This window comes from Raphanus sativus, chromosome 6 (assembly GCF_000801105.2).
Source record: "Raphanus sativus cultivar WK10039 chromosome 6, ASM80110v3, whole genome shotgun sequence".
In the NCBI taxonomy this organism is placed as follows: Eukaryota; Viridiplantae; Streptophyta; class Magnoliopsida; order Brassicales; family Brassicaceae; genus Raphanus; species Raphanus sativus.
This window is the reverse complement of record NC_079516.1, coordinates 8,128,154-8,250,049: the sequence shown is the minus strand read 5'-3', so window position 1 is coordinate 8,250,049 and position 121,896 is coordinate 8,128,154. Positions and strand designations below refer to the sequence as shown.

Here is a 121,896-nt window from a genome sequence, read left to right as displayed (position 1 = left end):
ACAGGAAGAACGAGCACAACCGGATAACAGTTGGCATAAATGATAGTTATTACATTTAATCAAAATCAATGTCATTCACTTAATTTTAATGCCAAAGTAGGTTATTCAGCAAATTCACCCATTTTTAAATACCGATATCTGTTTTATCTTTGTCGTGTCGCATCTGGTGTTTACAAAAATCAGATACTCAACTTGATTCCCAAATCTGTTCGTGGTGGTAAAGCTTTTTACGGCTTTGGTTTGGTGCAGGGCTAATGGACATTTTACAGGTACGGGTCACATGCCCCCAACTATTTTTATAAATATTTTGCGTCATGCCTTACGAGTAGATTATGAGTTAAGTAGCTTAGTGGTTTACAGTGCTCTCCTTTAGTACCCTTTTACTTTATATTCTGTGTAAATCATATTTAATAGGAAAAATGACTGGTGACCATGAAAACTAAATTAATATATACCTAACTACACGAATTATATATAATTAACATCACGAATTTATGGATATTAGAGACCATTCAAATCTCTCGTTTATCAATTAAAATATGATGTAACTAATGATAATTTAACTAAAAGTAGATTTTGACCGGTTTTTTAAAGTGTAAGAATATTGTAACAAATTTTAATTTACAAAATCAATATGTTTTATAAATATTAATAAGTAGTGTTTTAACATTTTAGTTTTAGTGTATTTGAAAACTATACAATTATATTATATTATTTTATTTATATTATTTAGTTTTTAATTATTTTAATCTCTTTGGTTATTAAATTTTAATAAAATTGTTATTAAATTTTAATAAAATTCTGTAATTCGTCTGAATAATTGTGTGATATATACTTATTTGATTAATTTTTTTATAAAATTTATTTGATGTCAATTTACTGATTTCAGCATATTATTTGTTTAATATAAAATTAATGAATTATTTTATTTATATTTTTATAAACAAAAATTGCATTCATTTAAGCTTAGTAAAATTTTCGTATTAGATTATTATTCTTAGATTACTTTTATTCTTAAAATATATAATTACATACGTGAGATTATATCTCACGTTTGGTTTAAGTTGAAATCAAATAAGTTTTATGCTAAAATAAAATGTTAAGAGTCAATAAATTGACGTCAAATTAGTTTTATAATTAAAATTTATCAAATAAATATATATCACACAATTAATCAAATGAATTACAAAGTTTTTATTAAAATTTCATAAGAAAACAGATTAAAATAACTAAAAATAAAAATTACGTAATATATTATATAACTTTATATTTAATACAAAAAAAAATTAAATAATTACATAGTTTTAAATACACTAAAATAAAAGTGTTAAAACACTACTATCAAAAATGTTAAAACATATTGATTTTGTTAAAAATATTCTTACGCTTTACAACATGGATTAAAATCTAATTTTATTTGAATTACGGTCAGGTCTGTCATATTTTATTTGATGAAACGAGAAATTTAGTGGTCTCTGGCATCTATTTGCATGAACTAAATTAAACTCGTGATATCAGCTATATAACATCATTATTTTTGCATGCATAACATACTTCATGTAGGTAGGAACTAAATTAAACTCGTGATGTTAGTTATATACTTTTCGATAAACTATTTAGATAATAAGACACCTAAATTAATTTTGAAAAAAAGAAATATTATAATCAAAATGTTAAAACCCAAAATAGCTTAAGATTAGTTTTGTTTATAATGTCATGGTACCAAATTTAAATGTAGTATAATACCTTAAACTTAATTTTATTAGTTATTGTTATTGTATATTATAAATAATTTTGATTAAAGTTAATTAATTTATAAAAATATATTATGCCCCGTTTTGTATCTCAACAAAACTGTATCCTACCACTCTTTTTAACCACTCTATTGTCAGTGTTAGTATCAATCAAATGTTCAAATAAGAAAAGAGAGAACATATACATTTACCAAACATACTAAAAATTATATGGAAGTAGATCATTTTTGTTAAGTAGTACTAATATACACTATGCATGACTTCCCCGCTGCAATATTCAGAAACTTGTTCTTTTACTAAAACTTCTTGTATTCATAACTTTTAAGAAAATGGGTTTTGGAGATTTCAGGAAAAGTGTTTATTTATTTAAAATATTCTCTCAGTTTTTTTTTCTTACTTTAAACAATATTCTCTCAGTTATTGTCGTGAGTTTATGATTGAAATATCGAGTCAATTATTCAAAATACTGAAAGAACAAAGAAATTAAGAAAACATTATGATGTGACAAATCTACGCCAATGGAAAAAAGTATCATGGTGTGAGATTTAAGTTATTAACTTAATTAGGACAAAAATTATTTGTATGGAGGGTTTAAGGGTTTAGGGTTTAAGGTTTAGGGTTTAGGGAGAAATATAATGTTCAAAAATAAAACTGAATGGACCTAAGGTAGTAGTTGTCTTATTCTCCCGTGCTCGGCTTGGCTTCTTTGGTCGCCATCTTGGTTCGGGTTGGTGGTGGAGACGTGGTGTATAGTCCGGGTTTACGGAGCGTTTTCTTCAGTTAGTGTCTTTGGTCTCTCTCTTTTACCATATTTAGTGCTGCGTCATAAAAATGACGGTTATAAATTTTAAGAATTTCTGACATCTGAGCTAACGAGAAAAACTCCAATTTTTGTGGTCATCGTTAGTGGCTAAGAACATGAATTAATTTCTGAAGTTTATTAATAACTCAGTAGAGAAATGTGTTGGATTTAGTGGGCGAACGAAACTAATTATTGTAATACATAGACTTGGAAATTTTGTTCGAATCTAACTTGTAACCAGAACTAATTCTCATTTATACGAATCAAGTTTAATATAAAAATTCATACTTACAAATACTTTTTTCAAAAAAGGATGGCTTATTATTGGGAAGAAAAATAGGGATACGATATTATGACCATTAAGCTTTCTAAGAGACGTGATCAATTAGCCGCCATGAAATCATATGTCGAATTACGTGAGACGTACAATAACTTACAATTAAAAAATACCTTTGTCACATTTTTCAAGTTTTTAAGTTTCGATTATGTTCTATGTGGTTGTGAGGTGTTCCATCTGCGATCAGATAGGTGGAGAAGACGAAACATACATAACGCTCGACGGCTGGAATGAATTTGGTACATTTGACATAGCAACGAAATTATATATATTAATTTATTTTATTTTATTTTTAATTCGTAGGACAAGTTAGGCAAGATTGTTTTGCGTGTTTCCACTCGAAGACAAAGACTAATTGTACTTGTTTCCAGTTAATTGGGAAATAATCAGTAATTCGTATTTAACATTTTTAAAGAGGAAGTACATATTTATGACAATTTTTTTTTCTTTATTGCTATCTTAGCTTAACTAGTCATGCATGTTTCGTATGGTTTGATGCTAAAGGCATCTCCAACTCAACTCCATTTTTTTTTTAAAATGGAGTAAAAGTGAAAATGGAGTAAGAAATGCTCCAACCCAACTCTATTTTCCACTCCATAATGAAATTTACTCCATAAATGAAGTAATCTATTTTTTGTTTGTTCATTGCTCCATTATGGAGTGGAAAATGGAATAGGATTGAAGCATTTTTACTCCATATTCACTTTTACTTTATTTTGGAATAAAATATAGAGTTTTACATTGGAGATGCTCTAATAGATACAAGTCTAGTTTTTATAATGTAAATCTGTAATCAAATTTTCAACTGTGGGGATATAGTTCAACAACCAAATAAAGTAATAAGTAATGAACATATACTAATGGGAACATTTTAGCCCGCATCATTAAGAAATTAGTGAACGGTATATCTATGGGAAGATTAGAGCACGAATAATTAAGAATGAAAATTTACACTTGTTGAACGAGCTGAAACATTTTTTGAACGAATTTCCTGCGTTTTAAAACATCCGATCCTGAGGCACCTTTTTCTTTATTTTTACAAATAAAAAAAGTACCATAATAATATTCATAAAAGAAATTGCCAAGATCCATCATCGAGTGGAAGACCACATGATTTTGACCCAAAAATGAAAACGACACAATGAAATAAATAAAATATTCGAAAATAACAAGGAATCACCAATTATAGATCTTAATGATAAAATATAATTATTTTACAATAATAGTCTAGGTCTAGCTCGTCGGTATGTTTGCCATGTGTTTCGAAATATATATATATATATAAATTGGAGAATTGTTTTGAACAAAAAAAAAAGAATTGGAGACAGAATGGATCAATAACCAAACCTGAGAATATGAAATCAGGGACAGAATGGGAAATGTGGCGAATCTGCAGTATGTGAAACGATGGAAAATACCAAATAGAGGATGGATTGTTTGTGAATTCAAGTATTCCAGGACATCAAAGCTTATAATTTTTTAAAAATATATATTTCTATTTTTATTTTTTGAAAAATGCTTATACAAATTATTTGTTTATTTTGTCTGAAGAAAGGAGTATATACGAATTAAATATTCCCATGTAATGGATACTATATTAGAAGGCTTAACGGTAAGTAAATTACGTAGTAAACTACGTGAGGCCAAAACATATAGAGTATCTACATAATTCATTAGCAGTAATATTCAGAACTTTTAATAATAGCCAGTTCACTAGATATGAAATATATATACATATATATGTAAATACATATCTGACGAAAAATGTATATACATATATAGTATAATGGAATCATAAATTAATTAACGCTAAAGCTTGTTGATAATCTTAGATATCCTTTGCTTTCTTCGTATTGATTGAATTTTTTCCTTTTTAAGGTAATGTTTAAATATCAAAAAAATGTTATGCAAAATACCAAAAATAAAGTAGAATTAAACCAAGAAAAAAGCAAAGCTCAAAAAATAAAAAGAGAACATATTTTATCATTCTTTACACTTACGACTAAACCAGGAAGGATTCGCAAACTCTCTAGGCACAGAGAAGCCATGGCTTTGAACTAAAATAAATTTGTTAGTCGCAGTTGAGGTATTTAGATTTTAAATTGGTACTAAAAACGAATAGGTAGTTCATGTAAAATATATATATTGTAAACATATGTACATAATTTATTATACCTCCACTGATTTTCTGGTTTCATATACAAGCATACAATATAAAAAAAAATCTTGTTATTTTTTATACGAGTCACCAACATCATTGTTTCTCTGGCAAAAAAAAAAACATATTTGAAATCAATGTATCAACTTCTGAAAGCTACATTGTCATGGAGACGTTGCGTTTCATGATGCTGTGGGACATGGATGCTCCACCACCAATAAGCCAAATTTCGTTTAATATTATCTCTTATTTCGATATAAAAGTATTCTTTAAAGAAAGATTTCTTTAAAAAATAGTTCAATTACATTTAATTTTATCAATTATATAACGAGTATAGAAAGCGAGTAACGTCAAAGTAGAAGGGTATAGAGTATGCATAATATCATTATCATGGCAGTTTGGTGTTTGCTTTCTAGTTTCTACACGAAGCAATAATAATATAAGTAAAAAAAAATTAATAATATAAGTGCAGTTCCTAACATTCTAATTAATAATACGCTGACTATTGTATCATACTATCATCGCACGCATTTGCAGCCAAGTATTCATGATCCTCTCATTATTACTTTAATACATAATATTAGATATTTTTTCATAGTTTTAAATTTGTTATACGTTATTTCATGAGAGTTATAAAACACACCGTGTTGATAAAGTTTATCATATATACAATCATAATCGGTCCATATTTTCAAATACTACAACCGAGATGAAGGAAATTAGCTGTTTGTACGTATATGTGCATGATAAAACTTCTTTATAAACAAACAACAAAACTAATGTACAAAACCTAAGTTAAGTGACACAAAACAGAGTTTGGCCCTTAAACGCCGAGTCTGCTTACAATCGTGTCTAGCATTTGAAAGTTAAAAAGAATGAAAATGTTTATATAATACTTTTTTATTATGTAATACATTTAGTCAAAAAATTAGTTGTAAGAATGTGGCAGAGGGTATGCATGATTTTTTAGTATCGCATAGTAGCATTACAAATATCAAAGACAGTGAGACTATTAAATTAATCTTAAAATAAAATTATTTTTTGTTATTTTCAAAAAATCGTTTATGAATCATAGCATAATTTATTTTTCTAAGCGATGATGATCCGTTTCAAATAATTTTAAGTCATTTATCTATAAATCAGAATAATAGACTTGTATAAAACAATTTACAAATTAAAATACATACCCATAAAATAAATTTGGTTATTATACATTTAATTATATTTCAAATCTAACAAGTATTCCATCATCATAAAAGATTAGATTTAAATTTACATCTTTAACGTGTTTTAGAATAAATCTACAAGACAAAAGAAAAAAAAATCATAAATAAATATTTGGACTCAGCAAATGAACAAGATAGACTCAAGAAAAATCACAGTATTATTTGAAAGTAATATAATTTCATTATTTTCACTATTGATAATTTCATTATTTGAAAGTAATATAATTTCATTACTATTCTGGACTTCAAAATTTAGATAATATCAAAAAGCACAAAACATATGTATTATTTGAAAGTAATATAATTTCATTATTTTCACTATTGATAATTTTTTATTTGTATTTTAGATTTAGGTTTTATAATTAAAAAAAAAATATTTATTGAAAAGTTCTTATTTTATATTGGTCTAAAATTATAGAAAACTATAGGATTCATGCATTTGTCATTGACCAATTACCTTCTAAATATTTCTGAATTTAGAAAAAATAATAATAATCAGTGTCTTTAAAATGGTAGAGCCTTTACCACTACAATAAAGATTATTTTCAAGTTTAAATTTGGACTATACTCCCTACATATAAACTGGTCTTGGATTGACACGAGTCATCCTATAGGAACCTGTAATTTATGGAATTCTTCTTGGACCAATGAAGAGCAAACAAAAGCTGCACAGAATTAATTGGTTTTATTCTATTTTGATTGAAAACGAAGAAAAACGACATTTGTTTTGAGATTGACATTTACTTAAACCGAAAAACTACACCGGCTAGTCTCTTTTAGTTTTAGATAGTGTAGATTCTGTAGACTTTAGATGGTAAGTGTTTACCCAATAGCCAATTATAAAACATTAATCAAAATAGGACATGTGTAGATTATCACTCTTCATTATACGACTTGTTGAATGAGACTGGCTTCAGAATTCTGTTTGGTTATATAACCGAACAAATCAAAATCTTGAGGTCCACCTTGTGGTCGGACACATGCGAGCCAAAGGAAGAGAGAGCATCAATTGGACCACACAATGGCCTAAGCTACGATGTCTTTACACCCACATATTAAACATTGTATAGTATTAGTAGATATTAGTTGTTCACTTATTTATAGTGGAAACTTGCAATTATTTTATTGACACGGTATAAGGCTCCACACTTGAACGAACAAGAAGCGCATTTGCCATTTGGGTTAGCAAAAGTGGGGCAAAGGTGGGACCCTCTTCAAGTCCCATTATAATTTGAGAATTGAGAATTAGATTTTGTTTATTCCCCAACCACCCAATTTTGTTCTTTTTAAGAGAAGAAAAAAGTCATCCCTCTCAAGGAGAACTTCGACCTTACTCATTCTATAATAGATCCATATCAATCTTATTAAAACAGAAACATTATAACTTCTTCTAGGTGGATTTTAAAGGTGGACCTCTTATATTTAAATTAAACACCATCCCTTATTTATAATACATACCATATACGGTTTCCACATATTATTACATGTGCATTTAATACGTACCATTATTACATGTCGATTTATATACTAAGAATATAATATGTACCATTGCTGTGAAACTAATCTTACAATTATACATATTCATTTGTTTGTCCATATTGAAATTATATATAATATATAGATATAATATATAGAACCATTTCTATGAAATACGTACCATTCATCTGTTTGTCCATATTGAAATTATATAATATATATAGTAAGAATACTAAGATACATATGAATCGTCGCACAATAAAAAAAGATACTAATATATCTGATCAACTCAAATTTGCAACCATAATCCCTGCCATGATCATATACAAATTAGACATAGTATTTGTAATAAAACCATCATGCTCACACTCATCCAGCTTCTTAAGATTGGTCCACATTGCAATTATATATAGTTCATCTGTTTGTCCATATTGCAATTATATATAACTCATCTTAAGATTGGTCCATATTGTTCCTTTAAAAAATTGAATCTCTCAATTCTAAAATATACACTAAATAATATTTTATAGCAAAACCACTTCTCCAAGTTGATTTAACATGCCTACAATATCAGATTTAATAATATCGCAAGTTTTAAAAATAGGTTATAGAAAATATTCTTCTCCAAGTTTATTTTATCAAACCTAAAATCTAGGAAACAATAAAATCGATGTTCTTAGTATTTACTATGGTTAATGTAATTGATTATCGAATATTCCTTTCCTTTAAAAATACAGTCAATATTCTTTTATAGAAAAATCCTTCTCCAAGTTGTTTAAATAATCAGTTATGGAAAATCCTCTTCTCCAAGTATATTTTATCCAAACAAAAATCTAGGAGTCGATCAAATTGTGATATTTTTATTTATTATGGTTGATTTAATTTAATGTGAAATATTCTTTTTCACCTCACAAAAATTTGTCCATAAATACTCGACTTTTTATTCACCATACGACATTCACAAAAACTCCCAAATAAACACAATGTTGAAACCTAACACTTTAGTTATGATAGATGGTGTGAAACCTTTAAGAAACAATTAGAAAATTCGAGTTAAAGTTCTTCATTGTTGGAAACAAAACACCGGTTTTGGAGGCGACACATTTGAGTGCATCCTCGAAGATGAATCTGTACTTGCATTTGTTTCAGCTTTTATAAGTTTTTTTCTATTCTATTGGTTTATAAATCTGTTTCTTTTTCTGTTTTATATGGTGTAAAGATTGTAGTAGTGTGCCAAAGGAATCACATTAATTAGTACACATTGTTTATTTAAACACATTTAAACACATTTTTATTTTTCAAAATTTAAAATTAATACACATAACAATCATGTATAACATTTATTACGAACAAAGATAAAAAAAATTAACATCCGCTCGGTCGAGCGGGTCATGATCTAGTTAGTTTTATACCACAAGCAAAAATTTATTCTTTGCTGAAAAGTTTAAATAATGCGCTCGACTCTAAAGATGAAGTAATGCAATAACATAAAGAATTGGCATTAAGAGCTAATATATTCTTCTTTTTCAATGATATTTCTTTCACCAAAAAAACTTTTATAGTAAAAACGTGTATAGTGAGAACCTAAGTTACAAGTTTTTGAATAACATTAGTTCTAGAGACCAGAGTTCATGGTTGATTCTTGCTTGGAACTTTGAAATGGGTCGTCTCTAAATATATGTGTTTTGAAAAGCAACGGTTAATTTTTTTTTTTCCCTCTGAAGATTTAAATTAAAAGGGACAAAACCCACATAACATCTTGATACAAACAGGTCCAAACCGGCCAGCCCAAACTAAAAACCAAAAAGACAAACCAGGACTTCAGCCCAAATCAACTGGGCCCTAAGCCCACACCCACATCCCTATGACAGGGAACCCTAATTCTGTGGCACATCGAACATCAACGGCGCCGCCCAAACTCAGCTCGCCTCCGCGCTACCTTCGCCGCATGGGATCTTTCACCGGAGAGCATCAGTCGATTCCATCGCGATCTCATCCGGATCCCATGCCGACAGGTTCAACACACATCAAACACGAACTGCGAAGTCACTTGAATAATCGTCTGTCATTAACCCAACACCACCGACGTTCACTAGTCGATTCAGGTGAGAGATTAAGAAGCGGAAGAGCTTTGAAGCTTTGAAAAACCGACAACACAGAGAAGGAAGGAAGAAAGGACAAACTACAGAACTGCAGAAGTTAAAGAAAAGAAAACCAAACCGAAGAGAACGATACTAACGGAGCTACCGCCTCCCGAGAGCAGGAGCCGGCGATGACGGTGCTAACGGAGCCACCGTCTCCCGAAAACAAAAGCAACGGTTAATTTTACTAGAACACTTTCTTCTAAAAGGTTGCCTCGTTTTTAACTAAATTAGTTTATTACTAATTACTCAGCTGACTAACCAAACCAGAGTGTAGGCAGGAACCTACCTCAACCGTACATCTCTCTTCCCATCTGACGACCAAGACTAAATCTGATACATTGGACGAAGCATATATCTGTCTTCATTCTTGGTCGGTAGATTTATTGCTGTACTTTTACCATGAATGGTTCATATTCATTCTATCATCTAGTCCCACTTCGTCATCTTCAACTTGCTCGGTTTACCTTTGTTTTTTTTGGTTTAAAATTTATCTATTTTTGTCCTGAAAATTCCAAAAACCTTAAACTTCGACCATAAACTCTTTGGATTATTGCTTATATAATTCGAGATCGAAACGAATCTGCGACTACAGGTACGGCGAGTTGTGGCGAGTTGCAGTCTCTGCTCACTCTTCTTCATTTGCAGTCGCAGTAACACTTCTTCTGTTACCACTGTCGTGTCTCTTTTTTCTGCAAGCGTGATGATCCGAGATGCCAAGAGATGGAAGAAGATGAAGAAGAAGAAGAAGAAATGATCAATAGGGGATAGATTCTCTTTCTCTTTGGAGGAGAGATTATGAGATGGGTGATTCAAATTCTCGCTGGCGTTGATGGCAAAGTACTTAAGCTTGCAGATTTTGGTGTCTGGTGATTGTAAAGTTTCGGTCTTGGAATCAAATTAGGTCCTCTTTTATATGATCAATGATATTATTGATGTTTGTCGCATATTTTGAGTTTATACTTCTCATAAAGTTTCGATATTGAATCAAATTTTTAATAAAGTGTGTTTGGCTTCTTGGTTTACTAACATACCTTTTCCAGAAACAAACAAAAGCATATTGCGATTGTGGAAACATTACTCGTTTACACTACTTTGTATCAAGCACTCCTGCAACGAAGTTAGTAAAAAATTAAATGTGTGTAAGTCTGAGAATGTGTAATGGTTTAGGTCGGTATTGCTCTATCTCGAAAGTTTTATATGCACATATACATGTGGATATCCTTACAACGGTGTACATGTGGGCATGTGTTAAACGGGTGTACATGTAAACCACCAAAAATATGTGTAAATTTAATACAATGTGCTTGATGAAAACATGGTTTGATGTCCATGTGGAAATTTAGTAACCATTGTATATGTCCCAAATATTATTGTATACATTCAACCAAGACTTCTATACAATGTGCTTGATGAAATAAAGTGTTAATCATACATGATGTTGTTGTAATGTGGACTCTTATACAAAGTATTAGTCAAATGAAATTTTGATTTGACGCTAGCTATACAAGATTCGAGTAATCTACCAAAGGATTAAAAGGTGTTTTTGTTTTGAAAGGTTTTAAAATAAGATTTTGAAGCGAGATCATAACAAGAATGAATCTAATCAGATTATAATATTTGTAAGTGTAAGAAAGTGAATGGTGTACATTGATATTGCTCTAATTTGGAAGGTCTGCATGTTTAACGTGTAGGTATATGTGGATATCGTTACAGGTTTTCCACGACTATATTATGCGACAGTTGTACATGTGGATATTGTTATGTGCGTGTACACGTGGATACTATTATATTGTTTCATATCTATTTGCGCATATACTTCTTCTTACAATGAATTTCACTTCTTGATCTCATATGACACAAGCTTTTCACACAACCATGATGTTACTTGCTGAAAATCATGGTACATATCAACACTCAAACATGCCTCCACACCACGTTTTCTACATGTGTACACATGCACATACAAGCTCTAATATAATATCTACATATCAACACTCAAACATGTCTACATACCAAGTTTTTTTACATGTGTACAGGCGGACACTACTGAATATGTACAGCACCACTCAGACACTATCATTTGAACACTAAGAACAATAATACAGTGACCACCTTTGATTGCAACGACATCAACGGCAACTGACCTCTGTTGGTACAAGTTGTGAGCCAACAAAAAAACCACTAACTCTAAACTTTTTCTACCTTAGTTATAGTTACATTGGGTTTGGGTTTAGTGATTGGAGTTTAGGGTTTAGTATTTATGATTTGAGGTAATAGTTAATATTTAAGAGTTGTGTATGGAGTTGAAATCTTATACTACTTCGGTCATGTGGAATAAAACATTCAGTATATATGTATGTGGTCAATAAACGTGTGACGTGGATAACTCATTCTTTCTTATGAAATAGTTTTTAGACACACTTGACCATGTTTTATATGGATTATGTGGATACATAGAGTACATTTTTAAAAACTGAAAATTCAACTCGAACCCGAACCAATATCCAGATTGAACTGATATAATGTTCTCTTGTCCGAGAAATAATGAAACTAATAATCTAATTCTGCACAAAGTGCAAATTACTATCTAGTGAGTATGTATTTGTGATGTTTTTATTTATTTTTAGATGTTTATAGTTAAGAAAAAACGTAAGATTTTATTCCCTCACTTCAAAATTAGAAATATTCCAAGGGTACATAATACAATGACGGATAAACTTGTATAAAATGAAAATAATTCTAATTTAATTATGTTATATGTCGATTCAATATTTTTTGTTTGGCTTTCTGAATCGGCTGTCTAGTTACTTAGTTTAGCATTTGTTGTAAAAAAATGATTTAATTGCAAGAATTTTATAAATTATATTTTTTGTAAACCATAAATGATATTCATATAGATAATATAGCTACAATTTTTGTAATTTAATAAAATAAAAACCATCTTCACTACTTCACATTATTTCCTATTCTCACGATAGACTCCTGCAACCCTATTTACTTTGACATTTCTCGTCTCCCTTTCAGTATACGAAGGCCTAATAGCTTTCGCTACACCTTTCCGATCTGTCTTAAAATCCTGGTGGAACCTTCTTACCGTTGCATAACCATTCTAAGAGTCCACTCAATCCTACCCGCGGCATCTCACGATGTCTCTTGTTTCTCAAGTCATCCTTCGATACCTTCCCAAACTCAATAAACGAATCTAGGTCATGCAATAACATGTCCTCGAACCTGTTCATTTTCTCGTCGCGACAAGCCTCACTCCTCTTCTCCATTGAGTCCTCAGGACGATACGAACCTCCAGAGTTGTATTTCCATTTTAAAACCGGACCAGAGGAAGATCCCTTTTCAACTTCAGGTCTAAACCAATACGACGGCCTGTCGTTCACGCAGTCGCGTTTGCGGTTGAGTAAACGGTTATCGATCAAGAACGTTTCAAGCTCCTCTTTAAGAGACTCGTGACCGCGTAAAATCTCGCGTAGCTGTTCAATCATTACCTCCTTGTCACCACTAAACCCTAACGCATCCATAAAAGCCTTGTACACACTCTCTCCCAACGCTTCGACTTTGCGCAAGAACGCAACCGAGCGTTCCAATTCATATTTCGGGTCCTCTTTCTTGTAGTGGTTTCTTACAGGAGAAGCAAAATACGACAAAAGCTGACGAAGCTCTTTGGCCAGACCTCTGTCTCTACAGAGAAGGACAAACAGTCCGCGTCTGAGTTGGACGTAGGTTATAGAGCCAGATAGATAACGCTGCATCATACGTTCGTATCCAGGGTAGAGTGTTTTATCATCTGCCTCTTGCAGTTTCTTCAAGAACTCGATGTTTCGTTGTATCTCTTCTTCCGAAAAATTAGTCGGACTCGGAGTTTGATAAAACAAGTCTCTCCCTTGACTTTTTCGTGGTCTATTGAAACCTCTCATGCTTGTTGTTGATTTCTTGCCTCCTACTCTGGGATAAGCTGCTTTTTCTTTTGTTTTGTGATGAATGAAGAGCAGATAACAATGCTGTATTTATACTACTAGTAGCTAGGGCACTTTCCTAGTATAACCTAGTCCTATGTGTGTAATGACTATGAATATTTTTCCCTTTTACGTTGGGGTTTCAATAAAATTTCGGATTATCTATTGATTTGTGGGAGTATTTTATTTTTTTTTTAAGAATGAGATTATAAGAAATGAAAAAAGGAAATATGCAGTTTTCGAGTTATTTTTTTTCCCCCTTAAAATTAATCTATCAATAAATTATGACCAATTTGGTTAAAATAATACAACAGTGGCATATAAGAGGGTACAAGGAAGTATGTTTTTGGTTTCAGTCTTCCTTGATCATCATCTTTTAAAGCTTAGAGAGTTTGACTTCTTGAGTGGAAGGTCGATAAGCTACGAAGGTGCTATCAATTGAAAAGGAGCCTGGATTGAAACACGTTGTTCCCCCAACTTCGACAACCTTTTGCTTGCTCAAGTCACCTAATACTATCGTATCCGGAGATGGGTATAGTCGAAGAGAGTGATCATAGTTCCAAATGATAGGTTGCACCATGAGAGGTAGAGGACATAAGTGGCTCTGGTGAGTTATTGTGTGGGCAAGGTGCAGAAATGGGTCATCAGCAGAAGAAGGGGTTATTAAGCATGAACGGCGCATCTGGTACAGAAGGTCTTTCCGGAAGAAGACAATCTCCTGGTTGCACAACTTTACTCTGCACGGATTGCTTGGAAATATCGCATTGGGAATAACATGTCGAAGCTCTTGGGTTAAATAGTTTGGTAAACCGCATCTTGGCAAGGCTGTAGAGGGACCTGCATCATGAGGACCTGGAATGAATAAAAAACGACTACTTTCTTTTAGCCGTGGATGGTTCCCAATCAGTCTCCCGAATTTACCAAACTGCTTCCTAAGGCTTGAAGAAGAAGCGAAGGATAAGTTGGATGAGGTAGAAAAAAAGTTTCCCATGAAAACAAACAAGGAAGGCACAATCTCCTCCACACTTTCAAAATCATCAAGAACCTTGTCCAGCTTCCTGAGAACATCTTCGTCATCCAGCCATATGTCAGACAATATGACAAATGTTTCATTCACTGGTTGTTGTATTTTTTTGGTGTCTCCAAGTCTAACCGTAGTTAGCATGTCATTACCAAACCCAGTATGTGTCTTTATTCGTGTTTTATCCCTGCTGCCCTCTAAAGGAGGAAATCCGCACGCAATAACCTGAAAGATACCATCATGCATCATTTCACCTTCTGCCAAAATTATAGTATTCTCAGTGAAAAACCCAGGGGTTATCTTTGCTTTGGTCAAATCAATCTCAACAGAAGCAGAAAGGTCTTCCAAGTAGAAATGTCCATCTTCCAACTGTGATATCACACCCATCACCCATCTCTTTCCCATTTGAAAAACTAGAGACTGGATTGGAGATATCTGTTCAAAAAAAAAATGAAATTTAAACACAAGAACACCAAACACATTATTTTTATTATTATTTTCGTTTTTAAAAACAGGAAAAGACCAACCTCGCAGTTGTCAAACTGAGACTTGTCGGGATCAAAAACTGGCCTAGAAAAAAACTCTGAACGAGAAACTCTCTGCAACAGCAACATGAATCGTTCCCTGTATAGTTCTGTTTTCGAGAAAGCCTCACCGTGAACAGGAAGACAAGTGGTATGCTCGATGAACTGCCTCGTAACAGAATCGTATCGATACTTTGGGACGAGAAAGGCGTCGATGACAGACAAGGAAGAAGCAGCATTGGAGGTAGTAGGTTCCTCATAAGCTCCTAACAAGAGATTAATCACTCCCTCAACTGATTTCGCATCGACTGCGCGAGAATTAACTGCCAAAAAAAATAAAAAAAAAAGTTAAAATCCAAATTAGTATATGAGAATCGAATCAGTAGAAAATAGGTAGGGATCTGAGGGGGCATACGATTTTCCAACTGGAGGTGGTCGAGAAGAAGATCGATGGCTTCTCCTTCTTCGTCGCCTGGGAATTGGTCGGCGAAGCTGAGAATGCTGTTGAGAGCGTCCATCTTGAGGTAGTAACCTCTGATTCTGAATTTCTTCTGTATCTTCTTCCTCATACTCATCTTTCTCGAATCAATCACTCACTCTTCTCTTTCTCTCGATCTTCTCAAGTCGGGCGGGAGCTGAAACCCTTTTTTTTTTTGTCTAACTCTCTCTTTTTATAAGAGAAGCCCAAATGGGCATTACACAGAAGGAGTACATACGGCCCATTTACACTGAAAGAGACTCGACTAAAGGAAAACAACACATCAGGTCCAATTACTTAAACCCCTAATCGGTGAAAGCCAACAAAATCTGTCTCTTTTCTTTTTCTTTTCTTTTGCAGTTTTCAAGTTTTTTTTTTTGTCAACTCAGTTTTCAAGTTATATCCGATGTTCATCTTAATAATGAACAAATAAATGGAATATTATACCCTCTCCATTTCATACCAAGTGTCATTATAGAAAAAATATTTTGTTACAAAATAAGTGTCGTTTTATTATTTCAATGCAGAACTTATTAATTTTATTCTTCAGTTTATTGGTTGATATATGAGTAGGTGTATGGATAATAATATTTTTATGTAACAAATATGCAAAATCAAATGATTTCTTAATTTGTATGCATAAGTGTAAAATAACCCTTAAAATGAAATAGGAGTAATAGATTACTGATATTATTAAAACCAGAAAAACAAAAATAAAAAGATAAACATAGTACACAATACACAAAGCTGTCAAACGATAAATCAAACCAAACCATGACAAAAGTAGGAAACTATAAAGTCGTTGGGGAATGTCTGCCTGCGTGTGTTAAGAAAGAGAGTGAAATCTAGGGAACGTTCATGACCTGGATGGATTGCAGCATGTCAGAGACAGCGATCACGAGGTCACCAGACTTGATCATACCTCTCGATTTCAGTAAAGAGAATGTTTTGTTCAAGTTGCTTTCCATGTCCTCTGAGAAGCTTAGACGGAACGGGATCAGTCCCCACTGCAGGTTTAACCGTCTCCTCACCGACGTTGTGTTCGTGAAAGCAAAGATCGGGCAGTCAGGGCGACACCGTGAGACTAGAGACGCCATGTGCCCGTTCTTTGTGTAGACGAACACCGCGTCCACTCCAAGATTGTTAGCTGCCAAGTTTTGGATTGTAAAGTGAGATAATCTCTTTGGTTTTTGAAAAGGTGGTAGAAAGAAGATGAAACTTGTTTACCAAAAAAAAAAAAACTTGTTTACCCATTTTAGAAGCGGAGTTGCAGATCTCTTCAGAGATTCTGTCTGAAGAAGCAGAGCCTATGGCTTGAAGTGGTGTACCCTCGTAGCGTTTCTCTTCCCTCCACCATCTTTCGATCCTTAGACTGACACTCCTAAGAACCGTGAGAGCCTTGTCCGGGAACTGACCCATAGCTGATTCTCCGGAGAGCATCAACGCGTCTGATCTCTGTCTTACTGCTTCGGAAACGTCGGCTACCTCTGCTCTGGTTGGAGTTGGGTACTCGATCATTGACTCGAGTAGCTGCGAGGCGACGATGACGGGTTTGTTAAGCTCTCTGCAGACTTTGACGATTCTCTGTTGAGCTGCTGGGACTTGCTCGAGAGGTATCTGAGCTCCCAGGTCACCTCTTGCGACCATGGCTCCATCTGATGCCAGAATAATCTCTTCCAAGTTTGTCAGGGAATCGATGCTCTCGATCTTTGCAATCACTCCTATGTCCCTATATATATCAAAATAGTGCCCAACTATTAAATGTAGTAAGATGATGCGTTGGTAATAATGAATGAGCATATGTACTTACTCTCCACCGGAATGAGCAGCAAGATAACTTTTAAGATGATTAATTACTTCAGCAGACTTGACAAAGGATACAGCAATGAAGTCTACACCTTCAGCAATCCCAAAATCAATATCTAACCAGTCCTGAAAAATATTTAATACAAGAATCATAAACATCAATAAACTATTGTACAAAATGACATCACATATAGGTAAATCAATATTAGAATGATAATAATAAAGACGACAAAACTATTCCTTCTGTTTTGCTAACATGCATGTATAGCAGAGAATAGCTTGTGCATATATTTTCTTTCTTAAAGTAATAAAGAGGACAAAACAAAAACATCTAGGTCCTAAAAGTGTACATCTTTCACATAAGGTGAATAAAAAAAACTCAAAAGGGGGAAAAAGATAAAAAAGAGACCTTGGAAGAAATGGTAGGGAGCATAGCGTTACGCTCACGTACAAGACTCCCATCTCTCCAGAAAGTCAAGTTAGCTCGAGGAAGCAACAACCCAGGGTCAGTACACAGACACTTGACATCAGGACCAATCTTCTCAATCACATCAAATCTAACCATCCCACCATCAACAAGAAGCTCATCACCAACTCTCACATCTACAAATCACAAAAACAAAAAAAAAACAATAATTCACATCCACTTGATACTTCATTACACAACAGAAAAAAAAAGAAAAAACAACATACCTTCAGCGAAACCATCGTAACTGACACTAATGGTACGTTGAGGACGAGAAGCATCAAAAGCTCTAACGGTAAACGTCCAAACCTCACCATCCTCCGCCTTAGCCGAGGCATCATCGCCGCCGAGATTTCCCATGTGAATCTCGCTGCCTTCGGTGTCCATCATGATCGCGACGGCGAACCCTTTCTCCTCGTTGAGCCTCCTGACGCTGCGGATGACGTCGCGGTGCCAGTCGCGGGTGCCGTGGCACATGTTGAGCCTGGCGACGTTCATGCCTCCCTCGGCGAGAGCCGAGAGCTGGTCGAACCCGCACGTGGCGGGTCCGATGGTGCAGATCAGCTTGGTTCTCCTCGTGCTTCTGAACCCGTTCTCCTTGAGCTCGGATTCGGTGACTGTGTCGACGTCGATGGGGGAGGAGGAGGAGGGTTTCTCCTCTGCGGGAGAGCCGTTGGGAGAGTGGAGAAGGGAGGAGGTGGAGATGGAGGAGGAGGAGTCGGGAGAGGGAGAGGAGGAAGCTCGGAGTGAGGTGTACTTGAGGGTGGAGGGAAGAGGGAATTGGCGGAAGGAGAAGGAAGAGAGGGGGCGGTGGAGAGGGGAGTGAGGGAGGTTGAGAGTGCGTGAAGGAGTTGAGAGTTGGATGGAGTGAGACATTGCAGAGAGAGCTCCGTGAGATTGGAGAAATCGAGGGAGACTGTTGTTGGAGAAGAAGGAGGCAGGCGGATATATCGAAGTGAAGAGTGTTGAGTTTGATATAAGCGGAGTTAGTCAGGGTTAAAATCGGAATATACTAATGTTGAGTGTTTTTTCTTGTGTTCTTCTTCGCTTTTTGTTTCTTTTCGAAGAGATCCATATAATTACAGATGAAAAGTTCAGAATCAAAGGTGTAAGGAAACAAAAACAAAAACAAAACAAAATTTCTTACTTGATGTTATAAACATCAAAAATTTATAATTTTGGGTTTCAAGAAAAGAATGTTTTACCATTTTTGTGTCTTATAAACGAGTTTTAAATCCAGACCTAAAGCTGAACCAGATATTTATTTGAATTGTGGTTCGATATGGTTCGTTTAGATCAAACATAATTCAATAATCTGATTCAATACTTTTTAGATATAGAAATTTAAAAGCAAAGTTAGTAAATATAAAATATATAACTAAAATATAAATATCAAATATAAGATATTATAAAGATAAATTAACTTTTGTTTATATGGTTGGTTTTAGATTTTGATCATTTTAATAGTTTTATTAAGTTCAATAATTTTGATATCCGACTATTTGATTGGTTTATGATCAAACCAGTTATTAAACCCAATTCGGCTACATGACCAATTTATGGTTGAACCTGGTCCAATACCTGTGTCGTTCGGTTTTAAAAACACTAGGTCGAGCAAGAAGATGGAGATTAGGAGATACAAGGCAAAGCCTGAAAAAAACTCTGAGATGATAGTGAAAAGTTTTGATTCTTTTTAACTAGAGAAGGCAAAATGTTAAGGCCTATGATTTTGTAGTTCTGGCAAAAGCTAATATGCTGAAATCGTTTTTCTCCGTTTTTCACGAAAGATTGTAATCTTGAATACTACAATGTAGTGTTTCAAAAAAAAAAAAGAATACTACAATGTTGTTTTCGTTACCTTTTTGCATCAAGAACCATAATTGGCATATATTCAAACAAGTTGTTGAATTATCTTTTTGCATCAAGAACCATAATTGGCATATTCAAACAAGTTGTTGGGTTGAATAGCTCAGAAAGTTACAGGTAAAGCAACAAGTTAAACAAGGGAACACTTAGAACCGTATCAGAGAGAGTACTCTTAGAAATGATAACAATCTTGCTTTGTTTCGGACTTTGTCACTGTGGTTCGTTTTTTTTTTGTAAATTCAAGACACGCATTGATCGATATCAATAGATTTTATCTGCACAAGTGAATATTTCTCATTTTGCCAATTACATCAATTTAACTGCCGGGGAATGTAAAAACAAAAAACGCAAACTCTTGTAGAAAAAAAAAATAGAACGTAGGAAGGAGTAGGAGGAAATGAAGATTAAAGAATGAAGCAGCCACATCTTTTTACTTCTTTAGGGCGTTCGAACCATTGATCCCATGTTGTATTCACTGGCCCTGTTGTTCTGCAAGTAGAACAAGAAAGACCCTTTCAAATCAGAACAAATCATCTCGTAGTCTACAGAAATGAGACAAAATGAAGGAGAGAGGCAAAAATTACTGGGGAAGAAGAGGATCAGGTTTGCTGTCAACACTGTCCAAGAACCTGCACATCCATTCGACAAAAATGAGTCAAAAGTTATGGAACCAGATTGTTCTTTAACCGGATATTGGACAATGCAGAAGTTCGTTCTTACTCTTTGCAAGAAGCTGAGGCATTATCCATCTTTTCAAGGAGATCTAGCTCTTCCTGAATATAATAAATATGGAACAAGTATTATACACCTTGTAAACATTTTAAGAGAGAGAGTCACAGACAAGTATACGAATTCACAATGAATCCAAACAGCTACAAGGACACGAGATGATCAAGATATTACCAAGCCTACAAGCTGATGCTCTCTCGGACTCGGAGACTGCTCTGAACTACATTTACTACAGTGAGATCGCTCATTTCTAAAGCACAAAGAGTGAAGGAGGCACTACTAGAATCCCAACAGAGAGACCCTTGATCAGATCAACACTATTCATATTGCTTTCCAGAAGAAAAAAACTAAAAAAGTTTCGAACTTTCAATTAAACGACCACTGGAAAGAGCACAAAAAGATTGATCCAATACGATAAATATCAGATAATCAGGCAAAAAGGCTATTTTTTTTTTTAATTTAAGAGAGGAGATGTGAGTATACATGATATACCTCTAAGAAGCGAGCTTCTTGTTGGAGCATATTGAGTTGGGCATGGATCCTGTGTTTGCCTCTTGTATCAACGACCCGCCCGGAAAGCTGACCCGACGAATTCGAGCTACCCACTTCCATCATCAGATTGGAGCCACCAACTGTCTCGAATTCAACCCCCAAAAACCAAAAGGACAGAGAAGAAAGACAACTCTTTTTTTCCAAAATTGGCTGCGTCAATATTTTACCATGAACCCACCATTGTTACTACTTCTGGTTGGACCCAAATTACAAAAAGCTTGAGAAACAATCAGATCTCGAGAATTCCACAAAGAGATACTACTACACAGATTAGATGGAATTCAAGAGACAAAAAAAGGTTATAAAAAAATTAAAAAATTTGCAACTACTAGTAGTTGGGCGACTTCGAAAAGAGCTTTTCCGATGATCGAAAGGGTCCAAACTCCAAACGCTAACAATATAAAGTTATCAGATTTTTGAAAAAGAGGAAAGGCGACGGAAAGAAAAAAAAAATTAATAGTATTTTTTTTTGTAAAATACTGTTACTACTATTTTATATGATTACTAGATTTTGACCCGCCCTTATAAGGGCGGGTATTTTTTTTGTTCTAAATTTAGTTTTTGATTTTTTTTTCCTTCCTGATTATTTTGTATTTTTTTTGTAATCATATTTATGTAAAATTTTAATCAAAATATATTTTATTAAATAATAGCAATTTAAAAATTAATGCAGTATACCTACGGTTAAGGCTGGGTTGCGGGTCAAATTCGCCCCGTTGATCCGCCAACCCGCGGATTTTCAACTTTGTTTTAGTTAAAAATTATGACCCGTACAATCCGCAAACAAATAATTTTGTACCCGCACCCACTCCGCTTAATTTTGTGGTTATCCATTATATATATATTTTTAAAATCATTATTTAATTTAATTATAAAAATATATTTATATTAAAATTTTTATAAATTATTTAAATTTTAAATTATTATTTTCAAACTTCTGTATTTAAAAAATATTTACTTTTTTAAATATTTTAAGGATCGACGGGTAGCCGCGATCCAAAATCCACCAATCCACACTCATCCCGCATAAAATACTCATAACCTGCACCTGCAAATCGATTTTGTAAATATAATCTCAATAAGAAATACTATCAGAATTTAGTTTGATAGATTTGGTTTTGTGAAAATAGGATTTGTTATGTACGTATGGCTTAAAAATAGGATATTAGTGGTTATGAAAATATTTTTGTTATTTATATGCGTGTGTATATAAAATAGTTGTATATTTTTTTTAGATTTTACCAAAAAGTAGGAATAATAGGACGTAGAATCAGTTATAAAAATTGTTAGTTATTGTATCTTTCAGTTTGTAACCGTGAACAATTTTTTTTCTTTCAAATAACGTTATATATACACACATAAGCAGTTATATACAGCAATGAAATTTTTTTAAATTAGACATAACTAATATCAGTTAATATCAGTTGGTCATACTTCAACTTTAATAGTATTTATTTTTATATTTGTGTTATTTTTTGTAATCATATTGTGTTTAATATTAATTTAGTAATTTTTTGTTAATTATATTAAATCTGTCAAATTGCATAATTATACACTTGTGTCATATTCATTTTAAAAATAATTTTTAAACTTTATTCCTAAATTTTGCAACATATTATATTTTCTTAGAAATTATTTAACATAATTAGTCAAGAATATTTGTACCCTAAAAACCCGACTCAGAAGCGATCTGAAAATCAAGGCTCATGCTCTGTTAGACATGACTTATATACTTGAACGGTTCTTAAAATGATATCCAAAAACCAATATCAAATACAACCTGCATCGAAAATTGAACAACTTTTTACTTTTTAATATATTCTGTTAAATATATGTATACATGTAAATGGGTTAACTTGGTTTTCAATGATTCTAAGGAAAATCAAATTTATAAAATATTTTTAATTAAATAATCTATTTAAAACCATTACACAAATAAGTTCATATATATATTTATTTATATTAAAATCCACTTAAAAACTGTTACCAGAAACACAATGGTGAACATACGTTTTATATAGATGGTTGAAATAAGAGCACCAATGATTAAAAATCATGTGGAAAGTTTGTAAAAAAAATGATTCGTAGATAACGGTTATTAAAGGGGAGTCGGGCTTTTATTTTCCATAGTCCACTAAGGCACAATATATCAAACGGTTATTAAAGTAGTTATAGATATAGTTTAGGACTCAAAATAATTACATATAAAATAAAAAGATGGACACAACTTTTATCAATATGGCAAACTGCAGAATTAATAGAATAGATCTTCTTCTCTCCTCAGAAAAAGTTAGATTTCATATCATATATTCACGCGCTGATTCGGTGCTTTATGGACCCTGTTTGTGGCCCATTGATAACTTTTCCACTCTTTATGGTAATTTTTCACCAATTCAAACTTCTATTTGTTTGGACTTTTTCGTGACAAACAAAAAAAATTGTTTCGACTTTTTGCGTATTGAGTAAAATCTTTAACATTCGATTGATTTTATTATTGCCTAAATTATTTTTCTTCAACTCTGTTTTTCTTCTTGTTACTTGTTTTAGATTTATACAATTTCCTTACATTTAGCAATGGGCTGCTTTGGTTTGACCGCGCGTGTACCAAAAGCGCGTAGGTGAAGAAGTGAACTGTAGGGTATGTGTGACTAGTTCTGGTCAAAGTTTGACCATGTACGCTGTTTCTTTAGTTTTTATGCAATACATATGACAAACCTTGAATCAGTCTTTTACCCAAATAGATGGACCCAACCCAAACTCTGACTGCCACGTGATTACCCCCACGTCTTCTTTCTCTTTCAATTTAGCGTTGCCTCTGGAGTGACCCAATAAGGGCTGCAACCTTCAACATTTAGCCCACCCTTTAAAGATTTTACTCTAAAGATTTAAAATCCTCGGAGACAGTTTTCGATGAGAGTTTTATAAACAAACTAGATCTTGACCCGTGCGACCGCACGGGTATTAATTTTCAGTTTTAGTTTTTTTTTATACTAAATAATATATTTATAATATTTAATTGTTTTATATTGACTAAGTTAGGGGTGGATATTTGGATATCCACTCGAATTCGGTTAAAATCTATTTGGATTTGAGTTTTTTGAGTTTAAAGATTCTATCTCTATTCGGGTATTTATAAACTTTGGTTCCGGTTTGATTCAGATCTTTGCGGGTTTGATAACCCGTTTAAACTATTTTTGAATTTTCAAAATTTATATATCTTTAAATTTCTCTAAATCTAAAAATAAAAATAATATAATATGTAAATTTGAGTAATGTAAGCCAAAGTACCTAAATTAAAAATTAAAATAGGTTTAACTTGAATATTTGGATGAAGAATAAATATATATTTTAAATATTTTTGGAGTTTTGATTATTGTTTATCTACTTTAAAATATTTACTTTTGATTATTTTTTATATTTCAAATATTTTAACCAACTTAAAATAGCTTATATCTTGGATATTAATTCGAAAAATAGCTAACATATTGAAGTATATAAATATGATTTAAATACATTTGAATATCCAAAATATTTCGTTCGGATGAAGTTTGGTTATGGTTCTCTAGATACCAAAATGGTAAATCTGTTTGGATATTATCTAGTTTCGGTTCAAATATGCTAATACTTTTTCGTTCAAATTTTTTAAATGAAGAGTTGATATTATAATTTCCAGAATCGTTTGTCTAATAAAAATGTATTTTTTTAATTTGACATTGATTTAATGGAGAAGTTAATGAAGTGTATTTAATTTAAATTTAATTTGGAAAACATATTAATTGAAGTGGAAAAGACAGTATTAAAATAGGAAATATTATTTAATATCAGTGGCACGCCATTGTAAATAAAAGTGAAAACTAAGGGGTATTTTATATGAGTACTTCTCTTTTAATAATATAGATGTCAAGCAAAAGGAATGGAGATTATAAGAGCATCTCCATTGAAGGATTGTGTTTCCCAAAAAGGGGGGGGAGAGGCTCACACGTTTCCCAAAAAAAAAAAAAATACAATATGTATTTTCTAGTGAATCTGAGCCTTGGGAGTTAAGTGGGATGAACTCGATCCTTAACTGTTCCGCGGGCCCTACGACAGATGTCAGCCCGCGATAGGTTCAGGTATTATTTTATTTTTATTTTTTTTAGAAAAAAGAAAAGTCAAACGAAAAAAAAAAATTAAAATAATATAAAACTACCTAGGGAATCGAGATTGGAGAGATTTACCGATGGAGTTGCTCTAAGGAACTTCTGAGACTGAGTCTGATCCGTAAAGAGATCAGAAAAGAAGATAAAACAAAAAAAATTGGTTTCATCTTTTAATGTAAGAAGACGATTTCGGCTAAATAATTGAGAAAATGAAAACAAAAACGTGCATAAGAGATCGTATTTTTCATCCCAAAAGAAATATAACACATTTTATCAAATAGGATTCAACCTTGTCTAAACCTTTTACTTTTTTTTAATCCAACTCTAAACTGTCTCAAAATACTTCAGAAGCAAATACCTCAGGGTTAAAATTTTCAATTTTTTTAGTCAATTTTTTTTTTTCAATTTTTAGATAGGCTGCACCAACCCTAAATATCTTAGCTCTATATAACATCTCTATATATGATTATTTTTTATGCGTTATAAACATTTACTAGACTATGATCCGCGCAACCACACGGATATTTTTATTTCGTTTATATATATAATTATAGATATTGTTTTATATAATTAGTGGTATATATCGATGTTAATTATCTATTTAAATGTTTATATAATTTTTTTAAAATACAATAGTTTTTTAGTTTTATAATTTACATGTCGTAATTATATTGTTTCAAACTTTCACATATATTTAGAAATTAATTTGTAGGTCTAAATTTAAAGGATTCAAAATATACATGGATTACCTTTAGCAATTTTTAGGTTTAATCATTTTAAATAATATATTTTCATGTATGTAGGTTTAAGATATGTTAATTTGTAGACATATATTATATAATTTATTATGTGAAAACCCGTTTTACTAACATCTATTCTATTAAAATATGATCATGACCTATTGATATAGGTATTGTCTAACGATTTTAATACGATTATTAAAATATCTTATTATTTATTTAAGACAAATATTATACAAAGAAAAATACAAATATGACTAAAAACACAAATATAAAAAATAATTTTCTAAGAAAAATGTAAAACAAAAAATATATCCGTCCTATTAAAGACGGATTACAATCTAGTACTATATTATTTTAACATGAGTTTATTTATTTATGAAAATAAAATATATTAATATATAAATTTAATATAATTTTATCATATTAAGTTCAGTGTAAAATTATTTTAGTTTGAAAGATTATGATTATAAAACAAATAAAAATTGATAGATTATTATTTTTCGTTTTATAAATGATAGATGAGTATATATTAATGTATAAAATATTTTAGTATTAGTTACGAAATTAGTGAAAAAATTTATGTCAAATTTTAACCACTGAGATATTGTTAAAAAAATTCAAAAATTTGTTGGAAATTTTTTAATATATATATCTAAAATGAAAATATATTAAAAATATTATGATTAAATTATTTACATATATAATATAAAATTAAATGATAGATATATTTTGACTAATGACTTTCTAGAAAATAGTCTATTTTAAATATCACAAATGAAATAAATTATGACTTCTTATTTAATAAAATAGATTTTTTTATGGGTCCAAGCTAGATGTGTCTTTACATGGTATGTCTAACGCACTTATGATATGTCTAACGCACTTGAGTGCTTATGGTTATGGTTACGTGCGACATGCGACCGGTCACAGGGTGTTCGTCTTGTTGTCGTATAACATGCGACCTGCGATTGGTCGTAAATTGCAGGTCGTTGTTCGTTTTGGTATCGTGCGATCAGTCACAAATTTCAATTGAAGTCGTTCGAAAAACAGTGACTAAAATTAAGAAATTTTGGTCGTGCGATAAGTCGCAGATCGCAAGTCGCGCGACACGTAAATGAACATAATTTTAATCGCATGTCTCATGTTTAATCGCAGGTTGCAAGTCACGGGTCGCACGACATGTAAACAAACATGATTTTAGTCGTAGATCACATGTTGCGAGACACGTAAATGAACAGGCCATATACAAGATGTTAGATTTGTTTAAAACTTGTAACACTTTGATACTATTGGCATGGAAATATCCAGATGTTCCTAGCAAAAGAAAAAAAAACTAGATGCATCTAAATTATTTAAAATTGATATTATTTTGTTTGGGTGGTTTGATCGCATTTGTGATGTTTTAAAAACATTTATTTATATCGAAACTTTTCTAAAATGCTTTGTCCTCTTTTTGCCTCTCGCAGGTTGCTTGATTTGGACCGAACTTTGGAAAAAAAAGAGCACACATGCATGTGCCTTGAAGCCTTGGAAGGCATCTAACAACGATTTTTGTTAAAAGGTTACTTAAAAGAGATCTTATGATATGAATCACAATTCAGGAATGATCTATCTATCAAGTAAGGAATTTTAATGGAACAAATGTTTTCTTTCCACAACTAATGGAAGGAAAGATGAATTAAAAAATCATCAAAGGCAATGAAAAGTAGATTTTTATTGGGATTGGTCGCATTCAATCCTATAGTATAACTTGGAACTGTAGCACACATGACCCATTGAATAAAAAAGAAAAAGAAACATTCATACAAGGGAATGTAGTGTGCCGGTTTAACTGGAAGGGCGAGTAGTGCAACTGCCCTGAATTCTATGGTACAGTATTAGGTGTTTAATTTTTTTAAAAAATATTTCTTTTGAAGAAAACAAAATTTAATTAAGAACAAAAATATACATGTATTTCTAAAGTTTTTTATTTTACATGTTTTTATATCTAAAATTCAGAAGATTCTAAATAAATATTTTTTTAAAAAAAAATCATACTAAATTTGCATTTTTAACAATTAAAGGGTCCGAAAAAGAGTTTCTGCCTAAGAGTCCTAAACAACCATGAGCCAGCCCTGTGTAGTACATTCAAGGCCAGCATGAGCTTGTGGCCTCAAGTAGAGTCGTAAACAGCAGCAACGAGAACTAAAGGTTTTCAATGAAAGGTCGGTCGTATTACCATAACTTGGGATTGTAGCACAACTGAAGATTTGAAGCAGAAATACTACAAAAATCAAAGTGAATCCCAAACATTTTATGTTTATGGGGTAATAATGTAAAATTCCGAAAAGAGCGAGGGGGTGGAAGAATGTAATGAAATTTAGTTGGGGCGAAACGTAAAAAAAAAAAGCAAAAATACACAACCCTCTTTGCATTTGCAGTAAGGAAGCCAAGTTGTATCATTTCTATTTCGATTAACGGTTACCTAAGTGCCACGTGTTGCCGCTGAGGTCGGCCACACGCACACCAAAAAAGAGGTCGGCTACAGAGAAGTACTTCCCTTCCCAAACACGTAAAAATTACCACTTTACCACTCAAATCACGTGAAACCAGAACCAATCGTTTCTATCGAAACAAAGTGAACTTCAAAAAAGAGAGATCGCTTACTTTCATATTCTACTAAACACGTGAAACCAGACCCAATCGTTTCTATCAAAACAAGTGAACTTCAAAAAAAGTGTTTGTTTATAAAGCTTTCCTCTTTCTTCTACTGCTCACTTTCATATCATATCATAATCACCCGCTAATTTCGAAACCTCGAAAAACAAAAATGGCTTCGCGTCTTGGAGTCTCCCTCCGCGCCGCCTTAACGGCATCTCGCGCCCCGCACTTCGACGACGGAACACGCCGTCACTCCTCCTCCTCCTCCTCGATTTTCCCGGCGCTATTCCCGAACCGGAGGAATCGAACCGGATTGAGGACGCTTAGGGTTTCAAATGACGGACCCGAGTCGTACCTCGATATGTGGAAAAACGCCGTCGATCGCGAGAAGAAGGAGAAGGCCTTCGAGAAGATAGCCGAGAATGTAGCTTCCGATGGCGAGAAAGACCAAGGAGATTTAGACCTAAACAACAAGAAGAAGAGCGACGAATTCCAGAAGATCTTGGAAGTTTCCGTCGAGGAGAGGGATCGGATTCAGCGGATGCAGGTCGTTGATCGCGCCGCCGCGGCTATCTCGGCCGCCAAAGCGATTCTCGCCTCTAACAGTTCAGGCGACGGCGAAAATGGTTTTCAAGATGATGAAGAGAAGAGTGACGGAACCGAGACTCAGAACAATGCTAAATCCAAAGGTACATCACTTGCTTGTTAATGCGGTAGGAGAGACACTTCACTTGATAAATATCTGAGTCATTCTTTTAATAAATCAGGGATGTGGAGCAGAACAGTGTATGTTCCTCGGTCTGAAGCTTCTGGTTCCGAGACACCAGGGCCTGACTTTTGGTCTTGGACACCTCCTCAAGATAGCGAAATGAGTTCCAATGTGGACTTGCTGCAGGCTGCAGTCAAGCCTGCAGAGTTTTCAACCACTGTATTGGAGAAAGAACCTTCAGCTGACTCTCTTTCCATACCTTACGAGAGTATGCTCTCCACCGAAAGACATAGCTTTGTTATCCCTCCTTTTGAGTCTTTGATCGAGGTTAAGAAAGAGACGGAGACAAAGCCCACGTCAGCGGAGCATGACCTTGATGCCGATTCTTCGGCGAATGCGGAAGAAGCGGCTCGTGTTCTTGACGGTTTGGATGATTCTGCGTCCTCTGGGGTCAGCCAAGAGGGGTTGAAGTGGTGGAAGCAAACGGGTGTTGAGAAACGCCCTGATGGTGTGGTTTGCAGGTGGACTATGATACGTGGTGTTACTGCTGATGGTGTTGTTGAGTGGCAGGACAAGTATTGGGAGGCTTCTGATGACTTTGGGTTTAAGGAACTTGGTTCTGAGAAATCTGGACGTGATGCCGCTGGAAACGTGTGGCGTGAGTTCTGGAGAGAGGCGATGATGCAGGTCAGTGAAACTCAGCTCTACTTATATTGCAGCTAATGTAAGATTAGTTTGGAGACTTTATTTTGAATTGTCAATTACAGGAGAATGGTGTTGTGCATATGGAGAAAACAGCAGATAAATGGGGAAAGAGTGGACAAGGTGATGAATGGCAAGAGAAGTGGTTTGAGCATTATGATGCTACTGGAAAATCAGAAAAATGGGCTCACAAATGGTGCAGCCTTGACCGTAACACACCACTTGATGTTGGCCATGCTCATGTCTGGCATGAGAGGTACTGTTTTCCAAATAACAACATAGTACAAGCTCTTTAAGACTAAAAAAAATCGTATGTTTCTAAATCTTGTCTTGATTGGTTTTGAATCATCAGGTGGGGAGAGAAGTATGACGGGCAAGGAGGAAGCACAAAGTACACAGACAAGTGGGCAGAAAGGTGGGTAGGGGATGGTTGGGACAAATGGGGAGACAAATGGGACGAGAACTTTAACCCTAGCGCTCAGGGAGTGAAGCAAGGAGAGACTTGGTGGGAAGGGAAGCACGGTGACAGGTGGAACAGGAGTTGGGGTGAAGGACATAACGGTTCGGGTTGGGTACACAAATACGGGAAAAGCAGTAGCGGAGAACACTGGGACACACATGTGCAACAAGAGACTTGGTATGAGAGGTTCCCTCACTTTGGTTTCTTCCACTGTTTTGACAACTCTGTTCAGCTCCGAGCTGTTCGGAAGCCTTCTGATATAGAAAATGATGGAGAAAAGCAATAATTATATTAATATATCGTTTGGTACACTGAGAACTACTTGCTCTCTGATGATTTACTTGTTGCCGTGGGTTTAATAGGTGTTCCCTAAGTTTGTGCGGTAAGGTAGTGTTATATTTGTCAAAAATGTAGTGTTGTATAAATAAAGGAAATTATTTAACTTGTCTTTTTCCTATTTTTTTTTGGGTTGAAGTCTTTCTTTTAAATTTTGATTATTTAAACTTTAAAGGTACGCAGTGTTAAAATCTCTGTTTCTTTATCTTTTTCTTCTTTTTTTTAGGATTTTTCTTCTACCATATTTTCCATTTCTATTCATAGTATGCAAATTAGTTAACAACAGTTCTATGTAAAGGGCGATACCAAAAGGAAATGAAAAATACAAATTAGTTGGTAAACTGGTTTGTAAAGCTTATAGAAAAAAAAGGAAGTATTGTATGGTTATGCTTTTCACACTCTTAATCCTTACAAACTGTGTACTTCATTTTTATGGATGCAATTGCAGAGTGTTCCTTGGTTATCAAAGTCCTAGTCGAATCGGTTTACAAACTATATTTTTATGGTTTTCAAAATTATTCGAAATAATAAAATATATATTTTTAGTCAGTCCCAAAGAATTATTTAAAATATTATATCAAAATTTGGAGAGTTTGATTTTACAATTTCAGTAGATTAATGGAAATAATATCTCAAAATAAAAACAAAATTCAACAACAAAATTGATACAAATTAATATAATATAACCAATTGTTTTGATCGTAACATATGATTGAGAAATAGAAATTCGTAACATCAAATTTGAAGAAATACTATTCATAACCTCATTTTAGCGTTCAACTTTTTTATTCATTACACTTATACATAATTTTGTTTATATCTAAAATATTAAATATATGTGTTTTCTACTTTAATAAATTATTAATACTTTTATTAACACAATTATACATTCATATACATCACTGACTATTCTATTAAAAATAATCTTACGTATATATTAAAATTTATTTAAATTAAGTTAGTGTTAGGTAAAATTTGTAAGTTTTAAATAAATTATTATCAGAATTTAATAATAATTAATAAAATAATATATTTGAATTTCTTTTGGAAAAAAAGGAACCATTGGAACAAAATTCAAATTCATTTTAAGCGAAAATGAGGGGTTTTAAACTCAAACTCAAATTTTCATTAAACCAAAATAAATATCTCAAACTCAGAATATTAAAAAAAAGTCATCATATCTGCCAAACCCAGATTGGATAAGAAAAATATGTTACCACTGGATCACTTTAATTTATATCTATTCTTTTATATTGTAAATATCTATAATATATTAATATCAGAATACTTATAAAATTGACATTTTAGTGACTCAAATCCAATTTGAATTAGCGAATGGGCAAATGTGTAACCACGAGAACACTTCAACTGACATGTTAACTAGGGTTGGACGCGGATCGAATACTATCATAATTTTCAATCTTTCAGCATTTGAGATATACTTCGTATTTTAGGGATATCCAGTTTTTTTATTTGTTTTGCTTCGACAAAATACGGATATTCGATTTTCTGGATATCCGAAAAATTTATAGATATTTTTGAATATTAACGGATATTTATGGATATATCATCCACTTTGTTCAATACAAATAAATTTAGTAAAAACCTATACAAATTTATCTTCAAAATAATATTTAACATAATATAAAATAGAAATAAACATTAGTGAGATTCTATGTTTCATAAATATTTAAAATTTAATTAAATGTTCTTATAAACATAAAATTTTAAAAGTATTATAGTTTTTATAAAGAGATTATGTTCATTTCTTAATTTAATAGTTCTATAAGTAATTTTATAAATAAAACTGAGAAAGTTATATGTTAAAATAATAGTTATACAAAACTATAAATATAAACTTCTATATTCAATTATACATACATATTTTATAAAAGTCAGAGTGGATCAGATATGAGACTCTGAAATTTTTAGTATTTGTGTTTTGTTTTGTTGTTAACGGATATTGATTTCTAATATTTAATTTACTTCGAAAACTTATGAATATCCGGATTTTCGAATCAAATCGAAACGAATAACGAATCGAATTAAAATTAACAAATAAAATGCCCAACTTCACTTTGTGTGTGTATATATATGTGTAAATTTGATTCATGTATTAAACAAGTACTCTAAACCGATATTATATCCAAACCAAAATCTCCTAAGTACATATTCAGTGCCGACTCTTGCCAAGGCACATTTGCACAGGATCCACTGAAAATATGAAAAATTTAGTTAGAACAACATTATTGATGGGTTTCCACCTTTGGTATCTCACGGATTCCAACACAGAATAAATTTAAATGAATATTTTAAATATTTAGATATTCCATCAAAAATATCTTAAATGAGATATTTTGAGACATTTTTGATAAGGTATCTAAACATTTGAGATACATTTTATTTTGTGTTGGAATTCATAAGATACTAAGGGTGAGAACTGTTGCTCTTTAGGGTCCAATTTTGCAAAATCAGGGCTTTATTTTGCAAAGTATTTTTATTGCTCTTGAAGAGTTAGAACTTGCACAAGGTCTAAAAAGTAAGCCGGGCCTGTATCTATCATACATATAATTCATTTATCCGAGTGGAGGTCCTAACTAAACATGATCTGAAACACTCAATGCCCATGGCTAAGAATAGTTATTGGAGATGTCTTAGAAATCATATTTGGTTGGAACAAAAACAGATAGGAAAAACGTAAATTTGGATGCGTGGTCATAATAAGGTTTAAATGGCAATAAAAAGAAACTTTCCTCTTTTAAAGTCTCTTTGGTTGGATATAATATAAATTCAAATTCCACTCCTAATTCAAATGACAGCTACTATAAACTGATTATCATTTCGCATCACATGATGAAAATGCGTTGCCAAGACAAAAAAACTACTAGTATTTGTTTACAGTGTACCTTCATATATACGGACACTATAAGATGTCATTCAACATCTTCATTAATATTAATTTGGCTGAACCAAAAGGTCAAATATAAATGGGTCACCACAGCTTTTAATGAGGTTAGCATTATAGAACTACTTTTGACTTTACAAAATTAAAACGCATCCAAAAACTACACGTAAGCTTGTGCCATTTATACCATATTTGGCACTTTATTATATATTATGTTTACGAATTCTATCAAGACATATGTCACAAAAAAAATCTATCAAGACCATGTAATTAACTGTTTAAACTATTTTGCAATTCGTGATAAATAAACTATTGTGTATCTTCTCTGTTAAAAAAGAAATATCATTTTTATCTAACCATTAAATAGTTTTACTAGGTCCATTTCATTAATAACATAGTATGACATAATAATCAACAAAGATATTAATAATAAATTAATTTTATTTGTAAATTTGAATTTTATTTTTAGTTATAATAAAATCTGTTGATAAAACATCTAACAAAATCTTACTAAACTTTTTAAATATCTTTTATTAAATAATGCATTAATTAATTTCGTATTTAAGTAATATAATATTAGTATAAATTTATATTAATTAAATTTCATTATAAAACAAAAAGAATGAAAAAATATTTATATTTTATAAAATTATAGTTATAGTCTATATTATATTACAATAAAATTATTATATAAATTAAACATGATAAAATTATATTAAATTGGTAAATTAACCTATTTGTTTTTTTAATACTTTCTTTTAAATAAATAATTATCTAGGCTTAAAATGAGTTCAAATTTTTTAACCATGTCATAGTTTATACAAATAAAGTTATTACCATTTTATTTCTACAGCTGTATATTTTCAAAAGTCATATACTGAAGAATGATTTTTATTTTATTATTTCAAATTATGAAAACTTGAAAATGTAATAACAATTAATAAAAACGTAAAATGTATAAAAAATCTTCATATTAATAAAGTAATAAGAAAACTAAAAAATAATATTAAAAAGTTATTCAATACATAACACTAAGATATAAATCATATATCAAAACTAAACATTTATAGAATGAAAAATATATCCGCACGGATGTGCAGATTAAACTCTAGTATTAGTTAACCAGTAAGTTGCTATTAAGACGATATAATCAGAAAAGAACTTGATCATTTTAAATGACTGTATATTTGTTTTCAGTTTCCTCCATTTGATACGTTCAAATATCAACATTCAAGTCAGCATGTTGTAATGAAGGACACGATTTTGTTGAATATAGGGGTTGGTAATCAACCCTTGTGTAGTTTGAATTTTTCTCATGAAATAATTTGACTAGAAATTAAAAAAAGAAACATTTATATACAGTCCATAACTTGGATTTAGTTGGATTCGAGGCAATTTTGATATATATAATTTTAATGTGTATAGATAAGTTTGTTTATTTCTGTAGAAATATCACCGAATTACAATATAATTGTTGTTGGGTGTTCAATTTCGTCCAAGACTATCTTCAGACTTTATATTATCAGTCATTTTTTACAATGGCTAATTAATTATGAAACTTATGATGATTTCGGACAAGGTCAACTCAGCTTAGCCAACAAGTTTAAGCATGCACTCAAAGAAGTCGGTGTCACTCTCCAAAGTCTATTCACCATGGTGTAGGATTGGCTGTTGCTGACTCTGATCTTTAGATTAAAAATAAAAGTAACGGTCTTTATCTACACTTACGTATACTTTAATATAATGAATTGCAATGTCCACACGAACTCTGCAACACCTAGACATGTCAATGAGGTCGAAACCCACAGCCCGAATCCACCTGGTCCTAAAAATTACAGGATTTAAGTTTAGTTTTATAAATCTGAAAAAAAATTGGACTTTTCGAATTAAGTCCATTTGGACTCTAGATATATTAGGTCTAAATCCGTCTGGACTACAACCGCCCCCAAAACCCGAAATTTTGTATTTTATTTAAAATATTATTATTTTTGTAATCAAAATGGTAAAAAAAATTGAAAATCACTACATCATCTTTTTCAAAGTGAAAACTAAACTTTTTTATAAAGTTCATATGTATTAAAACGGTAGAAATAACAATGACAAACTATTTTTCGAAAAATCCAAAAAAAAACTCCGAAAAACCATATAGCCCTATAAATACCGAGTCAGACTTTGAATTCTAAACCCAAAATATTTCTGAACCGGACCAGACCAAGCTCAAATATTTATGGATTTAGCGAGTTTGGGCCGGACCGGACAGCCGGAATTGACACCCCTAGCAACACTTTCAGCTTCAAGCATATCTCAACAATTTAAACATATCATAGATCAAATAAATTTCATACAGACATATTTCTTTCTAAACATATTTATGATAAAATTATATTTTCTATATCATATTTTATTACATGTCTAATAAAATATTAGTATATATTTTGTACTAGAGAATTAGTTTTTTTCGCCAACACTAGAGAATTAGTTTTCAATTCAACTTTAATATATACCAGGTATATATATACAAATTAGTTAGGAACTTCTACCATACTATATTCGATCGTACCATAATCACGTTTAAGAAGAGAAACGACGAATACACTAAAGATTTTACTTGCTACAAATAAGTTTGAAAATTTAACTTACTAGAAAAATTAATCCAACGACTCTCTATGTTTTTGTTTATGAGAACTATATAAACACTCTTAAGTGAAAGTATCTAGCAACACTGTTATAAATACTGTAAGTGCAAAGATGACACCACAATTAAGTAATGCAGAAGGTAAACTAAGAGATAAAATAGATACAAGCAAACACCAATTGCTTTATTAGAAATCGCCTTGTAAACCATATTACAAGTTCTGCTTAATCAGCCTCGCTAGCCTGTTAACACCCTAACAGCTGCTACTGAACAATTTCTAATCTACCCAAACTTGTCTCTCCATCGTCAGTACTTCAGCAACTGCTTCAGCACGACCCAAGAACATCCTAAGGGATTTTCACCTTTCCTGTATAACAATAGCCCCCAATGTCTTATTGGAATACCCACGACTCAATAGCTCTTTTATAGTGATCTCCACGTTCCTGAAACCTAGTCTCCAAAGCAACATGGATATATGGACAACTTCCATATTAATAAGTACACTTTCCTTTTCTTGGAATGTACTTATTCCTCAAGGCATAAACTTACTCCCCAAGTTTATCTTTTGCCTTTTCTCTATGGTATAAACTTGCTCCTCAAGTTTATCCCACGCCAGCTCAGCATCTCGCATCCACATGGTCTTTACCACTCCGCATGCCTCCTGGTTCACTCTCCGACACACAATGCATCAGCAACTACTTCAACGACTACGTCAAGACATAAACCCTCAGTTTATTCTTTTCCATCTCAGCATATCCTTGCATCCACATGGTAACCCACCACTCCGAATGCCTTATGTAGTAACGACTAATGCCTCCAGCATCAGTGACTTCGTCGTCTAATTAGTCACAGAAAACTATTGACATCTGCAAGCTCTTCTTGCATCTTCAAATACTCTTGATTTATACTGTACGATGAATCTACGATGTGAAAAGGTCAGCGAGTCGGCAGTGATCTGATTTTAGCCGGAGAGTTTTTCTGTTTTGTTTAAGGAGCCTCTTTTTTACAAGAATGTGTTAAATAACGAGGAAATAAAAGAGATCGACACGCTTTCCCGTAAGGCAAGTGCGTGGTCTACAACTTCAATGCGCTTTGTCTCCTCGCCATCTATTCTTACAGCTGTCTAAACCAACACGCATTTATACATACACATAAATCATACTAGTAGGATTTTTTGGTCAAAAACATACTAGTATCATCATTTCATGTACATCCCACTTATCGTTGCGAATTACATAATTCACTCATTCAGCTACATTTTTTTATCATTATGTAATTATATTCGACAAACAAAAAAAGAAAACTATATATATATATATGCATCGATATCTTTTGGAACACCAGGTTTATATGGTATCTCCAACTCATGTGATAACTTATAACAAGGCTATGTTCATTATAATAAATTTTGTAGACTATATTGATAGTATATATGGTTATTAATCTGAGAGGAAATTAAATACTAGTGAACACATTGTTTCTAGAAACTATAAGACGTGTCTACTATTATAACTTGAGAAAAATGACGTGATGCTGATCTTTAATTTAGTCAAATAGTTTAGGAGAAGAAACTAAACATATTAGTATAATATATTGATATATGTGCTATTTTTCAAGCTAAAAAGAGTTTTTAAACGAGCTCAAACAATTCACTATAGTAAATCTTCCCACCCGACGCGTTCGTATTAAAATCCTATTTAGAAAAATAATATTGACCTGAATAAAAATTCCAAATAATTATTTGGGAATGAATTTTTAAAACGTTAAAATAAAAAAATAGAAAAAGTGAATGAGTCCAAAGCAAAGACTTCTACATATACGAAGACAGAGAATGAGAGTTAAAGCACTTCAAAGCTCTACTTCTTTTTTTCTCCTCTAAACAGTTTTACTTGGATGGCCGAGACAAAACAACAACAAGAACTGACGCAAGAACAGATCATGGAGTTCAAAGAAGCGTTTTGTCTGTTCGACAAGGATGGAGATGGTTGCATCACTGCTGATGAACTTGCCACTGTGATCCGCTCGTTGGATCAGAATCCGACCGAACAAGAACTTCAAGATATGATCAATGAGATCGACGCGGATGGTAACGGCACCATCGAGTTCTCTGAGTTCCTCAACCTCATGGCCAACAAAATCCAGGTTTACATTACTTATACGAAACTATATCAATTGATTTTATATTAGGTTTTTGTCTTTGTTAATTGACTTTATTTTATAGGAAACTGATGCAGATGAGGAGCTGAAAGAAGCATTCAAAGTGTTTGACAAAGACCAAAACGGCTACATCTCGGCCAGCGAGGTTAGCATATACTCCAATTAGTATTAATTCCTTTATCGTAGTTAAATTAGATACTTCTGCTTCTCTTTTTTTTTTAACACACTTCTGCTTCTCTTTTCTGCTTTTTAATAGTTCCATGACTCTTCGAAATGTTTTTTAGTTGTTTCTGATTTTTGTTAAGCATATTGTTCGTAGTTAACTATGCTTTAACAAATATAAATTCAATGTACTCTGTTGCGTATTGTAGTACAACACACAGTACGTGCGGTCTAATTACGATATTTTTTTAATTCAATGATTGGAGCCATCGATAAACAATTATGAGTGATTGTATTTGTATCAAATAGTTCAATGTCTAAAGTAGATTAAACTGTGTGTAGATTTGTTATATAACCGAATTTCTTGAGACAAATCTATCAGTTGTGCGTTTAATTTGATGAGGGGAAAATATATAAAGATTAAAACCAGCTATAAATCATTTTGGGTTAGAATCTTTTGAGTTAATGACAAGAACCAGACAACAAGGCCAGACGATATTTCGAGTTTTACAAGAGATCTTTAGGTGTCTTATTCATTTCTTTTTCTTCTAAAAAAATCATTTTGAAATTTAGACAAGAAAATAACAACAAGATTTGGCTGTTTATATTGCTGTTAATTAATCAAAAAGTGTATGTCTTGCGTCGTAGAAAGGTAAGGTAAATTGTTTTAAGCATCGAGCTAGCTGGCATTATGACTTTTTGGAGGATAACGAGGTCAAAAGAAATATTTTAGAAAGCTTAACAACATTTTAGTAAGATGACTAGATGAGTATGATTATATATTTATATTGGTTTGTTGGGCAAAGCATATGTCTCACCTAGTGTAAATTATATTTATATTCTTTTTAGCAACCCATAATCTTTTCTCGTGAATACTACTTTCTTCAATTTTAAGATGTTATGGCTACAACACGGATATTAGTTCACAAAACAAAATCAAGAACATTAAGAAACTACACAAAATACACTTTGGGCAGTTTGTTTTACTTTAAAACATCATTTAATATAAATGTTTTTTGTAAGAGATTTAATATAAATGTTGCAGTTGAGGCATGTGATGATTAATCTTGGGGAGAAGCTAACAGATGAAGAAGTTGCTCAAATGATCAAGGAAGCAGATTTGGATGGTGATGGTCAAGTCAATTATGATGAATTTGTGAGGATGATGATGACCAGCGGTTAAATTGGAAAACAATTTTACCTGTTAATGTATTATCTTTTTATAAATTTATCAAATCTTTTTCTATTCTTCCTCTTCAGAATAACATATTTCACTTTTCAGATTAAACAATTTTGAACTTTTCATTTGTTTGTCAAAGTAATTTATTTGAATTATTAATAGTATATATGTATAGTAATTTAAACTTTTCATATTGATCGACTTAGTCATTTTTATTTATTTGAGTAACTAATAGTATATCTGGCATATAGTATATTTATTTAGCTTTTTGTTGAAAAAGTCAAATCATATTGAGTATACATATGTTCTCAGGCAATAATTACTATTGCAAACCATATAAAATGTATTAGACGCTAATCACACATATAACTAATCAAATCGATAGCCTTTCGTTTTCGTTGTTAAAGACTAATCAAATCGATAGTTAAGGTATTATTTGCTAGTACTTTTTATAGTTTAGTAACCTAATTTGCCTAATCATACGTCTGAGTGTCTGATATATTAACTGAAAATTTATTTTTATTTTTTTGGCATCAATTTAATTTAGTGTTAGAATCCCTTAAACACCTGAACGACCGATTAACGAACTATCATCGTCTCATGTTTGAGAATGGGAATAAAATCTTGGCCTAGTTCAGTTTCGAAGTATTAAACTCTCGGATGTACATACAAAAACCTTGGTTGGTACAATCATAATCATATTAAATTCATAAACTTCAGAAATTCTGCTCGTCTTTTGTATAATACATTGATGTTCCCTGGATTTGTACTTTGTTCAAATATTTGACCAAGAAATATTTTCTCTTTTTTTTTTTGAAAATAAAGCCTTTAGTGACTTCACATGTACGTAATGTCTACAAAATTTCATTTTCGACCACATGACATTCAATGTATATGTGTTTCATCGCTGTAGATAGTGTTGACTAAAAAAAATACAACAAGACAATGCAAATGGCCGACAAATTAATTATCACAAAACAAGTTCGATGGTGATGATGGTTGTGAGGTTTCAAACTCATGTTTATAACCGCTATATCTGTTAAGGGAAACTCATGTTTCTCAAAATGCATTAGATCAAAGAAAATGTTAGTTCCAATTTTAGTTCTAGAGAAAAACACAAAACTCATTCGCCAAAAGGAACTCTCTATTTAATAATTGAAAGACCTATGGACTAATACTTCACTTATATATTTTATCAAAAGAAAAGAGACTTCACTTATATACCAACTCTTCAAACCGATTTCAGTGCTTGCTATTTTTATCTTGTCTTATATGGGTTTTGTCATGATTCCTAATTCATATCTGTTTTTATTTTCTTTTTACTCCTTTAAATATTCCTTTGGTCTTTGATAACAATATGGTGATTTGTAAAAAATAACTTAAGATTCAGGCGGGTGAAATGATCATTCTCGTAGAAACGATGTTAACAACACTAATTGGTATTCTTGTGGGTAGCGTTGTACAAAAAGAAAGTTCTAAATGGGTCATTATAAGTAATTTCTGGACTAAGAAAACCAATCATAAGCACTCGTGGTTTGCAAACAAACTACTGCGCATTAAAGACATGTTTCTAGACTTATAATTGGACATCTTTTGGGAGTATGGAAGTTCTCCTCTCGCCTGCAGTCTCAAGACAGATGAGTATAGCTGCAAATGCAAAAGCAAAAGTAAAGGATATGATTGCTAGTGATTACGGTTACCAACAAACCGCATAAGAAACTGTTACTAATCGCTTGGAATGTGCTATTTACCTTCTTTGGACTGAACGGAATTCAAGACTGCATAGGAAGGGATGCTTCAGACCACCTCTCAATCTCACTGTAGTGTCCGCAAAGCGCTCACAGAATTCAACGACTGCTTCTCCGATGATCCAGACGTGGCTTCAGCGAATCTTTATCACAAGCATGATTAGCGTAATAGTCTTGTATGGCTTCATCACAAGATTCAATCCTTCTAAACTTCACTGTTCGTTCTCCACTACCGCTTCATTTCATCATCTTCGATTGCCTTCTTCTTTAATTCAGCGCATGTTTTCTGATTGGTTTTGGTCGGGATAAACTTTGGGTTGGGCTTTTGTTTTCATAGACTATTGTGATAACTAAGTGGGTCCTTATACCGTAGGCACCCAAAAACATCACTATGGTCCAGGTCCAAAGCATATATTATTTTTTATTTTTATTTTTTTTCATAAAAAGCTTCTATTATTTGCTTCCTCTATGTAAATAGAATACTTTTTTGAAAAATAAAAACATCAGGTACGGTTCTACCTACTCATACAAAAGAAAACATTTTCTTTTGAAACTTAAAATTTTCAATCTGGTTGAATTTAGAAAAATTACAAACCCTACAAATATATTTTTTCTCCAAAACATTTGAATTAGTTCTAAAGCATGAATCTATTTCTAGGTTAAGTGAACAAAACAAAGTAACTTAATTTTGCGCATCAGAAAAATTAAACCTGAAACATGTTAATGTCTTAAACTCGTCCTTTGTTACCCGACCACAAGCTCATTCTACAAAACAAAACTTAAGTGTGTCTTTTTCCAAATTAAAAGTTGTTGTTTGTCTTACTGATTTTTTTTATAAAAAAAAACAAAAACTAAATGTAATACTTACTAAAACAAACATCATCAACACCACAAGTTTAAACAAAACTCATAAAAAAATCAAAATCACAAAAAAACTTAAGATACATCACCTAATTTACAAGATATCAAACGCATTATATAAGATATCCGTCCTACCTTGCCAAAAGACAATAGATCATGAGATATTCATTCTGTGATTAATTGTCTTCCACTCTTAACTACAGATAAAGTTTAAGAGAAAACCTTTTTTTTTTTGGCGAACAAAATATGGTATCAAGTGGGTGTTTAAGAGAAAACATGTAACCGATGAGACTTCGATCATATCATCTACTACTGAATCTTTCGGCATATCTCGCCTAGTCTCGTGAAGACAAGATGATACGATAGTCCTACGTACTGTGAATCTTTTCAACTTTAGTTATATGTCACATGTTTTTACCTAAAATAAATAATGATTTTAATAATGGGTTGACGTTGTTAAGTTTGCAGTGTAAAATTTTGAAGAAATTCATGGAAAATCTGATATAATTTTTAGTTGCTGTAAAATTACATAATGTATTTTATTTCTCTATCAAATACAATTTAATTAATACTTTTATACTACTTAAACATAATACCACCTAGAATTCGGCCTTCATTTTTTTTTAACTTACATAAGAAGCCACTATATTTTATTTTCTTTTTAAATGAATTTCAACTACATTAAATACAACCAATCATAATCTAAGTTTTTTTTATGACTAATCAATACTAACGCCAATTAATTTTCAATCGGAAAATCAGCCAAAAAACCCTGAACTTTGCAGGAATTGCCAAAAGAAACTTGTACACTTGTCTGGCCAATAAAAATCTGAACTTTTGTTGACTTATTTAGATTATTAAGAAACTTACGATTAACTGACCAAATTAGCACACCGTTAAACGAGAGTTAAGACAGCGTTAACCCAACGTTAACTGTTGGCGTTAAGTGAAACGACGTCGTTTCGTTTTATTCGATTTGAAAATAAAAATAGGTAGACACAGGGGTTTGAACCTAGGTTGTTTGGATCAAATGACAAGGTATTTTACCACTAGGCTAGTGGCACATTCAATGTATGAACAAACACGTTTACTTTTATTTGGTATTGATTTTGAATATAAAAAAATCTCTAAAAATATAAAAAGTCTTTAAAATTCTAAAAATTTGAAAAATAAAGAATTCTTTTATAAAATTAATTTTGAAACTGAAATTAAAAATAAAATAAAATTTTTCCTTTAAAAAATCAAAAATCTTCCAAAATTTTCATTTTTAAAAACAAATTCCAAAAAACAAAAATTTTCATTTTAGGATTAAAAATTTGAAAATAAATAAAAAAAATCGAAAATAACAAAAAATAAAGTTATAAAGAAATTCGAATCTGAAAATAATCAGAATCTATAAAAAAAAAAATTCTTTTTTTTAATGAAAAATGCCAACAAGAAAATTTTCATTTTTCAAATTATTAAAAGAAAATTTGAAAAAATAAAATAATTCGAAAAAAATTCAAAAAAAGTGATAAAGATTTTCAAATCTGAAAGCATATAACAAGAAACTATAAAAAATAAATAATAATAATAATAATAAAATATATTAGATGTCAAAAAAAAAAAAAATTTATAGTTTCTGATTATATGTTTTCAGATTTGAAATATTTTAACTTTTTGGAATTTTTTTCGATTTTTTTCAATTTTTTTTTATAATCCGAAAAATGAAAATTTTCTTTTTTGGAATTAATTTTTCAGTTTTTAGAAATTTTAAAGATCTTTTTAAGTTTTTAGATAATTTTTTTAATATTCAATTAATACCAAATATAATTAAATGTTAGTATATTCATTGATTGAGCCACTAGCCCAGTGGTAAAGTACCTTGTCATTTGATCCAAACAACCTGGGTTCAATCCTAGTGGTCGACTTTATTTTATTTTCAAATCATATAAAACGACGTCGTTTCATCTCATTTCAAAACGACGTCGTTCACTTAACACCAATATTTAACGATATCATTTTTTCTGTTAAATTCGATGACGGCGTGCTAAATTGGGAAGTCAACGAAAACATTGTTAATTAATTCTAAAGTCAATAAAAAGTTTGTGTTTTGTTTGACCAGCCTATATGTCTAGGTTTCTTTTGGTAATTCCTACAAAGTTCAGTGTTTTTTTGGTCGATTTTCCATTTTCAATCATAATCAAGTGTTTCTATGACCAGTCAAAACTAATATACAGATTAATAGATGGGCTGAATTGTTTATTTAAGAGATTTTCGAGTTGGGCTGAATAAGTTATTTAAATATCATTTTGTAATTAATAATTTATGTATATAGTTTTATTGCAATGGACCATTTGGATTGAGACTTAGAATGATTGTTTACATAATCAAATCCCAATCTATAATGTATCATTTTCAGATATAATATAAGCCCACTATGTTTAACCTATTGCATTTTATTTATACTTTTGGTGAATTATTAGATTCAATTATTATATATAACTTTTAGTTTGAAGAAACATAAAAATAAGTATATGAAATACATCGATCAACCCTTTTGTGAATATATAGTTTATAATAACTAAAATGTAAAATACAAAACACTTTAAAGATATGTAAACACTTGAGAACTAATATTATTGATTACAAATTGCAATATTTAAATCCACTTTAAACATACAAAGATTAACTTAAAAAAAAATCTGTACAATTATATTAGTGTAATCCTAAATGTATTATAAACAAACAAAAATATCTGTAAATATTCAAAATTTACAAATATTATTCTCTTCTCTATGGAATTATAAAATAAAAACGATCCCACATTTTGAAAGCACATATCAAAATCTAGTAAGCATTGAAAAATTCAAAACCATCATTTTGAAGATTTCTTTTAACAAGTTGGCATTGTTAATTATGCAATATCAAATTTTCAATTTTAATGTTTTGTATTAATTAAATATACAAATATATAAGATATAAAATTAGACACCAAAATAGTTTAAATACTTTTATAGTAAATAATATTTATGTCAGGTATTTTTTGAAATTTTTTCTTTTTCTTAATAACATCATTTAAAAGGGACGATCTCTTGATATTGCTAATTAAACCCATTGGCAAATTGCATAGCATTCTTGTTGCACTATAGTCTATAGACCAATGGATCTTACTTGTTGGCATTCCTTCAAAAACACCTTTAGATTAGACGAAAGAAGCCCAATTAGTGTTGACAAAAAGTAAACCAATTAGTTTTAGCTTTTAATCATATTTCCTTCCAATATATATTTCTTTATCAAACTTTTTTTTTTTGTGGAAGCCCCCTTGGTCCAATGGTTTGACTAAGGGTTCATGTAATGCTTCTACACCAGGAGGTCTGGGGTTCAAACCCCAGAAAATACCAAATTATGCAGCTTTGGAGAAACATATTACAGGAGATCTTCAGCTTGGTGCAAGGCGTACCATCGAACATGGATCTCATAGGACGGCTCGGAGATGTGCAGTCAGGCGTGTATTCTCACAAGATGGTAGAATTGTCGGCTGTATAATCGTCTTTGTAATATTCTCATCATTGTAATAGCATAATTAATCGATAATAATCGATCCAGACGTTCAAAAAAAAAACTTTTTTTTTGTAAAAATCCTCTAAAAATATATATATTCATCTTTTTGTTCGGAACCCAAATATTGTAAGTATTTCATGCGAACACAAATCAAATCCGACTAACAAAAGTTATAATCACAATCTTTTTACCGCCAGAGCTGGCTCGTTCCGGTTATTTCGTTATCAAACTTCATAAAATGTTTTAAAATTCTTAGTAATTAAAATATATATAGTCAATATAGATGGCAAAAAAAAAATATATATAGTCAATATTTTATTTTACATTATAATAAATTTAAAATAATAAACGGTTTTTCTCTCTTTTTAATGCGACATCAATGGTGATGGAGAAGAAGACAAGAAACTCTCCTTATGATGTGACATATATATTTCTTTATCAAACTTCTTTTTTTCAATCCACCATTACAATCTCGGCTTTGTCTCTGTAATGATGATCGGTGATAAGAAATTAAATTAAGTTATGTTGAATCAAAAATCAAGCGATAAGAAATTTATTTTAATTGTTTTGCTTTGAAAACAAATACCATGGAAACCATCACGATGTGTCACCGTTATGAGTAGGGTAAAGATGCAACCACAAAGTATTTAAAGTTTTTGAAGATTTTTTTTTTGTCGGGTTTATTATGCTATTAGAAACAATGAGAAACACATTACATAGACGATATTACAGCTGACCATTCTACCTGCCTTATTATAATTCATGTCTGACTGCATCACTCTAAGCCGCCCTATGAGATCCATTCCTAACGGTATTTTTTGCGCCATGCTGAAGATTCCTTGTAAGACTTGTCTCTAATATTCTGCATAATTTGCTTTCTCCGGGAATTGAAACCCAGACCTCCTGGGGTAAATTGCGTCGCTTGGGATTCGAACCCCAGACTTAGGTGTAGAAGCCTTTAAACCTTGACCACTAGGCCACGGTGATTCCACTAAAGTTTTTGAAGATTACAATTCAAAATATTTTTGGATAGTTTCACACTGGAGATACAATTCTTTGTTCTATAATAATGTTGTTAGAATCATTCAAAATTGACGGTTCTAATTACTATATCTTTTGAAAAAAATCAATAAATTAGATTCTTTCAAATATTTATAGATCGTATATGGAATATGGCTAATGTTATGGCTAATGTTACACTACAAAAAGAATATGAAAAAGAATTTAGAATATCTTAAAAAGAAGAAAACAAAATATAAATAATATTGCATAAGAAGAAACAAGATGAATCGGAAGAAAACTTCTTCAAATTTAATCTTTGTATTGTAATATTTTCTAATCTTAACTTTGCAACTGATTGTATTTATATGATTTCATATAATTTTATTGCAACTTTACATTTCATTTAAATAAAATATTTGTTAAAAATCGGAACTGTTGATTAAATTCATTTTTTCTTTGTTTCAATGTACAGATCATAGCTATATGGTGGATTCAACATTATTTCCCTTAATTAATATGTAGAGCAACAATGAAATGATAGAACATATGAATAGAATCCAAGTTTCAACAATAGCAAAGGTAAAGTTAAAGACGTTTACGTATTAGGTCTGGAAAATCGTAGAAAAGGTTAAAGACGAAGGTGTATTGATCATTTTATTTTCATTAAAGCTAAAAGTAATATAATGTCAAAAATACACTTTACTACATTCGATCCAGGATATGTAGGATTTTTGCACGAGACACAGACCACTAGACGAGGCTGCAGGTAATTGTACCCAAAAAAATGTATTATATATATAGAACTTGTTAGTTTTGTTTGGACTGTAATTTTGTATTGTGATCTAATTGGTATGTATCTATAAATATATGAATTTTAGTATTAACTTCTTTCATAAACATGTATTATATAAAAGATTGAATTATATGTATAAAATATGTTATTATACATATAAAATTATAAAAATTCTTCTCTGCATACTTTCTGATTTTTTCTGCTTTTTCAATAAATCGTTAACCAGTATGAACCGTACACATAGCGTCTAACGAGTTTCTGAACAAGGCCTAAAACCAAACCATAAATCCCAAGTTTCTAAATTATAACCCAAATTCTAAAATTACTTTTGTAAGAGTTAAGCCGATATCTTCATTTGTCATGTATATAAATGGTGTTATCTACTACTATGTCAGATTACATTAGCAACAAAGAAAAAAAAAACTATTGTCGAAGATGAACTATGCGTCCAAAAGATAAAATATTATCTTTCGTCCGTTTTCCCCCTTTTTGCTTCTAGTTCACATCACAGTGTTCACTAAAAAAACAAAGAACATAGTTTGGTACGAATGTGGAAGAATCTTTGGTCCTTTGTTATTGACTATAAAATTTCCAAGTCAATATTCGATTCTTAACGTTCAATAGAGTCTTTATTTATATGCTTTTGCATATTGAGTCCGTCAACTTTTAACACGAATGCACACGAAAACAACATCTTCATGCTATCGCTTTTCTAATCTGGTTTACTGTGTGTGTTTTTTTTCCTACAAAGCGTTTTTTTGTGTGTTAGCGGCTGAAATATCAAAGGCTTTAAGTCTGTCGTCAACTAACGTCTTTGTTTATTTGTCTTGTATCACTTTAAACGTTAGAAAATTAAGACGTACCATTCCAATTGTATAAAATATTTTAACATTTTGAAGCTAAAAGACTTGTGCTCTCGACTCACATATTTCAAGTAAAAGCCTAATTAAAAACCAAGATAAATATCAACACACATAAATTGTTTAGTTTACATAAACCTTAAACATTAAAATGCCTAAGGGATTGTTATGTTGGACATAATTTTGTGTGAATCCAAAATATTTCTTGATAAACAATTTATTTAATGCTAATTTTGTGAAAATATAGCTTTCAAACCTTGTTTTAGCCGAACATTTTATTAGGTGGTTAACTTTTTCGCGGTAAACAGAACATATGTCTTCAGCTATAAGTAACCCATGGTATTCCGCCACAGTCTACCAACTTTAGTATCATATCTTTCCACTTTCCAACAAATCTTTCTCGCGTACGTTTCTCATGTTTAGGCAATCTTTTCAAAATATGCGAATATATTATGTATATAACTTGAAATATTTCTTCTACGTTTCTCATGTTTAGCCAATCTTTTCAAAATATGCGAATATATTATGTATATAACTTGGAATATTTCTTCTTTTGCTTTCTCTTTAGTTTTTTCTTGACGAACAATATATAACGTATACAGAAATGTAACGAGGATATTGCTAAGTACGAGATCCTAAGAAATCAACTAAATGGTGGTTGAGACTTGAAACTTCAGACACTCGAGACTTGAAACTTGAGAGACTTGAGACATTTACTCCCCATTGGCCATGGAAATTCGGGTTTCCATTTCCCAAAGTTAGTTTTTAAAGTACAATAAGTAAAAAAAATGAGTATGTTTTTTTGCATATATCCGTAGAAATTTCTCTAAGCTTGACAATGAGCTTCGTCAGGAAGGAAGTTACTGCTTAACAACAAGTATACGTCAAGGAAGAAATAATAATAGATCCGAAACGTAAGTTGTGGATAAATAAGATCTTTATAATCTATATATGGTCTAGAAAAATATATGATATAGCTTTATGAGAAAATTTGTTGAAACATTTTTAAAAATGTCTACAAAATACAGGTGAGAACCAAAAGTAAAGCACATTACGTACCAAGAACAAACCAGTGTATATATAACATTAACATAATATGGTTTTTCATATAAATGTGATACCTTATTGTGAGTTTCTGGAAGCCACTATAAAGTCAGTTGGATGTTGTATTCGATCATTTCGTGGTTCTTAACTTTTTAAATTTAGTTTGTGATCCACATATGAAATGCAATGACACTTATATTTTAAGTTGTGAACTCAAATCAGGATGGCCGTTATTACATTTTGAGATGAATTCGAATTCCACACGGTTCAAACTCCTTTTTTTTGTGTTCAAACTCTACGAATGGTAAATTAAATATGCTGGAGATTTAATTAGATATCATTATCAACAATTCCTTAATCGCTAACCAGAGAATACATATCTTATATGTGCAGTATAAGTAGGCATGTCGATGTACCAATGCGCCGACTTTCCCTTTATTGAAACGGATGTTAGATACTAAACCTAAACGCGGACCATACGCGATTACGTATCATGCTGCGTATCCAGTAATGTGAAACTATCATATATTATATAGTATTACAAACAACACGATATCATGTTGATTGTTGACCGTCACATTTAAATAAAACAGGTCAAGATCATTAAACAGTTCAGATCCACACTAGTCACGAACAGATCCTTTATCTGTAAAGCTCGTGGATAACACGTGTGTCCCTGAAAAAACTCGAAACGGTTACTTTGGACATTTGCTCCGAAACTTCACCTCGGACCAAATCGTTTATTCTTTATTATTTACGTTTTTTAATTAATAAAATTTAATTTATTATGCTTTACGTTAATAGTTTTGAACTTTATCTAATTTCAGTTGTTTTAATTGATTTATTGAGCTAAGTTTTAGGCAACAATTTGGTGAAGTAACTTTCGTTAGCATTACTAGGAAACTTCGTGGATGATCACCAACCGACCCGTGAACTAGCTCTTATAAAAGCAAGGTTGCATTGACATTGTTCCATCAGATTTTGCCTTCATATTCAATCCATCGCTTTCATAGAGAAATTTACAGCTTCCAGTTAATTTTTTCTTCAATTCGGTTTAGATAATACCACAATATGTCAACAAACGTTTCTTCCCGCGCAGAGAAGAACAATTTGGTGGGCGTCGAGTTTCTTCTGGAACTCCCCAAAACCCTAAGCAAAACAAACAAGAAATGGCAACTAGCATTCATCAAGATCTACTGCTCAAGAACTCTCCTCAACTGCGCCAAACACACCATTGGAAAACCCGGTTTGTTTCCTCGTTCCCTTTCTTATACCGCCATTGATCTCGACCATCCTCAAGAAGATCATCATAAAGACTTCGAGATCGATCAAGAAACCCTAAACGATCTCGTCAAGAACAAGAACCAAGAGAAACTCCAGTCTCTTGGTGGCTCTAACGGCTTAGTGTCAGCTCTCAAGACAAACACACGTCTAGGGATCAACGAAGAAGCTGATGAGATTCAACTCAGGCGTTCAGCGTTCGGGTCCAACACTTACACTAGACCACCATCCAAGAGCCTCATCCATTTCGTGATCGAAGCGTTCAAAGACCTCACGATTCTCATCCTTCTCGGTTGCGCAACGCTCTCTCTCGGGTTCGGTATCAAAGAGCACGGGTTAAAAGAAGGATGGTACGATGGAGGGAGCATATTCGTAGCGGTTTTCTTGGTGGTAGCTGTCTCAGCTGTCAGCAACTTCAGACAGAACAGACAGTTCGACAAACTCTCCAAAGTAAGTAGCAACATCAAGATCGATGTCGTTAGAAACGGACGTCGTCAAGAGATTTCGATCTTTGACATCGTAGTTGGAGATATCATTTGTTTAAACATCGGAGATCAAGTTCCAGCGGATGGAGTGTTCGTCGAAGGACATTCATTACACGTCGACGAATCAAGCATGACAGGAGAAAGCGATCACGTCGAGGTGAATCTAAACGGGAACACATTCTTGTTCTCCGGTACTAAAGTCGCTGATGGGTTCGGTAAAATGGTGGTTACTTCCGTTGGGATGAACACGGCTTGGGGACAAATGATGAGTCACATCTCACGCGACACAAACGAGCAAACTCCATTGCAAACTCGCCTCGACAAACTTACTTCTTCAATAGGTAAAGTCGGTCTACTCGTAGCGTTCTTGGTTCTTCTTGTTCTCTTAATCCGTTACTTCACGGGAAGCACTAAGGACGAGAGCGGGAAACGCGAGTATAACGGTAAGAATACGAAAAGCGATGAGATCGTGAACGCGGTGGTCGAGATGGTTGCGGCTGCGGTTACGATTATAGTGGTTGCGATACCTGAAGGGTTACCGTTAGCCGTGACATTAACATTAGCGTATTCGATGAAGAGAATGATGAAAGATCAAGCTATGGTGAGAAAGCTCTCTGCTTGCGAGACAATGGGCTCTGCTACTACTATCTGTACCGATAAAACCGGTACTCTGACGCTTAACCAAATGAAAGTAACCGATTCCTGGTTCGGTTTAGAATCAGGTAAAGCTTCTACTCTATCGAGGAAAGTTGTTGAGTTGTTTCATCAAGGAGTTGCAATGAACACTACAGGGAGTGTGTTTAAGGCTAAAGGATCATCATCATCTGAGTATGAATTCTCCGGTAGTCCGACGGAGAAAGCGATCTTAAGCTGGGCGGTGGAGGAGCTGAAGATGGATATGGAGGAAGTGAATAGAGAGCACGACGTTGTTCACGTTGAAGCTTTTAACTCGGAGAAGAAGAGAAGTGGTGTGTTAATGAAGAAGAAGGGAGAGAATAATAATAACGTTGTTCATTGGAAAGGAGCTGCTGAGAAGATTCTAGCTATGTGTTCTACATACTACGACGGTTCTGGAACCGTGAAAGAGATTCAATACGACGATCAGATTCAGTTCGAGCAGATTATTCAATCTATGGCGGCTAAATCCCTACGTTGCATCGCCTTTGCTTACTCAGAAGATAACGATGGAGAAAGGAAGAAGCTAAAAGAAGAGAAGCTGAGCTTACTCGGAATCGTGGGGATCAAAGATCCGTGCAGACCGGGAGTCAAGAAAGCCGTCGAGGACTGCCAATTCGCCGGAGTGAACATCAAAATGATCACCGGAGACAACATATTCACGGCGAGAGCAATCGCGGTGGAGTGCGGGATCTTAACACCGGGAGACGAGACGAACGAAGACGCTGTATTAGAAGGAGAGACGTTTCGAAGCTACACACAGCAGGAGCGGTTAGAGAAGGTGGAGAGGATCAAAGTGATGGCGAGATCGTCGCCGTTCGATAAACTCCTGATGGTGAAATGCCTCAAGGAGCTAGGTCACGTCGTGGCGGTTACGGGAGACGGGACGAACGACGCGCCGGCTTTGAAGGAAGCGGACATCGGACTCTCGATGGGGATCCAGGGGACGGAGGTGGCGAAGGAGAGCTCCGATATCGTGATCCTCGACGATAACTTCGCCTCCGTCGCGACGGTTTTGAAGTGGGGGAGGTGCGTTTACAACAACATCCAGAAGTTCATCCAGTTTCAGCTAACCGTCAACGTGGCGGCGCTGGTGATCAATTTCGTGGCGGCGGTTTCGGCGGGGGAGGTTCCGTTGACGGCGGTTCAGTTGCTTTGGGTGAATCTGATCATGGACACGCTCGGCGCGTTGGCTTTGGCTACGGAGAAACCGACTAACGATTTAATGAAGAATAAACCGGTCGGTCGAACCGCTCCGTTGATTACGAATGTTATGTGGAGGAATCTGTTGGCTCAGGCGTTTTATCAGATCAGCGTGCTGTTGGTGCTTCAGTTTCGAGGGAGGTCGATCTTTGACGTTACGGAGAGAGTGAAGAACACTTTGATATTCAATACGTTTGTGTTGTGTCAGGTGTTTAATGAGTTTAACGCGAGGAGTCTTGAGAAGAAGAATGTTTTCAAAGGGTTGCACAAGAATAGGCTCTTCGTTGGGATTATAGTGGTGACTGTGGTCTTGCAGGTTGTGATGGTTGAGTTTCTGAAGAGGTTTGCTGATACTGAGAGACTGAACTGGGGACAATGGGGAGTTTGCTTGGCGATCGCGGCTGCGTCGTGGCCGATTGGATGGTTGGTGAAGTCTGTTCCGGTGCCTGAGAAGCACTTCTTTAGCTACCTGAAATGGAAGAAGAGATCTTGAGAAGCTCTGAAATTGATTTGTAAATGGGTTTAAGTATTTGTTTTTTTTTAATTCTTATCTGATTTGAATAAACATTGTAAAGGTTTTATTTATTTATTTAATTATTTATTTACATAGCGTTATATATATAATCAGATTACAAATTATTTTAGAACGGGCCAAGATTGATTCCTTCAAGACTGGCTAAAGCAATGAACTCCTTCTCTGCCTCTTTCCACTGGATATCAAGCACAACGAAACGAACCGTGGAACCGATCTGAATCCGGGACATGTTCTCGTTCACGAACAACGGGTTTCCTTGTCCAACGTAGTCGTAACCAGGCATCTTATAATGTGATAAGTAAACGTTTTCACAAGGGCCGCATCTCAAGAAGACACCGGACTTGTGCACCTTGTGAACCACACCACGAACGATCTCACCTTTGAACATCTTGAAGGTGATCCCGCTGAAAACAACGGGGAAGACAATCTCGCCAGTGGTTTCTCTGATTCTCCCCTCGCCTATTTCCTCCAAGCTTTTGAGTGCTATGAAGTAGCCGACATCTTTGGTTGCTTTCTTGGAAGCAAAGGCATCTAGTAAGCGAGTGAGAACAGCTGTTTGGATCATGTGGCCGTTGGGGTCCATTGCTTCAGCTGGTATGATGACATTCCATGGCAATTTGACTTTGATGAACATTTTTTTTTCCAGTCTGTAACTGTGAAACAATCAAATACAAATCACAAAAAAAGAGTTGTTGCAATTCCTGAGTCAAACATAATAATTACATATAAAAGATTATGCATTATTCTTTCTTTTTTTGTAAGCATCTAAAGATTCATTTTTCAAGTTTTCTTTCAGACATTTCAACGAACAGTTTGCATTCATGTAAACATGCAAGCGAAACACAAAAAAAATGCGGCAGAATCAAGAGTCATGTAAACAAAAAATAATCACAAACGTTCCGCACTTGACCTTTATTTTTGTTTACCGGAAGCTTAGCCAAATCTTGAATCCTGAAACGTATTCATAAACCCCTAGACCGAGTCTATGTGTAAAAATACATATTGCAAAATCAAAAGATCTATTAGGTTCTACCTTGACTTTCCCGGAAAGACAAGATTAGAAGCTACAATGAAACGATCCGGCGAGCAGACACAGAGTTCTTCGCTTTCGAGAGTATCGACCAACTGTCCTCTGTATCGAAATGACATAAAGACCTCTCGTTTCCAAAATTATAGGCCTATGAAGGCCCATTTATACATATGGGCTAATACAAATAGCTCTGTATAGACCCATTAATACAAGATGGACGACTCATGCATTTATATGGAAAGTTGCATCGAAATTGTTGTATTCACATAAGCATGCTCATAATATTTCAATTTTAAAAAATTTAATTTAAAACTTTAAAAACAATATCAAAAGTAAGAAAAATAATAAAAAAGCTTAGTCTAGCCAGCTAAACAATTTTTTTGTTAGCTTATCTAAGCAAAAAATGATAAGAATAAAAATAAAAATCAATAAGTTTCTACGATTAAAGTACACTTATTCATAAAGAAAATTCCCTAACTCTAAAAATAGATAATCTTGACAGACTTATCGGGACGAGCCAATGCAGCTTTTAACTCTTCAAGACTAGAAATCTCCTTAACATCACCTCCAGATTCCATGTTTAGAACTACTTCCCTGCGAGATTGCTTCAGTGCAACTTGAGCTTGACACAAAGATTTAGCAATGACTTTATCGTATGGTAGTGCCTCATGTACTATCTCATAATCTCTCACTGCTTCAGCCCATTTTTCCAGCTACAGTTTCACATGAAAAAAGCTTAAGAACAAGTCGAAGAAAAAAACAAAACTAATACACTATCAATATTTTACCTTGCTGGATGACAGAGCCCTTTGAACCAATTCAACATTTTTCTTGAAAATTTTAATTTCAGTATTATGTGGCTCGATCTCTAAAGCTTTGGCTGCATACTCGGCTGCATCATCGTACCTGCAAGAATTCATCATATGAGCTCTTTACTATATTTATCCAACATAACAATAAATAAGTAACCAGTCAACAAGTGTAGTAATGAATCTCACCTTTCTAGAGCAAAGTTTAGTTGTGATTCGACAAAATATAAGTAGGCTCTACATAGCATACCCAAAAAAAACCGAGTCTGTGGCTGTGAGAAAGAGGAGGGGAGTGGTTCAACTTTGAGGGCAGCTGCTCTTAGTGCTGTTTGATGAGCCTCACCAACCCGGCTGAGTTTTAGTAGTGCTTCAACTCTACATATATCTAGCTGCAGTTGTGAGATAAGTAAAACAATGTGTTTAATTCTTATCCTCATCAGGGCATCCGCATTGTGAGTTTCTCACTTAAAGTATTATTGCTTTTGGTGAAAATTACCTCAGGCCACGCATAAGGTTTTAAGCTTCCTGGACTCGAAGGATAACCTATTGCGTTCAAAAGATTATTCCATTCACCGCGTCTTCTTGCAGCAAGACAATTGTTCAAGTTAACTTTTACTCGTTTAACCCACTCCAAGTCGTATTTATTATATGACGCTTCCTCCACAAGTTTCATCGCTTCATCGACGTAACCTAAACTGCAACCGAATCAAAGACTAAAAATGATTAGATATAATATCTCTTTCAAAATAAATAAATATATGTAGAAACAAATCAGTTTACCTAAGAAGAGACATGCCTAAACCGTGACGAGCCTGTGCAGATTGTGGATCCAGCTTTATGGCCTCTTCCCACTGGTTCAGAGCTTCCTCAGTACGCCCCAATTTCGACAATGCAGCTGCTCGATTACTGAGATAAGTTACATTCTTCGGTGAGAGCTCTATTGCTCGATCATAGAACTCCAAAGCCTCTCTGTAACGCCGTGTGTTGAACATCTTTTCCCCCCTAGAGTTGATTTTTTTTGGATCTGGAATAGGAGCAGGCGAAGGCATTGGCTTAGAAGTAGGGAAGATCCTACGTAACCAACCAAAGTGGCTGCGATGGGTAAAGCTATTTGGTAGACCGGAAAGGAGATTTTCTTGTACAAGATCGGGATGGTTATTATCTTTCGTACTCAATGAGTCATGAGTATTGTCGGAAACACTGTCAATTTCGGGTACGAGTTCATTGGGCTTCAGCATTACCTCTCTGCAAAATTACAAATAGAAAGATAGACAATAACGAGCTCATGAATCCCAAACTTTTCCTTAGGTAAGAAAAATTAATTAGTTGTTGCGTTTGAGTCTAGAGAGAAAGAGTCTTATATAAGTAGCTATGACAGTGGAAAACATTACGAGACAAGTTTGTTCAACAACCTCAAAATCTATGAAAATTGTCTCGTCAACTGATCATAAATCGAGTTTAGCTGGGTTATATAAGCAAATTAAGCAACATAAGTTTTTTTTGTTGGTGAACATGTTCTATCGAAAATTGCAACACATCTCAGATAAATATTGACTTACTTCATTGTAGTTTATTCTCCTCTTCGCCAATAAGAAAGCAGAATATGGGAACTTTCCCTGGAATACAAAAGACCCTTCGTTCTACTCTGTTTCTTGAGGTGCGTTGTTAGCGTGTATTCCACATACTCGTCAGGTTAGGGTTTTATAACCCATATAGTTTAGGTCAAGGTTTTTTTCTTAAACATAATTTGATGACATATTGTAACTAAGCCCAAATATTAAACAGAAAAGTTGAGGCCTAAATGTGGTATGGTGATAACTCTTATTATGAACTAGATATGGACCTATGCGTTGCACGGATTTTATTTAATATTTTAATTCAAGAACACATAAAAAGATTGGAAATATTTTTCTCACGTTAGTTCTTCGATTTTCAGTATATATTGGTGACATTTTAATAACAATAATTTGTTTTCATACATAATTTTTTATTGATATTTTATTTTAATATTAATGGTATTTTAAATAGTACATTGATATTTTTATTTTTTAATATATACTTCACTTTTTATTATTTTTCAAAATAATATTAGCTATAGTTAATTGAAATATATAAAACTGTGAATTCTCTATATTGTTTATATTGTGTAAGACAAACTAAAAACGACACAATTAAAAATATTAATATTACATAACTCAATAAGTTTTATCAATAGTCAGCTAAGTATCGAATATATTTCTAGATAAAACATCATATTTATTTACTTTAACATTCATGGTGTGACTTTAACATCTTTTTCTATATACAATATTTTGTAAAACACTACTGTCGCTATGTTTTAAAAATTTGAAGTTCTCCAATTGTAGTGACTCTTGATAGTGCGACATATAATTGTAAGACTAGACTTGACAAATATACCAAATTCTTAAGCTTTGACCTTAACTTTGGTTGATAGTCATTTCATAGAACACTATTATAGAAAATTGAAGTCTTTTCATTTTGAAAGGTCATCTTGCATATGTCGGTATGAGACTTATTCTAGGAATACAAATCTGTTTTCCACATAACTTCCGGTTAGGATTTCGGCTTCAATATTCATGTTGTATAGGCGAGTTATTCATAACATTATTCTATTGGAAAGTCTTCCTTTTTGATTTAAATTCCTTAATAGCATGACCTACAACAATCTATTGGAAAGTCGTTCTCTTTGATTTAATTTTCATAGTAGCATGATCTACAACAACATAACCAATTTTTATATGTTGATAAGAATAAACACACATAATCATAATCACATATAAGCATAATAGTCACATTAACTTAGTCACAATAGCATAACAGCTGGACAAAATATCCGTAAATTTTGATTTTATCTGTGATTTTATCTGTTTCGATTTGAACCAAAATTCCAAATATATGTAACTCTACGAAGCAAAAAAAATACTTATATGTAATATCTGTAAGAAACAAAGCAAATCACAAAATACTAATATTATTAAGAATGAATATCTGATATGATCCGTTATATGAATACATATACATGCATGTAAAGACATATATATATATATAATTTATATAAATATTATATTGTATATAAGTTTTATAGTACTTTTTAATAAATTTATTAAGTTATTTATTAGAATTTTAAAAGTAATAAATTTTTATTTTTGTAATAAAATGTTATTATTATTGTATCTTATTTTTGGAATTTATGATTTATTTACTAATTTTAATTTATTTTTGCGGAACGAATCGGATATTCGGTCGAAAATCTAAAATTATCTGAATATCTGGACCACCGAATATCCGTGTGGCTACATATACAATTGGATCAAATAATTGATTATTATAACAAAATGGATCGGATTAGAATATCTCCAAAAATCCTGATATCCGATTCATGTTCACCACTACATCTATATGTACAAACGGTTAAGTATAACTGTAACAATAACTAATGTATAACAGCATGACAATTATATTCTTTTTAGAAAAAGTTCAACATCAGTTTAATGTGAAATGTGAAGATCAAGATATCTAGTTATTTCCTCATGTGACACCAAAAAAAAAAAAGATAACACACGAAGATTTGAAAGAACATGCAAGAAAACTCACCAGATATTTTTCTTGCTCAATCCTGCAAAAAATTACTTTTTAAAACACAAATTGTTTTTATTATCTTCCTATATATTTTATTAATCATAAGATATTTTAACAAATGTCAAAATTTTATAAGGAAAATTAATATCAAATAATCTTTTACAATTATCTTTTTTTTGGATTTTGGAAAAGGAAAATTAGTATTAAATAAGTTATTTTACAAACTTCTCTTCTTTAAGATTTGTAAAAAGGAAATTTTATTAATATTACTATTAAATAATTTTAAAATTAAATTTTACAATTAAATATTTTTTAAAATTAAATTTTACTATTAAATTTACGAAAATTATTTCTTCAATTTCTTTTAATTTTATTAGTATATATATTTTTAATCATGAGATATTCTAACACAACTTCAAAATATTAAAATAAAAATTACTATCAAATAATATTTCTAAAAGAATATTATTAAGTAATTTTTAAATTTTCTTTTTTACTATTAAATAATTTCAAAATTCGTTTTTGTTTTTATTTTCTTAGTATATATTGTTTTAATCATGATATATTCTAAAACATGTCGCATTATTAAAAAAAGAAATTACTATTAAATAATATTTTGTTTAACATTTTTAAAATGGAAATTTATTATATAATTAATTTCACCAAAAATCGTTTTTATTATCTTATATATTTATTTTAAATTATGAAGTAGTTTAACACATATCACAATTTTAAATATATAACTGTCATGTGTCACAATCAAATTAATTAACAACTTTGAAGAATTAAGTTTCCTATTAAGTAATTTTAGAATATTATTAAGTATTTTTAAAAAAATTCCTTTTTACTATTAAATCAATTTTAAAATTAATTTATTTCAAAATTCGTTTTTTGTTATCTTAGTATATATATTTTATATCATTATAATTTTTAACCTCTTTAAAAATATTTAAAGGAAAATTACTATCAAATAATTATTTGCAACTATGTTTTGTTTAGGATTTTAAAATGGAAAATTACTATTAGATATAATTAATTTTACTTTTTAACAAAATTTGTTTTTGTTATTATCTTAATATATATATTTTAATTATAATATAGATTAATACATGTCGCAATCTTCAAAAATTTAATGACACGTGTCGCGATCATGTTAGTTAATAACTTTGAAGAACCAAGCTTTATATACTAAGATTTTAAAATGAAAAATTACTATTCGATATACTTACAATTGCTTTTTAACAAAATCTGTTTTTGTTATTATCTTAATATATATTTTTAATTATAATATAAATTAATACATGTCGCAATCTTAAAAATTTTAATGACACGTGTAGCGATCATATTAATTAGTAACTTTGAAGAAACAAGCTTTATATAATAAGATTATGTAATAAGCAGATTCTTCGTTCAAAGCTGGATTGTCTGTTCAAAGGTGGATTGCCTCTTCATTATTGATCTCTATAATATTATTTGAAAAATGAGTTTCCGGTTAATTATAGAGACACCCTTAATAAATATCATACCTAATTTATATTGACAATTAAATTTATAATTTAGTTTCCTTTTATATATTTATTTCCAAATAGCATAATTAATAAAAGATAAATATTCAGATAATAAAAACGAAAATTGTATTTACAAAAAAGGAAAGAAAACATATTTTATATATATTGTGATTTCCTAAAAAGGAAAGTTCACAGAAAAATAGTTTTGATTTTAAAATAATCATCTTTCTAAAAAATCATATTAAACATCATAATATATATATATATATTAAAATTAATAAAATGTTTTGTTTATATCAGTCTATTTTCTCAGATTATTTTTAAAAATAATTTAAATATCATATACTAAGATATAATTGATGAACTAGAGATATTTTATAATTTCTACTATTAAGATATTAAGATATCATTTTAAATAATTTATTTTTGTTAAATTTTTTAAGGCTTAATATTTTTTTATTTTTATTTATTTATACAGCATACCTATGATTAGAATACATAAACCAATATGAATTTTTATGGTTATGATTATTTTTAATATTTTAATTTATATTTTATACATCTAAATTATAGAGTTACATAGAATTCACACACAAAAAAAATACTTTGTAAATAATGATATCATTTTATAAGTTTAAAATTTTATTGGTAATGTTCATTTATAAAACTTCGTACTTATCATCATTTCAGTGTTTTTGTACTATTCCTACAAACACACAAATATCAAATAATACAAAATAACTTATGATGGTATATACAAATAATTAAGATGAAGAACTGAATTAATGCAATAAATAAAAATAATAAAATTTAGTTCAACCTGAAAAGTAATTATGCACTGATGTGACGAGATATGTATAACTCAATATAATCCAAAAAGTGAAATACTCTAATTTTTATGATGAAAATCAAAAGAATAAGTGCAAAAAAAAAAAAATTAATCAAAATTTTAGTCTATTTCAGCGGAAAAAAAAATACTGTGGTTAAATTTGGAGAAGTAAATACAGTTCAATATATCAAATAATAACCAAATCGACTAAATATGTTATACATTCAAATTACATGTCTAATTAAAATAATAGAATATTATTTAAAATAAAACATATGTATAAATTACAAAAGGATCAAATTAAAACTAGAATATTTATGATATATATTTTAAATATTTATGTCCGAGCATGAACATGAGAAAATCACCTAGTGTTAAATTAATTAAAAATATATTAAAAATACACAATATATATTATGGATTCCTTTAAAGAATATATATATTTCGTTTATCCGGAGAGAAACAGTGGACCAGCTATTAGATGGACTGGTAAAAAATCTACTATATGTACCAAGTGTCTTCGATAGAGGAAGTAGAGTCCAATGGGGACGCAGACGATAGGCTGATGATCTAAAATCGGTATTTGGTCAGAAAATTATGACGAAATACCGATGATTATCAAATTTTGTATTTCCTCAGTATTTTGTCAGTATTTTCCTACAAAATGTTTGTCCGAATATCCGTCAGGTTGTTAAGCTTAACCTACAAACTAAATATATTAGCCTGCCGTGCCAAGAATATTATTAGTGTATCGTAAAGAAACTGCGTAAGCGTTTTCCCAAAGGAATCCAATGTTTATCCTTTTTTGAACGATAGCATACTTATGTAGCTGTGAATCTGGATGGTGCCAATTGTCACTAACACAAATTATTAGGTTACATAATCACACATTTCGTAAAACAGTTGCATTTAATGATTTATATGTCAGATAATTGGCCTTTTTCCTGCAGAAGGAAAAGTAACGGTTGGCAAAAATTGAATGTAATACGGAATAGATTCATACATTTTGGTGTAAATATATCCTCAAATGTAATTATATACATAAGGACGAAAGTGATTGTAACTGACGAACAACAACCATTAAAGGAAAGTTTGACAGAGACGAAAGCAACTTGAAATCTCATTTATAAATTAGACAAATTAAAAGGAGAGAAAAATGTACATTTGGTGGAGCTTTCCCATACAAATAGAAAAGCCAAAATTTTAAAACCCATCAACTGAATCATATCATCCCTAAAATAGACGTACCTATATTTGATGACGATGGATGATGATATGTACTGATAATCTTATGATTCTTTTGTACTTACTATACTCTATATGTTTAGTAAGGCATGAGGTCAACTGAAATCGCGTATATAGCTGTGATTTACAACTGAAATAGTGATTCTAAACTTGAAACAATTATATTAACTAGTTTTAATGGTAGGTTTTATACATGGAAGGGGACCATCTGCCACCCATTTCCAGCAATGTAACAGTAAAATTGACATATATATACGCTTCTTTAGTGTATAATTTATTGTTCACTGTTTTCTTTAAAGTTTAATTTGAACCACTCTTTAATTTCTCTCGTCACTCACCATGTTTAAAATGAAGTTTTCAAAACACAAATCTTGGATCCATGAAGGCATTCAAATCCTATCAAAACATGTCAGTTATTTTATGCTAATCTAAAAGACTAAAGCCTAGCTAGCCTTACTTTTGCTCAGCAGTCAGCAGTATAAACCGCTGCATTATACTAGTTACTTTGCATATTTCTGGTTGATCTAAAACAATTAGGATCCAAACGTCGATTAAGCTCCTGGAAGCGACTAACTCCATAATTCTCTAGTTATATAGGTTCCCGAAGAGATGTCTAAAGATTGTGTAAATTGAGTTTCAACTTCCCAGAAACCCTGAACTATTAGGGTATAATTTAATTAAAAACCAGAAAGTCTTTTCTTAGAACAGTTATAGTGAAAAGAAGTTGGAAGTCTCTCTTGAGATCCCAAAAAGGTAAATCCAGATTTTCATATCAATTTTCTATGAGTTGGATAAATTTGATCTTTTATGTAGTTGTGCAACTCTATAACCCTAAAAATATTACAGAATCTCGGAGTCCATATGAACAACAAATACAAATGTAGAAAATGAAAAATTCAGATGAACAGAAATATAACCACACAAAAAGAGAGATCTCTCAATTAAGTAAGGTAAAAAGAGAAACACAGGTCATTTGAATTCAAACACCAAAATATAGAAATCAACCCTAGCTACTGTGAAATCTGAGATGGGAATCAAAGATGAAAATTAGGGTTTAAGGGTGCGATAGTCAACGGGTGAAACTGCAAACATGATCTAATCTACACTCATCTCTTTCCATCGTCATGAAAACAAACGGAGAAAGAAAGTTAATTAGATCATGCTGGCAGCTTCATCAGATGCCTGTGCACCGTCACTTCACCGAATCAGATCAAGAAAAACTAAAAAAAAAAGAGAAAGATATAGATCAAATTTTCTGTATCTAGGGTTTTTCTAGTGTAATTGGTTTTATCATTTGAGAAGAAGACGGTCTTTATATAGAAGAGAGAGGAGAACATGAAGGAGGTTTAGGTTGGCTATCAAAGATGAAATATATTTTACAGGGGTCACTTGTACAATTAAATAAAAGTATGTGGGTCGAATGTGAAAACGAGTGACAAACAAAAGGCGTTAAAGAGAAGTGGTCCAAAGTAGAACCGTGAATAAATTGAATAATGTCACGCCGATTCTCCGAGCCTCATGCACTTCTTCTCTCTTACAGAGACAGATTAGCTTTGTGTGTTGTATTTACTTGCTTCTTCTGTAACTCTATTAATTACTTCTACATATTATGATGGGGACCCTTTTCTCTCTTTCTTTATTTTCTCTTTAGCCGTTAGTTCCAATAAGTAATACTAATAATAATGTTCTAATCAATACTGTTTATTATTTTATTAGTGTTCTGAAAAATGTTTGTTGATCGGATTTTCCGTGAAATTTCTACCACTTTGACTTACTAATTAGAACTTTGAAATTTCATGTCTCTTTAATCTATAAGAAATCAGTGTAAAATCGGAGATCTATAAGTTAATTATAAAAGGTTAACTGATTAGTAGGTCAGTCAATTTCAAAATTACAATTATGTGATTACGAGAAGACTAGGCAGTTTGTACCGCATGAGATACATCGGTCTGTTTGTACTTTTCAATTTAACTAGTTTGAACAATATGGGTTCGAATGCATTAATTTTATTAAACATTTGGTATAATATGTTCAAAACCGCGAAATATAATTTCAATGCCGAAGATAAAAATAAAAACAAATCATCTTGGCTTATTCAATTGATTATAGACTTCATTAATTTGACTCATCATCATGAGGTTTATATAGTTGTCAAAATATTCCGACGCGGGGGACACCCTTCGTTATGATTCATCTTCAATATAATTAAGAAATAGTGACTTTAATTAAGACACAAGCCATGAAAAAGTGAAGTTAACACATGCATAAAGTATAACCTACGGAAACTCTTTAGGCTATAATAGGTGAAGCATTATACTTTTTGGCTTCTATAAGCTCATCGTGCATGGCTGCTACTTTATAAGCCTCTCATTTCATTGTATACCTGTAACCTGTGTAATGCCATTGTTTTTTTTCTTGTTCAACTTGTAATGCCATTGTATACTTACAAATTTTGTAGCAAGAGTTCACAATTGCTTTTCTAATCAAGAAAAAGATCATAAATACCACTTTTATGTTTTATTTTCAAATATCACGAAATATTTTTCAAAAGAAAGTATAACGGATGTAGTGACAACTATTTACAAGTGATTTAAAGCTCTTTGAAAAATTATAAACTTGCTTTTATGCATGATAAGTTAAGAAGATGTATATAAGCTATAGTATTTCGTAGGGAGAAACTTATGATGGTATTTGAATGTAATCATTAATTACCAATACATGTGAGATCTAATTGAGCTCATATATATATATGATCTATCTTAAGTGCATATATTACTAGCAGTGCTGGACCAACATTTGGTACTGCCCCAATCAAAATTTAAAACTATGCCCTTCTACATATTCTATCGAAATTGCAGAACAGTAAAAGATAATGTAAATATTCATTAGAAAAATTAAAACCCACAATCTATTTAGAAAATCATTGATATTATATACACCTATTATTAAAAATATAATTTTACTAACATTTTTTCTACAAAATCATTATTTAGAATCATATAGTCAATTATTTCAACCATAACCATTTTAATTAATAATGTTACTAATTCATTTAATTTTTCTGATAACATGGAAGACCGCAAATAAATCTTTATTAGCATCAATTTCGAAATTTTTTTTTCAACTGTGGCGACTATACCGAAACGGTCAACAATATACGATAAAAAAAATAATGTGTTTCAAATTTTTTTTTAGACATTGATTATCGAAGAATCTTTAGTTCTTTAAACAAATCATCACTAATTATATTTGAAAGCTTAACATTCTTTAAAGAAATTTCCAGATTCAAACATAATGCCCTCAAAATATCTTTATTTGCATCTATTAATTTTTTTTTAAATAAACAAAAATCCAAAAACAAATTCATAATTTTGGAATTGTTCAAATATAAATTCAAGAGAAATTAGAACTAAAGAGAAATTAGAACTAGAGCTTTAACAAATTTTATTCTAACTAAAATGTCTAGTAAATTATATTTTTAATAAGAAAACCTACAAGATTTATTTACTTATAAATACAACTAACTTTTTTTTTAAATAATATGCCCCACTAATTTGGATGCCCTAATACTTTGTTTGGATGGCTTGTCCTTTGGGCCGGTCGTGATTACTAGACATACTTATTGACTCAAGTGCCAGTTTTTGTCACAAAAATACTTAAGTAAACAATATAACCGTACAGAAACCACGCTGAGTTACGAACTGCACATTCATTACAACAAATTGGCTCTTGTAATCTACTATTATGCCAACACCCCTGGTATTAACTGAAATTAATAGCGATAGATGTTACATGAACTTTTTTTTTTTTTACATATAGAAGGTGTAATAAAATAAAGGATGTGAAATTGATGTTATTTTATTATTTATTGCTGTACAAGTATAGAGAGTGAATTGAATAATAGAACAACTTTCCTAAAAAGATTCCTTATCACTAACAATGGGATGATACCATTTCTATGCAAAAATTACCCAAAATTCGACAGGTTCTGGGCAAGCTGTTGGTTTTGTGACAGCTACGCGATATTGCAAGATATTGAAAATTATTGATATGGACAATCTTTGATAAAGACCCGTTGTTATTGGGTAGAGAGATAATAAGGCAAAACTTTTGATTGGTTTAGAAGTTTTCTTTTCCATTGTTCCTTTTTAAGGTTTTTAATTTGGTACCAATAACTCAACAATACTAACTGCAAAATTAAAGGATAAATAAATGTACTCGTATCAGCTTCGCTCCAGTTGAAGTAAAATATCAGGTTAGTTTTGTCATGCTCCGACTGTGGCGAAACCAATAAATCCGGTGACCCGATAAATAATCATATTTGAAATTTTAAAAATATATATTATTTAAAAATCTAAACCTGCGATTTTTTTTAAAGGAAATTCAGTTATTAGTTGAACCATCAGCCGAACCAATGAATGACTTTTATTTCTTTTCTTTTAAAGTTTTTAATTTCGTTATTAAAGTTGATTTTCTATTTCAATCAAAAAATTTAGTGTTTATTTTTTAGTTCTTTTTTCTGCACCATGTCTTTTTCTGTTGTCACATATACTCTATATCTTCTTAGTTTTGTTGAACTTTCTGATATTTTACCATAAATAGTATTTATTTGTCACATATACTATGTCTCTGATTTTTTACATTTTGATGAAGATCTCACTATATCATCTAAAACATAAAATGAATGATGATAAGGATTTTTTTAATATTAAATTTTATTTTGACTAATCAAAGAATGAAAAACATTAACAAAGGAAGAGAAAGTAAAACTAAATCTGTATGATATGTTTTGTTTGGGATCTAATTAGTAAAACACATGACTTCATCAAAGCATATAAACTTCCAGCCAACAATGAATAAACCCAGCCAACTTATGGTTTCACCTGAACTTCAGAAAAGAAATCCTACTGCAGATTGTTTTATCAATCTGCCTTATAATCGCTTATGTAATTAACCAAGGGCCATGATGTCTACGAGGGTTACATTCCTTCCAAACAAGATATAAAGTGCTATGAAATACCAGTCGCCAGAGAATAACATCCAGCTTGTTTTGATTTCGTCTTAGGATAGATGTCACTGTAAAAGTCCAGTATGGAGATGCAGAAGCGCCCAGAAAGTAACTGTTAGAGTAGTCCAGATAGTGAATGTGATAGGACAAGCGAAAACATGTGGTTCCTGCTTTTTTCCCGCTCTCCACAGAACATACAACCTTGTGTAATTTCCCATTTCCGCATATGAACTCTTGTGGATAATATATCCTTGAATGCCAACCAAAAATGAAAGCATGGTGTGATACTCCTTGCGTAAACCAAACGAGTAGATGCCCTGAGACTTCAGGTCCTCGAACTCTAATCTGATCCCATGTTCTCGCAGTTGAGAAGTGATTTCCTGTAGTCCTCCTCATTATGCATCCATAAGATATCGTCTCTTCCCTTAATTGCATCCGGTTTCTGAGCATTCTCAATAGCAATATAAACTTCACCAAATACCCTCCAGCCTCGACTCCTCATTGCCCACACCTCATTTGTACACACTTCAGCAACTCGATCTTGGCCAGGGATGCCAAGATACCTCATATCCAAATTTCATGTGGCTTCAATAATACTTCCAGTGCCTAACCAATTATATAACCAGAAAAAGTCGAAACACTACTTCTAATTTCACAATGCATAAACCTTAATGCTCCAGGTCAAAGTTTAACCAATTTACGCCAAATTCATGATTCCTTATTGGTATCCTTTACATCCCAAAATGATCCTCCACCCAATAGTTCTGCTTAAACCCATGCAATCCAAAGAGATTCCGACATAGAGAATAATCGCCATATAAGACCCGAAGCAAACGCCCTTGATGTTTCTATAAGTTTCCAAATCCGCAATCCACCTTCACACTTAGGTAAACAAAGATCATTCCAAGAAAATTTGGTCTTATGATGAGTATTTGGCGAGCCAGACCACAAAAATGCACTGCACAGACTTTCAATTTCATCCAAACAAGCCATTGGCAAGATAAAAGTTGTACGCCAAAAGTTAATGACACTTTAAAATAAAAATATAAAATAAACAAAAAAATAGTAAATGGAAAAGAAGAAAATTAATATTATTAACGCCGTCTACACTAAACCTCAAATCTTAAATTAAACCTTAAACCTTAAACACTAAACCCTAAATTCTAAGATAACTCCTAAACCATTGGGTAAACTCTAAACTCTTAGATAAATCTTGAACCCAAGTCGTAAACACTAAGGGGGGTGTATTGAATTAAGAGTTTGAAGTGATTTGTATTAAAATGATAAATCCACTCTTATTCAAACATAGATTTTAAAAAACACTTTAAAATCCAGTGTTATTGAACTTGACATTTTATAAAACACTCTGAAATCCACTGTTATTGAACAAAATTTAAGTTAGTGATTTTAAAGTGTTTTAAGTGTTTCTAGAGTGTTTGATGGGAGTTCTTTAGTTATAAAAATAAAAATACAAATCCCACTGTTTTAGATGAGATTTCAGAGTGTTTTAACAAAAACCACACCAAACCCTCTAATTCTCCTCCAATCATCTAAAAACTCATTAAAAATCAAATCATTTTAGGGGGATATATTCAATTTAACATTTGATGTGATTTGATTTTTAATGGAGTTTTAGATGATTTTAATAAGTTGCGGAAATTTAGGTGGGTTTTGTTAAACTACTCTATAATATCACCTAAAACAATGAGATTTGAGTTTTAATTTTTTTAACTAAGAAACTCCACCCAAACACCCTAAAATCACCTCAAAACTTTAAAATCTCACAACTTAAAATATTTTCAATAACACTGGATTTCAGAGTACTTTACGAAATGTCAAGTTCAATAACAGTGGATTTTAAATGAGTTTTTAAAATTCATGTTTGAATAACAGTGGATTTGTTATTTTAATACAAATCACCTGAAACTCTCAGTTGAATACACCCCCTTAGATTTAACCAAGAATTTATGATTTACCTAAAAATTTATAATTTAGTTTTTAGTGTTTAGGGCATGGGTTTATGATTTATTCAAGAGTTTAAAGTTTATTCAATGATGTAGAGTTTATCCAAGAGTTTAGGGGTTACCTAAGATTTTAGGGTTTAAGATTTGGTTTATGATATAGGGTTTAGTGTAGTCGGCGTTAATAATATTAATTTTCTTCTTTTCGAACTATTATTATTATTTAGTTTATTTTATATCTTTTTAATTTCAAAAGTAAATACTAAATATCTTGTTTATTTTAAAAAAACTGTATATAAAATGAGACAGTGTAATTGGTTGGTGAACCTTTAGTTTCACCGTAGGGGTGAACCCAAGAATAACTCTCGAAACAAAGTACTAAAACTAAAACCCACCAAACTACTATTCTTAAGTTAGTAATTTTTAATAAATTATGAATTCAGAAACTTTCCACTAAATATATTATTTTAATATGTATTCAATTACAGTACTTTGCATCAAATTACCTATTTATGATGATTTTATGTTAATCATAGTCGCAACTTTTTTTGATAAAAACTATTTACATTTTTATGGTTTATAGCTACTAAGCTTGTTGTCGATGGTTGCTAATTTTTTTTTTGCAGTTTTAGCGGTTGAATTATCATAATAATTACATCTCTTTCTCTTAAACTTTTATTAAGCAAGAAATCTTTTTGCGGTTGCGGGTGTAAAAGTATGTGGATGGAGATGGTTGTTGCTACACAATGTTTAAAAACTGTTGCGTTTGCGGAATATTTATGACTTGTAGATTATGAGAAATTACAGCGATTTAATTATAAATTAACAATATTATTATAACATTAAAATATATATAAAACATACTATTGTAATAAAATATAATAATTATTAATATAATATGATTAAAATAATATTATTTTTATTTATTTAATTTTTAAATTATTTGAAAGTTCTAATTTTAATAATCTTTTGAATATTTATATTAAAAATTTTAAAGAATATTTTGTTTCGTCTTAATACATATGTATATCTTTATATATATATATATAAATTTAAAATAATTCTAATGAATAGTTAGTTTAATTTTTATAAAATATATTCTGATACTGTTTGTTAATTTAAATTATTATAAAATGTGTATATATTTTTATTTATAATATTTTCATTTTTTAATTTTAAAATTTTAAAATATTTTTCAAAATTAATTTTATATTTGTTTATCCACCCACAACCTCTGCAACCGCAAACGTTATATGGAACAAATTTTTGATTTAAAAGATTTGAATGATCTGTAACGGTTTATATGATTGTTTCGAAACACTGTCAACTGTTACCGATCACACAAACTGAGTTTTTGGATAGCGGGGAAACCAGTCACCCGAAGTCTCATCGACATCTGTTGCATGGAATAATTCTAAAATTTCAAAGGATGCATTTTAGAAGCAAATTGTGATATTATTTTGGTATTACGTTGTATATATGCCCTGAAAAGAGGGGAAATTTTCAGTCTGTGTTCAAAGTATGTTGTAAAATATTTTGTTACATATCATATATAGAAAAGGGCTAAATTAACATACTTTTAAAAGTTAATATGATTTTTTTTGAGAAAAAACTATCAAGGATTGCGACTTTTGAGTTTATATTTTTTTTTTGAGAAAAAAACACTTGAGGGTATATTGTTTGCAAACTTCTTTGAAAAGTTTGGATTTCCATGAAGAACACACACATCCCGGCTTTCGTAGCTAATCATCACAAATTAATATATGTTATTCTTATTTTCGTCATTAAAAATAAAATGATAGTACAGTTTTTCGTCGGTTCATCTATATATGTAACTAATAAATATGTTGCAAATTCAGATCTGTGATAAATTTCCGTATATATATATATATATGTAAAAGAGAATACATGGGAAGAGTTAAAAAAGAAGAAGCATGCTTTAACCAACAGCTTTATACAAACGTATCACCCACATTACTATACTGCGACTGCTGCGTAAATTGGATGAGAGAGACATACAGATATTGTGAATTTGTGATGATGAATCGATGTCGGTGATAAATTGATGATGATGGCTCCGGTATTGGTAGCCTAAGAGTTGTAGCTAACTAGGAGCCTAGGACCTTGGGTATATTATACACATTGGTGTCTTTGTAACTGTGCACGTACGTAGAACATGACGTTTACTAAAACACGACGTTTGGTGAGTCGTTGCGGGGTTAGTGAATTTGCAAGTGGGGCTGAGTCTGTGTAATAGGGGATGCAACATGAAAATGGTCCCCTTCTGTTTTTCTAATAAGAAAAAAGCTAGTGTTTACTGAGAAGGAAACATCCCATTTATAGATTCACACCCATAAAATGCAAACTTCTCCTTTATTTTATTTATTTTTGGTCATCTTATTTTGTTTTCTTTTACTATATGGTATTACATCGAGATACTTTGACATTGTGAAATGTACTGTGGATAGATTGTGTGCTTTGGGCAGGCACTCTGGCAAATTTATAAACCCTAATTTGACTAATCTTTCCAAACCAAAAGCACCATACAATTCTCATGCCTTGATATATCGCGTATTAATTTGTATATTAGCCCATGTCAAATCTTCATGTGTGTCCTTAGCAAAAAAAAATCTTCATGTGTGCATAGCCAAATCGTATACTCTCTAATCAGACGGTAGAATTCTTAAGAAAAGTTAATTTTTTTTGAAGTCATAGCAAAGGATGGAGGTATATAAAGGAATTGCATGTCATATGCTAAGTGAAAGAGAAAAATAATTTGTACATAAATATATCATATATAAAGTATTATTTTATGAAAGAGTTTATATATAAATGGTTCTTTTGTAATCCACTTCTTTTGATTCGAGAGATTCGTTGAGTGTCCATGTGCTCTTTCAATCGACCCTATTCTGTATGTATCTAGCCAACCACATTTCACATGTACGGTTACAATGTAGAGCTTATATAATTTCATTTTAATATAACCACAAAATTGAGTCAAAAGAAGATATGATCATAGTAATATGCATACATATAGATCATATTTAACGAAAGCAAAGTTATTTATTAGGCAATTCTCTCAAATAACACTTTTAAGTTTTTGTCACAAAATAACACTTAAAAATAAAATGACATAAATAACCTCTTTTTATTATGAAAATTTTAATATTTATTTTTTATTTTAAAAAATTTGAAACTCTATCCTCAAAACACTACTCATTAACTCTAACCCTAAGTCTAGATTAGTTAATCTTTGGATATAATATTTACCCTTAAAAAAACTATTTTAGTCATTTTCTTCTTTAAAATCTATTTTTATAAAAATAAACTAAAGAAATATCTAAAAAAAATTCTCTTATTTATTTGGCAAAAAAGCAAGAGGAAGCTTTGAATTTTCTAGGTGTTGAAGTTAACCAGGGACATCTATACCAATTGTTCTTCCAGAGTATATTATGAGAGTAAGGTTGAATATGTACGCTAGAAGGAGGGGTTGCAGAGGACGTGGTACTTTGGAGAGGGAAACATGATGTTTATAAACCTCAGTTCTACATGGAACCACCTAGCCACAGGCGAAAAGGTGTCTTGGCACGGAATTTGGTTCGGTCATGCCACTCCAAAATTTAGATTCTGCACATGGCTTGCTATATGTAACCGTCTTACCACAGGAGACTCGATTACAAGTATTGATGGTAACTGTGTGTTCTGTAATCAATATTTGGAGACTCGAAATCATTTTTTCTTTGAGTGTAGTTACGTTTCACTCTTATGGCATAAGTTGATAAGTGAGATCATGGGGAACAACTATACGGAGGAGTGGAATGCCATTCTGGTTTTTATGTCTCAGCTAAAACTTTCGGGAGTTAAAACTTCCTATTTCGTTATGTTTTTCAGTCGGCAGTGTATATGGTTTGGTGAGAAAGAAATTCAAGAAAACATGGAGGATAACCCTCGGCCTCTAGAGAACCTCTTTAGAACAATCAATAAGCTGATCAAGTACAGAGTTATGTTTCTAAAGACTCAAGATAGAAGATTGGACAGAGCCTTTCAAGTCTAGATAGCTTTTGTAGGAATTTAAATTAGATTTTTTTTTCTTTATTTGAAAAAAGTAAAAAATAAAGTAGCAACTGCTGTAACAATATGTTTTTTCTTTGAATCTATCTATACTATTATTTGCGAAGTAAAATTTTGGATTCGAGCTCTCACGTTAAAAGTTAGAGTGGTTAATATCGTTTATACCCTTAATGAATAAAATATGTAAATTAACTCCAAAATAAAAACGAATTTAAATGATTAATAATAATAATAATAATAGTAATAATAATAATAAGAATTATCTGAAACCTAATATATATTTTAAAAATAAAATATGATATATACACATATATATTGTGTTGTTATCTGAAATTATTTTTTAATAATAAATTTAAAACTAAAATAAACAGAAAATACACAATTAAAGATTAATCAAAAAAAATTATATAAACTAACTCCAAAATAAAACGAATTTAAATGATTAATAATAATAATAATAATAATAATAATAGTAATAATAATAATAATAATAATAATAATAATAATAATAATAATAATAATAATAATAATAATAAGAATTATCTGAAACCTAATATATATTTTAAAAAATAAAATATGATATATACACATATATATTGTGTTGTTATCTGAAATTATTTTTTAATAAATAAATTTAAAACTAAAATAAACAGAAAACACATAACTAAAGATTAATCAATTTTTTTATCAATTTTATATAATTGAAAAGAGAACATTTAGTTTATAATACTATATTCAAAGCAATTTTCTTTCTCTCACGTTAAAAGTTATAACGTTTAAAATCTTCATTATCCTTAATACATAATTAGATTAGATTTGTTAATATAGAATTACTCACAAATTTTAAATGAATTTCATTAATTTGATTTTTAAATATATATTAATCTGAAACCTAATATATATTTTAAAAATAAAATATGATATATACACATATATATTGTGTTGTTATCTGAAATTATTTTTTAATAATAAATTTAAAACTAAAATAAACAGAAAATACATAACTAAAGATTAATCAAAAAAATTATATAAATTAACTCCAAAATAAAAACGAATTTAAATGATTAAATAATAATAATAATAATACTAATAATAATAAATAATAATAATAATAATAAGAATTATCTGAAACCTAATATATATTTTAAAAAATAAAATATGATATATACACATAAATATTGTGTTGTTATCTGAAATTATTTTTAATAATAAATTTAAAACTAAAATAAACAGAAAACACATAACTAAAGATTAATCAAATTTTTTTTATCAATTTTATATAATTGAAAAGAGAACATTTAGTTTATACTACTATATTCAAAGCAATTTTCTTTCTCTCACGTTAAAAGTTATAGCGTTTAAAATCTTCATTATCCTTAATACATAATTAGATTAGATTTGTTAATATAGAATTACTCACAAATTTTAAATGAATTTCATTAATTTGATTCTCATCATTATCTACAAAACTATATATTATGTGATCCAATAATATTTTACATCAAAATATTTTTAAAATAAATATAAATCCATGTATATAGTTTTATGAATATATGAATATTTTCAAAAATTTTACATAATAAATATTTTTTATTAAAATAAACTTTATTGTATATAAAATTAATATTTAATTAATTATTAAATATAGCAAAGGCATGAAAATAATTTATTATAATGATTCTCGAATTGATAATATATTTATTTAGTAATTTGTAAAACTATTAAGCCCGCAACTGCGGGCAAAACACCTAGTTAAATATAACATTTCATTCAAAAAAGCAAGTTATTTAATTGTTCGATAATATTTTTCCTTCAAAGTAGAAAATATAGAATTCTAGCTAATTCCCAAACATTCAGAGTTTTACTTTACTTTTGGCATATATGAATCTCAAGTTTGTCCAATTTAGCTAGAAGTAGAACTATGATCATATAACTGAAAAAATTATTTACTAACTGAAAAAGGCCGAAAGAAATTGGTAATAAAAGGGGCCGTTGCCAAAACAAAGAAGAGGCCGATTGCCAGAAAAAAAGAAGAGGCCGTTTCAAAAATTCGGAAAAAATAATAATTTATTGTATCGGGCCTGGAATGAATTTGCTTAAAGAATGTCCAATTGTCAAAGGGCAATGATTTGGGCTTTAACTCTGAATTATTTGGAAAATATGGTCAATAAATGAATTAACGTTCGCCGGTAGATATTTTCAAACAAGCTTTAATCATCGATAAAAGTTGTTAGTCTCTCTAATCGTACCCGTCACCTTTTAGAAAACAGTGATGAAAACAAAAACAGAATCCGGACTTTAAAAAAAACATTCAAAACTCAACGGAATTCCGACTCATCTCTTTCTCCATCGTCTCAAGCCTAGAGCGAAAGTGCTTTCTGCTCTCAAGTAAGTGATCTCTCCCTCTCTCTCTCTCTCTCTCTACTATATCCTGAAATTAAATCTTCTTTGTTTTGATTTCGTGTATCTGAAATTTTGAATAAATTTTTGTTTGATTTTTTTTTCCTTCGATTCTCGGATAATAGATCGGAAGTGCAGCTCGTTTAGCAGAGCTTACAGTTGTTTCTAGATTGTTGACTCAATCATTGCTTTATTCAGAATGGATTTCACTGGAAGACGGGAACTCGTGGACCCCCAGGTTACCTTTGACTTCCACACATTATTACTTCACTAACAAAATCTGGCTTTTCTCAAAAAGGTTAGTTTATGTGTTACAGCAAAAAACTAGCTCATATGCTATCAAAGATAATAAAAAAATCGCAGAGGAATTCAATGTTGCTGTCTAAAGAATCACATTTTCCAGGGGTGGAATGTTCATATCAGATCCATAGAAGCTAACAGGTGGGCATGTTCTAGGTCACGCGGTGACCATCAGGCTCAGTTTCAGGAAGGAGAGCAACGTGTCTGTTTGACGCGCCAATGCATGACTCCTTTTCTCCTTAACAAAAGAATCACATTTTCCAGATTACACCAGGAGGCGTTGCAGATGCCAAGGACTAGAGCCAGCCTAGAGGAGAGCTCTTTATGTCTTATTACACGTATTATGACTGTTTTTACCGTTTATTTCTTTTACGCTTTTACCAGCATAGCATGACTTTTCCTGGGAAGTTCTTATACTATTAATCTTGACCGTCATATGTATGGACTGAAGCAGAAGTTTATTATTAGCTACTTATTACCCAATACATGCTGCAAAGCAATAATAGAGAGCCAGTAAGTCCTAAGAATTGCTCTAGTGAGAGATAATCATGAAAAAAAGAAGTGAAACGATGCAATCAAAGATCTGTGAAACACACCAGAGCGTCCAACAAAAGAGGAGTTTCAGTGAAAACAACTCACAGCTAAAATCATATTTAGCCTCTCAGATTTGTTGAGACCAGTTATGAACGCTACCGACTCTAGGCATTACGTGGTGGTGTCGTACTTCCCAAAACACCGAAACAGAGTAGCCTAGTTTTGACTATGAGAATTCTTGATAACAAGACCGCTCATATGGAAATGGTTTTACTTTAAAATGATCTTATCTTCACCCAGACGGGTAAATTAAATAGCTTGTTCTGTAAAGCGAAAACGGGTTGTGGCGAGCGCTAATGCAATAAACAAGTTAATGATGATCAAATGAATCAGAATGTAAGCATATCAAGTTCTCCTTTGTTAAAACATAAATAAACCTTTCGATGTTAAGGTCTTAATTAACTAACAATTTCAAAAGATGGTGTGTTACCAATTCAGAACATTAAAAAAAAAAGGAGACAAAACGATGTCGGGGGGTTTCAACTATGTTCAAACTCTGTTGTACGCAACAGACTTGCTGAAGAGCTTACGGATGTAGAGAATCTGAAGACCACTTGCTGCTGCTAGGAAAATGTACTCTCCTACTGTGTAGAATATCACTCGCTTTCTCGTGCTCTCATTAGCTGCACCAAAGAGAAATGTTAGAACAGTAAAGACTCCATACTTTTTTTTAGTTATTCAACGCCCCTAAAGGCTTGTATCTTTTAGGGTTCAAACAAGAGCATTCAAAGTCTATAGACTCTATAAATTGAGAAACATGATTCTTCTTAAAAACTCACTATGACGGTGACGGGTATCACGTGCTTTAAGATACTTCTGCTCAGCAACAACAGATTCCAAAGACTCTCTCAGCTCAGCTATCTTAACATTCACCGGGTCCAAGTGTTCTAAAGGAAAAACAGAAGAACATAGCAATAAGGACCAGAAGCTAACACACACAAGCAAATCAAATGCTTAAATATAAATTGGAACCAAACCGTCTTTGGCTAAGTCATGCTCATTAGGGATATGACCAACGTGAATGTAGAAGGAGACAGTCTCAGGAGCAGAGTAAGGGTTGTGGAAACAAAACTTGTACATCCCACTTCTCGGTGCCTTGAACTCAAACTTATCTCCTGATGTCCCCTTCAACGTCTGTACAATGTTCCCAGCTGGTGACGTCACCTATCCAAAAATCAATCAATCAAAATTAAATTACACAACATTGATTCCGATCAATCAAGAAAACCTCAGATAAGATCAGAAGAATGTCTATCTCACCGAGAAATCAATACCGGTATGATCCGGTCCCCAGAAGACATCATGGTCCACGACGACGAAGTTTCCAGAGACGGTGTCTCCTTCGTAGAGGACGTACTCTTGGACGCATTCATCTTCCTCGACCGTAACGGAGAGCGAGGAGATTTGATTGATTGAATTCAATAGTATCAGACCGACCAATACAAAGACATTGATCTTTGAGATCCTCGTCGCTTGTCTGCTCTCCATCTTCTTCTTCTTCCTTTCGTAGATCTTAACAAAACCGGAAAACAAGACCGACCAATATAAAAGAAGACAAGAAGGATGATTTATTAATTGCGCTTGGATGAGTAAACCGGAAAACTAGAACCGGTTTAGGAAGAAACGTGTGAGATTGTGGAGCTGGTCAACGGGTTTGCTTCTGGTCTAAAGGCATTTAAGCCACTTTAAATCAAATAAATTATAATGTTGACCAAAAAAAACAGAAATCAAAATTTTGATGTTAAAAGTGAGAAAAAAATTATTTTCGTAATTACATTTAATTTTTTGTTTCGTTTTTGATAAAAGAAAGTACATTTCAGATTAAATGAAACATTTTCGTTAGATAAAAAGATATTTTCTTTTTCAGATTGATTGCCTTTGATTGTGTTAACATATAAAATGATGACTGGCAACTTGTATGAATGAATAAAAATAGGGATATCACATATAACTATCGAATACAAAATACCAAATGTGACTATTTGCTAATTTGAAGAGATTCTATAAACAATAGAAAAATGTACGGGGAAAGGAGTTGTTTTAAGTAGAATGAACTGGGCCGAATGAGTCCTTTACGGCCCATTACAACTGTTAGTAAAAGCTTGAGTTAACATATATGGTTTACCTGTAAGGCTGTAACCACTCAACATTACAACCAGACGTCCAATTACAAGTGTTTGTTGATTTACATCAGGTAACATGCAAACAAATTTTTTTGTTCACAATTCTTTTTTTTTGTCACGAAGTTCACAGTTCATTTTTTTTTTTTTTTTTTTGACAACAATAAACTACTCTATCGTGATTCCACCGGTTCAGAAAGCCAAACCGGAGGGATCGAGTCGACATATAACATAGCTGATGGTGAAATCTTTGCCCCATGAGCAAGCTTGTCCGCCATTATGTTTTGCGCCCTTGGGATATGTCGGATCTTGAAATTAGGGAAGAAAGTCTTACTTCTGCGAAATTCCTCCATATGCGTAGTAAATGCTGGCCATTCTTCGGGTGAGGACACCATCTTCACCAATTGAGAACAATCCGTCGCAAAAACCACATCTGAGAACTGCAGGGTCTTCATGCACTCCATTGCCCAAATCAGCGCTTCACATTCTGCGTGTAAAGGAGATAGGCTACGTCGGAGATTCATTGCCCCCATCATCTTGTCCTCTGAGTCTGTCGTTCGGCAATACCACCCCTGTCCCGTAAATACATCTTGTTCCTTCCAAGATCCATCGATATAACATACCCTGGTTGATCCCAAAGTTTGCCAATCGGTAGGTGACTGAACATTTCCATGAGTGTCCTGTATCAATAATTGTGCCTCTGTCCATAGTGTTTCCTCGAGATCCGCTATCCGCAGAATCTCCTGGGGGTTCCCATTCCTATTTGTGTAGATTTTACTATTCCTATTTTTCCAAATATACCACATAATCCAAGGGAAATAGTTTGAGTCCACTTCTTTCGGTAGCCGCCAAAATAAGTAATCTAAACTTGTAAAAACTGATGTTGAGGGAAAAACTCCCGGTGGAGACGGGATCCTTGATAAGGCCCATGTTTGTAGAGCTGGTGGACATTCGAAAAGAACATGATGCACCGTTTCTTCCTCAGCTCCACAAATATTACATCTCAGATCACAATCAATTCCTCGTGTCTTTAAATTTTTGAACACCGGTAAAGTTCCGGATAATATTTGCCAAATAAAGTGCCGCAATTTTGGAGAGCACTTTAATTTCCAGGAGAAAGCCAATAATGGTTTTATATTTGGGCCGAAAGGTGTTGGCCTTGCCTCTCTATCTGGATATATGGTTTCCGTTCGAAATCCCGATTTGACCGAATATTTCCCAGATTCTGTAAACGCCCATCCATATGTATCAGGCCGTTGGTTTCGGCTAAGTGCCATACCTCTAATGATCTTTACATCGTCCGGATGTATATATGCATTGAGCAGATTTACATTCCAAGACTTGTCTAGTGGATTGATGAGATCCTCCACCTTTAAAGATGGATTTAAAAATTGAACAGAGTTTTTTTGTTGTGCTGATCTCGGGCGAGGAGCTGGGATCCAGGGATCGTTCCAAACAGAAATCGATTGTCCGGTTCCAACTCTTTTGATTAGCCCTTTTTTAACCAGAGATCTAGCTGAACAGATACTTCTCCACCCATAAGAGGAAGAATAAGATCTGTGTTCATCCAATGGATGAGAGTTACGGAAATACCTTCCTTTAAACACCCTTGAAAATAAACAGTCTGGCTTATCTATCAGTCGCCATAGTTGTTTTGCCAATAAAGCCGTATTGAAATTTTGAAGATCTCTGAAGCTCAACCCACCTTCTTCTTTATGTGTGCACATTTTATCCCATGAAAACCAATGAATACCTTTTTTGTTACCGCTCCCCCCCCACCAGAAATGTGCTGTGGTGCTCGTTATTTTTTTCGTAACCCCCTTCGGAAGTCTAAAACATGACATAACATGTGTTTGCATAGCCGAGGAGACTGATTTAATTAAAACCTCTTTACCACCTCGTGTGAGAAACCGAACTGTCCAACTATTAACCTTCTTATTTACATTTTCATTTAAAAAACCAAAGATCTGAATTTTTGACCCTCCTAGGCTCTCGGGAATGCCCAGATAATTCCCCATACCACCTAAAGTGGTAATACCTAATAAGTCATGAATAACCACTCTATCCTCTGCTGGAACCTTATGGCCAAACTGGATCGATGATTTCACAAAATTAATTTGTTGACCTGATGCCCTCTCATAATCCTTAAGTAACTTAAGAATTACTCCGCACTCCTGCGCTGTCGCTTTACAAAAGAAAAGGCTGTCGTCCGCAAAAAGTAAATGAGAAATTGCCGGGCTAGCCCGGGCTACCTTTAAACCCGTTAACCTCTTTCCCCTCTCCTCCTTTTTAATGTTTGCAATAAGCGCTTCAGTACATAAAATAAAAAGGTACGGTGATAAAGGGTCCCCTTGTCGTAACCCTCGTTCTGGGATTATATGCCCTTTAGGCTGTCCATTTAGTAAGACCTTGTAACTAACTGAGGAAATACATTGCATCATCAGCGCAACCCAGACTTCCGAGAACCCCATTTTTAATAGAATCCGTTGGAGGAAACTCCATTCAACTCGATCATATGCCTTACTCATATCCGTCTTGATTCCTAGAAATTTTCCCTGACATGACTTATTAGTTCGCAGCCCATGAAACATTTCCTGTGCAATGAGAATATTATCTGATATCAACCTCCCAGAGACAAAAGCCGATTGTGTTTCCGAAATCAAATTTGGTAGTATTACTTTGAGCCGCTGGCATAACACCTTAGATATGATCTTATACCCTACGTTACACAAACTGATGGGTCTAAGTTCTGTCATTCTATTCGGTCTCGCTGTCTTTGGAATTAGACAAATATTTGTCAAATTCAATCTACCATCAAAAACCCCAGTTCGCAAAAACTCGTTAACCATACAAACCACATCACCCTTAATTACTGACCAGGATTGTTGATAGAACAATGCTGTCATTCCATCTGGTCCCGGCGCTTTCTCCGGGTGCATCATAAAAAGTGCTGCCCGTACTTCTTCCTCAGTAGCCTTAGCTATCAGTCTATTGTTCTGGTCCTCCGTAACCGAAGTCGGTACTTCCTCCAGAAAACTTTCAATACCTGATGGAGAGGAGGTGCGAAATAAATCATTGAAATAGTTTACAGCCACTCTCTCAATGCCCTCTTCTGAATTGACCCACGTTCCATCCTCCTTATGTAAACCAATTATCCTATTTTGGACTCGTCTTTGTTTTGTCAAGGCATGGTAAAACTCTGTATTCCTATCCCCGCAGGTGCGCCATTTGACTCTACTTTTTTGTTCCCAATATTCCTCCTCGTCTCTATAAGCTTCTTTTAACTTACGAGAAACCTCCAATACCTCTTCATTTGTCTTTGTGAAATCATTTTGAATTTCCTCAAGTGCCTTCTGGAGAGTATTTATTTTCTCCTTCCCATATGGAGGATTGTTCTTTCGCCATACTGAAATCTCATGTCTACACCAGTGAACTCTATCCACAATGCCGACCTTATCATTTACCCTTCTCGATTGCCAACCCCGCGATATTGATTCCATAAGCCCATCTTCTCCTATCCATCTCTTGTCAAACCGGAAGGAACCTCGAAACTTGATGACTTTATCCTCAATCGAAGCCACAATCGGTCTATGGTCCGATCCAAACATGCCCAGATACTCTACTTGGGAATATGGAAACATGTTATGCCAGTCGTTATTTCCAAGAGCTCGGTCCAACCGGCACTTAACATTATGTCCCTTCCTCCTTCCACTCCATGATAAAGTATTCCCAAAACTTGGAAATTCCATTAAACCACAGTTATCTATCATGTTATTAAAATCCAAAAACGTATCTGCGTGTCGTAGAGTACCCCCTTCCTTCTCGTGATTGCCTCTGATCTCATTTAGATCTCCAATAATAAACCATGGGTCAATTCGTGAAATACCAATCCTCGTCAATCTTTCCCAGACTGGTTGCCTTATATTCTGATTGGGCTCCCCATAAACAAAGGATAAGAATATTCTCTTTCCTTTATGTTCCGTTTCTACATCAATGATCCGGTTACTAGATGATATAATATTCACTTTATAACTAGAATCATAAAATAATGCTAAACCACCACTCCTACCTTGAGGATCCACTGTATGAAGATGAGTAAAACCAAAATGAAACTGAAAGGATTGAACAAAATCAAAATTTTGTTTTGTTTCCGACAAAAACATAAACACTGGTTTATGTTTATAATATATTTCCCGCAAATAGCTAATAGTCCAGTGACTCCCGAGACCTTGACAGTTCCAACTTAATATCTTCATTAATTATAAACCTATCAATCACCTACAAAGGAGAGACACACCACTGTAACCATATGTCCTCCATTCCAAAATGGCCATAGCAGAGCTTGTTCTTTCAAGGGAGCTTTATCACGTACACAGAGCCGTAATGAAGATTTAACATTCATATGTAGTTCGTGTAGTCTTCGTGGGCCATAAAGAGCATCCCGAAACCATAAGTAAAAAAGCCCAATGACTTTTCTCACATCTCTGCAAAAACTAATTCCCAATCCGCCAATTCTTATAATTGAATCAGAATATAAACCATTAAAGCCCACTACTTGGCAATGACAGAGCAACATACGAGTATAACCAGTAGAGATATCCCTCTTCTGGTATCTGTTGTTCCTACTACCATCACAAAAAAACTAAAAGTGACTTTGTTCAAGCGCCAAACCCAACGGTTCAGGTCCTGTTTAAATAGTGCTAACCATATAAAATAAGCAACATAATCCCCTCCATACGACCGAAATCCCGGTGCAGTATGTCCAATTTCACCCATGTTACCACCATGGATCCTCAATGTGAAGTCAACAATATTATTTCCAACTTCTCTCATCCCATGATCACACCAAATAAGCTTCTGAAACTGGATTAATGAGGCCAGCCAGGATACCAAATTTAATAAAACCATCCTAGCACCATTACTATACCACTGTAGCTCCATTACCCAAATGTGAATCAGGTCTCGTGTCTCCCTCTTATCCATACAGAAACCATTTAAAACTCTCAGATTAAAATGTTCCAAAACCATAAAAACAATGTACAGAAAGCTAAGCAGTTCCTCCAAAAAATATTTAACAATGGTACACTGAGCGACATATATCAGAACACGATAATTCCTGTTAACACCTTTATCACACTGATACCAACTCAATAAAGTTTTATTAAATTCCTGTGACCACTCAGTAGTCAGCAAAACAAAGACAGACCCCTGCCTCATCCAAACACTACCAGAAAGAAAAATAAAAGAGCAAGTACTGCCCTCAACACCAGACTTAAAGCTAATAGATTTCATATGGGAATCCAACATTATTGAAACAATTTAAAAAACACAGAAACCAGTAAGGCAACCACCTTACGCAGCCGTATGCTTCGGCTTTATGGGAGCCTTCTTTGTTTTCTCTCCCTGCTTTGCTGCTGCCAGCGCCAAGAGCTTCTTGCGAGGTGAGACAAATCCTGGCACACCACGTTTTTTGGACGGTCCTCCTGCCGCAGATGTTTCTGGCTTACTTCCTTTCTTCTTCATTGCCTTCTCATCAGCCACGTTCCCCTCCATCTGCTCTTCCATTTCTATCTGGACAGGAACCTGATCAGTCTGTTTAACCTCTTCTTGAATCTCAACTGTCGCCTCCCCCTCCTCCTCAGGAAAATCCATAATTTCTCCTTGTTCCCAATCCTCTAATTCCTCACCATCCTCCAGCAATAACTCCGTATCTGACAGAATCACACCTTCCACCATCAAATTTGCCTCATCCAGAGCCTGTGAGTGTAACATCTGTTCATCCACTTCCTTTGCCTCCGCGTCAATCTCCCCTGGTTCCGTCAGAACCATTGCCTCCACCACACCCTTCTCAACCTGCTCGAGAAACACCATCGAGCCAACTGGTTCCGTATCCTCAGTAAACAGAGCCTTACGTGCTTTAGAGCCAGATCCCATCTCAGTCGTGGCGACCACCGGAGGAGCCCCCATGTCAGAGCCATGTCTCGCCCCTTTAAAGGCATCAGACATTAGCTTCGTTGGATTTTTGGAGAGAGTCTCACCTTCACCATTATTCATAACTTGACCTCTAGGCTGTGGACCCAACTTCCTGTTCCCATAACCTGAGTGTTTTCCATTGAAAGAGGACCCCTCACCATAACCTTTTGAAAACTTTTCCTTGTAGGGGTGATAAGCATCTTCCTTCCGATAAGGCCCTTGCTTCTGACGAGCAATACCTTTACCTTTATCTCTCCTATCTCCTTGTGTTTTCGAGCCATGAACAACCGCAGCCTTAAAACTTGTAACATTGGCTCCACCCTCCCCTGGTCCTTCTTCACCCGCTCCCCCAGTAACATTGACAGGTTCCTCCTTCTTCAGGCTGGGGCATCGAGCCTGCTCGTGCGTGAGCATAGAGCACTCTCTGCAAAAGCCAAAAAGCTTTTCATACCGCAGGGCCACCGTGATCTCCACACCTTGCTCAAAATCAATCTCCATCGAGAACACCAGTGGTTTGAAACCATCCACCTCTACACGTACCCTTCCTCCAACGAGGTCCACTGGACCCTGGACCACACCAATAGCCTCTCCCACGCTTTGAAGAGTCTCAGCCGCACGAAACTGCAGCGGAATGTCAAGAACTCGGACCCAGAAAATGATCTTTGATGGGTAATTGGGCTCCAGCACAGGCCTCCATCTCACCAAGGAGATCATCCAATAATCGAAATGGAATGGTTCCATCTTGAGCACCTCCGTGATATCTTCCTCCAGATCAAAGGCAAACTGGAATCTTCCAAGCCCGAGATCAACACCAGCTACCCGTCCCTCCACATTCCAGATTCGTGGGAGCATGAACAACAAGATCTTCATATCTTGTTTGTGAGGGTTCATGCACCTTCCAATCAGAGTTTTGGAATAACTCGCAATGAGCTCCGTATTGTCAAACCTTGGAACCGTAATCCTCAACTTTGGCTTTGCCACCTCAACATTCTTTCCTCCCGACCTCACAACCCATTGACCTTGAGACATGATGAAAACAGCAAGAATAGAAAACACTTTTAGTAATGATAAGCAAAGTTCACTTGATATCAGACTCGTAGTCACAGCTGCCTTTATATATAATGATCCTACTCCACCTATAGAGTTTTCCTCCAACTTAAACCAAAAGATCCTAAACTCAGCATTAATAACCACAATATCTTCAGAATTTCTAGTTATGGATATCAAAACCTCAAAGAGCACAACAACACCGCCATTCAATCTTTGATTGCTCCTTTTTTCAGCCAAAGAATCGAAACTAAATGTGAATATATGTAATAAATCTTTATGAAAATCAAAACTTTCCATCAGCCCCTTAGCATAAGATCCTAATCTCTCACATGAATCAAATATAGGTGATATGACATACCCAATCAGATATCGGAGTCGAAATCTAAAGTTCCCATATTTGAGCCAACGAAATCCCTTGCCAGTATCACCGCTCTCTTGTTGATCCCTTTTCAATCTTCCAATCAATCTCTGGATACACCTAGCTGTATCGGTATCCCCCATACTTAGACTTTCCTTCTTGGCAACACCATTGCTGATTCCTCCAATCCCCAAATCAATGGTTGGAAAAACCGCCGATCCCTCAACCCAATCGCATCGAGGAAACCCCTCTTCCAATCGAACCCTATACCAACCGAAATCCTCAAGATTTGACCGAGATCTCATCACGATTTCAAAATCGCCTTCTTCGTCGCCGTCGCCATACGTTTTTCTTTTCTTTTTTTGACCTTGCCACTAAGAAATGTTCACAGTTCATTAAAGATAGAAAAAGAATGATTTCAGACCCAGCTTCCATTTTATCTTATTTTTCCTTTTATATCGGGTGATCAGTCAATTTAACATTTCTCAAAAGAATTTATTGGACCAAGATGAGTCAGCTTGATGTACGGCATGTTAATTGTTATATCGATAGTTTTTTTTATTCTATAATAAAGTCTCCTTACTAGTCTACAATGGACCTAAAATCGTATGTAAACATTTGATAGATTTCTCATGAGTTTATTTTATTGGTTAAGACTTAAGACTAACCAGATTATAAGGTTTAGAAAAACTTTATAATATCTCTGTATATTAACATAATGGAGAGAAATTTTAAGACCTACAGCAAAATATTTACTTATCTCCTTACGTTAATATAAGAAAAAATTAGACACTTTTTGACTCATTAATTTCATCCAAAGCCACATTCCACTTGAGAGGCACATTTCTAGTGTTGTTTGTCCATTTTATTCTTCTCTCAACTCAAAAATTACTCTCTCTCTTTTTCTTTTGGATCAAAACTTTCTCACTTTTCTCTTGACGCAAACATCTTATTCTCTTAACCGATAAATTGAATCAAGAACATCAAGGCAGGGGGCATCAACCAAAACAAACCGTTGTGGCATCAAACTTGAGCAACCTTCTTCTTCCTCTTCACTATGTCCTCATCATTCGCACCTTCTCTCCAAAACACATCTTTTCCATTTGATTTTCATATCACCTAACGATCATATAAGATGATGATGACAAAACCCCAAAATAATTCCGTCAAGGAATGTTGACAAAAACAAATTCTGTCAAGAAGGAAAACTCTTTTGTGATGGAGATTGAGGAAGAAGAAGAGATTGGAAATGGGTTTCGTAATGAAAAAACTTCTTTTGTAATGGGTTTTCGAGAGGCGACGAACTCGAAGCTTCTGTTCGTGACGATATGTGCGACCTTAATCATAGGCATTCTCGTTTCCTCCTTATATGTCTTTTCTGCTGTTTACTCTTTCTCAATGGACACCTCCTGACTCTCTTCTCCTCCTATTTCCGGTAACCTCTCTCTCCCTTATCTTCCTTTTCCATCTATTGCTTCTTACTGTTGTGGAAATTGGTTAATTGCTCAAAGTTGGATTTTTTTTGTTGTTATGAGCTTCGGTGCGTTGGTTCCGTAATCGAATTAATGTCTGAAAAGTAGGTGAGAATTTTCTTGAAGGTTAGGTTCTCTAGTTCGAGCTCACCGATGACCTTAATCTCAATGTTTGTATTGAAAGCATATGGTTTTGTTATTAGCCAAGATTGCGTTTGACTTTCGATCCCTTTAGTTGATTACATCACAGCTTTTGTGTATGATCAAAGTATTAAAACCAACGTACTGGATCTGGCATTTAGTATGTCTGCAAAGGTTGTGTCTTTTGCCGAAACTATGTTTTTAGTTCCATCAAAGTTCTGGTATCAGGCTAGATAATCTTGTTCTCAATATACATCAACTTCACTAAAGCAGTAGAGTCTAAAAGTTTAAGTTTTCATTATTTATGATGTGTTTGTAGCTGCCAGGCCGTATTCACAAATTTCCACAAGAGAAATCAACGTCTCAATTACCAGAGGCACTAGGAAACCGCCAGCTCTGGAGAAGAAGCTAATGGCATATCCTTGGATAAAATCTGGATGTCTCCTCCTAAAGACAGAGATGCCACCACTTGAAGCCTTTAAACTGACGAAAGATTTGTTTGGAGAAAGAGTGAGGACTACTAACCCATCCACAATTTGTATGTACACAATTCATTGACTCAAACATGTTGGGGTCAAAATCGGTCAAGACGAAATCGATGTCCGAAAGTCTCGGAAAAACATGAAAAATGTTAAAGCCACCTCGAGAGACTAATTGTTAATCGAGAAACCTTAAGAAAATTAAGTTCGAGATTCACCATCTCGAAATCAACTGCTAGAAACATTTTCTACACAAGGAAAAACCTACGGAAAACTGAAAACGCAAGAAACACGAACACGCCAAAGGAACCGAGCAGCCAACACCGAGCGTGGCCGTGGCCGCCGGGCGGCTAGCCCCGTGCTGGCCGTGGCCGCCGGCGGCTAGCGCCCGTGCTGGCCGTGGCCGCCGGGCGGCTAGCCCCGTGCTGGCCGTGGCCGCCGGCGGCTAGCGCCCGTGCTGGCCGTGGCCGCCGGGCGGCTAAGCCCCGTGCTGGCCGTGGCCGCGGCGGCTAGCGCCCGTGCTGGCCGTGGCCGCCGGGCGGCTAGCCCCGTGCTGGCCGTGGCCGCCGGCGGCTAGCGCCCGTGCTGGCCGTGGCCGCCGGGCGGCTAGCCCCGTGCTGGCCGTGGCCGCGGCGGCTAGCGCCCGTGCTGGCCGTGGCCGCCGGGCGGCTAGCCCCGTGCTGGCCGTAGCCGCCGGCGGCTAGCGCCCGTGCTGGCCGTGGTCGCCGGGCGGCTAGCCCCGTGCTGGCTCGGGTCGTCGGACGGCTAGTCCTCGTGCGTAAATTCCAAACCTCCGGGTCGCCAGAAATCCGTGTTTCGCGACTTTCCGAGTCCTTGCAAGTAAAACTCCTTTTTCTGTTCCGGGATTTCTGAAAACTCCTAAGACATCAACGGATAGGAAGACTTCGTATAAAACGGTGATGGTTATCGTACAACACCATTCACCTCAGCAATGGATCGAAGATCTTCCAAAAGACTCGACATCCAAGTAGGAGCATCCTTTCAGAGAAATCGTAGAAAAACAGCGGAAGCCCGGAATGCGGCCCGAAAGGGACCAACTCCGATCGGACGACCAGTTTACGATTTTCTAAAAGGATAGATGCGACGGTTTACAATTATCTTCGCATGACAAATGATAAACTTCCGAAAAGATAAATGTCAACTTTCCGAAAGGATAAATGTCAACTTTCCGAAAAGATAAATGTCAACTTTCCCGATAAACGCGAAAGCCGACGAAAATGGAAAAAGTCCAGCCCACGGCAGACTCAGCCCACCAAGGATAGACCGTCATATGGGAGTATATAAGCAATGCTAGGAGCAGAGGAAGGGGATCCGAAATCAGAAGAAAGAAACCAACCCAGAGCAATTTAGAACTTAGGCGCTTATTTCCTTTTTTAGCGAGCTGCGACTCAACTAGGTTAGATCTAGGATCGAGACTAGCGACGATCGACAGCTCTTGCGGCCGAGATCTCGACCTGTTGTCCAAACGCTCTCCGCAGATTCGGAAATAAGATTCTTTCTTTTTGCTCTACTTATTTTGCGTATTTATTCTCAAATTAGACTTGTCTTAACTCTGTCGTGCGTGGCCCAGCAGATAGCCGGGATCCTCGGGGAAAACTAGGTCAACTTAGTTTTCCTACGTTTTAACTTAACTAAAATCGACAGTGCGAATTTCGGTTCCCACAGTTTGGCGCTAGAAGGAGGGGGATTCACGGCTTTATCTTTCTCGCAACTACGCACGCCCGGTTAAGCATGTCTGTTGACGCGGAAAAAGACAAGCAAACACACGACGGACCAGCCGTCGATGTCAACGCTGAGAAGACTCCTGACGGAAACGTATCGACGGTCACTGCCGAGGCAAACACCGCGATGCTGGACCAGATGAAGGAACTGTTCGCCACCGCCCAGAAACGGTCGGAAGAACAGGAGAAACTAATGGCTTCACTCGCTAAACAGGTCAATACCTTAACAGCGAAAAGCAAACTCCCGCGCGGATCCACCAAGGTGAGGCGTGTCAGGAGGCTGGACTTCGGACCTTCCGAAGACCAAGAAAAAGATGCCCCGAGAAAATCCCCGGAACTCGTCCCTGACGATACCACTCCGACGGGGCAGAAGAAAACGACGGGCAACCTTCCACCTCCCGCAAGGGACAACGAAGGAGACGACGTCGAAAGAATTAATCTGGATGTCAGCGATCAATCGGATCCGTCCGACGAAGACGCCGACATCCACCACCGAAGGACCCGAAGTCAGTCAGCTCGACTGGCGGCAGCCTTCGAAAAACCCATGACGGAAGAGGAAGAAGACCTCTACTGGTCAGAGCAAGAAAGGCTGGCTGAGGATCAGACTCGGGCCTATCGCCGCCAGCGTAGACAGAAGAGCGCAAACGGCGCCAGCGAGATTCACGATCTACGTGAGTACATCGCCAAAACTGCAGCCGAGGTGAAAGCGGTAAAATCGCAGATTCACCACGCGACCAGCACTGCCCCCGAGATCGACCTGCTCCTCGAGGAGTCGAGAAAAACCCCGTTCACCTCTCGAATCACGGAGGCGCGAGTCTCGGATCCTGGGAAAATAAAGCTTCCCACCTACGATGGAACCACAGATCCAAAGGCACATTTGCAGTCTTTCCAGATTGCAATGGCAAGGTCTAAACTTCCGGAGCGGGAAAAGGATGTCGGCTGCTGTCTCCTGTTCGTCGAGAACCTCAGAGGTGCTGCGCTCGAATGGTTCTCACACTTGAAAAGAAACTCCATCGGAAGTTTCCGCCAGCTTGCTTCAGCTTTTCTGAAGCAATTCTCCATGTTCATGGACAGGGAAACTTCCGACGTGGACCTTTGGAGCCTAATTCAAAAGGAAGACGAACCGCTCCGCGACTACATAAAGAGGTTCAAACTCGTAATGTCCAGGGTAACAGGCCTCAGCGATAGAGTCGCCATCGACGCCCTAAGGAAGAACCTCTGGTACAAATCGAAGTTCCGAAAGTGGATTTCTCGAAAGGCCACGCACCATCCAAGATACCCTCCACAAGGCAACGGATTTCATCATCATGGAAGAAGAGATGAAAATCCTAGCGCAAAAGCATGGACCGCCAAAAGCGTCCGGCAAGAAGAAAACCTCTCGTAACGACAAGTACGTCCATCACGAGGGGGAAGACGTCCAAGGCGAACATAATTACGCCGTTAATTCCGAGCAAGGAAGGACCTCCGGAAACACCTGGACGCGGAACTCGTACAAGGACAACTCCAGCTGCGAGTTCCATCAGACGAGAGGTCACTCCACCGCCAACTGCAAAGTCCTCGGCGCTAGACTCATTATGAAGCTGCTCGACGGTAAACTAGCAACGGTCAAGAGCATGAAAGACCTGATCCTGGATTCTGACCGTCCGCCGAGGACCGACGGAGCCAATCCCGATAACGCTCCTGGAACTCAATCGGGCGAAAAACGCGAACGGAGACAAGACGGCGAAGGAAACAACAACAACCGCCAAAGGATCAACATGGTCATCGGAGGATCACATTTTTACCAGGACTCTGTGTCGTCGATCAAAGCCTACGGACGGAAGGCTGAGACAAGCCCCGGATGGTGCCCGGAGGACGACGTTCCCAGTCACGCAATCACATTCGAGGAACAGGATACGACCGGACTCGATAAACCCCACTACGATCCTCTGGTCATCGACTTGGTGATTCAAGATCTCGAAGTCGGCCGCATCCTCATCGACACAGGAAGCACGGTCAATATCATGTTCCGCGACACTCTGCAAAGGATGAACATACCCCTCGGAGAAGTCATCCCAGAGCCAAGACCACTGACTGGATTCTCGGGCGTCACATCCATGACCCTCGGAAAAATCAGACTCCCGGTCATGGCTAAAGAAGTCACGAAGATCGTCGAATTCGCGGTAGTGGATAACCCGGCTATCTATAACGCCATAATGGGAACTCCTTGGATAAATGCCATGAAGGCAGTCCCGTCCACTTACCATCTCGGCGTCAAATTTCCAACACCAACTGGAACAGCGGTAATCTGGGGAAGCCAAAAACAGTCGCGACTCTGCTTCCTAGCCGAACATAAACTTCGCAGCAATCGGAACGCCCCAGTAGCTAACCCGAAGCGAACCAAGAAGAACCTGAGTACCTCCGAGAACTCAGCAAAAAGCAACTCGGATTTGTCCGAACAGGCCACAACTCAGGAAATTGGAAAAATCCTCGAGTCCGTCGCCGAAAAAACGGATGATCCAACTCCCGACGCGACCGCCGACTTAGCTGAAACAGTCAAGGCGCCAGAAATCGTGGAGTAATAACAACCGTGATAGAAGCAGAACTACGAGATGGCTTGATCCTCGCAAGAGGTACGTAGGCAGCTCGTCGCAACCCGACGGGTTCAGCTATCCCCCTCGCCAAAAAGGGGGGGGGGGGAGATGGGAACGGATATCCTTGTACTCCCGCAAAAACACTTTTCGCATATAGTCTACATTATAAATGATAAATCCTTTTGATTCAAATGCTTACTCAACGCATAACATTAAGGAAAACGAAAATCATATCTTTAAGGAACGCGAGACGTCGTTAGTTCCCAAAAGGTCTCGATTCTCCATTTTCCTCCAAACAGTCCATCCGCGACTCTAAAAACTCCACCAAACAGTCCATCCGCGACTCTAAAAACCATTTCCGTCGATTGGCCCCGACGGAAAAATACAGAAACGTTTCACTCAATCAAATTCGTAGTCCGGCTTCTAACGAAGTCCTTTTGCATCCGACAAGGATATCATAGCGCGCTATACAAAAAATCCAAATTTTGGTTAGCTCTTCGTAAAGGAAGTAGCTCGACTCGTACCCAAACGAATCATATAAGCCGATAAGCACTTCGCAGATTCTAGAACGGTACGAGTCAGGTCAAAATCGCAAACAAGCAAAACGAAAGCCGATTTGTCATCGCACAGCTTCAGTCCGAAAGTAGACCTAGGTCTTGCCCTAAACCCGGCCTTGCTGGTATCTAAGACATCTCATAGGCATAAGTATCCAGAATACGAGATCCCAAAATTTGCCTCTTATCGCTTACAAACCTAACGTTCGCTACGAAGTGACCTACGGACCTAGCGACAAAAAAAAGAGATTGAATGCGAAGTGACTACGCGTATTCAAACCCTCTACACTTGACGAAAGTATAAATCAAAACGCATAGTTCATAAAAGGCATTTATAACAGGGATTCGAAAGCCACCAACGGCCGATCCCGAAAACATAAAGTCACGCGACCTCCTAGGGGTCGCGACACATACATACAAACGGCCACACTTGGCCTATCATAAATTATAATCAAATGCATAGCAGTCGGTTAGAGATATTCCGAACGAAGAGTCGGGCTGATCAACCTCCTCATCCCCGTCGCCCACGTTTGGGTCCTCGCCTACATCCGCCGTATCCTCCGAGACCTGGATAGGATTCCACAGTTCTCGAATTCTTCCTTCAATCGGAGGAACAAAGGATTCGGCGTTGGCACATATCCTCATCGAGCCATCCATCGTGGCAAGTTCGCCGGAAAGAGAGAAGTTCCCACGTTGCATCTTGCCGAGAGTACCAACCGAACCACGGCACTCGCGAAAATCACCTACAAAGTCCTGAGCATCTTTGTATGCTTCGAACTCAGTAGAAAAAATTTCGGCCCTTCGGTTCATCTCGGCGGCGGCTCTTCTCCGTCCGCTCCTCTCCGCGCGAACAAGGGCCCGAGCCTGGATTTTGGCTTGCCGGCGATTTTGCTCCTCCATCTCCAATCGATACTTAGCAAACTCCCTTGCCGTTTCCTCCGCTTTAAAACGGGCCAACCGGGCGGTGCGGAAACTCCCATCAATCGATGTATTCCAAACTCTCACGGCCTGCAAAGAAGCCTAGGTCAAAATAAAAAGAAAAGAGGAGTTACTCGAGTTTCAAGAACAAACCTCGTTGACCAAGCGAGCACCCTCCGCAGTCACTTTATCCCTTTCCTCGTTGTCCAAAGACTCGTCACGGGAAAACGCCGGAGGAAGTTCGTCAAAGAAGTCACCCGGGGGAGGAACATCCCGACTCTCTGAGGTAAAGCCAGGGTCGTATCTCGGCGTCGCGCCATCTCCCGACGAGGCCTCAATAGCGATCCCTTTATCTTTACGAGGTCTCCGCCTCTGTCTTAAAGGGGCAAAAACGTAGGACCTATCGTTGATGCAGGGACGTGTACCACCTCGCGATCGGAGAAGCGCGACAGCCCCTCGAATCCGGTCGAGAGTGAAGGAGTTCCAGGAACAAGGCCTCGACCTAAAAAGATCCCTCCTGACCGCGAGATCGGAAGGAACATGCGCGAGACACCTGTTCTCTAAAAAAAAAAAAAAAAAAAAAAACAAACACGTTCGATATTCGCCTTTCGAATGTTAAAAGAGGTAATGCAATAATTTTTACCTCGCTGGTACGACCAGTCCGTCGGGAATAGGTGGAGAAAGCCTTCCTCAACAGACTCTCCGTCTATCCTCACAAAAAAGAAACGATCGACATAATCCTTGGCATGCGAAGTGACTCCATTGATCACCGAAAAATTGGTCCTCGCCTTCATGGAGTAAACTCCATTGATACTCGTCGCCTTGGAGTTCCATAACCCCTCGAAATCGGCAGGGCTGAGATCTATCCCTAACTCGTAACTCAGAATCACAACGCCGAGCCAGCTCTCCAAAGCTGACACGTTCAGTTGGCTGATTGAGATTCCGAAACGGTCAAGGGCCTGAACAATGACCCCAGGGATTGGGAACCACAATCGACATTGCGTCAAGAACGCCTCGTAACAAGTAAAATAACCTCCCGGAGGATGCTCCGAACTCTCATTCCCCCGGGGGATGCGGAACACGACTCCCTCCGGAACTCCATAGTACTCTCGCAGAGTTTCAAGATACTCGGGGGATACTTCGCTCGGTGAGTCGATTTCTCCACGCGCCTTCAGAGGTCGCCGGGGAATCGGGATCACGGGAAGGGGAGCATCAGTGCCAAAGACAGCATCGCAGTACGCGTTCCTGTTGATCTCCGAAACCTCAGGCTTCGGATTTTCTTCCTCAGCGTGAAAACTATCCGAGGACGAGCGAGACTGCCTCCTCGAGATTTTCGATCTTGAAGTCATTCTTTTCTTAAAAGCAGAGAGAGAGATTAACTTGAGAATCTTGGGTGAAGTAAGAATGGTAAAGAATTCACAAGTCTTTATAGGCAAAATTTTTACTATTCACCCCGACCTTCGGCACGATTTCGTCTCCATACTTTCCTCATGAACCATACCGCAAGCTAGGACCAACGAACCCTACGGCTCCTAGCTAGCTGGGGGGCTAACTGTTGGGGTCAAAATCGGTCAAGACGAAATCGATGTCCGAAAGTCTCGGAAAAACATGAAAAATGTTAAAAGCCACCTCGAGAGACTAATTGTTAATCGAGAAACCTTAAGAAAAATTAAGTTCGAGATTCACCATCTCGAAATCAACTGCTAGAAACATTTTCTACACAAGGAAAAACCTACGGAAAACTGAAAACGCAAGAAACACGAACACGCCAAAGGAACCGAGCAGCCAACACCGAGCGTGGCCGTGGCCGCCGGGCGGCTAGCCCCGTGCTGGCCGTGGCCGCCGGCGGCTAGCGCCCGTGCTGGCCGTGGCCGCCGGGCGGCTAGCCCCGTGCTGGCCGTGGCCGCCGGCGGCTAGCGCCCGTGCTGGCCGTGGCCGCCGGGCGGCTAAGCCCCGTGCTGGCCGTGGCCGCCGGCGGCTAGCGCCCGTGTTGGCCGTGGCCGCCGGGCGGCTAGCCCCGTGCTGGCCGTGGCCGCCGGCGGCTAGCGCCCGTGCTGGCCGTGGCCGCCGGGCGGCTAGCCCCGTGCTGGCCGTGGCCGCCGGCGGCTAGCGCCCGTGCTGGCCGTGGCCGCCGGCGGCTAGCCCCGTGCTGGCCGTAGCCGCCGGCGGCTAGCGCCCGTGCCGGCCGTGGTCGCCGGGCGGCTAGCCCCGTGCTGGCTCGGGTCGTCGGACGGCTAGTCCTCGTGCGTAAATTCCAAACCTCCGGGTCGCCAGAAATCCGTGTTTCGCGACTTTCCGAGTCCTTGCAAGTAAAACTCCTTTTTCTGTTCCGGGATTTCTGAAAACTCCTAAGACATCAACGGATAGGAAGACTTCGTATAAAACGGTGATGGTTATCGTACAACACCATTCACCTCAGCAATGGATCGAAGATCTTCCAAAAGACTCGACATCCAAGTAGGAGCATCCTTTCAGAGAAATCGTAGAAAAACAGCGGAAGCCCGGAATGCGGCCTGAAAGGGACCAACTCCGATCGGACGACCAGTTTACGATTTTCTAAAAGGATAGATGCGACGGTTAACAATTATCTTCGCATGACAAATGATAAACTTCCGAAAAGATAAATGTCAACTTTCCGAAAGGATAAATGTCAACTTTCCGAAAAGATAAATGTCAACTTTCCCGATAAACGCGAAAGCCGACGAAAATGGAAAAAGTCCAGCCCACGGCAGATTCAGCCCACCAAGGATAGACCGTCATATGGGAGTATATAAGCAATGCTAGGAGCAGAGGAAGGGGGATCCGAAATCAGAAGAAAGAAACCAACCCAGAGCAATTTAGAACTTAGGCGCTTATTTCCTTTTTTAGCGAGCTGCGACTCAACTAGGTTAGATCTAGGATTCGAGACTAGCGACGATCGACAGCTCTTGCGGCCGAGATCTCGACCTGTTGTCCAAACGCTCTCCGCAGATTCGGAAATAAGATTCTTTCTTTTTGCTCTACTTATTTTGCGTATTTATTCTCAAATTAGACTTGTCTTAACTCTGTCGTGCGTGGCCCAGCAGATAGCCGGGATCCTCGGGGAAAACTAGGTCAACTTAGTTTTCCTACGTTTTAACATTAACTAAAATCGACAGTGCGAATTTCGGTTCCCACAAACAATATCATTCATACAAGATGTAGATGTGTTCTAGTTATTTTCTTGTCTTTTCAAACATTTATAGTTACATGTATTTCCTGTTGTGTTATTTTTCGTTTGAATCATTGCGTCCACCACATCAAGTTTCGATTGCCTATCCACAAATTTAAGAAAGCTCCATTTTTATTTGTGGACAAGGTGGTTGGACAAGGTGGTTGGACAAGGTGGTATCCATGTCCACAACATAACCAAAACCTTTGTTCAAATAGGTGACGGTGCACATACCTTCGTCGCTGTTTTCATTTTTTGTGAGGTTTTGGTTACACAAATCTGTGTCTACGTTTTGTGGTATCTATCCACATCTGACATCTATATCCACATTTTATATCCAAATATTTTTATATAATTTTAAAAATATATAAAATACTTATATGAAAATGGATGTTCAAATGTAGAGAAAATAAAATTACAATTTATTATAGAAATTTTCTTTGTTTTATATATTTGAAAAATAAGAAATGGTAATTAGAAATAAAAGATTGAATAAGTAATAATAAAATAAAAATCTAATTAAACTAATGTCTAAAAGCAAAAGTAACTAAAAACAAGGATAGTTTTGTCAAATCAACTCTTTAGACTCACTAGAAAGTGTGCTACATGTGAAATGTGTTTTTTTATGTAAGACAAAGACAAAATGTGTCTTAATAGGTAAGCAACTCTTAATATAACGACCGTGAAATAAATTGATGAAGCTAAAATGGGCCACGCTAGTAGGAGACAAAGGGAAAAATCACGGACTCGGAAGGAGTAAGCATGGGCCTATCTAGATCCTAACTTGGCTAGCTTCCAAAAGTAAAAAGAGATGTGTAATGAATGAGAAAACCTCTTATAGAGACGAACGTTATGTTTAAAAATTTAATTTGATTTGAGCCACATGAATTCTGGGAGAGATGAAGAGAATCTTTTTTAACGTGTTTTACCAAACCCACTTGGCAGAAGAAGTTGTGACGAAGAAGAAGGCCACGTCGTTGGCTCTTTTTCAGTTTATGCGTGGGGCAATCTAAAGCAACGTGGTTCTTTAAATATCGCAACTTCCTCTTTTTCACTTTTTAGCCTACGTGTTTCGTTTTAGAGCAGCCAAATAATATTGAGCTTTCTCTTACAAAATAAACAAATATTTTGAGTTTTTGGAAGATCCGAATAAGATTAATAGCATGTTTCAGTTGTTATGAAAATGGAACATATATAAATGACTTGTACATTATACTACAAAACCATTTTGTATATGAAACATTTTGTATGTTAATTTTCATTACTACTAGTAAACGTCTTGTCCACAACACGCATGAATGACATGTTTTACTTTTAATTCGCTCATGACACAACATGAATATGATACCAAACTATTAAACGGTTTGAACAACAATTAAATCTTATTGTATGTCAGTATGCTGAACGTACGTCAATACTAGAACCTACTCTTTAACACTAACATAAGTAAACGTTTTTTGTTTTTGAAAAAAGCAATGGTTGAGATCTATTTTTCATGTGTTATATTTTGACGATTTGTTATTTGAATTTGATCAGTAACTAATCGAATAGAAGGCTAGATGTGTAAAATACTAGAACAGGTGTGTAAAAAAAAGATGTGTAAACTAAAGAAAGTTCAAGAAACAGCTTGACCTTTCATTTCTCATCACTCCGTTCTATAAATACTTACGTCGATCCTTCGTTACATCATACCAACTCTACAGCTAAGACCCACCTCACAGTTTAATAGCCTTTATTTCATACTTTCTCCTTTATTTCATTCAAACACCAAAGTTTTAGAAATGGCAACAGCATCGGTTAACATGCAGTCAGTCTTCGCCAGTGGGTTGGCCACTCGCAAGATCAGCACAAACAAGCTCTTCTTCGCCGGAAACTTCCCAAATCTCAAGAGGAATTATCCGGTTGGAGTGAGGTGCATGGCTGAGGTAATAATTTCCTCCGGTTTCTTTATCCAACCGTCATGATACTAAAATATGAAATCCTGACCGTCTGATTGATTGACTTTTTGCAGGGAGAACCCATGAAGGATGAGTCTGCACCTTCCACCTCCGCTGCTCAGCCTTTGTCTAGTTCATCACCTCCTCCACCTCCTCCACGTCCTACTAAGCCAAAGGTATCATTAAATAGACAGTACCAGACATCAATAAAGAGAAAGAACATCAGAAGTTATACATATACGTAAATTAAGCACTAGTAGACGTTAAACATTTTTTAAAAATATATGTAAATAAAATGGAAAAATATTAGGGTTATAGAAACGTTACATACGTGAAACGAAATAAGAACAAAAATAACAATAGTAATAACTAACAATTTTTGGTTGGTGAAACATAGGTGAGCACGAAGTTCAGCGACTTGCTAGCGTTTAGCGGTCCAGCACCAGAAAGAATAAACGGACGTTTAGCGATGGTTGGGTTCGTGGCGGCCTTGGCGGTTGAACTTTCCAAGGGTGAAAACGTTTTGGCTCAGATCTCTGACGGTGGCGTCTCGTGGTTCCTCGGTACGACTGCGATCTTGACGCTTGCGTCCCTTGTACCCCTTTTCAAGGGTATCACCGCCGAGTCTAAGTCCAAAGGTTTCATGACATCCGACGCTGAGCTTTGGAACGGACGTTTCGCGATGCTTGGTTTGGTCGCGTTGGCGTTTACTGAGTTTGTCAAGGGTGGGACCCTTGTCTGAGAAAAGGAACTTTCTTATTGGAGGGGGGGATGTTATATTACAGTTTTACCCCTGAATTCTGTGAAGTAATCTTGTTTGATTAGTGTGGTTAAGCCTACGGTGTGTTTCTTTACATATGTATTAGTCACATGAGACTTTGGGTTACAACACTATATCAGTAAAATCAGCGAGTTTCTCTAAAATCTTTCAGTTGAACATGTTCAATAATTTGAGTTAAGTACAACGATAGATGTGGAAGAAAATGAATTTGATATGTGAATCTCCCTCACTTACATTCCAACCATTTTTTCCAAGGCTAGCAACATTTATGATGCCCTGTCATCATAATTGCAAACCTACAAATACTCCCTCCGTTCGTTATTATTTGACGTCCCACAGCTTTACACATAAATTAAGAAAAATGATGCAATCTCTATATTAACTTTCATATCAGAATTATTTACCAAAAAAAAAAAAAAAAAACTTTCATATCAGAATTTAATGCAAAAATTGACTTCATATAATTATCGATTGCAAGGGTAATCAAAATCATATTGAGTCATTATTTGCTTGGTTTTCTGCAAATGTCAAATATATTGATACAAGAAAAAAAAAACTTAAACGACAATTATTTCCCCTACTGGGCATATGTGGTCTCTCTTCTTAGCGGCGATGGCGTCTTGTTCGTTTAAGGGTTGTGTTCGATTTGGTTCATTGGCTCCGATTGTCACCGGAGTTCCTTTTCACAGTCTCAAGATAGCTCCGTCTTTCGGTTTTCAAGTGCGGCGGATGGCGAGGGCAGATGGCGGATCTGGGTGGTCTATGCTCGTAAATGCTCGGCGGTGATATACCATTTGTTGGCGGTGACATATCCCAGTACAAGCGGCTAGTCTCTTGACCATGTTGGTTATGTTACTTCTACCTTTCTTTGTGCAGGTTAAGAGTTCTTGGCGATAGAGGTGGGAGTTCTGTTTCAGGATTTCTGGTAAGAGTGTCTAGAGATTTCCTTCAAACAGGCTCACCAATTGTTTGAAATCTCTTTCAGTGATTATTCATCGTTAGTTTTCAGACCAAGTTAAGATTATGCATCGCCGAGAATATGTCATTTGGGTTCCAAAACACTACTAGATTGTCATTATATTTAGTTAAGAAGTTTTCAAAACCTTAGAACCTTATGTCAAAATCGCCTATAATAACACAATTTGTGTTTATATTTTTAGAAATACAATTTAGATACCGCAAATAATGCTTTAGAGACGGTTATGAAGTGCTTCAAAATTAAAATAACAAAACATCTCTTTATTGAATATATATATATATATATATATATATATGTATATATATATTTGTTTGAAGAATTTCGTTTCAATTTTCTTTTAATTTCTTAATTTAAATAAAATTGTATTACTGGTCCAACTGTTGGACTAATTAGTAGTTAATATTATTATCGTACTGCTATCTTTTATTGGGTTGCAACTCAAACTCTATTTTTCTTCGTTTTGAAATGATATGTTGCCATGTTGTCTGTTTTTTTTATAAGTACCATGGTGTCTACTTATTTACCTCTATATTCGATATTGCTAAAATTTTGATAAGTACATCCGTAAAACTAAGAAAATGGTGAAAATTGAAATGAAAATTATTTTTCGGGCAATGTTCAGACAGTGATTATTATGACAAGATCAAAATCCAGCGGATAGCTTGCCATTAACGCAAGTGGGGGTACAAAGTAAAACTATAAAGTGTTAAAGTGAAAAAGCCCGAGCCGTGTTCAGTGTTGTATTACATTTCTTAAAAAGTATAACGAATCAATAAGTGGATAAATAATTTATAATCAATAAAGGTTTAAACAACCAGTTGTTGTTTTCTAAACTATTTTATACCTACGAGATTTGAGTTTCGCGGAATTACTCTTTTTTTTTTTAATATGGCATCGGCAATTGGTTAGGAGCATGGTTATATATGTTCGTTATTCAATAAGGTAAGTGTGTTTGGACTATGATTTATTGAAATTTAACTCAAACCAACTTTCAATGTTGGCATATTCTCACAATAATAATTAGTAGTCCCACTTAAATTTCCAATCTATTTTTTTCACAGAAAAAATAACTTAATTTATCACAAGTGAAAAAACAACCAATATTAGCGATTCTGCATTTTTATTTATCAATCTTTCAAAAGAATTGACCTTTGATCTAATGTATATTACTTAACATAGTGTAACTATATTATGAAACTTCAAATGTTTGATAATTATCAATGTCTAAAATTATTAAATTTTATTAAGAAAACTAAATATATGGTGAACAAACGCAAATTAATTTTGAAGAAAAAAGATTTTGAAAGAATAAAACACAAGTGAGGCAGATATTCGTTTCAAGTTTAAATATTGATTATGAAAATGAACAAATTAGAAAATTTTAAATTTGTATATATACTAGCCTCAAAACATGCTATTCATTTTTCCTTTAGAAATACGTTTTTGTCTCGTTAAAGATATTTTTATTAATCCTAGAAAGTATATATGTATAGTATTCCCTGGATGTTAATATTGACCATGGATCTATCTCTCTGCGACTAAATTGACCACATTTGGCCGGGATTCGTCAGACTAAACAAATTTGGCTTTTTAGTGGTGCACATAGATTTGAATCATTTCCAGAATCAACCAGATTTTCTAAACTTGTGGTGCGTGACATAAAATTAGTCATAATAAATCCCTAATAAATAAATAAACGATTTTATTCCAAAGAACTAAAACTATCAAAAGAAACAAGAACTGTTGGATAAGCTTCAACATTACTTGTCCGTTAAGTTATTCATTATGTTAAGTAGGATAACTTATGTTGTTTAGATTAGGATAAAGATAAGGTTCCTATGTCCAAGAGGTTTAGGTATAAGTTAAGTTCCTAGATCATTATGTAATAGGTGAAGTCACTACCTATATAAAGAGACCAAAGTGTAAGAGAGTTCTCTACAAGTTAAGAAGATAATAAAACGAAGGTACTGTTTTATTAAGAACAACGAATACAAACGATCTTGAGTCCTTTATTTGGTATCAGAGCTTGAGTTTGTTTGTATTGGCGAAGTCAAGAGAAGGTATCCATGGCTGATACTAAAGACTTGACAGAGGTGAAAACTCCGACTACACTAGGAAGAAGAGAAGATGCTCCAAGTGCAGTAGTTTGTCCAATGCTTACGACGACAAACTACAACGTCTGGGCGAAGAAGATGAAAGCGTTATTTAAATTCTATAAGGTATGGGAAACGATTGACCCAGGAACAGAGGACGAAGAAAAGACTAGTATGGCGACTATATTGTTGTATCAATCAGTGTCTGAGAATCTGGTAATGCAAATTGGAGATGATGATACTCCTAAAGAAATTTGGGAATCAATCAAAACAAGAAACGTTGGCGTTGAGCGAGTTAAACAAGCTCGTTTGCTAACCCTTATGAATGAATTTGATCGATTAAACATGGAAGACTCAGACAGCATTGATAACTTCACGAGCAAGATGACAGAACTTGCATCAAAAGCGGCCTCGTTGGGACAAAAGATTGATCAACCAAAGCTCGTGAAGAAACTACTAAACAGTCTACCCATAAAATTCATTCACATGACAGCATCAATAGAACAGATGCTTGACCTAGACAAAACTTCGTTTGAAGATATTGTTGGAAGACTCAAGGCGTACGAAGAACGAGTTAAAGGCAAGACAGCATATGATCATCAAAATAATCTTCTGTTCTCAAGTACTGAGACAAACGATCAGAGCTCTAGAGGCAGAGGAAGAGGGTCATATCGCGGTCGTGGTCAAGGAAACAGAGGAAGAGGACGAGGTAGGAGCAGCACTGGCGAAGGAAAAGAAAAGAGAGATTACTCTCAGATCACGTGCTTCAACTGTAAGAAAAAAGGGCACTTCAAATCTGTTTGTCCCGAGAAGAAAGATGACAAACAATAGCTTAACAGGGCAGAAACAGAGACAGCAGACGCAGCATTGTATATGCATGAATTGGTGTTTCTGAATGAAGAAAAGGTCTTGCCTAAAGCATTCGAAGTTAACAAGAAAGAAGAAGGCATGTGGTATCTAGATAATGGCGCCAGTAATCATATGACAGGAGAGAAGACTTTCTTCTCTGAACTGAATCACAACATCAAAGGACGAGTGAAATTCGGAGACGGCTCATGTGTTAACATCGAAGGGAAGGGGTCAATCTTGTTCGAAGCAAAGACAGGAGAACAGAGACTTCTCACTGATATTTACTACATTCCAGACTTGAAGAGTAATATTCTGAGTTTAGGACAGGCAACAGAACAAGGTTGTGATGTACATATGCGTGCTAACTACTTGACATTAAGGGATCCTAACGGCAGACTTCTAACTAAAGTGCTGAGATCACCAAATCGTCTGTATAAAATATCACTCAAGACAGGAAAACCTACATGTCTTCTCACAAAGCTAAAGGAGGAACCATGGAGGTGGCACACACGTCTTGGTCATATAAGTTTCAAAACACTCAAAGTAATGTCGACACAGAAGATGGTACAAGGATTACCAGAGATAGAAGAAGTGAAGAAGTTGTGTGATTCATGCCTAGTCGGAAAACAGACACGTCAAAGCTTCCCGGTTGCAACTAACTACAGAGCGTCTAAAGTGTTAGAACTTTTACATGCAGACCTATGTGGTCCAATTGCACCTACTACTGCTGGCTATAATCGTTATGTGTTCGTCATCATTGACGATTATACTAGATACATGTGGTCCATCTTGTTAAAGGAAAAGAGTGAAGCTTTTGATAAGTTTAAAGATTTCAAAAGTCTCATTGAGAATGAAGTAAACAAGACTATAGGAACACTACGAACAGACCAAGGTGGAGAATTCACATCAAGAGAGTTCCAAGAGTTCTGTAATAAGCATGGAATCAAGCGTCATCTAACGGCACCGTATACACCGCAGCAAAATGGCGTGGTAGAGAGAAGAAATCGTACTCTCATGGAGATGACACGAAGTATGTTAAAAGCGATGAAAGTACCTAACTTCATGTGGGGAGAAGCTGTTCGTCATGCAACATACTTGATAAACAGAGTTCCCACTCGAGCTTTGAAAGGCGAAACACCCTATGAGAAGCTTAAGGAGAGAAAACCGAATGTGAGTCACATTAGGGTCTTTGGGTGTGTTGCACATGCTAAGATTGACTCTGTCCACTTGAAGAAACTAGATGATCGCTCACAAGCACTAGTTCATCTCGGGATTGAACCCGGTTCAAAAGCATATCGGCTTTACAATCCTGATACAAAAAGGATTGTAGTTAGCCGAGATGTTATATTTGATGAAAAGGAAGCTTGGAATTGGAAGGGAGCAAATACAGTTGAGCAGAGAGCTTCTGGTGCGTTTCATATGACATGGGGGTCAACACAAGATGAAGGGAGTGGTCCTTATATCAGTGGAACACATCAAGAAGAAAATATTGCCGCTGAAACAGAGCATCTAGAGAAAGAAACAGAGCATCCAGAGCAAGAAACAGAGCCAACACGAGAAGAAGGAGAAACTACTCAAACTGAAAGTCAAGGAGTGAGAAGATCAACTCGTGAAACAAGTAAGCCAAGCTATCTGGAAGACTACATTCTACTAGCTGAAATAGAATGTGAGATGCTACTACATGTCATCAACGAAGAACCAAAGAATTTTAATGAAGCAAAAGGAGACAAAAGGTGGACTAAAGCATGTGAGGACGAAATCTACTCTATCAACATAAACAATACATGGACTCTAGTAGACAAACCGGCTGGAGCAAAAATCATCGGCCTCAAGTGGATCTTTAAGGTTAAAAGAAACGCCGATGGCTCCATAAACAAGTTTAAAGCAAGACTAGTAGCTAAAGGTTACGTACAAGAGCATGGAATAGATTATGATGAAGTGTTTGCTCCGGTAGCTCGACTAGAGACCATAAGATTCCTAGTTGGACTAGCTGCAGCAAACAAATGGCAAATTCATCATCTAGACGTCAAGACGGCTTTTCTACACGGTGAGTTAAGTGAAGAAGTTTATGTTTCACAGCCTGAAGGGTTTGAAAAGAAGGGAGAAGAGCATAAGGTTTTCAAACTCTCCAAGGCTTTGTATGGATTAAAACAAGCTCCGCGTGCGTGGAACACTAAACTTGATGCAACTCTAAAGCGACTAGGGTTCAAGAAGTGTCCTAAGGAAAGCTCAGTTTATCGAAAGGAGGAGAAAGATAATCTTCTCATTGTGGCTATATATGTCGACGACTTGTTTATTACAGGCAACTCAACAAAAGAGATATCAGAGTTTAAAAGGAATATGTCGAAGCAATTTGAGATGTCAGACTTAGGTTTATTAACCTACTATCTCGGGTTAGAAGTAAGACAAAGCTTAGGATGCATCATGATAAATCAAGAAGCATACGCACGGAGAGTCTTAGAAGAAGCAGCAATGGGTGATTGCAATGCAACAGCTATACCTATGGAGTTCGGTCTACAGCTCTCTAAGTGTCTAGAAGAACCAGAGATAGATGCTACAACTTATCGACGAAGAATTGGGTGTCTTAGGTACCTTATGCATACTAGGCCAGACATGGCTTTCTCTGTCGGTATGTTAAGCAGGTACATGCATTCACCAAGGGTCTCACACGGCAATGCTCTGAAACAAGTTCTAAGGTATCTCAAGGGAACGGTTGGGTTTGGACTATCGTACAAGCAAGGAGGATCAACGGAACTCGTGGGTTACAGTGATAGTAGTCATAACACAGATCCTGATGATGGAAGAAGTACTACAGGATACTTGTTTTGTCTCGGAGAAACACCAATAACATGGTGTAGTCAAAAGCAAGACACGGTTGCTCTATCTTCTTGTGAGGCAGAGTACATGGCTGCGACAGAGGCAACGAAACAGGCGGTTTGGCTACAAGACTTGATGAGTGAAATTACAGGAAAGGAGATGAAGAAGACACTGATTCTGGTGGACAATAAGTCGGCTATCTCATTAGCCAAGAATCCCGTATTTCACCGAAGAAGCAAGCATATTCACAAGCGGTTTCATTTCATTCGAGAACGAGTTGAAAAAGACGAGATTGATGTTGATCACATACCAGGAGCAGAACAGAAAGCTGACATCCTAACTAAAGCTTTAGCAAGAATCAAGTTTAAGGAGATGAGGGAGCTAATCAAAGTTCAAAACTTAAGTAAGGATGACTTGAAGCTTAGAAGGGAGAATGTTGGATAAGCTTCAACATTACTTGTCCGTTAAGTTATTCATTATGTTAAGTAGGATAACTTATGTTGTTTAGATTAGGATAAAGATAAGGTTCCTATGTCCAAGAGGTTTAGGTATAAGTTAAGTTCCTAGATCATTATGTAATAGGTGAAGTCACTACCTATATAAAGAGACCAAAGTGTAAGAGAGTTCTCTACAAGTTAAGAAGATAATAAAACGAAGGTACTGTTTTATTAAGAACAACGAATACAAACGATCTTGAGTCCTTTAAGAACATCACTTAACACCCGAGTTCAATAAGTTATCCCATGAAACGCCTAACTGAAACATAGCCGAAGATTCAATAGTAAACAAGTTAATTTAAATGCACAAAAACTTTTATTTTAATTAGTATGGGCTAGAACCCAAATAACCAAGCTGCTCAATTAGCACATCAACATTTTCTTCGTCATCTCCTTCAAGATCAAATTTTTGACCTTCATTTAACAAATCTTCCCAAAAGCCTTCACCATAAATCTCGTTGTTCTCCTCATGGTACCTTTCTTTATGCTGTTCTTCTTCATTTCCTTTTCTCACATCCAATACCACCTCTTCCTTATTGGACTGATCTCCAAGTCCCTGAATGTGCATAGCAAGTCTGTCTAACTCTGACATGTCTCCATATGTTTCTTGTTTCATGTCAAAAAACACCGAGGAGGATCCAGCATCCTTTTCATACCTTCCATAACCACCACCACCATCATCATAATCTTCCACGCAAACCAAATGTCTTTTCCCTTGATCGATCGGTCTTTGTCTCTTCTTGTCGATTGCTTCTTCTGTATCCTTCCTCTTCTCTTTCTGCTCAATGAGTTGCTGAAGGAAATCTGGATTCTGCATTGCGCGGGCCAGGAAGCTCATCATTTGTTTTTGTTTTGATTCAGTCTTCTTGAGCTTATCTTCTAACAGTGTGAGATGCATTTTGGTGCTTTGTTGTTCCTGTCTCACCTTTACCAGCTCCATCATCAGAACTTGTTTGTCTCGCCTTAGGCTATCCATCTCTCCATCTAGACCATACTTACCAACTTCTATGCAACAATTGTCTAGAGATTGTTGTTGAGAGGATGATTGAGGGAGTTGCATTTGATTGTTGTTACTCGTCTTTCTTCTCCTTATTGTCTTGAGGAGATGCTTTTTCCCTCTAAGAAACCCTTCATTTGCAAACTCCCATCGATCAGGATTCACCTTTCTGAAACCCTATTTATATTATTTTATGATTAGATTCAACTCCAAATACGGATTATTCAACTTACATAATATCAAAGCCCAAAACATTCCATACATACTTTAGCCATATCATTTTTTTTAATTTGTGCATTTTATGCAACTAGAGATGAGATTTTTCAGATAGTTATACTTCATTTCTGTATATATAATACAGTATAGAGAGAGAAACAAATTAGTTGTATATCATATCATTGAATCAATGTTGTAGAGATTTTTTCCTTGGAGATTTCTAACAAACAAATGTTGAACATTTTAATGAGCTCCGTTTCAAGAGATCTAGAAACAAAAAGACACAAAATATACAAGTGGGTGTAAAGTATAATAAGTCTCGAGAGTTTTAGGAGAACAGTGATACCCACTTGCATTTATATATATAAACTCACAAATCCGTCAAGCAATCACGTATATTATAATTACCACTATTTAACCACTCTGGTGATCTCAAAACGCTGAGAAAAACACTAATTAAAAACCAAGTTCAAGAACTCACTTTAAATTTTGACTGAACCATATGGAAAAATCCACAAAATCAAGCTTCGACCTAATATAGTTGCAGTCACGATTTGGTTGTGAGTTAGTAAGTATATCTCTTTAGACAGAATCACACACACACACACACACACACACACACACATACACACACACACACACACACACATATATTGAGATTAGTACTTACATATGTGTTGAGCTGGCGAACAAAGCTAGAGAAGTTATTATGCTTGAAGAAGATGGGAAGGAGAGTCATGGAAAAAGATTGTGGATCCCAGACGATGAAGCTGTTATTGGCTTGGCTCCAAGAGACGACATGATTGGTTCTTGAATCTTCTACCAAATCATATGTCTTTGTAAGAAATGGAGGTGGGCCTGATTCGTGGAGACCTTCTATTGGTTGTGGAGAGCTCAGTGTTGCTGTTGGATCATTTGGGGCGATGGAGGTTGAGTAGAGATAAGAAGACGGTGGTAATGGAGAATCATTGAATCCTGTAGGAAAATCTTCTTTAATGAAATTATGTGAGGGATCCATGTTTCAATTTAAATAAAATTTGTGGGTTAATTTCACTTAATATCACTGCATTTGAATTTGAAATAGAGCAAAACGTGATTTGGATTAGAGAGAAATGGATACTTGAATGTTTAAACTTTGGAAAATGCAGAGAGAGATTTTTGACTGTGGAGTTTTGGGATGTGAAGATGAAGTATATATGGAGAAGAGAGAAAGAGATGAGAGGCAAGAAAGCAAAAGGGTTTGTACTAAATTCCAATTTTATAAACTTTTGATGATGGATCGCTTCTTCTTTTGTATAGTTAAAAAACAATTCCCTTTTTCTTTATTGTTAGGTTTATTATTGTTTAATTTGCGCTTTGTGTTGGCATTTAGATAGTTTGACATGCTGGAGCCAAAAGCAAATCCTGAGATATTTTCTCTACTATAGGTAATGAGTCACTCTATTTATATTATGAAAATATACAATGACTTTGTTTAATAGCCTCTACTTAATATGTATTCGTGTTCTCTTCTAACTGGTTGAAAGTACTAATGCATGTATAACACCAGTCAAGATCCTTCTTAGTTTACACAAATATATCCTTTTGACAAAAACTATTGAAAACGACTCTATATACACACACAAGAAAATGTACATGTGTTAATCATGGAGTAGTAAATATCATGTTCATAAAGAAATTTGACTATATAATTTTTTATTGTTCTGGAATTGCTGACATATTTTTGAAGAAAGGAAACAGTACATTTTTACATTTTTATAATTTCAAATTTATTTAAAAAACAGTTTATAAAAACTTCTTTGAGATCATGAATATTTTCAGTCACTTTACAAACTATAATTCACCCGAAAATACATGTTCAGTTTGAATCCAAATTTTTACTAGAGTATGTGAGCGCCTTAACTTCATCTATAAATATGTGTATACTTCTTTGAGAAATATCATCAAATAATTTCATAAAAAAATCCTCTCTTTAAGTTTCTCTCTCTAATGTCTCTTTAAAGTTCTCAAGTTTTCCAGACCTTATCTCATCTTTGATAAGCTTTGCTTTCTATCTTCCATACACAAGATGCGATCCAATTCATAGCTGTGATTTTTTCTTGATCGGTTTCCGTCAATACGACTCTGTCAACACGGCTTTCCGGGGATGTAATTTCCTAACAGTGGTTGAGCTTGATCGAAAGGGCCGTGGTAGTACCTAAATCGCTCCCTTTACCTGGAAATCACCGAGCTCGTCCGTTAATACGACTTTTTAACACGACGAGATCGGTTTATGAAAACAGCTATTAATAACATAAGATTCTTGTATTAAACCATGAACTTGAAGTGACTAATTTGTATTAAGATAGCAAATCTACTGTTATTCAAACATGAATTTTAAAAATATTTTAAAATCCAATGTTATTAAACTTGTCATTTCATGAAACACTCTAATATCCATTGTTATTGAAAAAAAAATTAAGTTGGAGATTTTAGAGTACTTTAGATGTTTCTAGAGTGTTTGAGAAGAGTTTTCATAGTTATAAAAATAAAAATCTAAATCTCAGTGTTTCAGATGAGATTCTAAAGTACTTTAACAAAAATCACCGCAAATTCTCTAATTTCCCTGCAATCATCTGATAACATTTAAAATCAAATCAGTTCAAGTTTCAGATTCAATACACCCCCTAAATCTATTTATTTTTTATGTTGATTTGCAAATTCGGTTTGAATTTGAATCCTAACCAAATTTAGTCAGAAATTTAAATAACTAGGAAATTTTTATATTAAAGGTCTTATATATGAAGTAGATTTTGAATTTTTTTGTCAGCGATTTTGAATTTTTTAAAAGTTTCAGTTCAGCATTTCATATATATATATATATCTTTTAGTTTTTAGATTAAATTTCAGATTTTAGATATATATTTTTAGGGTTTTTTCTATACAGATATTTTCATAGTTTTGAGTATATTTGGATGTTTTGATGCAATTTTGGTACTAAATACTCTATCTAAATTATGATTAAAATTTTGGTATTTTACTGTTCTACAACTCAGAAATGAACTGATCTAAAGGCAAACAAAAATACACTAAATACTCAATTAGTTTAAATATATGAAACCTGAAGAACATGGATTTGATAAAATTTGAAAAATTTGACATGAACTCCGTCCTTCAAACATAATATAAATACTGAATCATAAAATCTTAACTCTAAAAACTTCAAATCTAGTAGAAATCAATGAATCCAAACTAATTATTGTATATTTTATCCAAATTAGTTTTGTCGATGTTAATTAACTTTGGAAAATTTATAAAGAAAAAGTTCAAAACATTTTCAAGGTTCTCGAAAAGTTAATGTGTTAATATAAGTTTCCGTGTATTCATCCTGTAAAACACTGTTTATCTCTTTCATTCGACTTATGAATTTTCATATATAACTAATTCTTAAATGTGTTCCAAAAGATAATTCTTATACAAATAAATATTTTAAACACAATATCAAAGCTAAAATATGGTTCACTTCTTATGTACACCGCTATTGTCAGTTAATTTTATTTATGAGTCTATATTTATATTTCCTAATGATTTTGGTGACCAAAAGTTAGTATCCCTTATATATTATTTTAGGAGCACTAATAAAAAATAACCTTTGATTTACATGAATACCATTTACATTTGGCAACTCTACATGCACTCTCACCACTTAAATCTAAAAACCTTTTATTAACTAGAATAATTACAGGATTTACCATCATCCGTCACATTATAACGTTAACTATAATACTCCCTCTGTTTCATTATAAGTGTCGTTTTAGACTTGTGCACACGAATTAAGAAATCATTTAATTTTGCATATTTTCAATATAAAAACATACTACCGATACAATTCAACCAATAGAAAAATATAATGAAGAATAAAGTTAATAAATTTTGCATTGAAACTCTAAAACGACACTTATTTTGCAACGAAAAAAATTCTCTAAAATGACACTTAATATGAAACGGAGGGAGTATATGATTCACTGAGATTTTCTAACCAAACAAAAAAAACGTTGATAGTCAATGCTATATGATTGTCGATATTTTAGTGATGGCAATAATATTTATATAATGATATAGTTTATATAACACATATGACCACCGCTAATGTTATATACTTTTATAGTTCCATTTACATTTACATATATATCATATATCATATTATAAAAGCTTTTTTAATAATAACAAAAAATATAACGCATTACTATGAAAATGATGAAACGATAATGCATTTTTTTGTATGAATACATCTTTTTGATTTGTGATTATAATGTTATCTCGAAATCAAGATTAGGTTGATAATTCTATGATCTTTAAACTATGAAAGTATTAAAAAAAATAATGCATTACAATGAACATGTTTAAAAAAATATATTGCATTCTTATTTATATGAATCCAACTTTTTGATCTGTAAATATAATGTCGTCTCTATATCAGTTCAAAATTTTTTTTTTTCCTTTTTACTATGAAAGTTTTAAAATTTCTAATGGTTATAACAATTATAATGCATTTTTGGTGTGAGTCCAACTTTTTTAAAAGAGTTGCTGTAATGTCGTCTCTATATAAATGTTATATACGTTCACACATTCATAGTTAATGTAAGCTTTAATTTCATTTGTATCTCAATCAAATCCCTTATTAAAGTTCTTTGTGTTAGTATTGGCATTAAAAAAATGTATCAATCAAGGTCATATGATATCGTGATTGATAAAACATTAATGTTTACCGATTTTTATTTATTTTGTTAAACACGATTTTAGTAACCAAAGGCAATCAACATTAATTGCCTGATTATATGCGGTTTGAACATTTGAATTAATTTAGGCACATTTGTACACGATTTTAGTAACCAAAGTCAATCAACATTAATTGCCTAATGATATTAGTTTATGCACATTTTCAATAAGATGATTATGGTTAGTAGTCTTTATCAAATATTGGATTGTTTCACGTAAGAAATTTTGATTTCATAATAAATATTTACGTATCAATTATTATCAATGCGTAGTCCATTTACAAAATAGAATTAAGAAAACATTTAAAAAAATTCTATCAGAATACCGGATTTAGGTAAGCCTTATGATACACATGTTTATATGAGCCCAATAATATTCTAGAAATCGACGTTCTCAGACTGAGGTAATACATTTTTCACATATTTTGTTAATTAATGTTTTAAATTTCGCAATGTGATATTTTATTTAATTCCTCATTATAGGATTGCAAACGAAGACTTCAACTGGCGACATTATTCACGGCACTATTCACGTCCTTTTCTAAGAACTTGCTGATCAGCATGATCATTTCTTATATTTTTATGCATAGTTTTATTTTTTTATTTCATATGTTTCTTTTTAAGTTATATTTGTTTTTTAAATGAATACAAATTTGGACATATATTATATTCTTTGTTTATTCTTATTAATTCAATTATATGATATATAATCGAAATAAATAAATAAACGAAATCACAATGTACATAAAAAAATATGTGTAGTTTTAATTTTTATGCATTTTTAAATCATATTTCTTTTAGTAAAATGTGATTATCTTTTAATATAGTCTCACTCCGCGTAGAATGCGGATCATCACATAATATACTACTATAGTTTGCAAATTTAGAATGTCTACACCAAAATCATTAGGAAATCTAAAGGTACTAACTTTCGGTATTTTCAGCAAAAAAAACTTTTGGTATCAACGACAACAGTAATTTACCATGATAAATCGGTAATAGAATAAAATTTATCCAGCACAAAAATCTAAACCAAAATTCTGTTATTGAATAAGATCTCACCTGTGCTTCTAATTGTGATATCGTGTCCTATCATCAGGCCGACAGCTTAACCAGTCCAACCTGGAAAACCATAGACTTAGACTATATTAGACCGTATAATCATCACTTTAATTAACTTTTGAATATAATAATCAAGAACTCCTACTATTATTTTATTACGACGTGAATATTTACACTTTAACCCAAACTACGCATCCATATGTAACACACGTACGCGACACTGCAAGCGCGTTTTGATCGCACAAATGTACTGTCTTTCTTACATATCTATTCTTGAGGTTAAAAAGGTTGAAATACAAATAAGTACTATTAATGTATTCCCATGTATTATTAACATACTCCATCAGGCAAATTACTATCTATTCTTGAGGCTGAAATCCTTTTATTTTCAAAAAATATATCTTTAAAAAAAAATCTAAAATGTACTCTCCTATATAATGATATACTAGATCTTGACCCGCCCAACCGGGCGGGTATTTATTTTATGTTTTTATTTTTGTATTTATAAATGATATATTTGTAAGATTTAAATATAAATTTATCTTGAAAATTAACATTTGTAATTATAATAAAAATTAAAAGTTTAAAAAAATATTTTGATATAAATTTTAAATTCCTAATTAAAATAATATAGAGATGGGTCATAATTTTTTCCAATTCCAAAATCTTAGCATTATTAATAAAAAACCAAATAATTTATAAATAAATAAAATATATAAACATATATGAAATTAAAATAAATTTGTTTAAAAAAAAAAATCTTACGCCATTGTTGTTTATTTCTATAATTTGACCCGTGGCCGTATAAATATTTGCTTTTTACTTCAATTTTTTTCTTTGTTCTAATGATAATATCTATATATATATGTGTAAATTAGAATGTATTACATAATTGTTAATATAACATTTTAAAACAAATTTTATTTATTACTTTAAATAATTATATTATGTGATTTTAATCGTCTATTATATCACAATGTATCATATAAAAATCTAATATTTATCACTAATTGGACTTATATTATAAAAGTGTTATACTAACAATTTATAAATAAAATATTTTATATTTTATTTATATGATATATAAATTGATTTTGATGTGTGATTTTTATTTTATTATTTTTATTAATAAATATTGAAAAATATTTAATGTTAACAAAAAATCTATAAGGAAATTTATTTTGGTTAAGATTCATTCTATTAAAGAAATCTATTATTTAAATTAGAAAAAGACATTAAATACTTAAATCTATCATTTAAATAAGAAAAAAACAAAATTCTCTACTATCTCTGTTTCCAAACAAAATTTAATTTTTTTAAAGACTCCTATCCCTATTACCAAACAAAAGCTTAAAGTACTTCTACTTTAATAAAATAGTTGATAGATGATATATAAATTGATTTTGATGTGTGATTTTTATTTTATTATTTTATTAATAAATATTGAAAAATATTTAGTGTTAACAAAAAAATCTATAAGAAAATTTATTTTGGTTAAGATTCATTCTATTAAAGAAATCTATTATTTAAATTAGAAAAAGACATTAAATACTTAAATCTATCATTTAAATAAAGAAAAGACAAAATTCTCTACTATCTTTGTTTCCAAACAAAATTTAATTTTTTTAAAGACTCCTATCCCTATTACCAAACAAAAGCTTAAAGTACTTCTACTTTAATAAAATAGATGATAGATGATATATAAATTGATTTTGATGTGTGATTTTTATTTTATTATTTTTGTTAATAAATATTGAAAAATATTTAATGTTAACAAAAAAAATTATAAGGAAATTTATTTTGGTTAAGATTCATTCTATTAAAGAAATCTATTATTTAAATTAGGAAAATACATTAAATACTTAAATCTATCATTCAAATAAGAAAAAGACAAAATTCTCTATTATCTTTATTTCCAAACAAAATTTAATTTTTTGAAGAATTCCTATCCCTATTACCAAACAAAAACTTAAAGTAATTCTATTTTAATAAGATAGATATTGGGGACAACGAAGACCTACAAGAAAATATACGTATAACGAGAAAATTTCATTAATAGTGATAAAATACGAATAAACACGTGGCAACTGTTTAATTCATAAACACGGACCATTTTTGATTAGGGAACAAGATTATACGTTACTATTGTTGTCTTAGTGCAAACATTATCGGCTTTTGAGGACTTCAAATCTCTCAGCGATTGACACGACGCTTGTAAGTGTGTCTAAAGCATACAAAATTAGAAGGTTACGTGTTGATTGTTCACTAGATTGTTCATATTCTAAACATTTTATTAACTTAATGTGTTAGCTCAACACGTGAAACCGGACAACGTCGACACGTGTATCTAGCCCTTACGTTATTTTATCTTTGATCTACTATTCGTTGATTTTGATGATTTACATAAACTGAAATGTTGACTCACTCTAGAAAGGGTTTGAAAAGTAAGATATTTATGTTCCTTCTCCTGGAATTAGATATTTGTCATGCACTTTATTGTTGAGATATATATTTCTTTTTTTTTTTTGATTAACCAGGTCTTGGCTCTTCGGGGCCCACCACCTAGGCCCGGCGCCAGCCTGCGTCTGTACCGGTTAAGGCCCTGGACACGCCTCCCCGTCCGAGTTTCGAACCCGCGTTCCCTCAGCCGAAGCCTCGGGGTACCACTGGACTAACTCGTCCGGGTATATATATATATTTCTTTCACTAACTACATATCTATAACGTCTTTCTGCGTTACATGAGTACGAAAATGTGTTGCCCAAAAAAAAAAGAGTACGAAAATGAAATTATTAACTTATGGACAGCGTCGATCTAACGGTTTATAATGTCTTAAGCCAAATTTAAAATTTATGTCTCTCTACATATTTTATCAAGATCACAAAATAGTATCAAGCAACAAAAAATCAAATTTCATAAGCAGTTTATAAAACATTTTATTAGTGAAATATAAACTTTCACATTTGTTTTCCGTAAAATCATCCACTATATCTATATAGTTAAACTTTTAAATATAATTGTTTCAATAGAGAACATTAAAAATTCATTTAACATCTTTGTGTAATGGTAAAACACAATTTTTATCATCTTTAACTTCGGAAAACTTCTTTCAGTTGTGGTGACTAATACCAGAATGGTTAATATATAAACGAGAAGTATTTTATATGTTTTGATAAAAAATTCTGATTTTTTTTCAAAACCTAAACACTTCTATAGGCTTTCGAATTTCACAAATCTTGATTTTTGAAGAATTTTCATCGACAGTTATGTGTAAATTCATACCATTCCGTAAATAATTTATAAAAACTTAAAATCATATATTAAAACTTATAAAACTATAGCAAATATTTATAAAGTCATTTATTTTGACTTACAAAATTATATTATAAAACTTAATAAATTTTTTTTTATGAAGGTTTCTAAATCATTTAGATGATATAGTAGATTATCTTCATATATATAAAGAGTAAAACATATATAAATTCTAATGGAAATGGCAATAGTTGTATCTTAGAATGCTCTATATATATCATACTTAATATTTCTATAATTTATACAATATTAACTCTAATTCTATAAAAAATAATCACTTAAAGTTTGCTAAATAACTCCCATAAATTAATATTTAGCTAAAAACTTCTATAAATTTTATTTATTTAAGAAATACTAATAAATTTCTTTTTTAAAATATGCCCATGTAATATGGATACCCTAATCGATGGTCATGCTCATGAGTTAGTTCAGCTCTACTCAAATCTTATTAACAAGATATAAGATATGTACATTTTTAGTTTGGAAAATATGCTATAATAGGTGTTTTATAGTGAATTCATAAATGATGTATCATCATCAGCCATCATAAATACCCTCCCTATGATAGTATTTTTCAATAGTAATACTTGGATGGTATTATTAACTTAAATATAACACTACTATTTTTTTATAAATTGATTATGATTCATATTTTGTGCTATGATAGATCATTGACTAATAAATCAAAAATATTTATAACTAAAAATGAAATATTTAAATTAAATCAAAAGTTTTTAGTAACTAAAAAAATATTTTTAAATCAATATTGGTTTGCAAATAAATTTCAATTTACAAAACTGAAAAAATTAAAAAAAATAAAATTAACAACCACAATTTACCCAATTCAGTTGACACTAGACCCAAAAAAATAATCCTCCATGAGCCTTGCCTTCTCCAGCCTTTGCCGGGGACGTCATCGTCTTTGCTTCCTGCTGCCGTGTCTCCTCATGCAGCTTTCGTGCCTCCTCCGAAGCAGCTTCCGAGGTTTAACCATCTCTGCTTCAATTGGAGTCAAAGAAGGAAGAAACTGAAGAAAGGAGAGTTGAGGCAAAGCGAGGAGAGTCTAGCAGAGACGAACTGAAAAATCTTACTGAAATCACAATAAAAGAGAAAAAGCTCAACTTTGTAATTGGATTTGAGCACAAAGTAATACACTAAGACCATCTCCAACGGAGATACCCTAAAACATCAGTGGGTGAGACCAATTTTCTCTATGCTGCTTAGTTGTAAGATCATACGTGAAATATTTTTTAAAAAAATTATACTTAAGAATATGTCCTTCACTACACACCAGATATTACTTAGGAATGGCATAGGCGAACTACACTCCTCAACTCCAATTACAGTTTTGGGTGTAAACTTATTTAAGTTGATTTTGAGGAGAATTGTATTTTGTATTTATTGATTTGCTCTCTTCACTCCTCTGTCCTCACCTTTATCAGATTTTGGTTCTTTTCTTCAAACTCATACTCTATATATTCAACAACGTTGTTAGAAGTGGGTTTCATCCCACTCCAAATCTAGTTCAATAATCCAAGGTCCAGAAAGAACGGGGGGTCATCCCGAGTTTGGAAAAAAAAAATCAATGCTGACATTTTCGAGTCAACAGAAAACATAAGAAAATCAGAACATTTCCATGATTATAAGTTCATTCCTTAGTGGACCAGACCGGAAGAAGGTTATATACTTATATACATATGGTTTTCATAGCATGTAGAAATCCCAAGATAGAATATGAATCACAGTAAAGAATAACTCTCTTTATTAACTTAAGAAACTAACTCAAAATTCAAACACACAACTCAATTTTTAAACTCTTAAATTATGCAGCATGTTTGCATCTACATATATAGAGAATTTATAGTTTCCTAATCCTAATAGGTAATATAGTTTAGACAACTTCTAAATATATTTCCAACGACAATAGCATCAGATACACACCAGAGATCACGCTTAATCCAACAATAGCATCATATACACACCAGAGATCAGGTCACCGGTACAATCATCTCTCGGACAACGATAGAAGAATGAGGAATGAGAAAGATAAAGGAATCCAAACTTCTTACATCAACAATTACTCACTTTGATCTCAAAATCACTAGTATTCAAATATACTGTTTTATCATCATTGTAAGAGTACACTTTAGGTCTGGACGTTTTTACCTGAGCCCGAAGTACCTAATTAAACCCGAACCGGAAAAACCGAAACCGAATCCAAAATGTTATACAAAAATATCCGAACAGGATTTATAAGCTTAGTACTTTGGGGTTTGGTTATAACCCGAACCGAAATCCGAATTAGGATCCAAAAATATCCGAAATTAGTTTAGATATTTTAGAGTATTCAAAATATTTATTCAAAATATTTTTGTAGTTTGTTATTTCGAATGATTTTTAGCTAATTTATATAGTTTACCCAATATTTAATTATATTTATAAGTAATTTATATATTTTGAAAATAAAATAGTCAATTTTTAAGGTTTAAAAAATATTTTGTTGGACGATTTTAGACATTGGTTACATCCGGTCCAGACCGAACCGAACCCAATCCGACAATTAGTAAAATCCGAATGGGACTTTTGAACATAAACCAAAAATCTAAAAATCCGAATCATGCGCACCGATACCGAATGGCCACCGAACGCCCAGGCCTATAAACAGTTAAGCCCCTATCAATTTCTTGAAAATTTAATATTTTTATTTAATAAAAATAATTACCCAATAACAAGAAGCCATGTGGATAAATGGATCCTAAAATATCAGAACAATATTTCTATTGGGGTATCTACAACTATAACACCAAATTTGATGTTTTAGTGTTAACTTCATTTTTCTTCTCCAACCATCACAACAAATTCTACACTGAAACAATATTTTATTTTATTAACTTTTAACTTTGGTAATCTAATACATTAGTTATTTATAATTGACTAATTATATTTATCATATTTGTTTTCTATATCTACTTTTAAAAATTTGGTAATTTTATATTTATGTATTTATATATGTTATTTTCCTTTTAGTTAATCTGTATATTTATTTCTTTATTTTATTTAAAATATTAGTCGGAATTTAAATTTTATACATTTAGAATGAAAGGCATTTACAATTTAATATAATTGATAATACTCATTTAATTAAAAATATAAGTACAATAATTGTTTAATGTTTTAGTGATGTGAAAATACATTTAAATTTATATTATGGTATATTCATTTTAGCTATAAGTTAAAACTAACTAATAAAACTAATATAACTATAATTAAATAAAAAGTAATAAAATACTTTAATCTAATAGTTGGTGTGGTGAATAGTGCTACACCAAATTTACCGTAATAATATTCATGGTACACCAAGTTTGGTGAAATGGTGTCACCTTTAGTATTTCATCGGAAATAATTTGGTGTCTTATTCCTTAAGAATCATAACTTGTTCTCTGTTGTTTTAAAAAAAAAGATTCCATTTTCATATTCTTAAATATTTTCAAGATATTCTAAGAGACACCATTGTTGAAACTGTCTTAATATCATCAATACTATTAAAATATAATTTTTTTATCTATTTACAA

The 121,896-nt window shown here is 33.9% G+C and overlaps 14 protein-coding genes and 2 long non-coding RNA genes across 20 annotated transcripts; 5 read left to right on the top strand and 11 right to left on the bottom strand.

Annotated features, from left to right (window-relative positions):
- Nucleotides 1-12,965: 12,965 nt before the first annotated feature.
- Nucleotides 12,966-13,823, bottom strand: LOC108807740 (uncharacterized). Its single transcript, XM_018579987.1, has one exon. The coding sequence runs from the start codon at nt 13,821-13,823 to the stop codon at nt 12,966-12,968; it is 858 nt and encodes a 285-aa protein (XP_018435489.1).
- Nucleotides 13,824-14,128: 305 nt separating this feature from the next.
- Nucleotides 14,129-16,055, bottom strand: LOC108810115 (DNA polymerase epsilon subunit B-like). Its single transcript, XM_018582248.2, has 3 exons — nt 15,823-16,055; nt 15,411-15,730; nt 14,129-15,318 (listed from the first exon to the last, which is right to left on the bottom strand). The coding sequence occupies exons 1-3, from the start codon at nt 15,980-15,982 to the stop codon at nt 14,239-14,241; spliced, it is 1,560 nt and encodes a 519-aa protein (XP_018437750.1). The 5' UTR covers nt 15,983-16,055; the 3' UTR covers nt 14,129-14,238.
- Nucleotides 16,056-16,542: 487 nt separating this feature from the next.
- On the bottom strand, nt 16,543-19,120 carry LOC108813501 (plastidial pyruvate kinase 1, chloroplastic-like). Its single transcript, XM_018586074.2, has 5 exons — nt 18,385-19,120; nt 18,101-18,294; nt 17,696-17,817; nt 17,136-17,614; nt 16,543-17,032 (listed from the first exon to the last, which is right to left on the bottom strand). Exons 1-5 carry the CDS (start codon nt 19,031-19,033, stop codon nt 16,731-16,733), a joined length of 1,746 nt encoding a protein of 581 aa, XP_018441576.2. The 5' UTR covers nt 19,034-19,120; the 3' UTR covers nt 16,543-16,730.
- A 1,154-nt stretch (nt 19,121-20,274) lies between these two features.
- Nucleotides 20,275-21,724, bottom strand: LOC108809181 (guanine nucleotide-binding protein subunit gamma 2-like). The gene is made up of 4 exons (XM_018581317.2): nt 21,245-21,724; nt 20,744-20,796; nt 20,608-20,652; nt 20,275-20,512 (listed from the first exon to the last, which is right to left on the bottom strand). Exons 1-4 carry the CDS (start codon nt 21,365-21,367, stop codon nt 20,428-20,430), a joined length of 306 nt encoding a protein of 101 aa, XP_018436819.1. The 5' UTR covers nt 21,368-21,724; the 3' UTR covers nt 20,275-20,427.
- Nucleotides 21,725-28,825: 7,101 nt separating this feature from the next.
- LOC108806747 (protein LIKE EARLY STARVATION, chloroplastic-like) lies at nt 28,826-31,145 on the top strand. Its single transcript, XM_018578933.2, has 4 exons — nt 28,826-29,515; nt 29,594-30,222; nt 30,303-30,493; nt 30,590-31,145. The coding sequence occupies exons 1-4, from the start codon at nt 28,996-28,998 to the stop codon at nt 30,981-30,983; spliced, it is 1,734 nt and encodes a 577-aa protein (XP_018434435.1). The 5' UTR covers nt 28,826-28,995; the 3' UTR covers nt 30,984-31,145.
- A 7,257-nt stretch (nt 31,146-38,402) lies between these two features.
- Nucleotides 38,403-40,267, top strand: LOC108807259 (calmodulin-like protein 11). The gene is made up of 3 exons (XM_018579520.2): nt 38,403-38,715; nt 38,795-38,875; nt 39,938-40,267. Exons 1-3 carry the CDS (start codon nt 38,467-38,469, stop codon nt 40,073-40,075), a joined length of 468 nt encoding a protein of 155 aa, XP_018435022.1. The 5' UTR covers nt 38,403-38,466; the 3' UTR covers nt 40,076-40,267.
- A 1,211-nt stretch (nt 40,268-41,478) lies between these two features.
- LOC108810435 (uncharacterized) lies at nt 41,479-42,112 on the bottom strand. Its single transcript, XR_001943096.2, has 2 exons — nt 41,824-42,112; nt 41,479-41,719 (listed from the first exon to the last, which is right to left on the bottom strand). It is a non-coding gene; the product is annotated as an uncharacterized LOC108810435 (long non-coding RNA).
- Nucleotides 42,113-50,531: 8,419 nt separating this feature from the next.
- Nucleotides 50,532-54,172, top strand: LOC108813033 (putative calcium-transporting ATPase 13, plasma membrane-type). The gene has a single exon (XM_018585458.2). The coding sequence runs from the start codon at nt 50,995-50,997 to the stop codon at nt 54,058-54,060; it is 3,066 nt and encodes a 1,021-aa protein (XP_018440960.1). The 5' UTR covers nt 50,532-50,994; the 3' UTR covers nt 54,061-54,172.
- LOC108813034 (DNA-directed RNA polymerase IV subunit 7) lies at nt 54,123-55,275 on the bottom strand. Of its 4 annotated transcripts, XM_018585460.2 has the most exons (3): nt 55,136-55,245; nt 55,013-55,053; nt 54,123-54,755 (listed from the first exon to the last, which is right to left on the bottom strand). In XM_018585460.2, the coding sequence occupies exon 3, from the start codon at nt 54,734-54,736 to the stop codon at nt 54,209-54,211; it is 528 nt and encodes a 175-aa protein (XP_018440962.2). In that variant the 5' UTR covers nt 54,737-54,755; nt 55,013-55,053; nt 55,136-55,245; the 3' UTR covers nt 54,123-54,208. The 4 variants fall into 4 exon arrangements, with proteins under 4 accessions (XP_018440962.2, XP_018440961.2, XP_056844936.1 ...); XM_018585459.2 differs by lacking the exon at nt 55,013-55,053 and having other exon boundaries at nt 55,136-55,275; XM_056988956.1 differs by having other exon boundaries at nt 54,123-54,749; nt 55,013-55,249.
- A 317-nt stretch (nt 55,276-55,592) lies between these two features.
- On the bottom strand, nt 55,593-56,622 carry LOC108807739 (TPR repeat-containing thioredoxin TTL2-like). Its single transcript, XM_018579986.2, has 4 exons — nt 56,438-56,622; nt 56,131-56,330; nt 55,921-56,038; nt 55,593-55,845 (listed from the first exon to the last, which is right to left on the bottom strand). Exons 1-4 carry the CDS (start codon nt 56,612-56,614, stop codon nt 55,612-55,614), a joined length of 729 nt encoding a protein of 242 aa, XP_018435488.2. The 5' UTR covers nt 56,615-56,622; the 3' UTR covers nt 55,593-55,611.
- A 95-nt stretch (nt 56,623-56,717) lies between these two features.
- LOC130495490 (TPR repeat-containing thioredoxin TTL2-like) lies at nt 56,718-57,654 on the bottom strand. Its single transcript, XM_056986894.1, has 2 exons — nt 57,501-57,654; nt 56,718-57,186 (listed from the first exon to the last, which is right to left on the bottom strand). The coding sequence occupies exons 1-2, from the start codon at nt 57,503-57,505 to the stop codon at nt 56,718-56,720; spliced, it is 474 nt and encodes a 157-aa protein (XP_056842874.1). The 5' UTR covers nt 57,506-57,654.
- An 18,723-nt stretch (nt 57,655-76,377) lies between these two features.
- On the top strand, nt 76,378-77,298 carry LOC108810070 (uncharacterized). Of its 2 annotated transcripts, none has more exons than XR_001942959.2 (3): nt 76,378-76,551; nt 76,689-76,801; nt 76,881-77,298. It is a non-coding gene; the product is annotated as an uncharacterized LOC108810070 (long non-coding RNA). The 2 variants fall into 2 exon arrangements; XR_001942958.2 differs by having other exon boundaries at nt 76,689-76,861; nt 76,967-77,298.
- A 496-nt stretch (nt 77,299-77,794) lies between these two features.
- LOC108807142 (transmembrane emp24 domain-containing protein p24beta3) lies at nt 77,795-79,035 on the bottom strand. The gene is made up of 4 exons (XM_018579394.2): nt 78,718-79,035; nt 78,435-78,621; nt 78,237-78,344; nt 77,795-78,080 (listed from the first exon to the last, which is right to left on the bottom strand). Exons 1-4 carry the CDS (start codon nt 78,943-78,945, stop codon nt 77,947-77,949), a joined length of 657 nt encoding a protein of 218 aa, XP_018434896.1. The 5' UTR covers nt 78,946-79,035; the 3' UTR covers nt 77,795-77,946.
- Nucleotides 79,036-84,210: 5,175 nt separating this feature from the next.
- LOC130496302 (uncharacterized) lies at nt 84,211-87,149 on the bottom strand. The gene is made up of 2 exons (XM_056988279.1): nt 86,959-87,149; nt 84,211-86,569 (listed from the first exon to the last, which is right to left on the bottom strand). Exon 2 carries the CDS (start codon nt 86,439-86,441, stop codon nt 84,930-84,932), a length of 1,512 nt encoding a protein of 503 aa, XP_056844259.1. The 5' UTR covers nt 86,442-86,569; nt 86,959-87,149; the 3' UTR covers nt 84,211-84,929.
- Nucleotides 87,150-99,701: 12,552 nt separating this feature from the next.
- Nucleotides 99,702-100,888, top strand: LOC108805981 (early light-induced protein 1, chloroplastic). The gene is made up of 3 exons (XM_018577991.2): nt 99,702-99,952; nt 100,039-100,140; nt 100,362-100,888. The coding sequence occupies exons 1-3, from the start codon at nt 99,809-99,811 to the stop codon at nt 100,704-100,706; spliced, it is 591 nt and encodes a 196-aa protein (XP_018433493.1). The 5' UTR covers nt 99,702-99,808; the 3' UTR covers nt 100,707-100,888.
- A 7,224-nt stretch (nt 100,889-108,112) lies between these two features.
- On the bottom strand, nt 108,113-110,502 carry LOC108810008 (heat stress transcription factor A-6b-like). Its single transcript, XM_018582139.2, has 2 exons — nt 109,864-110,502; nt 108,113-109,154 (listed from the first exon to the last, which is right to left on the bottom strand). The coding sequence occupies exons 1-2, from the start codon at nt 110,209-110,211 to the stop codon at nt 108,306-108,308; spliced, it is 1,197 nt and encodes a 398-aa protein (XP_018437641.1). The 5' UTR covers nt 110,212-110,502; the 3' UTR covers nt 108,113-108,305.
- Nucleotides 110,503-121,896: the final 11,394 nt, after the last annotated feature.

Excerpts from the sequence above, each read along its gene's own strand:
- LOC108807740 (XM_018579987.1), bottom strand. The coding sequence starts at position 13,823 with ATGAGAGGTTTCAATAGACCACGAAAAAGTCAAGGGAGAGACTTGTTT.
- LOC108810115 (XM_018582248.2), bottom strand. The coding sequence starts at position 15,982 with ATGAGTATGAGGAAGAAGATACAGAAGAAATTCAGAATCAGAGGTTAC. Across the intron at positions 15,731-15,822 it reads CCACCTCCAGTTGGAAAATC|TTAATTCTCGCGCAGTCGAT; the intron begins GTATGCCCCCTC and ends TTTTTTTGGCAG. Across the intron at positions 15,319-15,410 it reads CTCAGTTTGACAACTGCGAG|ATATCTCCAATCCAGTCTCT; the intron begins GTTGGTCTTTTC and ends TTTTTTGAACAG.
- LOC108813501 (XM_018586074.2), bottom strand. The coding sequence starts at position 19,033 with ATGTCTCACTCCATCCAACTCTCAACTCCTTCACGCACTCTCAACCTC. Across the intron at positions 18,295-18,384 it reads TTACGATGGTTTCGCTGAAG|ATGTGAGAGTTGGTGATGAG; the intron begins GTATGTTGTTTT and ends TGTGATTTGTAG. Across the intron at positions 17,615-17,695 it reads GCTGCTCATTCCGGTGGAGA|GGACATAGGAGTGATTGCAA; the intron begins GTAAGTACATAT and ends TGATATATATAG.
- LOC108809181 (XM_018581317.2), bottom strand. The coding sequence starts at position 21,367 with ATGATGGAAGTGGGTAGCTCGAATTCGTCGGGTCAGCTTTCCGGGCGG. Across the intron at positions 20,797-21,244 it reads AAGAAGCTCGCTTCTTAGAG|GAAGAGCTAGATCTCCTTGA; the intron begins GTATATCATGTA and ends TATTATATTCAG. Across the intron at positions 20,513-20,607 it reads CCTGATCCTCTTCTTCCCCA|AACAACAGGGCCAGTGAATA; the intron begins GTAATTTTTGCC and ends TTCTACTTGCAG.
- LOC108806747 (XM_018578933.2), top strand. The coding sequence starts at position 28,996 with ATGGCTTCGCGTCTTGGAGTCTCCCTCCGCGCCGCCTTAACGGCATCT. Across the intron at positions 29,516-29,593 it reads GAACAATGCTAAATCCAAAG|GGATGTGGAGCAGAACAGTG; the intron begins GTACATCACTTG and ends TTAATAAATCAG. Across the intron at positions 30,494-30,589 it reads GCTCATGTCTGGCATGAGAG|GTGGGGAGAGAAGTATGACG; the intron begins GTACTGTTTTCC and ends TTGAATCATCAG.
- LOC108807259 (XM_018579520.2), top strand. The coding sequence starts at position 38,467 with ATGGCCGAGACAAAACAACAACAAGAACTGACGCAAGAACAGATCATG. Across the intron at positions 38,716-38,794 it reads TCATGGCCAACAAAATCCAG|GAAACTGATGCAGATGAGGA; the intron begins GTTTACATTACT and ends TTTATTTTATAG. Across the intron at positions 38,876-39,937 it reads GCTACATCTCGGCCAGCGAG|TTGAGGCATGTGATGATTAA; the intron begins GTTAGCATATAC and ends TAAATGTTGCAG.
- LOC108813033 (XM_018585458.2), top strand. The coding sequence starts at position 50,995 with ATGTCAACAAACGTTTCTTCCCGCGCAGAGAAGAACAATTTGGTGGGC.
- LOC108813034 (XM_018585459.2), bottom strand. The coding sequence starts at position 55,251 with ATGTCATTTCGATACAGAGGACAGTTGGTCGATACTCTCGAAAGCGAA. Across the intron at positions 54,756-55,135 it reads GTCTTTCCGGGAAAGTCAAG|TTACAGACTGGAAAAAAAAA; the intron begins GTAGAACCTAAT and ends ATTGTTTCACAG.
- LOC108807739 (XM_018579986.2), bottom strand. The coding sequence starts at position 56,614 with ATGAAACTTGTGGAGGAAGCGTCATATAATAAATACGACTTGGAGTGG. Across the intron at positions 56,039-56,130 it reads CTAAACTTTGCTCTAGAAAG|GTACGATGATGCAGCCGAGT; the intron begins GTGAGATTCATT and ends GAATTCTTGCAG. Across the intron at positions 55,846-55,920 it reads GGGCTCTGTCATCCAGCAAG|CTGGAAAAATGGGCTGAAGC; the intron begins GTAAAATATTGA and ends GTGAAACTGTAG.
- LOC108807142 (XM_018579394.2), bottom strand. The coding sequence starts at position 78,945 with ATGGAGAGCAGACAAGCGACGAGGATCTCAAAGATCAATGTCTTTGTA. Across the intron at positions 78,622-78,717 it reads ATACCGGTATTGATTTCTCG|GTGACGTCACCAGCTGGGAA; the intron begins GTGAGATAGACA and ends ATTTTTGGATAG. Across the intron at positions 78,081-78,236 it reads TGATACCCGTCACCGTCATA|CTAATGAGAGCACGAGAAAG; the intron begins GTGAGTTTTTAA and ends TCTTTGGTGCAG.
- LOC130496302 (XM_056988279.1), bottom strand. The coding sequence starts at position 86,441 with ATGAACCCTCACAAACAAGATATGAAGATCTTGTTGTTCATGCTCCCA.
- LOC108805981 (XM_018577991.2), top strand. The coding sequence starts at position 99,809 with ATGGCAACAGCATCGGTTAACATGCAGTCAGTCTTCGCCAGTGGGTTG. Across the intron at positions 99,953-100,038 it reads GAGTGAGGTGCATGGCTGAG|GGAGAACCCATGAAGGATGA; the intron begins GTAATAATTTCC and ends GACTTTTTGCAG. Across the intron at positions 100,141-100,361 it reads CACGTCCTACTAAGCCAAAG|GTGAGCACGAAGTTCAGCGA; the intron begins GTATCATTAAAT and ends GGTGAAACATAG.
- LOC108810008 (XM_018582139.2), bottom strand. The coding sequence starts at position 110,211 with ATGGATCCCTCACATAATTTCATTAAAGAAGATTTTCCTACAGGATTC. Across the intron at positions 109,155-109,863 it reads TTCGCCAGCTCAACACATAT|GGTTTCAGAAAGGTGAATCC; the intron begins GTAAGTACTAAT and ends TAATATAAATAG.